Source organism: Rousettus aegyptiacus, unplaced genomic scaffold, assembly GCF_014176215.1.
Source record: "Rousettus aegyptiacus isolate mRouAeg1 unplaced genomic scaffold, mRouAeg1.p scaffold_m13_p_2, whole genome shotgun sequence".
Classification (NCBI taxonomy): Eukaryota; Metazoa; Chordata; class Mammalia; order Chiroptera; family Pteropodidae; genus Rousettus; species Rousettus aegyptiacus.
In genome coordinates this window covers 44,605,416-44,736,238 of record NW_023416295.1, presented here as the reverse complement: position 1 = coordinate 44,736,238, position 130,823 = coordinate 44,605,416, and the positions used below count along the sequence as shown (strand labels likewise).

The following is a 130,823-nucleotide window of genomic DNA, read 5'->3' as shown; positions in this document are numbered from 1 at the left end:
ACCAGTCAAAATTTGGAAACTATGTTTTTAAGAGCATATTCTGCTGCTTCGATCATCAATCATTCCTCTCCAGTAAATAAAGATTAAGAGCAAATATCAATGTATTTGACATGTGGTTTTAAAATCTCTATACTTTTTAGTTCATAACTGTTTTCCCACCAAACATGTCATTTGTCTAATATGTGGACATTTGGTTCAGCTCCTGATATCAATGAATAGGGGATGGAGGAATCACAGAGTGAAAAACAGGGCCAGGCCAGGTAAGCACACCCAGGTAAGCCAGAACATGCACAAATGGAGGGGAATTGGACAGGTGGAGGTCAAGGCCAGTGAGTGTCCCCACTCACAGCTAGTGAAAACCAGAGACTGCTGTTGGGATAAGGGTCAGGAGCTGAGCAAAGGAAATAAGAGCAAGAAATCGAGAGAGACCAAGCAGTCGCTCAGGGCTGGTCTCTATCATTTGGCTGCAGAATAACAGGAGACAAGAGTGAGCAGTGACGTGAAGACCAGATGCTGGCCAACCAGAAGGACGGTGCTCCTTCAGACATATAAGGAACCCATGATTCCACATTGTTATTAAGGAAAAATGGAAGTGCGCCTACATACCCACATCGTCCCTGCACACTATCACTCCTTTTCCTTGCCATGTATTATTCTAAGGCAGAAGGCCAAACTGTTCCATTTAAACTAGGCAACCAGCCTAGCTGCATGTGTGCATTACTTGAAGCATGAAGTTATCTTATTCACGGTGGACAAATTCTAAGGTTAGCAAATTACTCCTGAAACTCGATGTACAATGGACTGAAACCTCCTCAGTTTAGCCTACTACAGAAAAACACACTGGAAGTCCAGGAAGAAAAGCCCAGAACAGTGGCTTCAAATGAAATCCAGACCAATTCAAAATAGGACCATTGTCTGAAATGATACTCAAGCTGAATCCTCAGATCACACTCCATCTTGAAAATATCATTTTAAAAAGAAAGATGAATATTCATCTATAATAGAGATGTAATTGAGGATATCAGTCAGCATATTATCCAAAATCATCTTCATGAGACGTCTTTCAGGCCTTAGCACAGGAAAGTTGTGTGGGGAAATTGGTTTTGCTTTTATTTACGGACATCATGAATTACTTAGCTTATCAGATTTTCCCTCTTCTCACTAGCTGCAGAAAAGCTCAGAGTCAAATTGGAAATACTAAACATTGCCTCTAGCAAGTATTTAGACAGTTGTAATAAGCACTTTGGAATTAGCCTCATTTCTAGCTCCATTTTATTTCTCTACTCTTTCTCTTTCACACTGACTTTTTAAGAGGTACTTCTAATGTATATTACCTGAATATATATTTATGTAACCAAATAAGCTTCCTTAAATCCTCTATGGAATAAGGTAGCAGGGGAAAGAGAGAGAGAGAGACAGAGAGACAGAGACAGAGACAGAGATGATTTGGGGGTTCGGAGGGCAGGCCAACAAAACTGTAAAGCATACAGTTAGAGGAAGTTGTACTCCTTCCTTGAGGGCTCCAGAAGCAAGAAAATCTTCATGACTGCAGTGGCTTCAGCCAGACCAACCAGAGCCAGGCTAATGGCCCAATTCTCTTAAAGTCATGTACCAGCATCTCTGCTCTGCTCCTACTGGCTTAGCAGTTTCTAGTTATGATTTTCCAAATGACAGTATCAGTTGTATTCTCATACATAAAACTATCAGTTGAAACAAGCAAAGCCACATGGTCAAATGTAACAAAAAGGTAAGGGAAAGAAGGCAGGTAATAATAAGAATTCTAGATGAAAATTGGAGATCTAAAAATTTTTTTTAAATTGTCATCATCAAAATAAACTATTTAGAGATACATAATTGCCAATAATAGCCCCAAGAATGCTGAAATTATGTATTGGGTGATTATAATTTTTTTAAAAGTTAACTTCTTATTTGGATTTCTTGATGTGTGATATAATCATAGGCCAGGCTACATTTAACCAAAACCATTAATTAGTTTAGTCAATTTATTCACCCATAAATCAATACACATTTATGGAGCATTTACATGTGCCAGACTGTGTTAGGAACTAAGGCTATGAGATGAATAGATAAAAATTAAATATGATCCTCACCCTCAGGGCTCCTGTAATTTATCAGGAGACAGACACATTAATAATTATAGTGTGTCTAACAGTATGAACCAATGCAACGGAAGCACAATAGAGGGGTGGAGTGGTTCTATCCTGGGCTTGGAGGAAGGGAGGATTGGAGAAAGTTTCACAGAAGAGTTGACATTTGAATTAGACCTTAAAAATAAGGAGTCTTCAAGCATTCAGTCAAGAAGGAGGAGATCAGAGAAAGAGGTCAGCTGGAGCAGAGGCCTGGAGGCAGACAAGAGAGCGGGTTCAAGGAAAGTCTGGTACTTGGCATGACTGAAGCCAGGGTGGGGATCGGGAGGCAGTTTCCATGGCTGCACCATTTAGGGGGTCGGCCTTTATCCCACACAAGGTAGGAGCCATTGGGGAATTTCATGCAAGGAAATGATATAAATAGAATTATACATTTTAAATTATATATTTTCTATGTAACCGATAGCAATACAGAACCAGTTGGAAGTACAAAGTTATGGGATCAGATGACATTTATGGCTATCTCGTTCTGAAAATACCAAATTTGAAGTTATCAGCAAATTAACTCTATTGTTAAAACCATGGGAATGAGTGAGTTCACCAATAAAAAAAAAAAAAAAGTATAATGAGGCAAGAAGAGAATCCAAAGCAATGTTAACCACTAATAACAGTGCAGTGGGTAGAGGAAGTAGAGCCACTGAAGGAGATTGATAGAAAAGGCCAGAAGTAGCAATGATCTCAAACAAGGAAAATGGAGTTACGGATGAACCAGATTTGGAGAGGGAGTTCTCAACAGTGCCTCACAGAGAAGGGCAGTAGAGAAAAGCCATTGATCTAATCATTCATTAGCTGGACATTGGTGACCTTTGCGATGGTAGTTGCAATAAACATTGGAGGCAGAAGCTAGACTCTGGAATTAAAGTGAAGCCGGAAGGAGTAGACTTTTCTTGCTCAGATACTTGGCTGGCAAGTGGAGGGAACAAGGTAAGAAGCAGGATGCAGAAAAGATTCTTTGGGGATTCCAAAAGTATGAGACTCTGTGTTAATAGGAAAGGACCAGTGAGGAAGAAATAATGGAGGGGAAAGGAAAGCAGGGAGGGAACTAGGAAGAGAAAAAACAGATGACACAAGATCTTGGGATGGAAGCTGGGAGATGGAATCAGATGAAAGGCTCCATCGCATTACTGGGGTGAAAAACAACAGTCTAGCAAGTTATTTGACCCAGCACGCCTGCATTTTCAAAATGTTTCAGCCTGTTCTGTTGGACTTTTGAAGACAGAGCCATGGTGACCTATTTAGAAGCCAGCCAATAGAAATTGTAGTTTAAAAAAAAAAAAATTTTTTTTTCAATAAATCACCCTGGAAAATTTCAGCTGTGCTTAGGAAAGCTCTCTATAACCACACCCCTTTTAAAAAAAAAAATTAAGTTTTGATGTAACTCTAGAAGTATTAAAAGGACATTGTATTTTAATACTAATGAATATTTAGATAAAATATCTCATGAATAAATACTTGCTACTTGTGAAACGTGAAAATAAAGGCTTGCCAACAATGAAACAGAAAGGACACTGTGGCCCGCAGACACGCACACCCAGATTTCGTGCCTCTGGATCCTCACCAACGAAGGTCTTATGTCCTCTGTCTTTAAAGGCAAGAGACTCGAGCTGGAACTAAAACCGATTCCAAGTTGTTCCCATGTCTATCTAATATGGTGCCTCCTAATGGAAAAACATGGCCACCTGAACCATAAAAAGTGCAGAGAAACCAAAACTTCTATACAACTTGAGACTGAGAATACTTCCGGCCACAATTACAGTCCCCCAGGACATTGGCTAGCCTCAGTTATAATTCACATTTTCAACATTGGCAGCTGGGCTCAGCCTATAGCTGATCTCTTATACTTACTAGGAAAGAGCATAAGTTTCACTTATTTCTTCCTTTTTGCAAATTTTCTTTTGGCTTCTTAAGATTATTTGGCTTTACTATGCTTAACAGTTTAAATTAGATTAAAATCTAATAGAATCAGGAATCGGAATTCTCAATTTATCTTATAAGAGAATAAATCCTTTAATAGGCTCAATCTTTTTACCAAGAATCTGATTAAGTATAAGAATTTAGGAAATAAAAGGGCCCTTTGCTGGCTATAAGGCATGTAACTGTTTAAAAATGTATTAGGCCAATATCTTTAAAGCCAAGGTTAGTTATATATACTCTACCTATAAGCAGAGATACATTTATTTGACTACACGGTTTCTTTATGCAACTATAAGAACAAAACCTCTATGTCTCATTTGTGTTTGGCTAAGTCAATATGTACAATACAGGGCAGTGCCATGTGACTGGGAAGGAAGATGTGCTAAGAGATTGCAGAGACCTAGCTGGCTGGTCAGGGAATGCCTGACCAAACACAGAGCATTTGAACAGGGCTTTAAAGTATTGTTAGGAATTCAGTAAGGACCGAAGGAAGAAATGCCAGCTAGAATGGCAGAGGCAACACCAGCAAGAGAAAATCAAATGTGTATATTCTCAGTCATCCCACCAAAAACTGATCTCTCATCTGCTAAACTCTAAAACTATGGAAACAAATCAGACACAATTTATACTTTCAAAGTTCTCACAGACCACGGAGAAGCACAGCAACCGCCCCATAGCAGTGTGTCACTGTACTCTGTCCGTAGGATGCTTTGAGCAGCCAGAGGAGTGAAACTGGATCTATGACTTCGCATGTTGAGAGAGTAGGAAAAGGGCCAACCCAGTAGAAGGAGCAGAAATGCAGACACAAAGGCATTGTCCTGTAGAGTTTTTTTAAAATATTTAACTACGAGAAGAATAATAATAGCTGAGATTTATTAGGCTCTTAACTATTTGCCAGGTACAGGTAATAAAATCTCATTGAATCCTCAGATAGCCCTCTAAAATACATACTATCTCCACTTAACAGATGAAGAAATTGAGATACAGAGGTTAAGCAAATTGTCCAAGGTCACACAGCCATTGATTTCAACTCAGGGAGCCCATATCCTTAAGTGCAGTTTCATCACAGAAGATCTATGTGGAAATGTGGGAGATTTGCTCTTCACAAGTCAATAGTTTGGAGAACAGTTATATTTGTCAAGCCCTAAAAGTTATCCAGAAGGGTGTCAGTCTCAAACATGCATTGAGCATCCACAACATTCTCCTTGAGACACTATCATCTCTATTCCTGGGGCACTCGTATTTCTGGTGGGAAATTGTGGCAGACTGCTATCATGTTTTCTAACCAAAACCTCCCTTCTCCTGAGAACTTCTCTAACTATCCCCTTCCTCTTCAACCATGTGATCCCAGTGGGGACTGCCATTGTTCTTGGACCTTCTTAGCTACAGTTGATGGATCTATAGGTGTGCCTGTCTGGCACGATTGAACTAGAACTGGGAAAAGACAATTAGCAAATCCAGTAGCAGGAGCTCTGACATACTAGGCTTGGCATCACTGGCTATTCGTTCTCTACCACACAGAGGACATAGCTCTATAGTGGTTGAGGGCAAAACCAGCAGGTAGAGAGAAACACAGTTGAGAATTGAAGAGAGCACGGGTTCTGAGTCTACATCCCGTTGTCCCTAAGGTCTAAACACATGCCTTCCTTGCCTAAATTTAGGTCACATAAGATAAATCCGTAGCTTTCCAAAGCTAGTTGGAGTCCTGCCACAGTCAAAAAGGTCCTGACTACACTGACATAAAGAATTAATGCACATAAAAATATTAGAAAAAACTTTATAAAAAACCTGCAAGCAAGGATTGCTGTATCACAATTTAAAATCACAAACGAATACACATAGTCAGAGAGAGTTTGATCAAGGAACGCTTTTCTGAAAGTTGTGCTCAGCAAACCAGCAGCTCACATAATGTTGCCAAGTGGTTCAGCTTCATCTACAGCTCTTGAGACCATCCTTTTTCTCTGATTCCAGAAAATTTAGGGCTAGGCGATCCTATGTGCTTTAAACCATGGCAGCTCCCAACAACGTCCTGAGTTCTTAAAGAATCTGAAAGAGATACGTTTCTAAGTCAAAATGAGACACAAGACATGAGTCCATGGTAAAGCAAATAATTTTTAAATAAATATGCCAGAGTCTGAAGCCAAAATGTACACTTTTTCCTCAAAGCCATCAGCCTAGGACTGTGTAATTACTCTATGAGGCTGCCATTTCTCAAAGCAGTGCTGGAAAGAGCATTCGCAGCCTACCTCTGAATATTCTTAATGATACCAACCTTTATCATTGGAGACAAGCCTAGACTTTGAGCCAAAATATTTGGAGCCAAAGTTGCTGATCGAAATGAGTAATCAAGCTTAGAAAACTACTTGGTGTCAGAAATAGCATTCGAATATAAATATGGAGATAGATTTTTCTTTCATTATTTACAAACTGCCTCTGACAGGTGATTTATGTACTGTTATAATTTTGTAATATAGTTTACCTGCAAAGTAAAATTTTAAAATCTTACTTATATGATTTATCTAATCAGATTCATAAATGAGAAGGAAAACCTCTTTTCCCTAAGTCCAAGATCTTATGATAAGAGCAAGAGATGTACCACCAAAAGTATTTGAACGTGTTATGTCAACTTGTTAAAAAAAAAAAAAATACCTTGAATTTTATAGAATCTTCCTTTCCAACCTTAACAATACTGAGTTACCTGGACTCTCATCTAGCCCAACGGGGACATTTATTACACTGAGGGATGAGAAGTGATAATATCCAGAAAATCTTCATTCTAAATGTGATTATTTTCTCTTTGAAAAATGTAGCAGCTAAAATATAAACAATCTTTTTCATTTTTTGCTTTCTAGAAAGTTTTCTTCCTTTATAAGGTATTCTTTCACCTACACCGTGAAGTCAGTGAATCTAGTGGAGACTCTCCAAGGGGCCAGGAGACAGGGATGTTGGAGCATTCTCTTCACTTTTTCAGAAATGTCGCCACAGCAGACCACTTCCAAAATCTTTTTTACATATTCTCTGTCAAATTTCAGAACACAAGCATTACAAAGCAATTCCTCACATTTCCCAGAAAATAAATACATCTGATTTGGAAACTCTTACATCAGTGAGATTGTGCAAATGTTATTTGTACCAGTTATTTCTTAAATAAATAAATAAAACCCCAGAAAATCTTTTTAAAACATTTCAAACGGTACAAATAGAAATGTGACATGCGTGGCATGGCTGTCTTTTTTACTTGTACTGTTTTTACTGTTTCATATTCTGAGCAAACAGAGAGGCTATTTTCCCCCAAGGGTTCAGGAGGGCATACAATTTCATTTCTTCAGAAAATTGTTTCTCAAGATTTCAATCTTCTTAGCTGAAGATGACAAAACATAATATCAGAAACACTTATGCTTTTTATCTACTATATTTTCAAAGCATAAATAAAAGCTCAGTAGGCATTTAAGACAGGTAGATTCGAACTTAAGGATAAATCACATACATATTACAAAACAGTTTTATAATGTAAGAACATTTTAATTTTAAAATGCTTAAGAGAAGATCAATATAAAAACTAAGCTCTTGAAAATAGTTTGCATTGTTACTGTTATCTTATTCAGGTAGCATTCAATTTTCTAAATCCTGGGGTTAATGAGACAAATAATAAAAAATTAAATTAGATTTTTAGAAAAAGAAATTCAAATGGGCAACATTCAGCTAAAGCTTCTTTTTTCTATTTCTCTGAACAGTGGTGAGCACTATTTTGGTTTTCAACTTCATTACACACCTATTCATAAAGCATGGTATAAAAACTTTAAACCTCAAATGTTTTAAGAATAAAACAAATCATGCATCTATGAAAAGATGAGCATAATGGCTTTTTTGTAGTATGCCTAGTGCACTTCTCAACTAGCCTTGTACAGCATTAACTGAGCAATTCCCATTAGCATTAATATGCTCTTAAGTTTCTACTATCCTATCATTTAAGCAATAATTTGAGGATCAATTCAATTTCATGGGAATTTCACTATTCCAGGCTAGCTTTGTGGCTTTGTGACATAGAGAAATTTAGTTGTTGAAACACTTAAGTTTTCATCGTCTTTTATGGAGTGAACACATACACACACACATACACACCCGCCATACACACATCATTAATGTCATAGATGAAACCAAATACAAAATAAGGTAGCTTCTGAGGTAGCTGATGGGTACCCATCAGCCTCCCACCTTCCTTCTCTGAGCTTCCAGCTTGTTTGCAGCCATCCTAGTGAATAGGTCATCCAGTTAAATATCAGAGTTGGTCCCTTAAGAGATTTAGAGATTTAAGAGGCACTTAAAGAACACTTGAGCTTCTATTCCATTCGGGTTGCTGCCTTGGGTTAAGGCATTGCCTCTAGAAGGTCTCTGGTAAAATACCGATTTCTGATTCAGGGGAGTTAACAGGAACTCATTAGCAGGGTTCCTTACATGTCGTAGGTATTCAATATATTCTTATTGAATTGAAATAGCACCCATGAGATCACATCCATGTGATTTTCCCGATTAGTAATAAGCAGAAACATCAGAGAACAGAACAAGAGTCTTGAGTGCTAGGGGGAGGAGGAGGTAGAGGACAGGGCAAAAAATAAAAATCCCACTTGAAAATTCAGAATTCTTATGTAACTAAAAATGGTTTAGAAAGAGGCTTCATAGTGTGCTGAGCAAACTATATTCTTGACACCAAAAATTATTTCTAATGGTAGCAAGAAGGCTCAGAGAGGTCACTATTAGAAGCTTAGGCAGCATCTTATATATTCTCATTCACCGGAACTAGGAGAGACCTGAGGAATAAGAACATTACACTATGACTAACAGGTTGTAAGGCTTCTGAACCACGACACGAATAAACCTACAAAAATTTCAGCAAGTCTCCCGGCTGATCTTGGAACTTCTTGGCGTTTTGCTCTGTACAGATAATTCTGCTCCAACCTTAGTTTAGCTTCTTAGGACAAGCCCAAAAGATGATCAGTTACAATAACCACATAACATGCATTAGAAAATGAAACAGAGGCTCTCTTGCTATAAGCAATATATGTGTTTCAAAAAGTATTTGCATTCTGCAAAATCACAAGACTTATAGGAAAAATAGAGTTAGAAGCAAAACACTCAAAACTTAAGCAACTTTATAACAAAAATACAAACAAAAAGAATAATAAACCTAATAAAAATATTCTCACACATGCAAAAATCAATATCCTGGTTTTAAAAAGACTACTGTAAACACAGGAAATTTTACTTTAAAAAAAAAAGTATATTTTGCCACAGTAAAAAAGCAAAGGGAGACATAGATAAATAGAGACAGAGACAGAGAGATAGAGACAGGAGAGCTGTGTAAGCACTTCCAAGACTAAGCACGTGGTTTGAGTCTATGTTCTGTATTCTATGGTCTTCCACAACTTGCTCTATTCAGCTGCTGGTGTTTGGTGATGCAAGGCATTAATAATGAGAAAAAATCATATCTCACCAACATGACTTCTGAGTCATACTGGTCTCATTCGCCTACTTACCATTTGCATAAGAGCAAATTCATGTTATAGCAACGTACTACAAACTACTGGAAAAGCCATTGCCCAAATGTTGACATGGTACTTTTTGAGAAAATAGAAGACATCAAAGTGTCCTATATTCATTACTCATTTCATAATCTAGATGCAGAAGCCTGAACAAAAAACTTCCAAAACCCACCTAGCTCTTCTATTTTAGGAATATTCAGTTCTGGAGGCTTAAGATCAATCAATTTTTTTTAATGATCAGTAAATGACAATAACTTTACATGATATAGGTAGAGATGGCAATCATTGTTGGTACAAACAGGTGGTAGACCATTGCTCAGTACCTCAAATAGAAGAGGAAGTTTTCATAAAGAGGTAATGATTTTGAAATTCCAGCATAACAAGGGAGCTGATCAAGTTATCCATCAGAGGATCCCCCATGCCTTTGAGAAACAGATGCTCAAGGTCTATCAGAGTTTTTAGATCCAGGAAGAATCTCTTCATTTACAGTCCTCGGAACACACACTCACAGTAGTCAATATTCTCCAGCCTTTGGGATTGTTCAATTAATGAATAGCCAACAGGCTGTGTTGTATTCTCTTGCTTTTCACCAAAAGAATTTATCCAGGCCTCTTTCTTAAAAGAAAGGCCTTTCTTGATGCTAAGCAGCTTGCCCTTTTAATCTGCTTTATTCAGCACAAAATATGAAACACAAAATAAAGTCAATGGTTCACTTCCACAACTGCCTTTTGTTTTTCCTTGTTGTTCCCTTCCTGCCCTATTTGAATAGTACTGTATCTCCTTCACATTCCATTCTTAATGAGGTTATCTACCTTGCATACCCAATGAGACTATACCTTATATAATAAATTCCCTTTTCTGAGATATGTCTGAGAGGGCAGCCTATTCGACTATTAAAAGAATTAACCTTTTAACTGAGAGTGGTCTTAAGGCTGGACACAATTTTCATGCTGAGCTTTCAATTACTTAAAGATGTCGCCATAGCATAAAGAGATGTTTACATTTACATACACTAGTAGATCAGCTTTGAAAATAGTCACTCACTAACTCTGCAAAACATCTAGTAAAGAAAGCTCATTTGTTACTACATGTATATTACTCTTGCTTATGTGTGTTAATGAAGTACAGGTGTGCTAATAATGCAACCTGGAAAGTAAATAATACCATTTTTAATGCATTAGTATTGCTATCATTTATGTATGCTAATGAAATACATGGAGGTGTAAGCCATATAGACCCTTCAAATTTCCTTTTAGCCAATAATTGTTCTTTCCTTCCCACACAACTTTTTACCAAAAGCGAGAACACTGACTACCTTAATTGCATCTTCTTATATTGTCATTCCAAGTGGGAAACAGTAACAGAAATAGCCAAAAGTCTAGAAACAGCAAATGGATGAGGAAAAAGCAAAGGGTTTGAATAATCCACCATTTAGACAATAAATTTGACTCATTAATTTTGCCTGGTGGTGGTCGTGAAGGGAGAGGTGGTTGGTGGTTGGAGGTAAGGGAAAATAGAAAAAAAATTTTCAGTTACTTATTTGGGCTTATATAGATCAAATGCTTATTGCATTCAAAGGTAATATGAAAAAGAATTTTCACACATCTTTTTTCCTCCAAAATCCAATTGACTTTTGCATTATGGCACATCTCACCCTCAGATTCTCATGCACATTATTACCTAGTCTGCTTGATTAAATGTTGTACTGACCTGAGAAGAATCTGTTTATAGTGATATCCAAGGCACTGGAGAGCAGCTCTCTTCAGTCAAAACAATTTGGTCTCTGTGCTAAGGAAAGGAGCGACTGAAAGGAGAATCTCCTCTCGGACATAAACCATTTCGCCCATCTCCCTTGCAAAAGTCCCAGGAATAATTAGTCTATTTACTAATAGGCTAATTATTTCTGGGGCTTATGGATTATTTATAGAGAATTCAAGTATTTATTGATAACCTACCAACTGATAGGTAATGGGAATAGCGCAAGGAGCAAAACATTCCGAAATTCCTAGCAACGTGGGTTACTTTCCACTGGGAGCAGGGGCTGCAATCAACAAAGATGCAAAATGCACGATATTTTAGGTGATAATAACATTGTTATTGAATGTTAGTGATAATAAGTTTTGGACATTTTTAATGGAGGAAAAAGGCAGGAAAGGTAAGTGGAGGGATATTTTAAGGAGGGCGTTGCTAAGTCAGGGAAAGCAAGTTGATGTTTGACTAAAGAACTGTTGAAATGACTGGAAGCAACAGGCTAGCCCACTTCCTCATCACTCTCCTGGGAAGGCCTGATCTCATAGCTCTAAACTATTTCCTTACCTGCCTTACCAAACATCTGGCAATAATGTTCGACAGCAAAAATGTGTTAGTAGAAGTTTATAGAAAGCATACTCTTTGTGAATAAAATCATCAATGCATGAATTACAGCTAATAAACAGGAGGCATGAAAACTACAGGGAAAAGCCAAAAGGACTAGGGGAAAGGTTGGTATCTATGCCACATTCAATAGGAAAACGTGAGGAGTACTGGTGATGCAAATGCCAGGTGAGCATAGGATGGGCACAGAGGAAAGACACGAGAGGAAGGAAGAAGGGGCAGACAAGGTAGCGGACTTGTATCGGGTCCTTTGTGGTTCCGGTGCCTCTAGCCAAAGGTTAAGTGGAGAAAGGTGCTGGTCATCAATGCCTTAACCTCCAGGTAAAGCCCAAGGAGATGGGAGTGGTAGACAACAGCAATCCATATCTGCCCTTTCCTGACTTCGATAGAAGATCTAGAGGCACAAGGAAACCCAAAACGAAGGTTTCTTCCTTCCATTCAATAATCTCACATTTCAAAGAAGTGTCTATATCAGGGGCACGGTGTCCTGCTAAGAAACAATTCAACTCAACAAACATGCATGAAGAACATACTGTTTGCCAAGCACTGTTCTAAGGGGAGAGTTGAAGGTACCTAGGACACAGTTAGCCCCTCAGTAAATGCACGGTCCAGGAAGAAGTCTGCATCATTTGTACAAACCAAACCAGCATTTGACATGCACTCAGAAAAATATTTTGATAGACAAGAAATATTAGTTATTTTTCAGTGCTTTCACTGAAAATCTCATTGGCAAGATGATTTTATAAATGGCACAGAATCAGAGAATTTAGATGTTGGTTTTAGAAATTCACTTCCATCAAGAATAGAAGCATAATTTATGTGCAGAGCAACTTCTAATCATCTTTTCTGCTGTCATCACAAATTAATTCAACTCTGCATGGTGTCCCAGAAGAGACATAGCCAGCAGTGAAAGTGGAAAGAATGCACCTTGTTCTCTACCCAGGGGAGAAGCAAGCAAGGTTCTTTTTTAGTTTCCAAAATAATAATTAACATCTCTAATAGTATTTCACAAAATTAGGGTAACCTAAAGAGTGATCATCTTTTTAAAGGAATTCTTCAAGATAGTCTTCAGAATATTGAATGAAAATATTACTATGGAACATTTTTATGGATATTTTAATAATTTAATGTATATATATATATATATATATATATATATATATATATATATATATATATATATAGTGAGGAGAGTGTTGCTAGTAAGGGGCCAACTTTAACTAATGGATAAGATTAGGGGTGAGGTGATATGGTAAAACACTTACGAATCAACCTAGGTTCAAATCCTGCCTTTTCCACTTACTAGTTGTGTGACCTTAGACGAGTTACTTAATTTATAGGAACTTCAGATTCTTCATCTATGGGATGAGGAGGAAGATCATCTATTTCAAAGAATCCTTCTAAGGATCAAATGACACTGTGTATAGGAGATGTCTTACAGCAGGTTGGATTTGTATTAAGCATTCAGTCAATTATGATCTGCCCAGTAGGAGACCAGTATATTTGAGTGGCCTGTGGGTATTGCTGCACATAATTAGACATTTAAAATAATTACCCATAAAAATCAATATTTCTATAAAAGCTTACATATACTATAAATTTACCTATCTAATCTTCTAAATCATAAAATTCATTTTTCTCCCTATCGCAAATCACCACAAATTCTCACTTTGGGAAACTGGAATCAGATATTGCTGTAATTGCTATCACCAGACAGTTGTGGACCAACTGCACTAAGATGCTTTACTGCATACTGTATTGCGATTAGTTCTAAATGTTTATCAGAACCCAGATTTAGGAAATTCTTTGAATATCCATAAGTAGTAGTCTCAATATGAACTCGGCTGTAAGGTTTCCAAAGGAAAACACTAAGGGAAGATCAAAGATTGTGGTGCCATATTGTATACAACAAAGCAACAACATATCAGAAGACAAAACCTTGGATGCACTTTTCTTAATTAAAGAAATTAATGAGCTGTGCATATCCAAGTATGGCTTATATAGGAGGCAGAAAAAGCGGTGAGAAGAAAAAATATTAAGCTTCTCAAATTCTTTCCTAATTTTTAAGTTCATGACATCCCTAAAGCATTCATTTTTCTTCTTTATTCCAAGGTAAGAGTGGTCTCTATATTTTTACTGCTCCAATGCTCACTTTTTTCTTTTCATTCTGAAATTGAACTTAAGTCAACTCTTTCCCAAGATTCTGTACATATGAAAATGTTCTGAATTTGGAAATAATTGAACTATTAACTTGAATTTAGAAATATTTACGTAACAGTGATCTGCTATAGGTTGTTATTCTAGATTTTTAATTTTGCCCTTAAAAATTGGTACTACTAAAAGTGATATGTATTTTTGATATTCAGTTTAGGAAATACAAGGGGAAAAGGTAAAGAAAAAAAGTAACCCATATTCTACAACCCAAATACAATTAGTTAAAATTTACAGTATTTGTTCTAAAGATCTAATTGGTTTTATTAAGCAATTCACGAATCAGGCGACATCCCATTTAGCAACTAGCAGGGCCTCCAAGGGGCTGTACAAAATAAGTTTCTATAGAAAGAAAGGTGGGCAGAAAGGGAGCTATTCTAAAAGGAAATATTATTTTTAGACTAGGATATCTTCTTCGGGGTGCGGGGGCAGGGTTTTTACAATGCAGAGTGCCTTTACTCTGGGTGGGAGTGGTAATGGAGAGGGTCCACGTGGCAGATCACCTTACTGGTGCTTTACCAGAAAAGTCCAGACTGGTTGATTAAGACTTCATTTCTGGGAGAGGTTAAACAGCAATTAGGTCAGATATTAAATCTAGGTTTGCTATCATAGGCTTTAGCACAAATGACACCATTTAGAGTCTGTGCTTTCTTCTTTAACACTACTATTCTCTGTTTGCAACCCAGCCCCACAGGACATCTTTCGACTGTGAAAAATTCCAGTGGCCACAGGCCCTATGCACAGGCAGTCCTCAATATCTGGAACATCTAGCCCCTCCTCATTTGCTTATTTGGCTCATTCATTCATTCATTCATTCATGATGTGATGATTCAACAAATACTTATCGAGCGCCTACTATGTGCAGGCACTATTTAAGTGCTAGGGATCGGCACTGAATAAAATTAAATTTCTGTTCTCATGGAGCTTGCATTTTAGTGGGGAAAACAGAAAAAAATAATTGAGTAAGTAAATAACTAAAGATAATTAAGTAAATAACTGAAAACATAATAATATCCCGAGTTGAGATTGTCATGAAAACAAATAGAGTAGAAGCATTGCGGGAGAAGAGGACACTGTTAGAAGAGCACCTAAAACAGCTCCCTCTGGAGAGGTGACACCCAGGCAGAGCACAGACATGAGCAAATGAGCCATGTAGGTAAAGAGTGAAGAACACTCCAGGCAGACACAGCAGCAAGTGCAAACATGCTGAGGAGGGAATGTACAAGGGCTGTTTGAGGCCCATACAGGAAGCCAGTGCAGCTGGAATGGAGTGAGCAAAGGAATGCATGAAGGAGAGTGAGGGCAGAGGTGCAGCCAGGGGCAGATCATTTAGGGCCTCGTAGACTATCTATGGTAAGGAATCTGAATTTAATCTACAGATGATGCAGAAGCATAGGAGGGTTCCGAGCAACAAAGGGAACGGATCCACTGTGAAGGGATCGCTCTGGCTGCTATTGGAGAGGAGTGTAGGAGTGAGAATGAAAATAGGAAGCCATTTAGGAGGCTGCTGCACTGGCCCAGGAAAGAGACAGTGGTAACCTGGACTTCAGCAGTCGTGGTGAAAGTGAAGGGACTTAGGCTATGTGGTCAGAAGGTAGTCGGCAGGATTTGCTGATGAATTGGAAGTGTGAGAGAGGAGACTAAACAACAGGTAGGTTGACCTGATTGACCTGAGTTCTCAGCTCCGAGATTCTTCCTTAGAGAAGGACTTCTCTGGCATCCATACTAGGTGAGGTATCCTGTCCTACATTATTTCCTGTCTTTGTTAGTGCTGTGTTTTGTGAGCCACACAAGTATTGGTTTGGGTATGGTAATAAAATCCAGGATCCAGAGACTCGACTCTGCTCGTCTATTTTTTTTTTCATATAAAAGAATGCTCATGCAAGACATGTGACCCGAACTCACACCAGAAAGGTGCTATTATTAGCTCCATTTGACCCATGAGGAAACTGAGGCTCAAAAAAGGTTAAGCTGTCCAAAGTCATAGAGCTAGAAATGAAGGAGCTAGGATTCAAACCTAGATCCCGCTTCAGCTAAGAGACAGAGCACTCAGAGAAGAGGAGTCAGTTAAAGGATTAACAGGAGGACAGGATAGGACAAGTTCCTAAGCACACTCTAGCCATTCATCTATTAAAAATTTGGCCATAAATTTTTATATTTTTGTTGGTGGTGGTTTACAGTAGAGGAATTTCTGTAAGTAGCAAGTGCAAAATTCAGGTTATTTCGAAACGAAAACAAGCAAAGCAATCCCAAAAAAACACCATTTTTTAGCTAACACAGTAGTAAAATTAAAAACAGAAACCCCCATACCACCAGTGCTGCTGAAATTGTTGAAAAATTAGTTTCGTGTCTTGGCTAGCAGCCAATATTTTTAATTTACACTATCTGTCAGTTTGTAATTATCCACTTGTGATGCTGCACTGATTCATGCCACCTTCCTGTACTAGACTGGAAGCTACACGAGAGCAAGGTCTATGTCTATTTTGTTTATATTATGTCCCTATTGCCCAGCTTAATGCTTAGCACCAGTAAAAAATCAATTTGTAGTTGTTGCATAAATGGGTGTCGCTGTTGTCATGATTAACTTTTTGGAAAGCAATGAGGAAATATATAATAAGACCTATAAGATATAATATTATTTGACTAGTAATATCCTGTGGGAAAATATTCAACAACAGAAAAAAAAAATGAGGGCATGAAGATAGTCATTTCCCCATTGTCTGTGAAGGTAAACAAAACAACTAGTCATATGCATTCTATCGCATATGGATGGTAATAGTCAAAACGAAACATAAAAGCATGTTCTCAAATTTGGTCATACGAGTGGACAGAAAGGAAACTGACATTTTTTGTTGGTAGAACTGAACTAAACCATAGAACTGGTACTGATTAGCAGATCCTGGACTCTGGGCCCTCCCTTGGCTATACCAGAAGCTGGAGCTCGGGAGCATCTTGTCTGTGGTCAGCCCAGAAGTGCTCAGCAAACACCTACTGAAAAGGATGTCACTATGTTCTTCCAGTCTTCAGTGACTGGTCTCCAATACTTCCCACTTTCATCTACTATCCAATCAGTTAGGAAGTCCTAGCAATAGAAAATGTTTCATTCATCTTATAAACATTTGGTCAGAGCCTACTGTGTGCCAGGTACTCTTCTAAGTGTTGGGTAAGAGAAATGAACTAAACAGACATAGTCCTTCTCTCGTAGAAGTTACATCTTAGTAGAAGAGATAAGACTGCTAATGAATAAATATATGACGTCAGGCCACTCCACCTCTATTCTGTTACCATATAGCAACAGCCTTCAGATTTTTACCTCATCAAACCCAGCCTGGCTGCCAGTTGTATTTTAAAGTGCAAATCAGATCACATTATGCCCTGAACAGTACACCATTTAGGCTACTCAGGCCACTGTTTAAACATCTTACTACAGCCCACAAAGCCATTCAGAATATTCCCGCTTACTTCTCCGGCTTGGTCTCCAGGCACCACTTGCCCTCCACATGCAGACCTTTTCATGACTGCCACCTTTCTTCCACTCAAATGCTCTCCATACACCAAACACCTGATGAAAAAGGCGATGGGATTAAGAAGTACAAATTGGCAATTACAAGTCAGAGGATGTAAAGTACAGCATAGGGAAATATTGCTCCATAATATTGTCAGGTGGGTGCAAGACTTATGGGGGAATCACTTTATAAGTTATATAAATGTCTAATCAATATGCTATACACCTGAAATTAATATAATATTGAATGCCAACTAAATAAATAGAAAATAATAAAACTGAAAAAATTAATGAACAACAAAAAACAAAAACAAACAAAACACCTGAGTGCTTACATGGTAGACAACTGCTGGGCTCAGGCCTGTTACTTATGGGGTGGACATAAGAGCTATATATAACAGGCATTCTATAAAGGATGCTAGGAAGCTTGGAGACCTCTGCACTTCTAGGCGGCAGCTCTGTTAACACCAAAGAAAGGAAAAGAGGTGCCTCCTTGGGGGCCACTCTAGGATGAGGGCTCTGTGGCCTGGAGGACCGGGAGGAATGTGAGGGCACACTTATTATATTTCTTTCTAGTCTCTCTCTTCCTCTCTCTATACACATACACACACATATATATACACATGTATACACACGTGTGGATCCTTGCATGTGAGACAAGATCTACATATACTGTGTAACCTTATATCTACTTTTTTTCTTAATATGAATTTATGAGAATTTTCTCACATTATTAAAATTACTATAAAAATATTAAATGCATTATTTAAACACTCCCTTATCCCTGAACATTTTGGTCATCAGTTTTTTCATCATAATTATATGATGAACCTTATTTTACAACACAAAAGTTTAGACCTACAAAACAAATGTACAAACTCAAACTCAAGATATGGTCTGAAGGAGAAATGGAAGAGGAGATATTAGGGAAAGGAGTGAGACCAGGCATCCAAGCCCTAAATATGCATTTATTTGCTCACGTGTGAGGGGAAAAAACTCATTACCACTTGACAGCTGCTCCATGGTCTGTAAACAGTTAAGGGTTCAAACCTCTTCCTAGTGACCAGATGTTCATGGCTTCAGGTGCTACGGGGTAGTTAGTAATTGACTCACTAGTTTGACAGCAATTCATGTAAGAGAAGCTACAGGAGGCAAGTGGGACCCCACACAGAGCACCTGGCTCAGACACAGTTGGTTTAAGAATACAACTGCGTAAGCTTGAATTTATAAAGTATATAAGCTAAAAGGAATGAAGGCTAGAAGAAAACTTAAAAGAAAAGTAATGCACCACGATGATAGAATGCAGTGAAACAGCTTTTTGAATTTTTCTCTTGTTGTAGTGCTTTAGATTTCTTGTATTAAAAACCAAGAGAGAAAAATAGGCAAGTGGTAATGAAAAAATAATAATAGTTTTATGACATCACTGCATGAGCAGGAGGTTAATGGGGGTGGGGAGGTGGCAGGGACAGCAAATAACAAGCTCGGGGGCGGGGGTGGAACGACAGTATTTATAATATCAAAATTTAGTAAGATACCTTGTGACTCCTTACAATACCATCATCTTATTTTTAAAATTCGACTTCACTAACCTGACAAGTTTTAAGCACTTCTCATGGGTAAAGTGATCATTGATAAAGCTATCAGCATCTAAAAGCACACATGACCTACACATTGAACTTACAGTTTCTTTTTGTACTAATTTTGCCACTGGCGTGGCATTGCTGCTTTGTGCCTGGTATATAGCTTCTGATTATGGGGATAAATGGAAGGATTCTTTAATGTCCAAAAAGAGTTATTTGAGATTCAATTGATTTTTTACATCATTAATCCAAATATTACAGTAATGTTAAGTAATATCTTTGATAGCTATTCTCTTAGAAGAGAGCTACAACATTCCTGCTCTATTGACTCATGGTCCCCTTTGAAAATTAGATGAGAACTATGTATTCTCTTTCTGGAAAAATGTGCAGGCACACATACAAAATTCTGCAGAAAATTTCCAGAGAACTTAGAACTCCCTGAATCCCTGTGAATAACCTCTATACCAGATAAAAATTTATAGAGAAATAGTTAACTAGCTGACTGAGAGGGGTAGAGGGAGATTAAGGAAGGATGAAAAGTAGAAAAGGAAGTTTCCCATTCTGAGCCAGACTTGGCCTAGACTTTCCCTAGTCTCTACTTGTCACAGAAGCTCTATGCAATACAGATTATTTTTCTATACTCAAGAAACGAAGGTTCAGAGAGATTACATAAAATCTCTACCCGGTCATACTGCTGGGAAGTAGCAGACTCAAAATGCAAGCCTGGTCTCCTGCAAGCAACCTACTAAGTCAGCTTACTGCTTTTTCATCTTGGGATTTCTCAAGATTAATTGAACTGTTAGACTAAATGCATCTACTAGACTGTGAACTCCCTGAGAGTAAGGTCCATGTCTCATTCATTTTATATCTCTGCTGCCTGGCACATAGAAGGCACTCATTCGAGGAGAAATGAGTGTGTGAAGTAACACGCTGGTGCAGCAATACCACAGGCAGAGGCAGAAACTATATGCAGCTGTGCGTTGCCACATGTAATGGTCCCCGTCATCTCTAAATACTCCTTGAGATGACCACTGGGCATAGACGTCAATATATTTTAAAACACACATGGTAAAAAAATTTTACAGAAACAACATTTAATCCTTTTGCAAAATAACCTATTCCTAAAACACAAAGTAGTTTTACAATAATCTGCCTAATACTGCAACGATTAACATCTTTTGGTAGTTTAACTATTGCATCCTACGAAAACCAAACTCATGTTGAAAATAAGTATATAAAATAGAACTTCCTCTAAAGATGCTTAATTTTACAAATTTCTTAAGAACATAAATGGGTTTTTTTGTTTTTGCAATAATTGTTCTGAAGATGAAAACTGAAGCACCATTTCAAGGTAGTAAAGGTAATTGCTGCATTTACTGCTCATGTCATGTTGATGTATGACTGTGTATCAAAGGTCATCCTTCTGCACTCATACATTATCAAATTTGAAAGCACAATATTTGATTCTGACCAACCTTTAAACTGCCCACAATGTGTGTGAAAAATAAATGGTGTTCTACCTTGGGTTTAAAAAAAAAAAAGAATGAACCCATGTTTCGGAAGCAGAAGGGTCAAGAAGCCAGTGGCAAGGTTAGGTGTCAGCACTATGAATCTCATACTGTCGTAGCTTATCAATGAGGTCTAGTACAATGATCACAAGCTAAAATTGCTGTACTAATGAAGACAAAGGTCTAAAAAATTAGATAGCACAGGCCCTCTGACAGAGGGCAGTACCTTACGGACAATAATGTAGAAATAAGGACATAAATCACTCTTTAGAGATAATAAAACCTATAATGCACAAATTGAATTGTTTACATGTCTATTGGAGGCACTGCTAAAAGCAGGAGTGTCGGCTGCCATACCTCTTATTACTCATTTGGAACACAGCAGCCCAAATTCAACCACTTTATTAGAAGACGAGTCATCTGCTTCCCACCTCTCATCTTCCAACTCCAAGTACACGGTGCTCCTGTCCCTACAGACAATTTAGTAGTCTCGTGCCATCCTGACCTAAAAGGAGTGCGGGCATTCAGGCTGGATTCAAACTATTGCTTACAATTGTTTGCTGGGTGGATAAATTGGTCTTATCAGAGTCTACTAAAACCTGAACAGCAGCTGCTTTCGAAGGGGGGTGGGGGTGGGTGTCAGGATAGGCAGAGGGAAGGACAACAAGAAAGAGAAAATCTCTACTCTTCAGTAATGATTATGGTTGTCCTTAAAAAATTAAATACCACTTCATTTCATTAAGCCCAACTACAGGAGATTGCCTTAATGAAGAAAAGTAAGATGATACAAATGTGCAAAAAGAATCCAGGGCTTCAAAAACCAAAAGGAAAAAAGGTACTGAAAACAATCCACAACATCCACCCAAAACATGTTTCAGGTACATCAATTTTATTTCAAACTATACTTAGTTGAGATTATTTTCTAAAATTTACAGTGTCCTACTCTGAAAATTCATGTATTCTTTGGCTGTGCAAACACTCGTAATTGACAATACAAGTTCATTCCAAAATTTGATTCCTTTTGGTTCCTAGGAAAAAGATTTGTTACAAGGCAAACCACTATAATTTAATAAAATGTGTCAATTCTTGGCAGGTAGGCAAAACCTTTAAAATTCTTGCTATAGACTAATTCACAAGTAGCCTGTTTCATTTTTAGAAAAAATAATGAATAACTTAGGTGATTATCATTCATAAAATATACCACACTAAATTATACTTGTATAGTATATACACTGAATATAGTATACGTCCCATATAAATTGCCTTTTAATGACTTTTTGAAGTACTCAACTTTAAGGTCTGAATTCCTATGGTCTATATACTGAAAGAGTAAATATTCTGAAATTACATTGTGTGTGTGTGTGTGTGTGTGTGTGTGTGTGTGTCCAGGCTCCATCAGATAGTGTTTAAAAAGCAACAACTTAGTTCGGAAAATTTCTAACTTAATGTCAGTTATAACAGGGGTCCCCAACCCCTGGGCCATGGACTGGTACCAGTCCTTGGCCTGTGAGGAACCAAGCCACACAGCAGGAGGTGAGCAGCAGGAAAGTGAGCAAACTTCATCTGTATTTGCAGCCTCTCCCCAATGCTGGCATCATCACCTCAGCTCCACTTCAGATCATCAGGCAGTAGATTCTCATATGAGCACTGGCCCCTGGTGCCAAAAAGGTTGGGGACCCCTAAGTTATAACATTAAATGGGTCAGAAATGCGGAGAGTGTCTACTCTGTAATCCCACCCTAGTATATTGGCTCTTAGGTGATCTCCAGTTCAGTTCCTTCAGTATATTGAGGATATATGTCAGGCACTAAGAATACAAAAACAAATGACTCCTTCCTGTCCCCACCGTGCTCAAAGCGCACCAATCACTAGTGAGTGCTGACCAAGTCAGGCCCAACCCTTATTTATGTGAATTCACTCTCTAAACATACATGTAGTAGACACCATTTCCCACTTTAGGTTTGTTTTGTTTGAGAAAAGCAAAAGTGATAAAATAAAAATAGAGAAATATGGCCTCTCTTTGGTGTTTGAAATCAAATGAGGAGGTTGACAATAACGAGAAATCAGGAGACTACAAGTTACATACAGTATATAAAGTACAAGAGGAACAAAAAGCAAGTAACTGTTTAGGAAAGCTGAGAAAGATGTCACAAGATTAGAGATAAAGTTGGGTCTTAAAGAAATGAGAGTTGAACAAGGATAGCATCACATAAGGTCAAGTGCAGGGCATCTCTTAGAAGTTTGAAATACTCGTCTGTGCTTAGCCCATAAGGGAGAGCAGTGGGGAAAAGAGTCTGGAAAAGTAATTTAAATTCTGAAGGGTATCCTTATAAGCCACCTAAGGAGTCAGCCATACATAAATGAGCCTTTGAATATTTTTTAAATTGTGTTTTAGAAAGCTACAACAGCAATAATAGAGCAAAAAATAAAAAACAAAAAAGGACAAAGGAGTCAACTGGAATTTGCCTAAATAATGAAATACAAGTTCTCTAACCCTTTCTCTACTCAATAATTTAAATAATTTGAGATTTGCAAAATTCCCCACACTACAGTATCTGCACTAAGACTACAGCAGTTATTTCCCATTCTGTGCGTGTGCACCCTTCAAGACAATTTATTGTGTCTTCTATATGCCAGACACTAGGAATGTAATGATGAACAAAAACAGACATGGCCCTGCCTTCAAGGAGTTCATAATCTGGTGTGGGAGATAATATTATGAAAGAATTTCAAGGGGAGGGTGTGTAAGTGGAGAGTTTGACAACTGTTAGGCTAAGAAAAGCCTGCCCTGATGAAGTAACACTTGAGTTATCACAAAAATATGAGAAACCCAAAAGAGCATTAGTCTATTTCTTTCAGCTACCAAAGGAGAGGCATAGGTAGCAAAAAAGGCAAGGCCTTAAATATCCTAGGTTCCAATTCCATTTACGACACCCGTTAATTAAGTGGTCTTTGGAAATTAATTTAATCCCCACTTGATAGGATTCCATCTCCTGACCAAGAGTAGATATTTTTTAAATGTTCATTTAATTCCCCATTTTCTTTCCAGTTCAAAATCAGACTATGATAGGAACATTTATTTTCACAAAAAAATAAATTATTTTTCCCAGTTTTCCTAAATCAAATGCCAGAGATCTGGTAAAAGTCTTTGGCAGTTGAAAATTTGGCCTAGTCTCATATAATCCTGGAATAAGAACTTAAAAAACTAATTTATGAGGGAGATTTTCGAGAACAGTTTTTAATTTTCTCAGACTGCTCCCAACTTCTATCAATTTTGCTGCCAAAGAAAAATGAAGGTATAAATACTAAAAAAAAAAAAAAAAAAAAAAAATGCACAAAGCAGAACATTTAGGTTTTTAAAAACATCAAATAATATACAACTGTATAAGTGGATAGTGTTTGCTTCTCCTAAAGCCCATAAGTAGTATAAATTAAACCACATAAAACAGGACCTCTGAAGGAGAAAGAATGGAAAATTAAATGGCGTTTAAGACAAACAAATAAAAGGCAACTGGGGGCACATCCACCATCCAGTAAACGCAACAATTACTAAAATGGTATTTTAAAATAATATTAAAGTATAAAATGTAGGTTGGTTTCTGGGGAGGAAAGAAATTAGGCTGAGACAATAGTTTATAGATTGATACAATTTAATAAGATTTTAACTCTGTACTCATTTTTATCTTATGTTTATATTCTAATAAATGTGCATTAAGAGTTGAGATCTGAGTTCTGGCTTAACTGAGATGCTAGTTATCCCTATGACTTTGTATAAGTTATTTAGCCTTTCTGACACTCAGCATACATTATTTAATGAAAATCATTAGAAAATCAAAATATTTCTCTCACACACACACCCAAACCTATAGCTCTCCTGACTCAATTACGTTATCCATAACAATAATGATTGTGTCTAATGCACAAAATGAGAAAGACCAATGTCAAGAATAAAAGGCATGACTGAACACCTATTGAAATTTCTGAACTTGGGTTCTATTTTAAATAGAACTATTTCAAGTCACAACTACTTATTGAGTGTCTCCATGTCTATGTGAGCGGGAGGATATTGCAGGCAGAGGAAGAGCATGAGGAGGTTAGATTAGAAAAGATTTTGCATACGCAACCACAGAAAACATTACTATAGCTACCTTAAAATGTGTTTGGGGAGAGGGAAGGAAATGCAGGGAACAGTGGCAGTAGTTGTGGTGAGAAATGCCAGAGGTAATTAGCAGCAAAATTACACAGGCTTGCAGGCCGTATCAATGTATTTAGACCTCAAGAACAATGAGGAATCATTAAAGTGTTTAAGTGATGATGTGGCATGATTCAGTTTCCAACTCTGAAAACTTATTCAGGCTACAGTGCACAAAATAGATAGCAAGGGGTGAGGCTGGAGACAGGAAAACCTCGAAGAGACAGTTTTGAGATGATAAAGGCCTGAATTAGAAGGCAGTCCAATAGCAATTAAGACCAAGACTTCTGAAGTCATTTGCCTACATTTAAATCCCAGAATTTCCAGTTACCAAGTTGCTTATTCTCTCTGTAGCTCAGTTTTTTCTTCTATCATCCAGAAATAAAAATCCTCACAAGGTTGTTGCCGAAGAACAAATAAAACACATGTTGCCTGGCACAGAATAAGAATGAAATGTTTATTATCAGTATTAATGTAATTTTAATGGGAAAAAGAAATGAGAATATAATTGGAAGATGATCAGGAGACAAATTGACAGTTAAAATATAGGGAAAAAAAGAGAAAGAGTTGAGTAGACAGACTAGTTTCTGGCTTGAATAATGGCACTATCTGATAAGATGAGAAACAGGTGGTTTGAAAGTTTTGATGGTATGAAGGAAAAATAGTGTTCAATTTTTAATATATTGATTGGGAGAGACATTCCAGCAGGCAGGTGAATATATTGCTCTGAAGTGAAGGAAACAAATCAAGGCTGGAGATTTGAGAATCAGAGAGACAGGTGGTAATTAAATCCATGGAGATTGATAAGAGCCTCTAGAGAAAGGATATGTAGAGTGAAGAAATGCTGACAGTAGGTAGAGCTATACAACAGCAATATTTAAAGGATGGGCAGAGGAAGAGAAGCCTGTGAAGGACACTGAGAAAAAGGGGGGCCAGAGAAGTAAGGGAATGCTCAAAAATGTCAATACTGTTAAGTAGTGAAATAAGGACTGAGAGTTTTCACTGGATTTAGCAACAAATTATTCATTCACAAAATAAATGTGTCAAGCATTATGGTAGGCCCTGGAGGGAGCTACAGTGGTAAATAAGACAAATAAGAGCCTTGCACACGCAGACTTCATGTTGTGAAGATAGACAGTAAACTAGTAAACAAATATTTATTTTAGTTGAAATGGCAGAGATAAAGTGAAATGATAGCCCAATTTAGATAACGATTTTGGGAGAGCATCTCTCTGAGGAGGGAAGATTTAAATTGAGACCTAAAACAGGAAAGGACTTAGCATGGTCAGAGAACTAAAAGAGGCCCTTGAGGCTCCAGTAGACTGGTAAAGGAGTGATGCAGAAAGAGAAGCCAGAGCATGTTTGTGGATTATGCTGAGTGCACAGTAAGAAAAGTTTAGATGATGACCTGTTGAGCCATGTAAGTACGACAGTTAAGATCACTCTAGTTAATACCACTTAGTATTTGCTTTTCCTCATTTACACTAGCCTTAAACATCAGCAATAGGACATTGTACCAATCTTTCAACCATCAACTGTTTATCATAACAATTACTAGAATAAACTTTTCTATTTTAAAGGGTACTATATGATTATAGCATGTTACCCATTACATTTTCACTAATCTCCTTTTTAACCTTCTTCTATAATTCTTTCAAAGATATTTCTCATAATCTCTGCTTGACTGTTATTAAATATTATTTCTCTGAGGTATTTTCAAGCAATGTACATCAGAATTTGAACATTTTATAACAAGAAGATTCAGCAAGGTATGACTAAAACCTGATGGAATTCATCAAAAAAAAAAAAAACAGTCCATAGTACTTTTATTCCATAGTTTTATGTTCCTATTTCCTTAATCTATATATTTATATACTTGCAAATGATAAAAGTTGATGCAGAAAACACTGGCTTGATTCTGAACAGCTGAATTATATGTCCGTATTATTTTTTCATTTCCTTGTCTTCAAGAGGAAGAATTTATAGCCTTTTCATATTTCATAAGGATATCAAGAACATCCTTATGAAATATGGATCTATAACCAGGTACTGTGCTAGGAACATTACATAAATTATTTTTAATCTTTCCATACCCCAAAAGGTAAGTATTATTCTTTCCATTTTACAAATAAAAAAGCAGTCTTGGAGAGATTTAGTGACTTGCACAAAACTGCAGAGCCAGAATTTAAGCCCAGTTCTACAATCACAAAAACTCTGGCCACTATACCATGATGCTTCAGACTATTAACAGATTGGGTTCCTTAAAAATACCTATCAGATACAAAACATTAAATCATAAAGATGAATTTTAAATAACAAAAAATGGTACTTTATTAAATTTTTAATAAACTGTATACAACTCAAAAATATTTGCCATACACACCATTCCTATATATTCATTACTCCTTTTGGCATAACAACTTGATTTTAATTTTTTTTTACTAATGGAGAAGAGAAATAAAAAATAGAAAACATAACCAGACTGTATTTAAGGTCCAAGAATTACCATTCTAGTCCAATTTTTTTCCAGTTAATCTTTAATACAAATATTAAATCCAATTAACTACCAGTAACTAACTCCTGTTCTCACAAAATTTATGTCTCTCAAAATTAAATCACAAATGGTTTATGGTTTTCCAGAATCAGAAAAACCTAATCTCTGATTAGAACCTCTAAATGTCATTACCTCTGAATTCGAAAGAAAACAAGTCTCAATAAAAGTATCATAATTTGCTCTCAGCAGTACCTATAGTTTTATTGTATTGTAAGCTCTTCTTCCTAAGATTTGTCAGGTAGCCAAGTCATAAGATTCTGTCTGAAAAAGTCTACATATTTAACAAAAAGAAACTGCTGCCAGATCATCTTTATTTTCCTTAACAAAATACACACGAGAGCACAAAAATTCACTTATAATATCATCATTATTTTACAAGTATAAATAATGCTCAGAATTCAAGTACAGTCAAGTGCAGAAATATTTCCTATATGTTACTATGTAAACATAAGCTTATTATATACATCATGTGCTTTTGGCCCAGCTGCAAAATAAGAGACATCAAAAACAAACACTGCACTTGACTGTTCAATTGCATTCTTAAACTAAGAATTCATACCAATGCCTATGTAGTTACAGTTAAAAACTTTCATACTGCTTAATATAAATGCCTAAATAGACATTTTACCCCTGGCAAATATCTTAAGAGTAAAAATTCTATCCATTTTTAATGATGATGTATTAAAATCTTAATTGAGTTTCATTGCTTAAAACAAACACTATTAGAACTTATCCTTAACCAAAGTTCTTCCTATGTCAAAATGGGTATTATTTATAGGTCATACATATATAAGAAAACAAGAATGCTATGTTTGTTTACTTTTAGAATAGAAAATAAATTCCTATAAGCTGTCTAAACAGTGTGAATCTTTGTACATCCAAAAGGATCTTACTTTACTAATATCACTTGCTTTTAGTTTTAATACCCAGTATATATAACTTTGACATACTGAAATAGCTAGGCAATCTGAATTCAAGTGATATCAAGCATGTCCTTAGCGGGAAAAAAAAGCACCACCTAAAAAGAAACAAATGACATAAACAAGACTACGAATATCCAGTTGAAGGTGTGTGGAAGCATTTACTACATTGCCATCAAAGATTCTCCGCTTAGTTCAGGATTAGGAGTAGAATCAGCTTTAGGAACTGTTGATTTGGCTTCATTCTTTAAGGTTTCCTCTTCATTATCGGTTTCTTCTTGCTTCTCTAGTTCTTCCATACCAGATGCTTTTTCAATCACTTGGTTTGTCTGCTCTGTTTCTGATATGTTGTCTTCTGTCTGCTCTGTACTGTTATCAAGACTATCTTGTTCTTCTAAAGACTCTGAAAAAATAAAGAGTCAAGACTTTAGGAATACCCAAATGTCCAGGCACACATGTACCTGGACTAAAAAAAAAAAAACAGTAGAACAACCTTATCCTATCCTTTAAATCTTTTAAAATGCATACTTAAATCCCTATAGCATACCTATATAATTGATATGAATAAAGGAAAAAACAACCATTTGGAGAAAACAATTTGGAGAAAACAATTCACAAACATACTTTTATCTAAAGCCTCATATTTTCATAAAATTTAGGAACTTTCATAATATTTAGGAATTTTCCTAAAGATGTAATTGAATGCTGAATGTCCAAATAAAATCAAGCAAAGCCCCAATAGAATTATGTGCTGTAAGACAACAGCTCGAAAAACAAAATAAATGTAATAACACTCAGAATATGTTTCCTGAGAAAATGCCTCCTTTGTGCACAGGCAATCCTGTGAGCCAGGTGTAAATGTGCACCTTTGCCTGTGTGCACACATACACATGTGCGTAAGTGCTGCTATTTCCCATACTGTTTTACATCTCCACTATCGAAACACTGAGAGGCCTGGATCTACCTTTCCCAAAGGCATAACTGGTCTCCCCTCATCCTTCTGCAAGATGAATCTCCTCAGGATTTAAACCTCTGGGTCAGAATATGCTACATACCACAAATGCTAGGGAGAGAAAGGGAAGGGCCTTTTGTCCCTGTCTCTGTTATGGAAACTAAGTAAAGGTCTTGGTCCCTAACAAAATATGTGCTCCCTTTAAACTCTCTTTTGAGTTTCATTAAATTCAAATCCCTTAATAATAATTTAATAATAATTAACAATTTTATTAAAGTCCCTATAATTCTTTAAAGTTTAAAAAATGGGATGAGGGGGAATGATAGGAGCAAAAAGCTTTGGATCCCTCAATTTCCAGGTCAAAGATAAAAATATAGCTTTGAGATATTCCTGTTTGTTTCGTTATTATTATAAATAGCAACTAATATCCTTACTAAAAGAAATATGGTTAAACCGCTAATAAGCTTAACAAATAAACAGATTTTCCTACCCTCATAGAAGACCCCTTATTGACATATTACAAATGTTATCAATTCCAAAAGTCTGGATGTCCATGAATGGATAAAGAAGAGATGGTACATATATACAATGGAACATTACACAACTATTAAAAGAAATGACATCTTGCCATCTGCAATGATATGGATGGACCTAGAGGGTATTGTGCTGTGTGGAGTAAGTCAGACAGGGAAAGACAAATGCCATATTATTTCATTACATGTGGAATCTAAAGAATGAAATAAACAAACAAACAAAACAGAAACAAACTCAGACATAGAGAACATTTTGTTGGTTGCCAGATGGGAAGGGGCTTGGGGTGATAGGTGAAAAGGGGGGAAGGGTTTAAGAAGTGCAAATTGGTAGTTACAAAATAGTCATGGGGATGTAAAGTATAGCACAGAAAATACAGTCAATATTGTAATAACTATGTATGGTGTCAGATAGGTACTAGATTTATCAAAGTGGTCATTTCATAAGTTATATAAATGTCTATTCACTATGTTGTACACCTGCAACTAAAATAATATTGTATGTCAACTATAATTGAAAAATAAAAAAATTATTTTTAAAAATATTTGGAGGAAGAGACAATCTACATTAGCAAAAAGTTCTAGTTTAGTTCCATGCATAGTACAGGCCAGAGTTTTGCTGAATAAATTTAATTAATAGTTTTGTAAATAAATTATGTGCTATGTGTGTATACATACTAAGGCAGAGGTCTTACCAATTTGTGGTTTTACCAATCAGTTTTAATAAATGCAAATTATCTATATCCCACTTTTAAAATATTTTAAAAGAATTATTTCTTTAAATAAATATCTTGGACTCTAGTTTACAAAATTAATTACAACCTCCTTCCCTCTTTTTATATATTGAATAAAAAGGCCAAAATTCCGCAGTCAGGGACATCCAAGTTAATAAGGTTTCACTGTATAAAAATTTCACACGATCACAAAAAAATAGTGAGGAATGGTTCTCAAATCATATTTGTGCCAAATGTCACAAAAATGCTATTTTTATCTTAAAAGGAATGGCATTACTGCACCACTGCAAATCTTACAAAAATCTAAGGTAAAAAGCAAGGTTGTTTGAATTTTGTTATTTGGACCTGTACAGACCATTTCTGCTACATGGGCAATCAAGTTCTTCAGTAGAAAACTTCAGGAGTCACCCACCATTTGTAATTCTACCCTCACAGAATTTATCCAGGGTACAATTTTAAGTCATGGTTTTCCACAAGTCTCTGGCCAAAGAGCAATACTTACTTGCCAAGAACTTTAAAACTTGTTACAATTTAGTAAGCCTTCTGGTAAAGCCACACAAAATGAAAAAACAAAAAGCTCAGAATCTAAGATACAACTCACCAATAAATGAGTTTAAGTGAACATAGGCCCACACAGTTTATCTTATTCTGTCTGACAGACTGCCTCAGTACTCAACAGGAAAGGTATCAAAGTTCATATTTAATGCTTAGAAGCTTTGTGATGCAACTATTTTCAGAAACATCACTAGTCAGATCCAATTTAGTTTTTAAATTCTGGGATCTTAAAAAAGTGGTTAATACAAAGAGGAGAGCCACAATACTTAAAAATTTTTAAATGCCTATAAAGGTAAATGCTAAGAAATACCATGTGCTGTCATAATTAAAAAACAACATTATACACAAAGTTTGATCATCAATACTACATTGTATTTTGGAGAATATATGAAAGACTAAAATTGGTGAAATGATGGGTAGTGTTTGAAAACAATCAAAAAACCTATTAATGAATACTTTTCTTACCCCAGGTTAATCTGGAGAAAAGTAATTTTAATAGCAGTAACACTACAAAAAACTGGCATGTATCATGATGTCTATAATGGAGACATCAGCTAGTCTAAATGTTTGGATGCCAATGCTCTTTTGCAAGAAATTATCCAAACAAGATTTAAGTGGTGTGCAAGACTAACAGAGAATTACTTATCAGTTTAATAACCAAACCACAGGGCTTTATAATAAGGATCATTGAATGTATCCTATTAAGTACTTAACTTTATTTCTATGGGATAATATCATTTGCTTATTCTAATAAAAAGTAATTTTTTTCTTTGAAGAAGTTCCAGTTTAAAATAACTTGGTAGTATAAAATAATTACAGAAAATGTCAATATTTGAGCATAAAATACTAAAAGAGAAACTAGCCTTTTTGGTCACACTAATTTAGACTAAAATTGAAACAAAGTTATCTGAATGACCTAAAATTCCATCTATAAGAAAAATTTTTAAATCAACTCTGGCATCTGTAATGCCAATAAAACAATATATCACACAATGTGATAAAACAAAAATGACCCATGGAATTTCTTCCTTTCACCATTCCTGCCCCCTGTCCCACTCCCACCCCAGTATTCTTGAGAAGCTTTTTCTACCAAATATTAACAATTGGCATCTAGTTGTTTGAGAAAAGCCTCAACTCACCTAGACAACTCAAACTCATAAAACTGAGTTTAATTGTATAGCAAATACCACTGCCCCACCTATAAACCACACACATGGAAAAAACATGTAAGCATATCAACTTACCTTTAGGTTTTTAGTCTAGCTCTTGAAAGAATAATTTACTAAGAAAATTAAAGAACGGCCTAACAAAACAAATTCATATACAGAAAAATACATGATTCTATTTAGATTATACCTCGTATTTTGGTGAATTCATTTAGATTCTTACTTTTTATTCCTTTTTAAATAACAAAAAAAAAAAATTTTTTTTCCTTGCAAACACATCAGTACCCCCATACATGTAAACTATAAAACCTACCCAAAGGAAATTTGTTAAATTAAAATGTAAAATTTGTCTTTGAACTCACAGGTTATAAACAAAGCAGTTTTTACAAGATTTTTCTGCCTTAAGGAAAATGGCTAACATTTTAAAGAACAAAGACATGAATTTCATCCCAAAACTCAACCCAATGAAATGACTCGATGAATAAAATTCAATTAAATAATAACCACCAATGAAGAAATAGCTTATATTCAATAGACAGGATACTGTTTATTTACTCTTGGTGAAGAAATCTATTAGATGAGCAAGAATGTCATTACTAAGCAATGATATAAAACTATTAGGTGAAGGTGTTGTAGAAAAAGGAACTGGAAGGCCAAAAGATCTCTAAGTCTAAAACAAACATGCAAAAACATACTATAGTTAAGTTTACATCTTGAGTAAAATGTACATAATTAAATATAAATAATGGTATAAAGTTTTTATATTTGCTAAAATCACAGAATTCAACAAAATTATATCATCAAATAGTTCAACATCCTACAGCATCATAACAATACTAACAGTAGAATTTTCTCTAGTTCGACATAACCTTATAGCAATAGTATATTGCTTAAAAGAAAAACAGAAATTAGATAACCAAGATAAATTTCACCTTATATAAATTTTACTTGCTATTGTGGATAGTATTAATTAGATGTCATGAGTTTTATTATTAGCAAATTATTTCCAGTTGAACAAAAGCTATTTTCTACTAAAAAAATACATAAGATCTTAATACAAGTGAGCAATGAAAACAATATTTTTCAAACATGCTAGCCTAAAATCACTGTACTAGCAATACTAACAATATAGAAACCTCACACTCGTACCATATGTAATTTAAAAACTGCTGAAATATTTTAAAATATCAAAACTGATAAACCACTTTAATGTGGCTTAACAGAGATAGAAGTATTACTCTACTACTCTCACTTAACCATAAAAGAAACCAAGAAAATTAAAAGTAGTACTTTGGCATACCATCTCTAGTATACTCTTAGATAAAAAAAGACCTAATTTCTTGTATTTTTCTAATACTCTATTACCAAAGCATCTGGATACAGTTCTAGAAAAAATTCTAGGAATTCAAATGAGCAATTACTGGGAGAAATTTCTTCTAGGTCTCTTTCTTTAACAAAAATTTTTCCCAATTTCATGTTTTTCTAAAAAGTGGTCTAAAATTTTCAAAAGCCTTGTGCTTCATCCTACATGCAAAATCTTCCAGGAGTAAAATCAAAACAAAACTTATTTTCAGTCTCACATCACGGATTAAAAGAAAAAAAGTTTTTTCCATAAAAGTTTTTTCCATTCCATCTGTAAATTTGATAACCTAATTATTGAAGTTTTTGCTGCTATCAAGGAGCTATTTCAATATTTTAAAAAATATAAAAATTTACAGCAGGTTTTTTTTCAATTACATTGGCCATCAGCATCAAGAGTAGATGATTGAGATGATATGATCTTACTTAATAGTTCAATCTAATCATAAAGATATGTCACTGGTATTCAAAACAAACACAGCTTCATCTGTTCATCAGAAACACTTCCAGTCATTTATTAAAGGACTCCAACTTGGAATTGACAACTGTATATCATAATGCTGAGATAGGAATCTTGGAGAAAAGTTTCAGTCTTCTAGAAAGCCAAGGAAGTAAAAAGTACTCAGAGCCATTTTGATGAATCCAAAGAGAAGTATGATAAAGTTACTACTCTAAAGACTATCTTAACTAAATGGAATGTTACTTCAGTTTCTAACACTATGAAGTTATCAGACTATGTCTCCAGTTTTGTCTTCACCTATTAACATTACCTTATTAGGGTTGAGTTTGAGAGCCAGTTAATACTTCATTCCAGGAATTCAGACAGAAAATGAGACATCTGGGGTATTGCTCCTCCTAGATTATATGAGAAGGAAAGTATAGCTGGATGTTGTTTGCTAACTATCCATCTTGACCTTAGCAGAAGATATAAAACATTGGACTCATTATTGAGATTTTAATTTTGTTGGCTGTTTTTTTCTTTCTTTCTTTCTTTCTTTCTTTTCTTTCTTTCTTTTCTTTCTTTCTTTCTTTCTTTCTTTTTCTTTCTTTCCTTCCTTCCTTCCTTCCTTCCTTCCTTCCTTCCTTCCTTCCTTCCTTCCTTTCTTTTTCTTTCTTTCATTCTTTCTTTCCTTCTTTCTTTTGTGTGTGTGTGTGTGTGTGTGTGTGTGTGTGTGTGTGTGTGTCCCAACTATTGGCTTTCAAATAGTCACTTTAACTTTCATAAGCAAGGTTACTCATGGAAAGGACTTCAATTTTTCTTCTAGGCATCTTCAGTATGAAATTCTTTCATTTTCAGTTCCAAGAAGCTGCAATAGCAAGGCAGGTGATTTGCATGTAACAACATGCAGCTCAGAGCATGACTTAAGCAAAAGAAAAATATTGACATGTTTGGAGTCGATGTTGTAGACTTGAAGAAGACAAAGGCATTGATTTAGTGTTGGAAGTACACAGGCCTCTTGATATAGCTATCTGTATTCAAATTCATTTTGGTATTTGTTAGTAAGCCAAAAGCCAAGCCCAAGTCAATACACATATTTTAGGTTCAGTCTTCAAAGTTAAAAAAAAAAAAAAAAAAAAAAGGACACCCTACTCAAATATGCATACTTTTCAAACTTTTGATATCTGAAAATTCACTGCTTCATATTATTCTCGGTTAAAGCCATTTTTCCCTACTAAATACTTTTATAAAGAAAAAAATCAAATATATGTAAATGATAATTCTTAGAAATTAAAAGAATGAATACTGACTGCATTAATAAATGATGTGAACTAACCTTCCAATTAAATTTTTTCTATATCAGATATAGCACCAAAATATCATGACCTGTGTCATAATTTTGGTAATCTTCACAATTCAGAGCTGCTTAACAAACAGCTCTTCACCTAGTATCAAGCAAGAAATAGTTGGCAATTAATAAATAGATCTTCCAACTCATCCCTTCCATTTTTTCACGAAAATTCCTCAAGACTTCCTAATACAGAATTGAAAGATGAGGTCTAAAATCCAATGAATTCTGATAAATTTTATTTCTCTAAAATAAGGTTGTTTATATCAAGGCATGCATCAGCAATGGACCAAGATAAAATGGTCCAAAGGAACACCAGTCCTATCAATATGGTTATCTAAAGAATGCAAGGATGACTTTGCAATACCAAAGTTTCCTGCTTTCTAGTAACGTCTACCAACCCAAGTGGTAAGCACAAACCTATTTTACCAATATCTTATAAGAATTTTACCCTTAAAAGTAATTTCATAACACTCATAATCTGCTTCATTTAAATATACTTAAAAAATGGTTCCATGAAAACATTACTAGTCAAATTTCCCAGTGGTTATTATAAAAGGTCATGCCATAAAAAATGTTTACCTAGCTCTCATTAGATGCTGCTTAACACAATATAACCTGCATTTTAAAACTGAAATACATCATACCAATTACACAAGAGGCTATAGTATAAGAGCACTAGTTGATATGAGCATACTGCAAAATCTGATAAATTACCCACCCATTCTTATCTAAAAGCATTACACTTTTATTGTTAAGTAGCATACATTATTAAGAAAACTTTTTAATTGACATATTCATACCTTCACTGATCTGGTTCTCTGATGAAATCACACTTCCCGAGGGCAAGGGACCAATTGAACTTAAGCCTTCCACAGCCTGCCTCTTCTCAAAACTAAACTCTGAAAGTCTTGGAGCCTGGGGTCTGGTTTTTCTTGCAGGATTCAAGAAAAAACAGTAGGCACATCGAAAAGCTACAGAAAATTTTTAAAAAATAAAACCATTAACCAAAGAAAACTCAAGGACTAATCAGATAATTCTCAAGATTTACTTCTGCAAATAGTCACAGAACCCTTCAAAAGTTATTTATCCCTTATGAAATTATATATAGTTTTAGTAATATTATGGCAAGTGTTCTAATCAGGCTAAATTTTAAAGCATACTTTCTAATTATTATTAGAATATTAATTTTAAAACAGAAAAGATAAGCTGCATAGCACATTAACAAATGGCAAAACAATATTAATAATGACCTAAATTTATTACATAAATTACATAAATGTATTACATAAAATGTATTACATAAATGATTTTGGTCACCAAAATCATTAGATATTTTTAAATCCAGAACCTCCCTCATTTTGCCCAAGAAAATGTAGTATGCCCTATTTGAGAAGCACAATTAATTTAGTATAATATATTTTAACAGTGGCTACATATGAGAATCATCTGAGGAGCTTCAAAACAATGCTGCTGCCTGAACCTTCACCCCAGATCAATTAAAGCAGACTCTCTGTCGATGAGCCCTGGACATCACAATTTTCAAAAGTTCTTCTGGTTATTCTGATGCACAGTGAAGTCTAAGAACAATTGGCCTAGAGACTATACAATGCCTGAGGGAAAAAACTGAGTTGTCTTTCCTGCTTTGCTCTGTGTTCTAAAACATAGATAATATTCCTGAATAATACATACAGAGACAGTACCTAAAATAAAATGACATTACATGGGAATCAGCATAGAATGAAATATTTGAGAATAAAATATTTACATCTAGCTGCCTGATAATTCTTACCAATGTATTCAAATTCTTCTTTCAAAGCCATCCCATTATGAGAAAAACACTGCTGACATATAAGAGCATACCTACACCAAAAGGAAAAATAAACAGACTAGTTACAAATACAACCAAAACCCATGGGAGAGGCTACTTTAGCTACCACATCTAATTTATAATTTAACATAGCTAAATACATCATAACAGATTAGATGTTACTTAGTAAACAATAAAAAGTATTCATTAAACAGCCAAAATTTCAACCATTTTAAAATATATTTATACATCAAATTAAAAATAAACCAAGAAACAGCCAATAAACTTTTTCTTCATTTTCATTTATCTACCACTATAGAAAACATTACCTGTTTTGTGGACCATCACCAACTAAATATTCAACAATTCTATCCAGAGCACCTCGTTCTCGGGGGAGAATGGGTCTTGCTAACGGTGGACCCGGAGGATGAAGACCTAGTAAATAAACACATATAAAATGTGTAAGTATAAAATCTATTTAAATTTTAATTCAGTACCAAGAACTACCTACACTTGTCAGAACTTTCAGAAGATTTTAACAAATATAATATTCTTATAAATCTCTGTATGTAAAGTATTCAAATAAATTTTCCTTAAAAATACTGCACTACAAAAAATGTTTAAATATGTGTTATTTCATTTCTTAATAGATTACACCAACATAATCTATCAAGAATTGAATTGTGTTGGGTTCTGTACAAACTAATTTTTAAAATGCTCAGAATCTTAAAAGCTTATATAATAACAAATTAGGAACTTCTACTTCAAACCATAGTAGAGTAACAGGGGTCATATTTACCTTCCCACCTAAAATGACTAAAATGTGCAAAACATATGATGCAACAATTTTAAAGAAACGGGATTATCAGGCAATTTAGGATAAAGATCCCTAACAGACAAAAAAGCAAATAAGATGAGACCTACAATTGCCCCAGTTTGTTGCCTGGAGAGTGTTTCCAGGAAGCAATTTAGGGAGGATAAACCCAGATAAAGTGAATCAGTCTCTCTGAGATGAGGAAATAAAGCTGCAACTCTAGGGGAGCCAAAGCAGCTTGAGTTCACAGGAAAGAGCATGAGAGAATGAACAGAGTAAGGATATCAAAAATCTGCACAGGGTCCCCAAGTCTATTTAGCAGAGTACTGACTGATGCATGCCTGTGAGGAGACTACATGAGGACAGAGAAAGAACTACCTCAAAATATTAAAGGTAAAGTGCACACACATTGGGCTAGAAATGTTGCATGTTTGCATCAGCCAGAGTAGAAAACTTCATAAATCACAAGTAATTGGGTAAGTATTCATAGGAGTTTTGTATAGGAATATAACTATATCCAGCATCCAACAAGGTAAAACTTAAGTCTGGCATCATATCAAAAATTATTAAACATCCAAATAAGCAGGAAAATATAACCCATAACAAGAAAAATCAAACCTAGGTGATCCAGAAATGACAGAGATAATAGAATTAGTAGACAAATATATAAAAACACTATGACTATTATTCCATATACTTGAGAATCTAGAGGAAAGAGTCAATGTTAAGCAGAGACATGGAAAAAATTTAAAAGATCCAACTGAACAAATGAAAACTACAATGACTACAATAAAAAATTCATAGATGGGATGAATAGCAAGCAGTTTGGACATTACAGAAAAAAAAAATAGTAAACTTAAATATAATAATAGAAACCATATAAAATGAGACACAGAGAAAAGACTAAAAATATTTTTAAATAAAAAAAATTATCATCAAGCTGTGGAACCTCAAGCAGTCAAATATGCTTTGAGTTGGAGTCCAGAAGAAGAGAAAGAACAAAAAATATTTGATGAAATAATGCACAAAAAATTTTCCAAATCTGATGAAAGCTATAAACCCACAGATCCAAAAATATCAACAAACCTTAAGCACAAGACACATAATTTTGTAACAAGACATTACATGTTCAAATTGCTTAAAAAGAGTGATAGAGAAAAATCTTAAGAGCAATCAGAAAGATATGTTATGTACAGAGAAAGAGATAAGAATGACAGTAGATTTCTCATCAGAAAATAAGCAAGCCAAAAGTCAATGAACAATATGTTTCAAGTTCTTCTGAAAGAAAACTAGAATTAGAATTCCATATTAGTGAAAACACATTTTAAAAATAAAGGCAAAATTGAAGATGTTTCCAGATACAGACTAAATGAAAGAATTTATCACTAGCAGAATTGCACTACAAGAAATGTTGAAAGAAGTCCTTCAAGCAGATTTCATTAAAATATCTTAAACTCCTTACACACTTAATAACTTTTAAAATAATACATCTTCATATTTACACTGTTAAGAATAACAGTGATTAATATAAATATCAAGAGCAATCATTATAGGAACACTGGTCATTTTTACACAGCTTGGCGAATTATCAAGTACCTGCTGGTTATTAATTTTCAAACATATGGGAGCCCTGTGGTAATACATATTAAACTGATTCTCTTTCACAAATATGGCATAATGAAAAAATGAATTATTAATCTTCTCTATAAGAAATCACTTAACTCATTCATAATTTTGGCAATATGTAACTTAAATACAAACAGGCTTTTACACAGAAACCAATTAAAAACTTTAGTAAAATATGTTATATTTACATGATTACAAAATTTAGACCCTCATTCCTTCTATAACCTTATTCTTACATGTGCAATATTTTTTATTACTTTATATAAGTTGCTAAACTTTTATTTCTTTAAAACTAGTTAGATATACAAATGTATATAATACATACATTCCCACAAAAAAAATTATTTCATTACTTTACAGATAATCACGGGTATCTCAAATCAGTCGGCTAACAACTGAAAGACAAATAATTTTTAATCAATTTAATTTTTCTCAATTTCACAAAATATAAGGCTACCTTAAAGGACATCATTATAGATCAAATTTAAAAGTATTTTTCCCATAACTACTTTTAAAATTATGACTGGTATACATTTCATTTGTAGCCAACTTTTAAAATTTGTTATGAATTAATACTTTTCTAGTTTTCAAAAATCTTGTGCTTTTTTTTAAAAGAGTGAGGAAAAAAAAACTATTGTGATAGTAACATTTAGATTGCTTATTGATTTTACTACATAAGTGCCCTGAATAACTGATAATTACTGATTAGCCTCAAAAGCATTATAAATTATGCTAGCAATTAGTCATAAAATACCAAAGTAATCTAAATTAGAATTAAATATCCTAAAATAAGATAATTATTGTATTAAAGAATCTGACACAGAAATCTACATAAAATAACATGATCTTTAAAACAATGAACTTCCATGTCTTAATCACACCCCAAAAGAAAAACTGCAGGGTAATGCAATCAATTGCACTACAAAAATGGGATCTTCCCCTAGTGATCTACCACACTAAAAAAAGAATCCAAACAAATGAAATAGTAGTAAAGGCAGTATGTTAATTCAATAGAACTTTATGTTAATGTATCTGTCAATAAATACTAAGGTTCTTTGGGTTAAAACAAACAAACAAACAAAAACCATTTCCCAGCACCTATGAACAACAGTAGTATTGTACACCACAATGAAGGAATATTCTTCCTGAAATATGTTAAGTAATTGTCATGTTTAAAAATATATGTAAAGGGTTTAGCAAAAAGCATGACTATATTCCAAAAGTGCTCTCACCTATCTCCATTTTATATAAATTTGGAGCCATTCTAAAGCTGAATATAAAAAGATATGCTACACTGTTGACTACAGAATACTACAAAGTTTTATTGCCATTTAAACAAAAAAGCTATAACAGTTAAATGAGCTCAAGAAATAGGTTTCAGTATCACAAGGTGCCAGCTGTAAAGAGTTATAGCTAATTGAATATGGAACTCCTGCTTAATCAGATAACTGCTCTGCTATTTCCAAATGAAATGCCATTTCCATACTGTCTGAAAATGGCCCGTTTTATTGGTAACCAGAGAAAACAATATAAACTGTAAATAACATTAAGTGCTCTGTTTACCCATTCCAGGCACTGAAGTACCAGGAGATCCAAGACGTCTTGGTAACATATTTGATGATAGGGCTGGAGTAACAGCTCTTTCTGGGGGTCCACCAGGGGCCGAAGTGTCTTTTGGTGGTCCCGGAGATACTGGAACTTGTGGAGGAGGGCCCTGGCTAGAGCTTGCTGGTGTTGGAGAAAGGTTTCTTTGAGCTGCAGTTCGCTGACGAATCTCTGAGAATAACAATAAAAAATATACATTAAATTTAATATCCAATATGCCATATTAGTGAATACCACAAGTATTACTTACATTTTAATAAAGCTTTATGCCATGAGAAGGTATCTGTAAAACCAAAACTCCTTGTAATATGAAATCTATAAAATATAATATTGAAATCTGACTATAACAGAGTAGTTTATTTCTGAACCTACAAATCAACTGCATATATTTACACAAGCTGTAGTCTCAGTCTATCTACTGATACAACTTTTCAAAATCAATACAAATAATCATCCAATAATGTGTCATGTTTTTTTACAGTAATCCTTCCTAATTTATAATAAAGGAAAGAAATTTTATCAGAATTAGTGAAAATGCTAGTGAAAATTACAGTTTTTCAAGATAAAAACAATGATAACTAAGAAATAAGTGAATAAGTATATTCTGGAATTATCAAATATTTAAGACATAATTAATCTAAGAAGTCATAGAAATGCTGAAAAAGTATTAAAAGTATGAAAAGGAAAAGTGTTCATTCTCCTTTAAACTATTGCTATCTTTTTAATAATTTTTTTTTTTGCCAGTATATTCAATCAAGGCAAATTTCCACTTGGCATAAATAATGTATCATCATAAATAAATCTTACCTCTCATCGCAGAAATTACAAGATTTTTTGTTTGCCAAATCCAGGCTACTGCCTCATTTTGCAGTTTTATTGAAACACAATAATACTCTTTTGTTTATATATTGTCTATGGCTGCTTTAAAAGAGTTAAGTAGATGCCACAGAGACCATATGGCTCTCAAAGCTATTTACTGTATTTGCTATCTGGCCCTTTGCAGAAAGTTTCATGATCCTCTAACTCAATAACATAAAATTCAATTCTATCGTTCCGCATTCCCATAAACACCTTACTTGAATATTGATGGTAAGATCTATAGAAGCACTTACAGCTTTTTAATTATACATCCCATTAAATTATCACAAATCTTGAAATAGAGTGCTGAAACTAAAGAAGTTAAATTTTAATTGGCATGATTGGTAAAAATGCATACTTCCAAAAGCAAAATACTTTAGATTCGGACTCTATTTGACAGTTAAAGATTTTCATGAAAAGTTCACTGCAATCAAAAGTACAGCTCTAGCATCAGATTTCAGTTTCTACAACTCAGTCTTCTAGTTAAGAACCTGGACCCTGTGGTCAGAAAGGTTTGATTAGAATCCTGGCTGTTGCTACATTACCTAAGATGTGTTAACGTCACTAAGCCTCTATTTCTTTGGCTGTAAAATTAGGACGATAATGTTCTTAACTCCAAGTTGTTATGAGGATTAAATAATATCTATAAATTGATAGCTCACATTTATTGAATACATAATTTTTCAGATGACAATATTTTCACACAACTAAGTGTTGTTAAATAACCAGTTAGCTGTAATTACTGGGCACAATAAATTTTTTATTGATCCTTAATGTAGTCTCTAACTTAGGCATTGCAATGATAAATTACAACCATGTCATCATTATATAAATGGAACTGTCTTTATGTTTGTCTATTTTCTATGACGTTTATATAGAAAATTTCCAATTTTATCTGGACTAATTGTATTCTTATATCTCCTGCAAATTAGCGGATCCCTTAATGATCACAAAGAACTCACAAGAAATGCCTTAAAGGTAGTTACACATTAGGAAAGTCATTAAATGCTACAAAAGGTACCAAGATCAATGAAATTATGTTGATTGGATCATTTAAATTAATTGAAAATAACAAGGCATCGAATATTGTAAATAATTTTTTTAGCCAATTTTCAGGTAAAACATTACTCAAAAAATGACATTTCCCAGACTCACAAATATAAAGAACAATCTGGTGACAGCCAGAGGGATTATGGGGGGAGAGCTGGGACAAAGTGGTGAAGGGGTAAAGAAGTACGAATTAGTAGTTGATAGATGGTCACTGGAATGGGAAGTATGGCATAAGGAATGCAGTCAGCAGTAATGTAATGGCTATGTGTAACCAGAGGGAAGATACAGTAATCAGGGGGATCTCATAAACTATATAAATGTCTAACCAATGTACTGTATACTTGAAGCTAATAATAAAGTAAAATAAAAAATTGCAAACAAGAAAATAAATAAATAACATTTTCTTCCAGATAAGTTTTTTCCTACATAAAACAGTAACATAGTTGTTTATCATAGATAAATAAAAGTTTAACATTTATTAGACTATATTAAAAGTAGCTATTATCCCTTTCACTTCTTGAATAAAGGCTTGAGACTGCTTCCTCTGAATGTGCATTTACCCTGTGAAAATTAACCAAAGCACTCTTTTAACATCCCTCCTGATGTGCTACTGAAAGGAGAAGCCTATAACTAGTAAGCAAAGAACACCATGTCTAGCATTCCATAAAAGAGACTTGGCTTAATAATTTCTCATTTTATATTTAGGCAGACAAAGGGGGAAAAAATGATACAGAAGAGTTAGGAAAGAGAGAAAAGAGTTTCACCATTTCCAAAGAAAAAGCAGGTAACAGAGTTATAATATCGATAGTTAAAAATAGTGATACAATCCAAATCTATATTTGGTAAAGTGTTATGAAATATTCTGCTAATCTTAATTTAAAATAACTAAAATTTCTCAACCGTTAGCTAACAATTGCCATTCACAAATGCCTTATAATTACTCTAAAAAGTTTCTAGTACTCAATGAAGCAGTCATACTGGTTATATGGAACTTTTCCTTTATTTTAATGTAAAACACTCCCACAAAGATTTACCAGGCATGCCATATCAATCTGATGAAGAACCATAAGGAGTGTTCCATAAAGTCAGTTCTTGATTGGAAGATATAACCGCTACCTTTTTCCTGAGCTCCATATGAAATGATCAAATGCCTATAAGCCGCATCACCTAGATTAATTCCCACTCAACAGATCCCAAAGCAAATTCATTATCTTCTACACAAACGTCCTACTCCAATTCTTAGGGTCCTTATCTTGCTTAAAACACTAACATCTAACCAGTTATCCAAGCCAAAAACCTAGGCCATATCTTGACTCCTCCCACTCACCACTCTCCAAATCTGCCATAGAGTGTTGTCACTCTACTCTTAAATCTAAATTCTCTTACATTTTTTCCTTTTTCAACTCCTTTGCCATAACTTTATCTAGTACAGGACTTTATCTCTTACCTATGTTAGATGTGATACTAACTGATCAGGTCTTCAGCCTTGCTCTTTCCAATCCATTTTCCACATTAAAAAAAAAAAGTGTTCCTTCTAAAATGCAAAATTGATCTAAAATGTAAAGCCTCTAGCCAGTGGCTTTCCATGTTGCCTATAAAATAAAGTCCCAAATTCCATAATCTTTCATACACAATCCTTCATAATTATCCCTCCCTCACCTAAACCTTACCACCCTTTTTCGGGCATACAGCACTTTTGCAGTCCCTCAAGGTACCAAATTATTTTTCTCTTCTTGTCTTTGCATATGAAATAGACCTGGAGAGTCCTTTCTTCAGGTGTGTTCTAAAAGCAAATCATTATTAAAATTTATAATGCATTGTGATTCATGCTTACCTTCACTGCGGTCTTTAGTATGCTAAAATTATTTACATGTACACACCCATTTTTAACCAAGAGCTAATAGGCAGGAATTACATCTTTGTAGCCCCAAAATGTAGCAAGGTAACCGTCACAAAATATAAGCTTAATAGAAGTCTAAGAAACAAATTCATTTTCTTCCTCCATTTCAATATCAAATTTCCAATTGCCTATTACCCAACTTACATGGTATAAAAGGCACTTCCTCATCCCAAGAACCTATAAATATGTTATGTTTCATGAAAGAAGAATTAAGGTTGCAGGTGAAATTAAAATTGTTAATCAGTTGAATCTGTGTTGCCTGCTGCACTGAGAATTTCAGCCTAACTTCCAGAGACCAAAAAAAAAAAAGCTATCTTCAAGCAGAAAATTTACTAATTATATATACCGCTTGCCAGCCTTAGTTTACTTTTTTTGTTGTTCTGCTTTTTAAATTAAGAATACATTTTGCTTTATAGTCTTTTGTCTTAACATTTGCTTTTTTCATGACCTTGATAATTTATTTCTATTCTAATTTGTCTCTTACCTCTCTCAGCTTTAAACAACGTGCACCTTGCAATTCACCAAGGTCCCATTTGGTAAATTACATTTTACAACATTTGAACAAAATTCATGAATTCGAAAAAAAGTTTCCTTTTATTTCCTTTAACTCAACACATTTATTAAGCAACCATTATGAGTAAGGCATTACCGAATGGGATTCAGTAATGCATATAGAGGTAGCAAGCAAATGTAATACAAAATTACAAAATACACTCATGTAAGTATTATAAAAAAGGAACCAACAAAGTACCAAGGAAGGTCCAAGAAGGAGGAGATTAAACTCAGTGATGTGTTCATGGCAATGGTGGCATTTAAGATGAACACTGCAAGTAGATGGGGATAGAAAGGTCTTTATTACCTGTATTAAGGTTCATGTGGCAGTTTTAAAATAAGAGTCCAAAATTCTTTTATTTGTCTCCCATCAAATGGGGGAAAGATGATGTATATGTCCCCTCCCTTGAATCTGTGTTCTGTTACTGTTTGACCACGAGAATATAGGTGTGCCAGTTTGTAAGACTACTTTCTGTCTCTTGGAATGCTTGCTCATAGAACCCAGCCACCATGGTAGGAGCATGCCCAAGTGATCCCATTAGAAAGGTCCATGTGGAAACAAACCAATAGCCTGCACCAACTTGTCAGCCATGTGAGTTAGCCATCTTGGTAGCAGATCCTCCAGCCCCAATCACATAGCTCAGCTCCAAATGACATGAAGCCGGGATGAGCTGTCTCTACCAAATCTTGTCAAAATTGCAAATCCATGAGCAAAACAAAGAATGTTGTGATAAGCCAATTAGTTTTGGGCTGGTTTGTTACACAAGAGATAACTGTAACAGTATAAACACAACACTTAAGTAAAGAACACCCAAAAAAGTAAATTTACTATTTTATGTTTTCTAGATTTTCTTAATCAAACGTACATCCCCCCTCAAAAAAAAAAAAATATGAAGTACCATTCCATTTGCTATCAAGATCAAAAACAATTAAAGATTTCTACTTTAATCTTCCATAAATCCCAAGGAACTCAAGTGAGTAAACTTTTAAAATCTTCTTAAATAAAAAGTCATCCATTTGCTAGAGCCATGAAATTTTCTGCAATACTTATAGATTTCAAATTTAGCTGTCGCAGGATACAATTGACATTTGTTAATTTTATTAGTTATGTATTAAGTAAAAGGTAAAAGAAAATATATAGGTGGCTTCTTTATAAAATAAATATAGAAAGGTCTGTTAAGAATTTATTTTAACTATCAGATGGCATCCTCCAATAATTTTATCAGCTTCTCTACTTCAGTCATTCACTTCTAGTATCATAATCTAGTTTTCTATCCTTGCCATTAAGGATAACTGCACCATTCTCAAGTTCAAGCACCCTACTCTCAAACCACACTTATCTTCCAGCTTATTACCTCTATTATCCTTTCAGCTCCAAGGGAATCTGCAATCCATTACATATTAAAAGAATCAGCAAACTTTTTTTGTAAAGGATCAGATAGTAAATATTTTAAGCTTTGTCAACCACATGATTTCTGTTGCATATTCTTATTCTTTGTTATTTTTTATAACACTTTAAAAGTGTAAAACCAATTCTAAGCTCAAGAGCCATATAAAAGAGACCTTGGCCCAGATTGGTAGGCTACAGTTTACAGACACCTTTATTAATACTACCAACACCTTTTAACTGTCCATCATCCCCCTGTCATGTCCTTATTGCCCTCATGATCATCTTAAATTCCATAATGCATTGTTACAATCACCCCCTTGTACACAACTCCACCTCCCTACCTCTTTATCACTTTACCAAATCCATCAAACAAAACCCCAGCCCCTGGTTAAAACCAACTCTCTGCCTACACCATACCCATACAGCTAAACAAAACGGGAAAACACAAACACCCATGCTTTTATGATCAGTAACTCTAAGTGGATGTTAGTGTCCCCTGACATTCCTATATTTTCCTAATCCATTTACCCTCTCACTCTCCTAGAGAATTATTTTATGCCTTCTCTTTAGGACCCCAACATCTTCCCTATCCTCACTCTCATTAAGAAAAAAGACAGTACCAGAAGAAAATCCCCACTACCTACTGATATCTCTGTCTTCCCTCCTTACTATAGATAAACTGTACACATTCCTATAAAAAGCCAGCTCCTCCACGTGTACCCTAAATCTCATTCCTTCATGCCTCCTTATGAATAGTTCTCCATCAACTGTCCCCATTTTCTCCATCATCAATTACTCCACCTTCTAGACCATTCCCAGTAGCACACAAACATGCTATCGTTTCTTTCATATAGCATGTTCACCCACGTACGAAAATCTACCCATTTTTCCACTCTCTTTTCTCAAAAGCATTGCCCCTTGTCATGTCTCCAACTTCCCTATTCCCATACTTTCTTAAACTCACTCTAATTAGGCTTGTTCCAATTCTTCCACCAAAACTGTTCTTTTCAAGGTTACCAAGGACCTCAACATTGCTAAAATCAAAGGTAAATTCTCAACCCTCAACTTACCTGGCAGCAGTTTTTGTCAGAGATGATTACTACCTTGAAACACTCTCTTCAGTTAGTGTCCAGGACTCCATACTCTCCTGGGTTTCGTACCTCACTGACCCTTCTTCCTCATTTTCTTTTCCTGGTTCCTCTTCATTACTCTCAACATCTCCATATTAAAGAACCCTAGAGTAGCCCTGGCCCTTTTCTTTTTCCACATTTAAATCCTTGGTAATCTCATCCAGTTTCATGGTTTTAATACCATCCACATATTGATGACACCCAAATTTATATCTCCAGCCCAGATAATTCTTTTTTCCCAGACTCAACTGCTTCCTTAAAATCTCTACTTGGATATCTGTCTAATAAGCATCTCAAATATACATGTTCAAAATCAAACCTGGTTCTTCACCACCTCATCTGAACCCCCCTCCAAAAAGTGTTCCTCTTACAATTTCTACCATCCCAATAAATGACAACTCTATCTTCCCAGTTACTCAGGCCAAAATCTTGAGTTCAGCTCTGACTTCTGCTTCTCTGACATCATAGTCGATCAATCAAGAAATCTTCCACCTTCAAAATATGCAAACTTTGATTTCTTAAACCTCCTCCAATGTTACTAAACCAAAGTCCACGCCATCAGTGCTTTCCTAGATTAAAGCAATAGCTTTCTAAATAGTCTCCCTGCTTCCACCTTTGCTTCCTTTGCAGACTAAACACAGTAACCTTCCTTTTAAAACACAATGTTGATCATGTCTACCCCATGTTCGAAAAAAAAAAAAATTAAATCATTAAAAACTGAAGTTCTTATAATGATCTACATTCTATAAGATCCCATATGATATGATCCTTTACTACCATATTGGCCTCCTTGCTATTTCTAGAGCAATCTGGGCATGCTCTCCACTCAAAAGTCTTTGAATTCACTGATTCCTCTGTTTGGAATGTTCTTTCAGATATCTGCCTGGTTCATTACCTCACTTCTTTCATGTCTTTGATCAAATGCCACCTTATCAATGTGGCCTTCCCTAACAACCCTATTTGAAACTTCGACCCATGCTCACTTAAGGTATTCCCTACTCACCAGCCTGTCTTTATTTTCCTCCATCTAAATAGATATACACACATATATACATATATATAAATTATATATAAATATATATACACACACATATACTTTGTACAAGGGTATAAGGGAACTCTTTGTACCTACTTTGCAATTTTTCTATAAATCTAAAAATGTTCTAAAAGATTAAGACTATTAAAAAGGAGGAGGCAGTCAGGTTAGTATCATGTCCAGCAAATATAATACTCTTTTTAGTACTAAACCTAAGCAAATCAAACAATAATATTCTCAAATTCTATAATCAATCTCAATATAATGTAGATCACTAACAACTAAGTAACAAAAAATAAAAGAACAATATCTACTACACATGAATGAAAATTCTGGTTTGACAACCATGCAAGAGACCTAATAAAATAAGGACAACATAATTAGATTCAATTTGGAGAGCACATCTATTCAAGTGCCAAATATGTACATAAATACTTCTTTAGGACTTTATTCCCCCTTGCTATTATTGAAGTTCATAAATGCATGAAAGAAAGGGAAGGAGAAAGGAAGAAAATGGGGAAGAGAAGGAGGGGGGAAGAAAAGGAAGCAGGGAGTAAGGAAGGTTGGTTCAAGCAAAGAAAAAAGACTTCATTTAAATGCACAGAAACATAAAACCATACTTTCAGGGATCATTTCTATAGTTTGTCATAAATGCACAGAAACAGAACTTAAGCATAAATAAAATATACGATAAAGCCACCTATAAAAATAAGAAGAACTTAAAAGAGATTTGACAGGATTAATTTAAACAACAAAACTAAATTATAATTTTCAAAAGTAGAATAAAGTTGAAATACAGTTTATAATTTTTTTAAAAAAGGAAAAAAATCCAAACAGCAATTAGTTACAATAGTACACTCCAGAAGAAATATTTTTAAAAAGAAGTTATAAGCTTCTTAGGGTCAAAAGCCATATTATAATCATCTGTTTATTCGCCACGGTGTCTGCACAAAAGAGATATTTAATACATTCTTTTAAATGAGCAATTCACTAATATGGTTAAATGTTAATTCTCCAGAAAAGAACATCTAAAAGCTGTGCCACAAGAATCCAAAGCGGAGAGACCAGCAATGGTTTTTCTATAATTATGATATGACATCAGAAGGAAAAAATTTATTTGGATTTCAAAAGTTTCTAAGGAAAGATAAGTTTAGCCTTTTCAAGTAACTTACGTTGCCTAGATATTAATAAATACTTAAGAATGTTAGTAAAGAGGATCATACATCTGTTCTTTTTTAATGAGAAAAAAAGACTTTTTAAAAAGTAATAACAGCTTTCTGCAAAATGTCACATTAAAAAATAAATTCCCTAAAGCTATCTAAAAAGTATTTTTCAAAAGTTAGTACCAGTTATACCAAATACTATAAAAGTTATAGAAATCTAGACAATAGGCCAAAAAACATTTTTATAATTACTAGAAAGTATAAATTGTAGAAAATTTAAGCTGATATTTAAAGCAAGAGTTTCATTGTAATCAAATGTAAACTCTACATTTATCAAAAGAGCAGGCTAATATTTCTAAAAACCAAAATTCTTATATATTTTAGATATTAGCCCCTTATCGGAGCCATTGTATGTAAATATTTTCTCCCATTCAGCTGGTTGGCTCTTTGTTTTGTTGGGGGTTTCTTTTGCTGTGCAGAAGCTTTTTAGTTTGACATAGTCCCATTCATTTATTTTTGCTGTTTACTTCCTTGCCTTTGAGGTCAAACTCATAAAATCTCTAAAATCAAGGTCCATAAGTTTAGAACCTTTATATTCATCTATGCAATTTACTGTTTCAGGTCTTATATTTTGATGTTTGATACTCAACTTCACTAGCTATTAGGGAAATGAAAATCAAAACCGCAATGATATACAACCTCACACCTGTAAGAATGGCTATTATCAACAAAACAAGTAATAATAAATGTTAAAGACGTTGTGGGAAACAAATAATAACAAATGTTGGAGAGGTTGTGGGAAAAAAGGAACCTTCATACACTGCTGGTGGGAATGCAAATTGGTACAGCCACTATGGAAAACAGTATAGAGGTTCCACAAAAATTAAGAACAGAATTGCCATATGACTCAGCGATCCCTCTTCTGGGTATCTACCTTAAAAATTTGAAAACATTTATTTGTAAAGATATATGCACCCCACTGTTCACTTTTACATTATTCACGGTGACTAAAACATAGAAACAAATGAGTTGTCCTTTGATAGATGACTAGATAAACATGTGGTGCATATATACAATGGACTATTACTTGGCTATAAGAACAGATGAAATACTGCCATCTATGACAACATGAATGGATCTTGAGATTATCATGCTAAGCAAAAAAATTCAAACAGAAAAGTTGAAAGCCATGATTTCACTTATATGTGGCATATAAAACTGAAAGCAACCAATGAACAAGACAAACAAACAAAAACTCATAGACACGGACAACAGTTTTGTGGTTACCAGAGAGAAAGGGGGGAGGGAGGGAGGCAGATAAAGGTAAAAGGGGGTGAAACATATAGTTCCAGATTTGACTTTGCATGGTTAACATACAATGCAATATACATATGACATATTATTGACCTGTACACTTGAAACACATAATTTTGTTAACCAACATCACTTCAATAAATTTTAAAAAATAATAAATAAAAACCAAAATCCTATTTATGGAATATGGAAGAAGATGGGATTCTTCCCACATAGCTCTGCCAATTAGAAAACCTAAAATTACTACAGCTTATTTAGTACCTATAGTCTTTGTGGATATTCATAAAAGAATTGACTTCTCAAAATTCTAAATGTCATCCTATCTTTATTAACCAAGCTATAATTCTGAAGATTTATAAGAATAGATGTTAAATTTATTAAAATAGTATATTCTATAACAAAAGTCTTACAAATTATATTATTATATTCTAGAAAAAAGAACAAAGAGGGAATCCCATGCAAACTCAGAAATATCTTTTCACATGCCAGTCTTGGGAAAAGTTTATGTACCATTTGAAATAATGACTTTTTAAATTTTACATAATATTTACTGATATAATGATAATGATTTCATTAATAATCTGGCAATATAACCTCAAAAAGAAAGCATTAATGTTATTTATATAGCCATAATTCCATTCATTTCTAAATTATTTTATTCTCTTCCTGAATAAGTGTTTAGAAGAAACTTCATATTTGACAAAAATCGTCATTAAATTTACCTCAAAAATAAATGATAAAAACATAAGAATTCTTGTAACAATAAATATTCCAAGAGATCCTTATTTAAAGGGTGGGGGAAAAAACCTTACAAAATATTGGTGAAATTCCTTAGATTTCAAAGATGAAAACCAATTATATTTTTGGTCTTAACAGAAACCTTTATCAACATAATCATGCAAACTCAAAATGAAATAAATTTATGCCATCACTCCAAGTCATATCCCAAATTACCAAATAAAAATTAACATAAAAGCATTCTACATAAGTTTTTACACACCTCTATCACACTTTTGAACTCACTTGGGTAAATATGGATCTTTCCAACAGCAGCAGCAGTTTCTACAAAGTTATTTACCTTGTCCAGGTCTTGCAGTTACAGCTGCTCCAGCAGATGGTGGCTCAAACTCCTGTCAATTATAATAATGTTACTACAGTGATCTATTACAATGTGCGGTTTATAATAAAACAATAGTGATATCACAGACTTACCTTTGCTTTCTTTGATTCTGGATCAAACCTTTCAAGAATTAATTTAGCCGTTTTATAAGTTTCTTTTTCCATAACTTCTTCAAGCTGCGAACAAAAATTTCCATAAATTGTCACATTTTAACACACATACATTACTGATTTTATAAGTCCTATTCAAAAAGTGTTCAAGTAAAAGACTTAAAATAAACAGTCCATAATATATCTAGATAGCATAAAAGACTTCTGACAGTCAAATAATTAAAATCCAGATTTTAAAATGACTTCTAACCTCTAATATGTTACTTATATTTAATAGCTTTACTGCAAGGAAATACCAAATATTGCTAATTGTTTACATATAATGAGGAGAATAATTACATGCACCAACTTCAATAATGGAATGTGCAAAAATCTATCAGCCATCATTATTGGAAGTTATTAGACATGACAAGCAAATGACAGGCAATTCCTCAGATTTATTTCCTCATAGCACTTAATGCTATTAATTTAAAGAAGGTCGTTAGCCAAGAGCTTTACAAAATAAAATCTCTGTGCCAATTAACTGCTGTCAGCATCGATTTTAGATTATTTATTAGCAGAAGCAATTAGCTTGCTGCAAATACAGTGAAAACTCACTAACTGGGAGAACAGCCATGGAATTTGCTCAAATGACTTTAAAAGCTGAAGCGCCCCCTTTTTTACTTAGATTCAAACTTCGGAGGGAAAAATCTGAACATAGTAAGAATTTAAGTAAAATTTTTACCGAGTTCTATGTTCACACTAGGGACCATAATTAAAACAGTTCATTATTATAGCATTTTATTTACAATACACTCAAGTCACTTTATGGCCTAATACATGGGTTTAATTTTAAAAGTAATCATTAGTAAAGTATCATTTAGCAGTTACAGTCCAATATAAGAAAAAGTTTAACTTCAGTGTGAGATAGTCATAGTCATGACAAATAGCAAATGTGCAGAATAAAATGCTTTTGCAAAAATTAGATCAGAACCTTTTCCTTCCCAGTGACCACTGAGAGCCACTTAGATTGCAATTCCTGGTAACTCATTCAGCAAGTATTCACATTTAAGTCTATGTACATGTAAATATCTTAAATAAAATCATTTACTTCATTTAGATCAGTGGAAATAACATAAACTTGAAACTGTGACGTCAGAAAAAGTCTGGGTTCAAAGCTAGAAAGACTTTAAGTAAGTCTGTTGGCCTCAGTTTCTCCTTTTGTAAAGCAGATACGTTAAGATTTTCTTCATAGCACTGTTGCGTAATTTAAAATATAATGATGTAAGAGAAAGAGTCTACAACAGTACCTAACGCATAACCTTCAATGATATCACAATTATTCAGAATGGGTCTGAAGCCAGCAGTGTTTCCAAATACCCTAATCCCAGGATTCAAGAGTAAAATATGAGATTCTCAGAATTCCCTAAATTCCTTTGTATTTTCATAAAATTTTATATATTTTGAATAATAATGTACGATATAACAAAGAGTAAATTGTTTTTCTGTGACATGGATATACTAAAAGTTCCAGAGTTTATTTAAAAAAGAATAGTAAATAGATGATCAGTTATTTATTAGGAATCAACATTATTTTGACAAGATTATATATTTTAAGAAAATGTAACAATTATTTCTGCTTGGTATAACATTCCATCATAGAGAACACTAAAAAAGAACACCAATAAAATAAATGTCAATTTTTTTAATTTCAAAAGATAACCACAAATATTTAGTATTTCAATAATTATTCTTAAAATAAATTTTTAAAATATACAAATATTAATGGCCCTACCCAATATTCATGATTTTTGTTTCATGACAAATATTCCAGATGTAGAAAATTTTCTTTTGTTTTGCACTGACTTTGGTCAAATTATTAAGAGTATACCCAAAAGCATCTTAAATTCAGAACATTAGGTACATGTTGCATCATTTAAATTCATCTTTTTATAATGATGAAAATATTGTCTGCTTACCCTGATTTTGATTTTGCTGCTGAAATCAATATTGTTTTTACCAATTCAGATTTTATGTCATTTTCTGATTTCATACAGGAGTATTTCATAATAATAGTCACATCTTTTCTCTCTGCATTTCTTAAAGTATTTACAAAGATCTGTAGCCTACGGTGAATACTCAAACTCTGGGAAATGCCAGCAAACATTATTGGGTAATATAAAAATGTAACATTTGAAATGTCTAGTGAGGTTAACAGCTCTACACGGAATCACATGCTGAAATTGCCAATTTAAGGATATTCTTTGCTTCCAAAATTTATGTCATGGAAAATCATTACAGGATTTTGTAAGAAGTATACTATGTGTATAATTTATTTGTAAGAACAACTCACCATTAATGACAGGCCCATAAAACATACTTATAACATGGCCACAAAATCAAGACTGATTGTAATTAGACTATGCCATTTCTCTTCTACGTGCTTCTGTCCTGTTGCCAGAAATGTCCACGTTAACCTACAGTTCAGCATGTCAGCATTTCTTATTCTTGCTTTCAACTGACATTAGTGGATTCCTTTGAACCAGTAACATTTGTAGTTAACTGTTAAGCTTTAATTCTCAGAGAATTATAACACTTTTTCTCATGTTCCCACTTTCTCAACTGATCTTTCTCAGGATTTGAAAAAACTTAAATTTCCTGAAAAATGCCAGAATTACCACATAGAAATACTATTTTGGAAAAGGCACAGAATTTTCATGAAACCACTTACAGAGGCCATTTTGACGCATATGTTTTGAATCTTGTCCTTGAACTGCTTTGATGGATGCTCATGGATTACCTATTGAGGGATTACCTATTGAATCGTGATTTTTTTTTTAAACTTAAAAGTTTTTTTTTTAAGACCACGAAATATGTGAGTGGCAAAATATGCACATCCAGACTTGGGAGTTTTTTAGATAACTAAAAATTAATTCCAGCTTTATTTTAATAAGAAAATACATTAAGTTCTTAGATTTAAAACATTAAGATGTTACTCGTTTTCCTTTCTAAGTAATTTAACTTTTTAATCAATTGATAATTCAAGTTCATTGTTACAAATTACACTTTTACGAATTACAAATTACATTACAAATCTATTCAGATTAAAGAGAAGTGTCCCTAAGGAAACTACCTTTAATAAAATGTCAAGTAGTAAACAAAACGTATTAATTTTGTTAATAAAAGAGAAGGTTTAGGAGTTGAATAATTGTAGACTTATTTTGCCTGTAGGCATTTCAACAAAGTATTTTTAAAGCTATAAATGTAGAATTTAAATTTGAACATTAACGAATAAAGTTTTTTTAAAGATCAGTTTTGATTACATTTAGCTTTTTCTTAAAGTATTGTCCCTTCTTTTCTTCTCATTACCAGCACAATCATTAGCTAGTACTGTGCTACTTACTAATTCACCCTTAACACCTATTGTTCTAAACAAAATGTAAAGCTACTCAAACAAAGCAGCTTTGTTAAGAGTTTGAGCAATAAAGGCCAGAGATAAGCTCCCAGTAGCAACAGTATTATAACCAGCCACAGTCAAGTCAATGTAAATTGTGTTCCCTAATTAATAAAATGAGTTAGGGCAGCCAACTTATTTTTCTTTAATCATACTGCAAAAGAAATGCCATACTGAAATAGTCTGTAATTCTAATGCTTCATGAACCATTTAAATATAGACAACTATTGAACCCTGAACTGAATTTCCCAACTGTCAGGCCTAGATGAAGCATCTTTTATGTTGTGATTCCTTCAAGGGCTATTAAAGAAGTAAATAGCAGGGCTGGCCCTTTCACAGAATTTTCCAAGTTTGCTATGTTACTCTACAGAGAGTTTTTACCCAATCATATGATCTCTAAGATTCTGTTATCTGGTGATGTGATGCTACTGACATTGTGACAACTTATTATAACTTAGAACTTTTTATTTTCTTCTGTTTTTTTTTTCTTTTTTTTTTCTTTTTTTTTTTTTTTTTAATTTCCTCTTTGTCTTTTCTACTTTAACCGATATTATTCCATTTTGGTACAAGTAGGGCTTGGCTCTGACCGCTACTACCAGCTTTTCTTTTTATCATATCAGTAAACCAAACTAATCATATCACAATTTCTATATTACTGATAACTATCACTATTTCTCACTTGAATTCTGGCTGCTCCATAATGTACAGAATGTCAGAAATATAATACAAAATAATGGAAGTATATCTATATTCCAATTTAGGACAATCAAAAATGTTAATGCAATTTTGATAAATAACCTCACAGAACACTGAAGAAGCATCAAACAAACAAAACAGATAAAAAATCCTTTCAGAATTAAAGTTCCTTTATTTTTCAGGTACTTAAAATCCTTAGCCAGTGTCTTTTATTATCAATTCACAAAACAATTTTTAACATTAATCTTAACCTTCAAAATTTTTATTAGTTTCATGCATAATTGTTACATATTACATGTTAGACTAAAATACATTGATCATTTACATCTAATTAAATTTCACTAAGTTTTCATATAAATGATAATGCTATCAATTATCATTTTCATACTTCAAAAATAATTACATAATAAAGTATATGTGAATTCAAGTCAAAAACCAAGTTCAATTCACTTATTAAAGACTATTATATGTCAACCTCTAAATATCTAGGGCTCTTCTCTTATTCTTGGCCCTCTTTCCAACACATACAAAGGATGCATTTAACTGGCCCTAGCTACCCATGTAATGAGAGTTTCTGATAGAGAATGGAGAAACTAAAGAAAAAAATTCTCTTTCTCCCTTTTTCTTCAGCCTTTTCATGTTAAACTTGTCTTTTACCACCAATCTTCTTGATTCTCTCTCTCCTAGCCTAATCATCTTAAGAAAGCCTGAGGACAAACACATGTAAATGTTTGGTCCTTTTTTGGCCTTTATCAATAAACGATCTGGACATCCATTTCTCGCCGCCCCCCCCCGCCTCATTTAGTTCTCCAAAATGATTCATTTATTTACTTCTCAGCTTCCAACTAACAGATTTTTAAAATTTCTAGCAAAAATATTCATAATTTAGCTTCATCATTAAAATGTTATCTTAGAGAGTCAAGAGTCATTACTTACAACATATAAACATTAATGATTCACTTTTTAATTTGTGTTATATAAATTAACTTTAAATAAAAGTTAACTTACTATTTTTTTCTTCTGGGATTTTAAATCATCCAATGCTTCATCTAGAAAAAATGATTCAAATCAAAGCTAAGTCAAAATTATGCCAAATGATATACATTAAGCAGCCAACCATAAGAAAATGTTCTCATTTTTAAGATTTCTCACCAATGTGTACAGATAAAAATATCTCAATCTTTACCCATATATAGCTCATATTTTTGCCTATATTATACATCACAAGCTAAGTAGAGAAAAATGGTTTTGACATAGAATATAACACCTTTCCAAATTTAAAAACATATATTTTTTAAAGTATTTTCAGAAACATTACTATTATTTTTCCTTCCTTTCAAAATCCCATCCAAATTTACAAAACTAATACCAAATTTCTTTGTATACATTGGTAATAAAAATGTTCTCATTGTTTATAAGGAAATAAATACATAATATATTTTATTAAGTTATTCAACCTTCAAGATATTGAGCACTAATAAAGAAAACCTTTTGAAAATCAAAAGTATATATCTAAAGGGGGACTTGGAAGGAAAGGGGATACCAATAACTTTTCAAAATTGAACTTTTATAAGATTTGCCTGCTTATTTAGGTTACCATAGTGTAATATGAAGAATCATTTCAAAAATTATCACTTATGAATATCAATGTATGATTTACAAATGTACTTTAAGTTTTTATTTTTTCTCTAGAAATATTGTCAATGTTTGCTTTACAAATTTATTTTGTTTCTAGTTTTTATCTGAAAATATTTAACTAGTTCTATTTTCACTATTTTTATGAAGAAATTTTGCTATAAAGAGATATTCCATATTTAATATTCCTCTTTTACTAACCATTGCTTTTCTGTGAGTTAGAAATATCATGATGAGTATTTAGTGTGGTAATATCAATGTTTATTTTATTCTTTTAGCACAACTATAATGTCATTGCATAATGAACACAATGATTTACTTTTTTGGGTTTTTTTTTTAATTAAAAATTAATGCTTTGTGTTTTGATAACAAAAGTCTACGTTCCATTGTACTATAAAAGTACAACATTTAAAGTTCAATTTTCTTTTCCAGTTCTTAAATAATAAGTATGTACTAGGGAAAAAAATAAAATAAAATTGTCACAATACAGCAATACAGGTGGCACCTGAAATGCTGTCAAGTTGAAACTATGTCACTGATTTGTTGTGCATCCTGCAAAAGTCTGAAGTGTTGAGAGCACCACATTCAGTCAGTCTGTCACAACTCAACTCTGTCATTATAGAATTGATGCCGCTAGATAACACATCAAATGAATGGGCATGGCTGTGTTCCAATAAAAACAATAATTTGAATTCCATACAAATTTAATATATCACAAAATATTGTTGTTTTGAATTTTTTCAATTATTTAAAAATGTGAAAGCCATTCTTACATCATGAGCTGTACAAGGTAGTCAGCAGGACTTGGCTCATAGGCTTTTGTTTACAAATCCTTAATTCAATCTATAGTAGGTTTGACTTGTAAAACAAAGAAAATAAAACTAATAAAGAACAAAAAGCAAGGATACAACCAATAGCTTCAGACATATATGTGTACATACATGTGTGTGTATATATATGTATACATATATATAGTACCTGATAGGCTTTAAAAGAAAAATGTGTAAGACAAGACGATCTTTTATGTCTATTTCAAATGTACATGTACTAATCAAATTAATTAGTAAAAATATTTTGAAAGAATCCCTAAAAGTAAATTTTTAAGCAAAAATTCTCTTATATATTAACCAAGTCCTGATATGCCTATTTGTAAGTTAAAATATTCATACATTTGATTTCCTTAGAGAAGTGTTTCCGAGGACTTTTAGAATAAGGTTTCTTATCTATTTTTAACTATTTTATTAGTTCCATGAAGTCAGAGAGTATATTTGTTTTAAACTTCTTCCTATCCTCCCAGAAGCTACTATATTACTAAATATCACTGGAAACAATACCATAAGCTTAATTTCCTTAATCTAATAGAAAGTATTAATATCTTTTAAGACCATATCAAACAACACAACACACTTAATGGTTAATCAGGAACTAGACAAAAATACCTGCTATCTCCACTTCAATTCAATATTATTCTGGGTCCTAACCCATGAAGGCAAGAAAAAATTTAAAGGCAAGAAAATTTTTAAAACTGATTATAAAAGAAAAATTAGTACTATCAGCCCAAATGTGTATAACACTTTCAGCACTTACATGCTTTCACTTACAGTTTTGTTTAATACCTGTAATAGTCCTGCCAAAATAAATACTCGTTTCCATTTTATAAATTTAAGAAACTGAGGTTCAGTGAATGCAAACTTATTTTATTGGTAGGAAAAAAATATGATCAGTGTGGCTGAAGCAAAAGTGAAAAAAGGAGAATGGAAGGAGGTGAAGTCAGAAAAATGACAAAGGCCAGAGAATTGGGGTAAGAATTCAGATTTTACTCTGGTTGCAATGGGATACTATTGGAGAATTTTAAACAGAAGAGCCCCAAGATCTGATTTTATACCTTAAAAATAGACTAGTTATAAAGTCATTGCAGTAGTGCAAGCATCAAATGATACTGACCTGAATTAGAACGGAAGTAGTAGTAAAGAAGGTTAGAAGTGGTCAGATTCAAAATATGTTTGGAGGTAAAGATGGTAGGACTTTGAAGGGGAGAAATATATGTTAGATTAAAGGGAATATGAAGTCAAGGCATGGTTTTTCCCCCCAGATGACTGTATCCAAGCAGGATTATATTCCAATATGGACAATACAAGATAAACATCATACAAAAGAGAGGATAATTCCAGGAAAGGGTAACTGCAAGAGCAGAATTCTTGAGAAGGCCAGAGTATCCAGAATCTAGAGCATAAATGGAGGGCTTAGCCATAGATGGGATCCAAGTCAGTCTTCCAGAATACCATGAAAATAACATACTGAATTACAGATGGGGCTAACTTGATATATTTGGTGGCAAAGTAGCTCCTGTTTGCTTACATCTATTTTCTCCATAAAGTGAGACTATCAGGTAAGAGTTGCCAGGTGGACTGTGAGATTTTGTTTGTTTGTGGCTTCTGAATTTTTATTTGATTGGCTGGTTTTATTTTGGTTTGGTTTTTGTTTTTTTGGTAGGGAGGTATTACTAATTTGAGGAGAAATACCATCTCACAGATTTCTGGTCAAGATGGCGGACTACTCTATATATGCCTATATATAGATTAACTGCTATATATACCTCCTCTCACCACCATATCAAAATTACAACTGAACTATGAAACAGCCATTATTGAGAATCACCTGAAGTCTAGCTGAACAGAGGTCCTACAACTAAGGACAACAGAAGATGCCATCTCGAAAACAGTAGGAAGGGCAGAGACACAGAACAGGCTAGTCTCGTACCTGCATTTGGCAGTTAAAAAATCGGGAGGGTTTCTTGGCCGCAGAGGTTCTCCTGGAGGAGCAAGGGGTCCCAGCCCCACACCAAGCTCCCAAGCCCAGGTTCCAGTGCTGGGAAGAGAAGTCCCCACAATGTCTGGCTATGAAAACCAGTGAAGATTGTAGCAGAGTGAAAGAGAGGGCTGCTAGAGTCCCAAAGGTTCCTCTTAAAAGGCCTGCATGCAGACTGACTCACTGACGGACTCACTCAAAGCTCCAGAGATAGGGCAGCATCTCCAAAGGCTCCAGGGACATACAGGGAGGACCTGAATTGTCTGGCTTCGGGGTGAGGGCTGAGGGGCAGCTTCCTCCCAGACAGAAGTGCTGGCAGAATCCATTGTTTCTTTATTGAGCCCTCCTCCCTCCCAGCATGCAGAGGTAGGAGGTCACCATATCAGAGTCTACATCAACTTGGCTAAGACAGTTGTCCTGTCCTGGTGATTTCCTAAAACTCTGCCCTATCTAACTTGTAGACCCACCCAAACCAAATCCAGTGGCATTTCCATACAAATGGCCTATCTTAGCTCATGGTACAGGCTTTCCTAAAATCTCTCAAAAGTTCACAAAACCCAAACAAGTACCATCTGGCCTACATATGCCCCTATCACTAGCTGAGCAGCCCTAAGTCCAACACTAGTGGCAGTCAGCCTTGGTTTATAGCTTGGCCTCTCGAGGCACTTCCAAGCCCAGCTTGGCAGCCATCATAGATGCTAACAGCTCAAGCCAGGTGGTCCTGAGCAGGGCACAGGCTTGAAGCTGAACTTAGCCTGTGGCAGGGCCCCTCCCAAGAGGCCCTGGAGCCGCATGCCTGTGTCTGGCTTCACACCAAGCCTGTGCACCACCCGGGGCAGTATCTGAGGATGATACACCCAAAGGGCAGACTGGGCAGGGACCAGTGCCCTTCTAAAGTGAATCTTACTCTACAGGGTCAGCCCTACACAATAGCTCCTCTACTGTAGTCACTGACCAGCCCTCACAACCAATCACCCCGTGGGGTCAATTCCTCCCATTGATGTACAAATAGCAACCAAGGCTCAACTACAACAAGAGGGCAGACACAACCCAGAAAAGGGGTATACCTGGAGACCTGGCTCAGACAAACAGGGAGACAATGCCACTGGGCATTACAGGACACCAACTACATAAGGCCACTCTACTAAGACTAGGAGACATAGTAGTCCTACCTAATACATAGAAATAAACACAGTAGATTAGATGAAGCAGAGAATTGAAATCAGCAATTTGGAAGATAAGGTGGCAAAAAACATCCAATCTGAACAACACGACAAAAACAAAAAAAAATCCCAAAATAGGATAGTTTATGGGACAACATCAAGTGTACCAAAATTTGCATAAGAGAAGTACCAGAAGGAGAAGGGAGAGACCAAGCAACTGAAAACCTATTTGAAGAACTAACAATGGAAAACTTCCCTAATCTAGAGAAGGAAATAGACGTACAAGCCCAGGAAGCACAAAGAGTCCCAAACAAGATGAACCCAAAGAGGCCCACACCAATACACATCATAACTAATATGTCAGAGGTTAAAGAGAAAGAGAATCTTAAAAGCAGCAAGAGAAAAACAATTAATTACCTACGAGGAAGCTCTCATAAGACTGTCAACTGATTTCTTAACAAAAGCTTTGCAAACCACAAGAGATTGGCATGAAATATTTAAAGTGATGAAAACCAAAGGCCTATAATCAGCAAAGCTAACATTTAGAATTGAAGGAGAGATAAAGAGCTTCCCAGACAAGAAAAAGCTAAAAGAGTTCATCAACACCAAACCAGTATTACAAGAAATGTTAGAGAGACAACTAAAAGGAGGAGGAGGAGGAGAGGAAAGAAAGGGAAGGGGAAAAGGGAAGGAGGAGGAGAAGGAGGATCAAAAATATCAATTAAAAAAATAGCAATAATTGAATATCTAGCAATAATTACTTTAAATATAATTGAATTAAATGTTCCATTCAAAAGATAGGGTGGCTAACTGGATAAGAAAATGAGACCCTTACATATACTGCCTACAAGAGACTCACTTCATATCAAACGACACACATGGACTGAAAGTAAAGGGATTGAAAAAGATGTTTCATGAAAATGGAAACAAACAAAAAAGCTGGGGTAAGAATACTTATACCAGACAAAATAGACTTTGAAACAAAGACTTTAACAAGAAACAAAGGACCCAGTAATCCCACTGGATATTTATACGTAGAAACCCAAAACACTACCTCAAAGAGACATGTGGATCCATATGTTCATTGAAGCATTATTTACAATAGCCAAGATATGGAGGCAACCTGGGTGTCCATCAATGGATGAGTGGATAAAGAAGAGGTAGTACATATATACAAAGGAATATTACTCAACCAAAAAAAAAAAAGAATGAAATCTTGCTATCTGCAACAACATGAATGGACCTAGATAGTATTGTACTGAATGGAGTAAGTCAGACAGAAAAAGACAAATGCCATATGATTTCACTTATATGTGGAATCTAAAGAACAAAATAAATGAATAAACAAAACAAAAACAAACTCATAGATACAGAGAACAAGTTGCCAGGATGAGAGGAGGGTTGGGGTGGGGCATGAAAAAGGGTAAGGAATTAAGAAGTACAAATTAGTAGTTACAAAATAGTCATGGGGATTTAAGTATAGCATAAAGAATACAGTCAATAATATTGTAATAATTATGTATGGTGTCAGATGGGTACCAGATTTATCGAGGTGATTATTTCATAAGTTACATAAATGTCAAAACACTATGTTGTACACCTGAAACTAATATAATATTATATGCAAACTGTTATTGAAAAATTAAAAAATTATTGAAATAAAAAGAAATACAATCTCAAACAATGCTCTCAAAGAGAATAAAGTGAATTTACTAGGGAACTATAAAATAGGGCTGTGTAGCAGTTTCAGGTGGACATTTGGTATTTGCAATCATAGATATTTTTAAATAATTCTGGTCATATTTAATTTTAAATTAGTTAAATGAAATAAACATTTCAAAAGCAAATTCTCAGTTTCACTTGCCATATTTAAAGTGCTCAAGAGCTATATGTGGTTAGTGGCTACCATACCAGACAGCACAGATCTAGAACCTTTCCGTCATGGCAGAGAGTTGACTGAATGGAGCTGCCCTAGATTAACTCTGAATTTGAGCTGGATCCACCTGGCTATTGGCAAGTTCTTCCTGTGAGATGATTCTCTACTTTGTGTTTGACAAGTCTGGAAGTAAGTGAAGTCTGTTTAGTTTACCTGTAGCATAGGGAGTTCACTCTAGCAATCAGTCTCTTTATTTCCACTCCCATGGCCATTGCTCCAGCCTTTCCCAGGTCGTTTACTTGCCCCCTCATTTTTCCTCCCTCATCTCTAAAGAATCTATGTGTCTTCCTGAAATCCCTCTTTATCCCACCCTTTGAAGAAGAATAAAAATAAAATTAAATAACTGGTCATCACATTGTATGATGTTCCTCTAACAAATTTAGCTTTTCTAATACAGGCATAGATTAAGCATATAAATATTTTTAACCAGGATAGAGTTTTGCCAGTCGATAATACAACATATAATTGTATTTGAACAAGGTATAGTTTGCAAGACAAGTAGGCTGGGAAACAAGGCAAAGGAGTCAAGGGAGTCTGCAAAGGATCATCATTGGACTAGACCACAGAGCCTAAACTCAGTAGAAGTCATGAGAAAGGAGGACAGTTTGAAAGTAATCTATCTGTGACCATTATTTGGATCCTGAGCCAAACAATCAAGATATTTTTAAAGTAAATGATATTTACGGGACAATTGTAAATTTAATATTTTTATATGTAATATTTTATGGCATTAAGAATTCTTTTTAAAGAAACAAATAAACTAACAAAACAAACTCATACAGACAACGAATTGGTGGTTACCAAAGGTAAGTGGGTAGAGAGAGGGCAAAAATGGGTAAAGGGGATCAAATATAAGATGATGAACGGAAACCAGACTAGTGGTAGGAGGCACTCTATATGTATACAGATTATCTAAGTATAATGTTGTATACCTGAAAATTATAAAATGTTATTAACTGAGTAACTTTGGGAATTAAAAAAAAAATGTTTAGGTATTATAATGTACTGTGTTAATTTTTTAAAAGTCCGTTATGGATACATTTGAGATATATTTCAAAATAATACAGGAGATGGCGAAGTAAGTAGGGGTAAGAATGAAACAAGACTGACCATGAGCTGATGATTGTTTAGGTTGTGTGATAGGTATATGAGGGTTCATTATACTATTCAGTCTACTTTTATACAGGTTTGAAATTTTCTATAATGAAAAGTTAAAACAAGAAAAGAAAAAAATATGTCACATATAAAGTTCATTTCAAATGAAATTTGCCTATCTTTGGTTAATTATAGCTCACAGTTTTAAGATCTAAAAATCTTTAAAAGCTTACAGACACAGAATACAGAAGATTTTATCATAATTTACATATTTCAGTAAAAACAAAGCTAGGGGCTATGAGGTTAAAGAAAATGGTACAATTAAAATAAATAATATGCAACTATCACTTTATAACAACGTAAGTTTTCTATTAAGATGAATCTAACAAATATAATTTCTCTTGCTGTAAAGAAATGAATTGTTTTGTGTAAATAATTCTTTAAAAACAAGGCAGAAATAACACAAGTAAAAAAATAGAACCATCTTGATCATTCATAACCTTTCATATGCTTTACAGTAAACTCTTCGATATTTACAAAATTACATTGTCATTTCAGTATACCATTTCACAACCTACCATTCAATTACAAGCCAATGCACTATAAAATGGTTTTTTTTAAATGCATTTATAAAAACTCAGATATTAAACTTACTATTTCTTTCTGTTCTCTTGGAAAAGAAGAAAATAAGCACTGTTCTTATGCTCCAGATACTAGAGGAAGCAAAATTTAGAAACAGAAACCATCATTATGATAAGTAAATTACGAGCCATATAAAATGAAAACAAATACACATTTCCAATTAGAGTCAGGTACGCTATTTCCTTTTATATGTTGAAAATCAAAAAGTACTCTTTTCAGAGACCATCGGTCTACCTGTGCTTTCGAAGGAGGAGTTCTCAATCTAAAATCCACGAACCTTCTGAGGGTCTCCTAAATTGCAAAATTGCCCTTGTGTGCATAAATGAATTTTTTTAGAGAGACTACTGCTTTCATTATTCTCAAAGGTATCAATGAAGTCTACAAAAGATTAAGAACAAATCGTAGAATCCCTTCTTACTAAGTAAGCATCAACTCCAAAGATTTGTCTATTCCCATGCATTACGGAAAAAGCATGTTTTACAAATCTAAAGCATTATACAAATGTAAGTTTCTACTCCTTCCCTATTAATATTTGAGAGATCTTCTCCACTAAATAGAATAAGCTATCTGGAGGAGAAAAAAAATCTTACCTGCAAATAAATACTTGATAAGTAAATTTAGCTAAACACCTCCTTCCAAAGATTTTTTGAGGATAATTGTTTAAGCCTTGCATTAATAAGACATCAATTGACATTAAAAGAATTAAAAAGAAAATCAAAGAATAGTCCTAACTACAAACTTGTCAGGGTTCTTTAAAAGTCAATGCAAATATAGCAAAATACCTCTTTCTCCATAGAACATGGAGAATAAGTATACAAACATTATTCATCATTTTATAATAGGACTATCTGAATTTAAATTCAGGTAATGAATATAAAAATTAGTTCAATACTCTAAAATATTGCTATTCTTGGGAGTTGGCCTACAAGGTAGTCACCAGTAAACTCTATCTTCTGGTATTCACACCTTTGCCAAGTCCTCTCTTACCAGTGTTGGTCTGTGTGACCAATAGCATATGCCATAAGTGATAATATGTCACTTCAAGATTAGGTGTTAAAACACTATAGCTTCTATAATGGGCCTCTTCTTCCACTCACTATCTCTCTCTCTTGGATTATTCATTCTGAGAGAAGCCAGCTGCTATAACATGAGAACATTCAGGGAACTCTATAGAAAGGCACATGTGGCAAGGAACACAAGGTCTCTGGCAAACAGCCAATGAGAAGTTGAGGCCTGCTAACAACTACGTGCGAGCTTAAATGTAAATTCTCCAGCCTTAGTTAAACCTTGAGATGATTGTGGCCCCAGCCAAGAGCTTAATTGCAATTTATATATGAATAAAAGATCCTGAGCCAGAATCGCCCAACTAAGCTGTTCCCACATTCCTGCCCCTGAAGAACTGTGAGAGAAAATAAACATTTGTTGGTTTAAGCTACTAAATTCTGGGCAATTTATTACACAGCAATAGATAACTAACACATGCCTTATATATTGTTATAATTTATTTTTATATGAAAACACCAAATAACCAGATTCCTACATGGTACTTGGACAACTACCTAAGCACTAAAAAAGACACTGAGCATTGTCCTTATCGAGGGAAGGAAGATGAGAAAAGAGGTTAACAATCTGCTCGTGACCCTCAAGAATCCTACAACAGTAGAAAAGTCTCACTATTTCTCCAATGCAAAGCCACTGAAACAATGGCAAGTTAAGAGACATGATTTAGAGAAAAAAAAAAAAAAGTACAGGGAAAGAAAACAGAAAACACAAGAAAAGGAAGTGCAGAGATAGTGACTGGAATTCTGTAGGAAATCAGTAAATTTTCTTAAATGAGTAGATACTTTTAAAAGTATATATAATCTTCAAAGTGTAAAAACTATGAGAACTGAAATACACTCCATTACTTCAAAATAATATTCATTAATCCGCCTTTATGGGCAATAAATTCTTTTGGTTTTTATCAGAACTACTGCAGAAGAAAATGAGCTATCAAACAACACTAGTTCTATTTGTCAAGTCTTCAAGACTTGAAAAGGTAGAACATGAGTTATTCTTTAAGAATAAATTAAATAATTTTGTATTTTTAAAAATAAAATTTAGAAAAAGAATTAAACTACTTCAAGAATCTGTGTTTTAGTTATCTCGACAAAGGTTTTGCCCTCCCAATAATTAAATATATGTATGAAACTATGGCAACATATTTTGTAAAGATATTAAAGATATTATTACTGACAGCTACTTTGAGAATAGTGGTATAATCTTTCCCACCTCCTCTCTTAGAAATCACGCAAACCATAAGAAGAACAAAAAGAAAACCACAAATTCCTTTTCTGGTAAAATTAAGATATAGCTAAAACTCAACCCTCAAAATATGTGAAAGGGCTCCCAAAAGCAATGAAGATCATTCAGGGGCTCCAAAGACTAGAAGCAGAAAAGGAAAACTTTATCTCATAAAGAAGAAGCAAGATAAACGTCTCAAAGTATAAAGCCTAAAACCCATGTTTAGAACAATGAAAATAGTATACATGCTACAGGCAGAAACTTCTCAGGCAGAGCTTAAAGAAAAATCATTCATCCTTTTTCTCAAACTTAAGTACTCTCTTTCCAACAACCATATAAGCCTTATTTATTAAAATGTTTTCAGATGAAATTTAAATATTATATAAAGCTAAAAAAAGATATACAGGTCTCAATATTTATAACTATGTTGACTATTTCATCCATTCATTTAACCATCAACAGCTTATCAAGAATAACCTTCACATTCAGACAAACTAATAACAATTGTTTATTTTGGTAAAATAAAGCAGGAATCAAGTTTCTTTTTTTATCTATTTATCTGTCTAGCTATTTGTTGATTTATTTTTGAATATAACACCATTTTCCCCCCAATTATTTGAAATGTCATCTCTATCATATATAAAAACTCCTTTGGGGATTTATTTCTCGATTCTCATGTCTCTTTCTTTGATCTATGTTTCTATTTACATACTGTACTAAACTTTTAATTAATTTTTGTAATGCATTTGATGCCTGGTAGAACTGTTTCTCATTCTTCTCCTTTTTTAGAATTTTCAAGACTATTCATATGTGCTTATTTTTCCATTAAAAATTATAGAATAAGTACGCCAAGATTTTAAACATATTGTCGGTATTTTTATTGTGATGTTTTTAGAATAATTTGAGGAGAACTGAATTCATTACAATATTGAGTCTTTCCATCCAAGAATAGAATGTGTCTCTTAATTACGTCTCAGTACATAATTCATTAAGTACAAAATTCTATCAAGTGAATATCTATCAATATTGCAAAAGGAATACTTGCAAAATGATTTTTTTCTTATCTACCAAGTAAATACAGTTGATCCATGAACAACACAGATTTGAACTGCTCAGTTCCACTTATATGTGGATTTTTTTCAATTAATGTATTTCCTCTTCCTTATGATTTTAATAACGTTTTATTTTCTCTAGCTTACTTTATTATAAGAATACAATATATAATACATATAACATAGAAAATATGTGTTGGTCAACACTTTATTATCAGTAAGGCTTCCAGTTAACAGTAGGCTATTCATAGTTAAGATTTTGGGGAGTCAGAAGTTATCTGAGGATTTTTGACTATTCAGGGGGTCATTGCCCCTAACCTCCTCTCCCCCATTGAAGAATCAACTGTATTCTCCTTAAATAAATGTCAGGAAACAGATACCTTCTTCTTTAGAGCTACAGCCAGCTACAGTTGATGAGTGATACTTTGTATTCTTATTAGAGTGCCATGAAAGGAATGTTTAACTATCTTCAAAAGGCTACAAATTATGTTTGTCAACCTTCCAGCTGGATTGAGGAAATATCTATTAACAGCTGATGGGAGGAGGAGTGTGAAAGAGGCATAAAAATTGTTAAAACCAAAGCCCTACCCTCAAACAGCTTTCAATTTAGTAGAAAATGAGAAAATATAAGAAACCCGGCCAAGACCTCCTTCCTCAGTGCTCTTGCTTAAAATTTTCCCCCATAACCAATTTTAAGAGGTGCAAAAATAAATAAATAAAAATAAAATAACGAGGAAAAATATGGCCAAATCTTCTGAGGTCAACATTTTATGCTAATTGAGCTCTGAAATGACCTTACAGTGCATGGAATTTCTAGAAAGTTATGATCTGTAAGAATAAGGTATCCAGGAATAAAAGTCTATAAGATTGCTTATAGAGTCCTTTACGGCAGAGACAAAGCTTAATTATTTTTCACTCGGATAATGAACTAACTCTCAAGGTAATGCATATCTGTCTGCATAATGCAGAAATACAAAATTTTGACTGTAATCCAAACCTTCCCTCACTAGGAAGCATAGCCTTAATGACTCCTAAGAAATAAGTTCAGTGTTTATATTGTATTTTCAGTTTCAGTAAGAGTTGAAAAGATCAAAGAGATATAAATATATTATTCAATCTGAAAGGCAGAAAAATAGGCTAAAATCACACCAAGTTCCTCCATACTATATCCTGAAAAGAAGATATAATAAAATCTCAAAACATACAGAGTACTGATAGTCTACCATAAGATAATTTTGGAATAGTTGTGATTATGCAATATATGCTTAGCCCTGAATCCATGACCTCACTGTCCAGTAAAAGCATTTGGGAAATTTGGACTGCAGAGATAGCAGACACTTTCTGCAGTTATCAGGTAGATTTCTAAACTTTGTAATCAATGTAGACAGTAATGAGTGAAGTAATACATTTTATTGCTCCTTCTGTCTCTATTTCTTTAAGTAAACTGTGGTCCTGACCTCAAAACTTTTGTTTCCAAAGGAAAATAGTCCAGGGACAATAGCACACATAACACATGAAAGAATATGTCCTGTGCTAAGTCTTCCCTCTATCTACCACAACATCCACTTTTACTTGATTGTATTTTATTTCATGCTTTTTTGATTGTCATCAATCAGAAGGACAATTCTATTCTTTGTTAGATACCTAGTTTATGCTTCCAAAAGTGAAAAGCTCACTGAAACAGAAGCTGCAGCAGTTGAGAACCAGGTCACAGATGTGAATGAGACAAAAGTGAGAAATGGCTCTGAAGCTTTACAAGCCAAGACATACTAGACACAGGTGATGCAGAACAGGCAGAAGAACACAGTAAGGATAATACAGCTTCGTATTCAAAATATAACGATCAAACTGAAGAAATAACAAACATTTTGAAAGCATTTTAAATGAAGTTTTTCTCCAAAAGAAAAAACTCTGAATCATAACATAAGATCCAGTAGCTCACGATTTGTGGATAGCCATTAAAATAAGCACAGTAGTCATTCTTTCGTACTAGACACAAATCATTTATAATCAGAAAATCAATTTTTCATGGAAATGGATATCAAGTGAATTTTTATAGTTTTTAAAGATGCTTACATCAACTGAACATCTCACACTTACTCCGTTTCTAAATTTCTTTTCTCCTCTCTTTTTATGAAAAAAATAAAAGCAAAACAAGGGAAAGGGACTCGGCATTATAAAACCCACTACTATACCTGAAATAAGAAGCATTCCACAAGATTTCAAAAGAGAAGGAAAATAAAGAAAGGGCAGAGACAGTTATTTTGTAATATACATGGACACAATTTTTGGCTCTTTTATCTATATACAAAGTTAAATTTTTATAAGCTCCAGGAGTTCCAACTTGAAAATATACCCGGTACTAAAGGCTATACAAAAAAAATTTTTTACTGTAGTTGTCCCAAAGTTAAAAATACTACCCTCATGTTGTCAAACCAAAAAACCTAAGCATCACTTGATTCCTCACCTCCCATTTCCTCCCATCAAGTTGTCTCAATTTTACTTCCAAAATATTTACAAGTCATCTGTTTATCTCCACTGCCACTGGACACTCCAATCCATCGTCATCTTTAAACTTCTTTAACAGCCTCCTAGCTGATCTCCCCATTTCTACTTGTGTCCTCCTCTAACTCAAGTCTCTATAAGACAGCACACATGATCCTCTTAACTTAAACCCCATCATGACACTAAAGCCTTTACAAGCTTCCCATTTCACCCATAATAAAATTCAAACTTCTCTCCATGATTCTCCATGATCTAGATCCTAATTCTGCAAACTCCCTCATACCACTCTTCCTCTCTATCACACATTCTAGATATACCTATCTTTTTGACCTTCAAATAAGTCATGTTCTTCCCTACTTCACAGCCTTTGCATTTTTCCCTCTTCTTGGAAAGATCTTTCAACTCCCGAATTTTGGTTTTGTTTTTAGGATATGAAGAACAGGCTGATGTAAGAAATTCAAATAATACCAAAAAGCATTTGAAAAAAAATAACTACTTAAAATTCCACCACCTAGAATTACCATTAATAATTTGAAAATAATCATTTCCTATATCTCTCTATGGATATATGGGCTATTATATACTGTGTGTGTGTGTGTGTGTATGCATACATACATACATATATCCCATAAATTCCAATTGTTTACATTCTGGTTCTTTTTCATACTTTAGTTTTGAATTCAAATACCACCTCCTCAAAAGAGACCTTCCAGGACCAACCTAAAGTAGCTTAGTCTTCTCAATCACATTACCCTGTTTATTTTCTTCATTATACTTATCTCTCTCTAAATTAACTGTTTGTTTATTTACTTGTCTCTCCTTTTTTTTGTCTGTCCAACATCAATGGAATGTAAGCACCGTGAGGGCACCAATCTTGTCATTACTTTCTCAATCACTAGAGTCTAGGCCAATATCTAATACATTGCAGGTGCCCAATACTTACTGAACAGAAAATGGCTTTGAAAACATTTATAAGCTGCCAAATCCTAAATTTATATCTCCTACTCGAATTTCTCTCCTAAGCTTCATGCTAATATTTAACCATCCCATTTGGCAGTTTTATCTGAATAAAAAAAAAACGCAGGTATTTTATTCTCAGTGGGTCACCAAACCTGCTCCTACTCTTGTTCTCTATTGAGATGACACTACCATCAAACAAATTTCCCAAGACATAAACTTGAATTTTATCCTTGATATAATTCTTCCTCCTCACCCCCATATCCAACTAAACACCAAGAACCTCTCCATATCACCTTAATTCTACTTCTTAAATCTCTTCATCCATCGTTCTCTTCCCTGCTACCATCATTCAAGTACAAAGCACTAACAATCATTTCTCCCTTCGACAACTATAATAACTTTCTGAATTGCTACTCCAAATCCACTCTTATTCCACTCTAATTTATTCTCCATACCACAGCCTCAATGGTATTTTTAAAGTAACAATATGATCATGTCATATTCCTTCTTAAAAAACTGCGATGGCTTTCTACTACTCTTAGATTAAAACCTAAAAGGCCCACAAGAAATATCCCTTGACTAACTATCCAGACTTTTCTCTATAATCCAATCTTCAGCCTTCTTTCAATTCTTTAAACCTATCAGGCTCTATCCTCCCTCAGGGCTTTCAAATATGCTGTTTCTTCTGCCTCAAATACTACCCATTATGTCACACCACTCTTGATATATATATATATATATACACACACACATATACACTTATCCTTTAGGTCTCAAACTCAAACATCACTTCCTTGGGGAGGCTGTGGTAGACAGAATACTAAAGATATCCCCCTCCTTCCCCAAGATTTTCATCCTCTGGTTATACAATCAAACAGTCATCTAAGTACTGCTGTGAAAGAACTATGCAAATATAATTAGGTATTACTCCATTAATTTTTAAATAGGGAGATTATCCTGGATTATCCTGGTGAGTCTAACATAATCTGTTAAACCCTTAAATGCAGAGCTTTCTCACTGAGGGCAGAATAGGAAGTCAGAGAAATGCAACGGAAGTTGGTCAATAACCTGATTGAGCCTGTAAGAAGATTCTCCCCCAAGAGACTCCGGTAAGACCCCAGACCAGCTGATAACCTTGATTTAGACCTGTATGACCCTAAGCAAAGAACCCAGTCAAACCACCTGTTCTGACCTACACAACAGCAAGTGATAAAATAAATGTTAGTGTTGCCTTAAGGTGCTAAATTTGTGGCAGCAATAGAAAATAAATACAAAGGCCCTTCCCTGACCCCACCTCCACCTCAAACTATGTGAGGGTCCCTATTAAATGCTCCATAGCACTTGGCACTTTCCTTTCGTAATATTCATCATACTTATTACTTAATTTAATGTATACAGTCTAAGATCTACAGTCAGAATTTTTGTATTTTTGTGTACCAAACACCATTATAATCCAATGTCTACACAATTACTACTCATAAATGTTTGTTGACTGAATGAACAAATTTTTTATTCAATTGTCTCTCAAAATTCTCAGTTACAACACACCTTCTGTAATGTGCTATATTATAAAATATTTCTATACTAAGGACCAATTGCTTTATAGCAGTAACTAAAAAGAGGGGAAGAGAGGTGGGATGAATGGAACATATTCAGAATCACTGGGGGCAGTTCTTTTTGTTTCACAAAACTTCCCTCACTTGCCAATACCCACAATCTGAAATGCCTACTCCATGCCCAATACTCCTAGGAAAGCATGATCAAAATCTATTAGAGAATCACCAGACTGTCTTATAGAGCCATTATAACTAATGTTACTGGATCATATTCCACAGGTATATTAGATTGTAAATTAAGACTTAAAGTAATATTTTCTAACTACAAAAAAAAAAAAAAAAGCAAATTTATTCAATCTAAGATATTGTTATTTCCTAATAAAAAGTGACTACTATATTAAAACTATCTGGTCGGAAAGAAGAAAGTTCAACAAAAAGAATAATTTACTTACATCAATGGGAAAGCAAAAAATGGGAGTGTCATGGCAAGTCTTGCTATAAATTCATCAGGAAGATACCACAAGTATACAATTAAACATGTAAACAGATAGAGAATTGAGGAGTAAAGAATTAATCTTCCAACCCATAATTTTTGTAGTCTCTGATTTTTTTCCCTAAATTCTTCCAATGCTTGAATTTCCTGTTAAGAAAAAAATTATTATTAAATCTCAAATTTCATAAGATATTAAAATGTTAACAAAAAATTTTAACATGATAAAGAGGTTGTATAAAAAGAATTCTTAAAATTCAAAAAAAATAATGCTTTAATATTTTTAAACAGAACATAATGAAAAAAAACTAAAAATGAAGTTAAAATAAATTAAAATGCCTATTTGGACAAATCGCTTTTTTACATGCAAAATTAAGATATTATGTTTAACCTATCAAATTAGCAAAGATCAGATGTATGAAACTGGCAACAACAAATAGTATTTGTTAAACCAAAGGAGTAATAATTCTCCCTATATAAGGCCTATAAAAAAGTCTGGCTATAAAAAGAAAGAATAAAAGTTCAAAAAACGACCCATATTATATTCTTTCAATCTATTCATCATTCTCAGTATTCCCAAGGAATAGCCATTGTTGTAATGATAGAAAGCATAAAAAGCTGTGAAGTTTGTAGACTAATAAAAATTGTTGCAGACTATCTTATAATCAACTTTATCCTATCTGTAACATTGATTTACACCAGGTTATAGATCTAATTTCTTTCTAACAGGCTCCATTACCTAACACAGTCTTCTTAAGCCACTGATAGACTTTGAATTTCTTTGAGATCATGTAACATTAAAGTTCTCATGCTTACTCTATATCATCTCTAAATTCCCATACCAAATCCAGTCTCCAAAACAACAGGTACTAAAATAATATTTACATACCACCTAAAACAAATTAAAACACCACAGAGACAAAGAATATACCTTATCTATATTTTCCAGAACTTCTACAGTTGAAGGTTTTGTCTATAGAAATAGAAATAAGAGAGAGCGTTAAAACTTGTTACTGCAAACTTAGAAACACCTTGATTTATATACTCATAAAATAACATTTTAACCCAAAATTGTTTTTCAAATGTTGTCAAGCAATATATATTCCTAAGATTTAGGTTTAAATAACTTCTTTTTAGTCCTAGAAGTACTTTCAACACCGATGGATCAATTTTTACCATTCTTAATCCCAACAGCACATACTTTTATAGAAAGAAAAAATTTTCTCTAAAAAAAATGGTTCTTAGATATGATTATTTCAAAAATTTTATATATTAAAAACTTCAAGACTAAAGATGGTCTGGTTCGCTATTGCTATTGCTAAAAGTTCACTTACGATTCTGGAGGTCAAAATCAATAGGCTACCTGCATTCTAAATTCTTTTCTGAAGATCAGATTTAAAATGACATCTAAGAATACTTCATTAAAGCAGAGTTTATTTGTTAAAGATGGTTTTTATACCACCTAGAATAAAAACCAGAAAAAATGACTCATACGACATTTGAGAAAATATTTACCAATTACATATTCAACGATCTAAGAGGCAATGAATATCAATTCATTGTAGTTCCCACAAGACTTGTTAACATTAAGTTGAACCATATGAAATTGCTATTTACATAAGTCAAAGTTGTCGAATATTGGCAATTTCATATGGTTAGACCTAACAAGAAAAACAAAGGAAGAATAGATAAATTTCATCTTCTGGTAGAACTGTTAAAAGGTTTTTAAAGGAAAGGCTCGATACAATGCCAATTCAAAACAAAGCAGTTCCAGCAATAGTTCAAAACTAAACTGCATACCAACCATTGCTAGATTCCATTATTATGGTAAAAAGGAGTCCAAAAATAAGCAACATAATTTGTCCTAGACTAAATTATCTCCTCTTATATCAGAGAAGAGCACTTATCAATATATTTTTTTATTTTCTAGCTCTAAATTTGAGAAATTTCCTCTAAAAGCTTAACCTATAGAGGTTTTGTTATCCTATAATTTCTAAAAGCATATTTAGTGTGACTTTAGTAAATCTTTAGTAAATATTTGTGACAAGCTTTAAGCAAAAAGATATAGCCTGTAAAAACATAAGTATTGTATAAAATACTTAATTTTGACTATCTTACAAATAATACTGAAATTACAGTACTATGAGAAGAAAAAAAGATAATCATTTGTACATGAATTCATAGAGAAATAAAAACAATCCATAAGTCAGAGCAAAATAATTCTGTTACACAGAAACATCAGACACCAATATAGCAAAAGTAGAACTATTAAAGTCAAAAAAAAAAAAAAGGAAGAAAAAAACCACTAACTCATAAGAAAAAAAGTTAGAGTTAGAGACAATATCAAACTACTACTCAAGTCTACACCATAAAGGAGACTTTTACAATTAGCTTTATTTTAGACTCTTTCATATTAGACTAAGAACTGACTATAAAGAAAACTTACCCTCCATCGAGAAAATACTCCACCCATCTTTTACTTGTAGAAACTTGGCACGATGATTAAAATCATCAATTGTCCAAAGGAATTCACAACTAAAAATAAAGCAAGCATTTACATTTTTTAAGTTATAATACACAGTACATCCACTATAAAATTTAGATGTTGTAATACTGCCTAAAAATACTACAAAAGAATATTTAGACTCCACTTATGTGGAATTTTAATTTAGACAGTTTGAGGATAGAGCCTACCTTTTAAAAAATCCTTTCTTCCAAGCCAAGACATATTTAAAAGTAAAAATAAAGCTGGAAAGGCTTTTTAATGGCAAAGCGTTTCAGAAGAGTATATTCACACTACTTTGAGATTTTGTTCTTTAAACTAAAAAGTCCTTTAAACTTTAAAGTTCTTTAAACTTTTGTCCCTTGTGTTGTTTCTGTAAGAAAAATTTTACTATATTACTTTTATTCTACATGCTTAAATACGACTACTACTTTCATTAAGCTGTCTCCCAACTAACAAGTTACTTGGTATTAAGGGTGTTTTACAATGTTTAGAATAACAACACCTTACAAAGCCAACTGGATTTTGAAGAAGAAAATAAGGGTTATAAGGCTATCTGTGACATTGAGCAAATCACTTGCTTCTGAGCCTTAATTTTCTTTTCTGTAAGTTACAGTTAACAATACTATCACTTTTCACAGGGCAGCCTTCATTATTACCATTTTACTGATAAGAAAATTAAGTGAAAGGAGGTTTATGGATTTGTTCAACAGTCCAGAAGAAACATTGCCCAAAGCCACCCTATCTTAAGACTTCTTGTCTGTTCACTACTTTTCAACACCCAAATAAACATTTCTCTCTTAAACTAAGTCCCCTTCAAGTTAGCTGACCTTCATGTCAGCTAGCTGTATATCCCCTTCTTTTAATTTTTTCTATTACTCTGAAATGTATTATAATATTACCATATGTATTTATACATATTACCATATGTATAAAATGTATCAGCAATATTTTATTCTAAATCAACTTATTAGTCAATAATTATATTGACTAGTGTGTATATGTTTGTGTGTGTGTGTGTGTGTGTGTGTGTGTTTATTTTACCAGGTTATATATATTTCTACCAGGTTACAGTTATATACTACCAAATGTATAAAACTACTTCATTCCTGTCAAAAAAAAAGTTAGGCCATGATTCTAACATTTGCTTTAAACCATAAATGTAATCACAAAATAATGCCAGTACCAAGTACAATCACTCTGCAACGTGACAGGTTGAAATTAGCATAAGTCATAACTATCTTGGACTTTCTTCATTAGAAAAATAACAAAAAGATTAATTATGAAACACTTTCACTTACAAAGTAATTTTTAGAGACAGAAGTACCAATAACTTGTCCTGAAAATTTTTGAAGTTTATAACTATAATGAATTTTATAAGTCACATCTAAGTTGCAATCTAAATATTAATCCTTCAATATTAACAGTATTCAAATTTCTAAAATGCAGTTGTAGGAAATCCAGGAACTTTAATGAATAAAAGTATAAATTTCTAAGTTAAGACATTAAATATATCTTAAAACCTTTTGAAGATGCTAGTAATAATCACCAAGAAAGGTGACTGGGGAGGAGAGAATTAGATGAACTACTTTAACTTGGTATTTTCAAAGTATACATCATCCCACTATCTTGGAACTAAGGTATGGTGTCTAGCAGTGTTTTGTATGCAATTGACATAGGCGTTTTGGTTTGTAACTGAGTTACATGCCTCCAAGTTAAGTTTGTAGCCATCACAAAACAGAATTTTTAATATTTGAAAATAATAACAATGATGATACCAGTTAAATACTTGGCAAGCACTTACTCTCAAGCAGGCCCTAAAACAAATGCTTTACATGAATCTTATCACTTAAATACTACTATTGCTCCATTTTACAAGTGAAGAAACTGAGGTTAGGGAAGTAAATTTGCTAAGGCCCCAATGATATTAAATATTAGAGCCAGACACAGCATCTTAGTTTGTATTGTTTTTTAAAGCAACCAGTTATTCCCAATAACACAAAATCAGAACTAAATTCTGCTTTATATAGATTACATTGAAATATTTATATACAAAATATATAAAAGTACCTCTGACACTGTCAAACAGTTATTGAAGTGGAAAGTAAGTTAACCAACACAAGAGATAGTGTTAGTACAGTGTATCATGTAGCCTAATTCCTTCATCTGATTAAAAAGCATAAATCTGCATGGAAGAGAATCCATAATGCAGTTCCAGCTGGGGGCAGAACTGGCACTAGAAATCCACAGGTACCACCTTTACTTGTTTATTGCATATCACTTTTAAAATAAGTATTATAAGAAATATATGCATAAACTTGCAATTAATACCAACTTTGACATCAATTATTTGCTTGGGGAATTGTTTTGGTATTAACGAAACAAACTATGGCTTAAGCTTCAAGATCCCTGAAGCAGAGGATTGTGCTTTTCAATTTGTCCTCTATAACAACATTAGGACAATAATCACCAAATGCCATATCCAGGCTTTCAGGTTCATAATCAAAGAACCAGTCAACCCTCATGTTCTGGCAATCTCCCTATCAAATTCTGGTATTTGTTAAAAAAAAAAAAAAGGTGATTTACTATAATGCACATGTAATGGTAGTACTTTCCAAAAGATAACAAAATTAAATCAACTATTTTTCTATAGCTTTAATTCCATACCTCTTCTATTTTCAAACACTTTTTCCCTCCTTGCCATCCAAACGTCTCCAATTCCTGTGGCCCATTACTTACTATGAAACCTTGGGCAAATAAGTTACTTACCCTCTCAGTTACTCTATATCTTTATCAGCAGAGGGAGAGTTAAGGACCCTCTTAAATGTTGAAAGGCTTAAATGACATCATACATTCTAAAGTACTTAGAGCAGTGCCTGACTCATACTAATTTCTCAATACAAATTGTTGCTTTAACTGCTATGGTCATTGCTGTTTTCTAGTCTGTTTCTGCTTCCTTTCAACATATGGAAAATACATGGGAACCAAATAACTAGCATTTCTTTCTGAAACATAAAGCAATTTGCTTGCCCTTGGACAGACGGATCACTCTCAAGTGGCTTGTCCCCAAGAACTCTTCCATGATCATGTACAGAGAGTTTGTTTCCACTTTGATATCATAATGGGACCTCACATGACCTTAAATACCAGGTGGATCTAACATGTTTTTCAATGAATAATAATGCCCACCATATCACGTGGATGTTTTCTATTAACTGCAACTCACACTCAGGTTTGAATGTCAGAATTTAAATTCTTAAATGTTCAGCTTACTTCAAGTGTTATTACAATAATGGAGTAAGAAAGGTCTGAGTTCAAAATATGGCTCAACCATACACTAGCTATGTGATCTTGGATAAATTAAATTCTCTAAGCCTCAGTTTCTGCATTTGTAAAGTGGTAAAAATATACTTCATGTAATTGTTGTATGAATTAAATGAAATTATATATCGCTTGGCAGTGTGCAACAAATTTAAGTGCATAATAAATTATAGTCATTGTTATTACTATTACCAGAAAACACATGTAGTACAGACAATACTTCTAATATGGAACATATTTCTTTCTAACTTCCTGTAAAGGACTTGTTTCATAATTTTAAAATTGGAAAATAAAATTGCAGCTTATATTTTAACTGAAACTGTTAAAATTTTATCTAGTATAAAAAATAAAGCAAAATACTCTGCATACTCTTCCATTAAAATAGCCGGTAAGGACTAAATTATATATTTTTTTATTTCAATCACTCCTAATAACAAATTTGAAGAAATAAAAGATATCTGAAATATTAAAAATTAGATAAGCTGTAGACCTTTAACAGCAAATGGTTTAGTTTTATGTTTAACAAGTTTCATAGCAAAAATTATTCAATCACTACCTCCAGTACCTCTATATCATACTATTCAAGATTAAAAGTGATTTGCTCTAGAACTCTAACTTTCAAATATCCTAATTTAAAAAGCAATTCTGAAATATCCCAAACAGCCACATTTGTTGCTCAAAAATAAAATTATTGAAAAGAAGTAGACCTCTAAAGGACTTTTACTACATGATGATTAAGTTCTGGTCTTCATGGTAAGTCAATGTTCATTCTGAGCTAAATACTACCAAAAATGATTATTTGATTAGAAAGATTTGTATATGAAATCATATCTGTTTGATAGTCAATAACCTCATCCTTTCCTTATATTCTTTTTAAATTTAACCACATACAAACACTACATAAGTTTATTAACAGCAATGAGTTGATCTCAAATGACGGAGAAACTTAAAATTCTAATTTTAAATGCATCACTCTTGTTTTAAAAAATATGTTCGAAATCAACTTTGTCCCCCTAAAACCGAACTATGGGGCCTGCTGAGGACAAGAGATTAATTAGCATTCCCTGCCAGTTTGAACATATTCCTGAAACCAAACTTACAACCACACAAACCGCTGTTGAATAGGGTAGGTTTTGTCAATGGTGACACCTAGGCCACAGAAAAAGGAGAGAACAGTCGACACTAGGCACCACAAACCAGAAGCCAACTAGGAAAAGCGGAACATGGAAAATTCAGTGAGTCACAGGTTTTACTTAGTACTGTGAGGGAACCATCAGCAAAACTGAGTTCAATCCCAACTCTCTCTCAGTCCCCATAAGCAACATTATAGAATTAAAACTATTGATGTAGTTTAGACTTGCTCTTTCTGCCATGCTTGTGACACCGAAGCGAAGCAACAGCGTCCTTCCCTCCACCTCTTACACCGCCCATCCCTCAAATAAGTACAATCGTAGAGGCTTCTCTAAGCAGCACACAATCCACGCCCACACGCCTGGGCCGAGCAGCATGACACTGACAGTTTTCAGTCCTTCCCTATCTTTCTAACTCCTGGCTCCTCCGCACAACTCAGAAAGAGCTGGGTGGAAAACTCAAAGCGACAGCTTAGGATAGGACATTCTGAACCCTCGCCTAGACATGGGTGGGCCAAAGGGCCGATGCTCAGCTCAACCCAGTCACCTCCCTGGAATCTCCGAGAACACGGCTGGGGAACCGCCTCCCGCAGGGAGGCAGAAAGGGGTCTCTAGCACTCCAGAGCTACCCCCGCCATTGTGCGGGGAAATCAAAGGGACCAGGCGACGAGACTAGGTCAGCGCGCAGTCGTGAGAGAGTTTGACTAGCAGACGCCGCAGAGCTCTTAGGCCACTCCGCGTGGGGCGGCGGCGCCTGGCAGAGGCAAGCGGGGGATTCCGGAGCGTATTTCCCAGAGAGAAGGTCAGCGCGCCTCCCCTCTGTGGATCCCTCCCAACTGCTCTCAGTATGAGCGCTCTACCTTCAAGAAGTGGGCAAAGCCCGGCGCTGGCTTCCCTCTGCCAGTTTCGGCCGCCACCGCGCAGGCTGCCTCCAGAGAAGGCAGCAGCCGCCACTGACAGAGCGACGGGCCCTGCCAACTCCTTCCCATCAAACCCCGCGCTCCCGCCGCCGGCCAATCGGCGCCGCGGCCGGCGCGCGCCGCTCCCCCGTCACGTGACTGTGACCGCGCCGGGCGGTCGCCGAGGGTGGGGAGGGTTAGTTGGGCGTTTGTCCCGAGGACGCCTGCTTGTGTGACCTCGCAGCTAAATTGGGTGCTCGTTGTTTCGTCTCAGAGGTGTAATGCCATTTAGTATGACTCTTAACAATACAATTACTTCTTACTCTCCCTCTCCCTTCTCCTTTTAAAGCCTGTTCCGCCGAATCTCAATGGAGAAAGAAAACCCCGAAATTGGTCCTAGACCAGCGCGAGAGAGGAAAGGGGTTGAGGGTATAGGTCTGGAAGGGAGACCTCCCTGAAAAGTCTCAGATCAGCTATCATCTAGCGGGCAGCAGAGCAAGTTAGTAGTGCACATATTAGATTAGACCAGTTCCCAAGGAAGCCGGTGGAGAAAATTCACCCTAGACTCCAGGACTGCTTGCGGCTTTTATCTCTAGAGGACGTCAAAAAGGGTCGTTTGATGACTAGAGGCTTACCTCATCGGTGTGTGGTAAGCTGCAAATTCCAAATGATTTTGATCTCAAACCGTGGATGACAATATGAGCTGAGCTTTCTTAAAACTCTTAACCTCAAGAACACTCCCTTCGCGGTTCCTGATACGTGGGCCCACAAATAAACTACCCAGATTTGAAACATTGACGCTGAAGAGTGTTAAATTTCCTAATCAACTGGGAATGACAAGTCTAAATAACAAATGATACTTGAACCACACAGGATAACTTGTGTAGAAAGAAGGGTAGGGAAAGAAGGGTAGAGAAACTCCAGCAAAAGCTTTTGCCATGTTTTACCCCTGTGACGCTTTAACCGTATGTGCAAGCATTTTCCATGGTATTTTTCTATTTTAATTAGTGACACACACATTTTGAAGTAATAAAACGTTCCATGACTTTTAAAAAGTATAATTGTTGTTATATGCTGCTTAAACTTTGACAACACAAACAGGTAAAGTAAGAAAAGAAACTTAATGTAGTGTCTAGATGGTAAGAATAACTATCCTAAAAGCTACCAAACAGATAATTCGCTGTAGAGTTGCTTGTCCTAGATGCTAAAATATTTAGTTACAGCTTTGTAAACTTCAAAGGATGAAGGGAAAGGTATCAGAGTGTACTTCTTGTGTACTCTGTACCGGGCACTTTACAAATCTAAAAATTTACCAAAAAAAAAAATTCACTTATTTTGATATGTAAATGAAACCATTTTGTTTTTCAACCTTTGCTATTTCAAAGTATTAAAAAAAAAAAAAAAGGAGGAAGTGGGCTGTGCAGTTATGCAAATACTACATCTCACCTCAGGAAGATCTCCTTTCCTAAGAGAATAAGGAAGAACTTTTCCACTTGCTAAAGATTTATCTCTAATTTTAGTAGAGCTATCAAGATTTATTGTAATGGAGAAAAATAGGAGAGGGGAGACCTAGAAGAGCTAACTGGGTGCAAAAAATTCAAAAAGCCTAATCTGCAACAAAATCCTCTAAGTAATTGCTCTGGAAGAGGAGAGATTTAGCCTGGCAAGGGGAGGGAGAGAAGTACTGAATCATTAACTCTTAATTTTCTCAACAAGCTTTTAAGTATCATTTTTCAAATACGGAAACTGAAAAGTAGAAAGATTGTATAACACTGTACTCCTGCATTCTTTACATCAAATAGTAAGAGTTAGGTGCACTGAAAGAAGATATTACAAGCTGAGAAATCACCATATGCACTATCTGGCTGGACTATGGGCTACAGGAGTCCTTCCAAATATTTATTGAGGACAAGACCCTGTGTTAAGTGCTGAGGATATGGAGAGAAATAAAACAGCTGCCCTAAAGCAACTGACAATAGTGAGAGAAAGCTTTAAGAAAACAAAAAGTATAAAATATAGTGAATAAATATTTTGATCAAAAGAAAATGTGCAAAATTGGAAAATAGCAAGCAACATCAGCCAGAGGGATATGGGAAAGCCAGTGAAGGTGGTGCGTTAGCTGAGTCCAAAAATTAACGGTTATTCCCTACTAATCTTAAAATTGTACTGGGCTGTATTCCAAGGAAATGAGTTGGAAGAACACCAGAGAAGATAAGAAAAGAAACACTAGCCCAAGGAATTCTAAAAGGTCTAATTAAATAAATAAGACACACTTATATAGAGAAATAAATGGAAGTTAGAAATAGGTGCTATGAGAGCTTACATTGGGGTCATTCACTGGTCTGGTCAGAAAGGTTAGAGAGGGCTTCCTTGAGAAAGTCACACTGGAATGGAGATCTAAAGGATGAAAAACTCATCTTGTGCAAAGGCCTTATGTCAGGCAGGAATATTACAAGCCTGAGGGACAGAAAATGGCCAGGGCATAGATTTCAGGAAGACTGTGCTACAGTATAAAGCCGGAGACCAGACTAAGGAGGGCCTCATTGTCCATATTGAGAACGTTTATTTTTTTCTTGAGATTGGAGAGCAAAGTTTGGAGGGGATTTGACATGATCAGATCTGTATTTTGAAAAGATCATTCCAGCTGCAGTGTGAGAATATGAACAGGGCCAGAATTGGACCAATTAGGATTTATGAGTGGTGGTTAATGTTGGTAGTAGTTCAAGTGGATTGGGGTGGGAACAAGATGAAGAAGACAAGTGGGGGAAATGGAATAATTTAGGAAGTAATATGAGCCAGGGAGGATGTTGGTGATGGATTTAGATTTGATGAGGCAGAATGGGAAGGAGAGAAAGAAGCCAGAGATGACAGAATTTCTGTCCAGCCCAGTGAGTGGCTAGTAATGAAATGTGGGGAAATAGAATCAGGTTTGCGGAGAAATGTTGATTTCAGTTTGAACATTCTCAGTGTAAAATGTGACTTCGAGGAGAGATGTCGTATAAGCAGATCTATGCATCCACAACATTGAGTACTCTGGGCTGGAGAAAAATATTTCATAGTTTGTAATCTGTCCTTTTCCACAAGGTATTTATTTTTTCAAGCAAAAAGTGGAAGTCTCCAGAGCAGTTTCCCAGACTTTCCTGTGAATCATCTGGGGCCTTTGTTTCAAAAAAACAAACAACAAAAAAAAAACAATCCTCAAGCCCTTCTCTGGAGATTCTGATTTTATGTGTCTGGTATGGGGCCCGGAAATTTAGATTTTTAACAAGTGCAACTCGTGACTCTTCTTACCAGAGAATTTCCCTAGGCAGTGGTACTCCAGAAGCCACCTACATGAGAATTACCCAAGGTCTTATTAAAATATAGATTCTTGGGCCCTGCAGACCAAAATGTCTAGGGGTATAAAGGATGGAAGGAATGGAGAAAGGACAGTAGGTACTGTACCAGGTGGTCCAAGACTTCACCCTTCATCTCTAACAAAAGTGTCCTAGGATACCTACTGGACAGTTCAGAGAAATGCTGGTGTCCTTTGCCAGATAATACATATGTAGGCAGCAGGCAGCCTTCATAGGCTACTCTGATAACAACGTTCCTGGCTTCTAGCCCAGGTTTCCTGCCCTGTCCACTGAAATGGTGTTCAGCCTACTCTGATGCTTTTTTTCCACCTCTCCCATCAAACCTCATCCTTCCCTCACTGGTTCCCTAATCTTCTTCAGTGTTATACTCCATAAACTCCTCCCAGTTTAAGAGTCTTTTAGCTAATCTGGCAAGGGCTGAGAGGGAAATAGGGTCAAATGCTATGATTCACTCTCAGCAAAGCTTTTTTTTATTCTCAAGATCCTGCTTTGGAAATGTTTTTAAAGACTGAATTGTTTGTTTTCTTTGTGGTCTTGCTATAACAACTCTTAAGGCTCTGTAAGACACTGTAGATGCTACTAACTAGATGAAGAATCAGGAAGAATGAGGAAAAAGAGAAGATTAGAATTAATTTTTTGTGATAAGAAGTATAGCAAATACACAGAAAAGTTTATAAAATGGAAGTGTCCTACTTAAAGATTATAATTCAAACACTCATGTAACTCCACTGTGTCAAAAAGTAGAACATTACTAACACCCCAAAAGGTCCCAATGTGCCCCATCCCTTATAACCAAGTGCCTAGAGATAGCCACTATCATAATTGTAAACATATTCACTTTCTTGCTTTTCTCTATAGTTTTACTGCCTGGTTACTCATTCTTAAACAATATAGCTTATGCCTATTTTTGAACTCTATGTAACTGAAATCACAGAGTTTTTTTCACATCTTAAATTTTTCTAATCAGTACTATCTATGTCTTTAAGATTCACCCATGCATCTTCATTGCTTAGGTTACTATTTTGCATGGATATACCACAATTTATCTACTCTACTATTGATGGACATATAGGCTATTTCAAGCTTTGGGCTATTATAAACAATGCTGGTGTGTGTGTGTGTGTGAGAGAGAGAGAGAGATGGAGCACAGAAACAAAGATTTCTACTGAATTTTTACCTTGTAATGGAATTCCTGGTTCACAGGGCATGTTTGTCTTCAGCTCCACAAGACCAAGGCAGAATTCTTCAAAATGATTGTACCAATTTATATAACCAACAATAACATATATAAGTTCCTGATGCTCCATGTCCTCACCAACATTTGAATTGTTCAACATTTTAATTTTTGCCAATCTAAAGGGTATGTAATGCCAACTTACTGTGACACTACTTTGCATTTCTCTGACTATTAATGAAGAATAGAATCTTTTCATATGAGCATCAGTCCATTGTGCAGGTGTTTTCCCATTTCTATATTAGATTGTTTGTCTTTTCCTTATCAGTATTTATTGATTGATTATATATTTGGTTGATTATATGTGCTACAGATACTTTTTCCACTCTGCGACTTGCCTTTTTGCTCTCTCCATGTCTTTTGATGAAAAGAAATTCTTAATATAGTTTAATGTATCGCTCTTTTCCTTTGTGATTAGTGGTGTCTATCCTGTTTAAGAGATCTTTTCCTACCTACCCTACAGTCATTAATTCTTCTGTATTGTCTAAGCAAACCTGATTTTGAACCAGCACCATTTATTAACAAGTGTTCCTCTCTACTCTACCCTGCAGTGCTATCTTGGTCATAAAACAAGTAGTCACATATTTGTGGATTTGTTTCTGACCTTACTATTCTGTTCCATTGGTCTGTATTCTTTTTTATATATTGCTACATTCAATATGCTAATATTTTGTTTAAGATCCAGGAACGGGTCTGTCACGAATTAGATCAACCTGTAATTTTTCTTTCTGTTAATGTCTTTCTTTGGCTTTGGCATCAAAGTTAGTTATACTAGCAAGCCTCATAAAATGAGTTGGGGAATATACTTTCTTTTTCCTATTCTAATGTAGGGAATTTTATTTTTACCCATTTATTCTTCTTGTCTTTGGAATAAAATTGTCAAGAACCCCAAAAACATTTAGATTTTATTAACATTTCTTTAATTGTATACATTAATTTCAGGGAGAATGACATTCTTCCACATGAGCCTTCCCTTTCTAGAATACAGTATGACTCTACGTGTGTTGAAGTGTCTACATATGTTCTCCAAAAAAAAATTATCATTTTTGTCATGTAGGTCTCATTCCTTATAGTAGGAAGAATTCTAAAGATGTCCCTCCAAGATTCCCATCCCCTGATTAGTAAGTAAAACACTAGTCTAGGTACTACTGTGAAGGATAGTTACAGATGTAATTAAAGTTATGGATTATCCTGAGCAATCTAAGTGGATCCAATCTAACCACTTGAGCCCTTGCAAAGAGGAATTTTCTAACTAGAGTCAAAAAAATGTGGCAGAAGAGGGAAGCTGAGGAGAGATGAAGGAGAAGAGGAGAGATTCAAAGCATAAGAAGGACTCAAGCCAGACTTTGAAAACAGAAGAAAAGGACCATGAGTGAAAGAATGTAGGTAGCCTCTAGAAGCTGAGAATACCTTCCATCTGACAGCTAGTAAGCAAATGAAGAACTTAGTCTTACAACTGCATGGAACTAAATTCTGTCAACAATCTGAATGAACCTAAAAACAAATTCTCCCTTGATGTCTCCAGAAAAATACACGACCTGCTAATACCTTGATTTCAGCCTTGTGAAACCCAGAGCAGAGAACCAACTAAGCGACAATGTGCCTGAATTTCTGACCTACAGAACTGTGAAATAATAAATGTTGTTTTCAGATGCTAAAGTAAGAGTAATGTGTTATGGCAGGAAAAGAAAACTAATACTCACCTTTGTTATTAAAAATCTATTTGGTTGCTCATCAGTAAGGCTTTAATCTAAATAGAATGATGCGAAGATCATACCTCAAATCCTATGGCTAAGATTGTTTCACCTTTTAAAATCCAGACTAAAAATGTACATATATCTAAGGGAGATGGCGCTCGAAGCTAATCTCAGGCACCTCCTGAAGATGGGTTTGGTAGACAAAATAGATAGTACTTGGGAGAAAAGGGACAAGTTGGAGAAAGGACAGCACCAAAGCCAAGAACTCAGAGTGCAATAGAATGAGTAACATGGCTCCTCAGCCTCAGTTTGCACACTTCAGATTTAAATTCATCCATCACAGTCTCCTGAAGCAAAAGTGCTAAATTTGTTCCAATAAAAAAGCAGGAAATGAAGTCTAGACTGCTGCGAAATAACTTTGAAAATATTAATGTATTTTGATATTGACATTTGTCAAGTCTAAAATTAAAGATTCCTATTATCATAAATAATGCATAATTCCAGAGACCATTTGTGTCTGAAATTAGAACATGAGGTATTCTGGCATGTAGACAATTCCATGTGAGTTCAATCTAGTTATAGAAAAAGAGAAGAACATTTCCTTCTTACACTGAAAAACAAACAAACAACTTTGTTCTGGAAATATATTTAATTTAAGCAGATTAAAATAAATTCTTGGCTTGTTACCCAGTAAATTTAAAAAGTGGCATTCTAATGCTACCTAAAACCTAATGATACACATGACAAATTAGGTAGCTGGTAAGATTTGAATCCTCTCTTGTATGCATGTAAAATTTACACATAAAACAAGGAAGATGTAGCTTTAGCTAAGTCATACTGAGATTTATTAATAGAAGTCATAAGAGTACACAGTATTTTACAAAGCATAAAATATGGAAGACAAATTTTCTGCCCTGAGGAGCTTAGTAAAACATGTGTAGACAATAGCTAACAGGAAAAATAGTAAATCGTGATTTATAAAGTCATCACCAATGGAAAACTGGATATTAAAAAAGATGTCTTATAAAAAGAGAGAATTGGAAAATGCCAGGGCTTTGAAAAAAAGCAATTGTGAAAACTTGGAGGAAGAATGAAAAAGAGATGAGAGAAATTAAAGAAAGTTATAAGAAATGAGGAAAAAAGATGAAGACAGAGAAAAAAATTTGGTGCTATGAGATAAGAACCAATACATAAGAAAGAATGTAAGACTGATTTGCTTCACAAACCTCTGAAATCAGAAAACTGGAAATCCTAACTATACAACTCATTTCTTGTAAAATTTAAGAGCCAGTTTTCCCAAACAGTAGAATTAAACCAAACTTCTTGTTCAAGCCGTATTATTCCATTGTAACGTATGTATATAAAAAAAATCCATACAGATCTGTATGCAGCTGAATTGTGAACAACTTAAAAAACTTAAGGACATTTTTGAGCTATAGTGTAATAAGAACTTCACTTTAGAAGATATATTCAAAAGCACTAGGTTTTTTTATATATACATATGTTCTAGAAAAGTCCCAACACTAAAACAATACTGAAACAAGACCAAGTATTTCCCTGCAAGATAATGACCAATTATCTGTGCAGTGTAGGCAGGGCTCAAACCATCCCCAAGCACTACCTTTGTGGACATTGCACAAATAGGTCATACTCAGAGAATTATTGGTTTAAAAAGTTTTGTCAAATGCGTTTTTTGCATCTACTGAGATGATTACATGGTTTTTCTTCTCTACCGAGTTGATACAATGGATGATATTGATTTTCAAATCTTGAATCCTGTAATAAATTGTGACCATGAGTGTAATAGCTCCCATTGATTTCTGTGAGTCTTTCTAATGAATTATCAAACCTGAAGGTCGTTTTGAAAACCCCTCTGAATTTGCAGTTGATGTCAGAAGTCTTAGGTGAACTTGGCAATCTGGAGAACTGTACCTTCAAACCTCACAGTTTGTCTAACTGTAGATAGCATGCAAAAATCAATTTGGGCTCAGAACACAAGTTTCATCTCTCCTGCTCTAGGTGATGGTTCTCATGTTAGTTCAGGGGTTGTTTTGTTTTGATTGGCTGATTGATTGATTGATTGATTGATTTGCTAGGCTGGTTGTATTTGTCTATGTTCCTTAAAGGTTAGTCTGAGTTTTGAGATTTGTAGTTCCATTCTCAAAGCTTTGGCTATAACACATCAGGTTTCCCACTGTGATGAAATAAAAAATATGTATTTGGTCTTTGTCCCCCGTTCCTGGCACAGAACTTCTAAAACCCTTGGAATCTGCTATATAAGAGTGCCTTTGGCATACTGAAATGACTCTTGCCTGAGGGACTCCTAGATAGTTTCAGGCTAGGCATTAGTCACTAGAAAGACCAAACCTGATAGAAGCTTACACCTTTCAATCTCATGCCCCAACCTCCAGGGAGAGGAGAAAGGCTGGTGATTACCAAGAGCTAATGATCTAATCAACCATGCCTACATAATGTAACTTCCATAAAAACCTCTAAATTACAGTGCTCAGGGAGCTTCTGGATTGGTGAGAGCTCTGTGCCACTCCCTCTACTACATACCTTGCTCTGAGCATCTCTCCCATTTGGCTGTTCCTGAGTTGTATCTTTTATAGTAAACTAGAAATAGTAAGGAAACTGTTTTCCTAACTTCTATGAGCTGTTTAAGCCCATTATTAAACCTGAGGAGGGTTGTGGAAACTCCTGATCTATACCTAAGTCAGATAGAAGTACAGATAACCTGAGGACTCAATACTTATGACTGACATATGAAGTGAGGGCAGTCTTGTGGGACTGAGCCCTTAAATCCGGGAAGTCTGACGCTAACCGCAGGTAGTTGGTGTCAGAAATGAATTGAATTGTAAGATACCCAGTTGATGTCAGAGAGAAAATCAGTTGATATAAGGAAAATCCTAATACATTTGGTGTAAGAGGTATTGTGAATCAAAACAGCTCGACCACACATGTGCAACTCAGTGGTAAGGCTGACATTATACTGGCTTATCACAGAATTTGAGGATCATCTTTTCCAGTCTCTCCTTTCCAGGATTTCTCCCCACTCTCCCACCCACAGAGGTCCTTTTCTCTAATCATTTGGCCAGAAAGATGGGATTCTTCTTGGATTCCTAAATGCCCATGCTCTGCACCATTCTTACAATTGGGGCCACTCATGGGACAAGGCAGAGAGAGGGAAAAGATTTAAAAAAACAGAAATTCTCTCTACTTTCTCTGGCCTTCAGGTCTTTTTTCTCAACCCCTCTGGACAAAAACAAACAAAAAACAAAAACAAAAAAAAAAAAAAACAGAAAACCCTTTGTTTCAGATCTACTATAGGCCAGCCCTTGGTAAGCTATAAACAAGAAATAAAGGGGTATAAAAGTAAAAAGCCATTATCTTCACACTCCCTGGCCCACAGTATCCCCTCTCCTGGTCTTCTGGACAGAAAGATAGAGTTTCTCTGAGTTTTAGCTGTCTGAAGTATGGATACCCCAGCTCTGCCAGGGGCCCACCCTTGGCTTGAGACCATGAGCAAAAAGAGGGGAAAAAACTGGGAAACTCTCATCTGTACAACTCACTCTCCGAATTTAAATTCCTTTCAATTTGCCTGCTTTTCTTTACTCTTCAAAGTCCTCACATAATTGCTTTTTGTATTTCATCTAGAGTTTTTAGTTGTAATCAGCAGAAAGATAGGCTTTAGCAGGCTTATTCCATTTCGGCCACATTAAAAGTTCAACCTGCATACTTTTCCATTGCCTCTTCACATGACAATGATTTTGTAATATCATTTTCTATAAAGAGGATAAATATAATTCAGTCTTTTGGTTGATTAAAAAATTTTTTTGCATTATTTGCATAGGAAAATATTTCAGCTTTGTGTTAATATATAAATTTTTAAAATGATGATTAGATGTGGGAAAGTATTATCAGGTTGCTAATTTTTTTCATATGTGCTGTAAGATGTCAGGGCTTTGCAAATTTCCTTGTGCAATAATTAATATGAAATATTCTTTGAATCAACAAGGGCTATTACACCCATTGGTGATGTCCTTTTGTAATGGCATATTATGAGTTTTATATTACCTTTTTCAAAGTAATCATTTTATGTCAAATCAACAAGTACTTTGAATCCTTTTCTAATGTGTTCACATGATTTCCTCTCCTCATTAACTGGATTAGCAAACAATCCAAGAGTCTATTCATTACTTCTATTTGAAATGTACCTCTTCCTTCTAATGAATTCCTGCTTTTGGTGTTAATTTAAAAATTTTTTGTTACAAACATTTCCTGATATTAGAAAAATTACTATTTCCTTAATTGCTTACCTCTTCTACTTTTGTTTCATATTCCATTAATATTTTATCTAATTGTTTTCAATTCTTTTACAAACAGATTTAAAGATGTCAGAAGATGATCCCCTTCATACAATTCAAATATGGTGATTGCAATTTCTTAAATGTCTTATAGAAACATTTCAGTTCTTCCCGAATTGTAGGTAAAATTTAGTATTCAATTTTTATCACCTTTTTGAATAAGCTTTTTGCTTTTTTGTATGTTGAGGGTTTTCTTCCAAATCTTTGAAAAATATATGTCCATAAAATATCCTTGATCCATATTGCAAGACTTGAACAGCTTAAAATGGACAATGCATTATGTTACACTTAGACTTCTTTTCAATCCAAGTTAATATGTGTATGTAAAATACTCCATTTATTAGAAGAACCTGAAAGGAAAATAACTGTCGTAAAATGCCAACGTGGTTAACAACTGTGGAGGCAGCTTTTTCTCTTACCAGATTAAAGAAATGAGCTGCACATGGTGTACATCCTGCACACTTATTAATATCTTTAAAGAGTGCTAGGAGCCCTTTTCCTCACCTTTCATAGCAGCCATGTTGTTGGACAACACTCCATGAATGTTTTCAACCACAAGTTACTATTGTCCAAAAGTTATTTCACATTGTTGAATAAACCCACAGGCTGGTTTTCAGTCAGTGAAAAAGTTTAAAACTATACATAGAGTTTTCAGTCACAGCAGTAGAGCACAATAATGGTCAACTAATCAGTGTCGGACACATCCGGCATAGGATCTACAATAATGGAATAGTATTTGGTGTCTGGTTTATTTATTTGTCAACCCTTTCATTATGCATATATTTTCCCATTATTTCTATTCATTCTGCATAAACTGTTACTTTTGTTTGTTTGTTTGGGGTATTTTTCCAAGTTCTTATGCAAAATGATTTAAATGTAACAATTGTAGGATTCCCACTAAATTTGTTTTTTGACTCATGATCATTATTTTTATCATGACCGCCAAAGATTAAAATTCAATAACCTCAACTATGCCTTTTAGCACTTCAAAGTAAAATGGAATGTTCTTTCTTAGCCCATGTTTGATTTATGTGTAATCTAAGAAAAAATAGTTGTCTTGTGCTCCATTGAATAGTCACAGCCTTTTCAATATTTTCATTAAGTCTGAAAATGCATCCAGTGTAAGTAGTGTCTTGCTGAAAATAATTTACAAACAAAACAATATTTCTGACCCTTTTTTTTTTGTCTTGGAATAAACTAGCTAGAATCTAAGAGTATGACTGTTTAAAATATTTTTTCAAAATATCTTCTTGGGAAACATCTCTTTTGCCCATCTTATATTCTGTTTGATTCCATAAATATTATTGGAATCATAAGTTTGAAGAAAAAAATGTTTTAATTAAAGTATTGACTGATATTTTTACTTTTTGTAACAGGCCACAATGAAAGACTACTGTCTTTATTAAACTCAGTGAAGTCATCGCTACAAAGCTGCTGTCAACCTCTGTTGACTATACAAATTGTATTTCGCTTTACTATTTTCTCTCTCTTCTGCTTTTTTGTTTCTTCTTTGGGAGTCTCCTGATTCTTACAATTTTTTTTTTCTGTTGTCATTTTAATAATCTATATTTTCTTGCCTCTCATGATGCTTTTTCTTATGATTTTGACACTTTCGATGTATAATTTAATGTAACAAGACGGTCTTTTATATTTTGAAGCTTTTGTAAATCTTCAGTTTAAATTTTTGACTTCCAAAAGGATACCTTCTTCCGGATATGTTTATGAATGTTAGAATGATCAATAATCCTGAAGTTTGTTTTTTTTTTAAAGATCTGAAATTAAAGCATGCAAGGAGCAATTCAAATGCATTTTTAAATTTGCTGCTATATAGTGATGAACTGGAAAATCGTATAACCAAATTACTCATACTATACATTGGTTTATTGGTAAATACATTCAGGAGCCTTGTCACTGGAAATACTTGTCTGCACTGTGTTAGTGGCAACTTTGCATGCCTAGTCCCCTGAACCATCAGACTTTGTCAGGATAAGATGAATCAGTTAGGCTAAGACACCTTACAATACATTCAGATACAGAAAAATACACAGAATATTCATTGCTTTAGTGTTGCTACAGGTATGTGCCCTACAAACACAGAAATTCTGATAAATTCTATTTTGCACAATTCTCATCAAAAAAATGGGAGACATATATAATTTCATATGCTATATTATCAAGTACATTCCTGATAGGAAAAAACTTTAAATTTCACTAAAGGTTAATGAGAACTCAATCTTCCACTTAAATTTTACACATCTGATGATTGAAAGAATTTTCCACAGACTAGTTTCTGGCTCCATATATTGAAAATCTTGTTTCTGCTCCACTAATAACCTGTTCCCGCTACCCTTCATACCATAATGCCAAGTGAGTTGGCAGAATGGGCAATTGGAGTATACCTATAAGTTATTCTTACCCTGAGAAGGCTAACAATAACCACAGGAGTGACTGTAAACCATGTAAATATATCCCGCTAAACCCAAAATAGCCCGTCTCCAAAGCAACAACCCTTAATATAGATCTCAAAAATGCCTGAGCAATTGCAAAGCCACCTAACACAAGTAGAAGTGTAATGGAGGGAAAGCCAAAAGGAAAGACCTAGCAATCTTCACTAATCGGAGTTAAAATATCTTACTTGGGCAAATTTTGCAAATATATGGGATTCCGTGAACACCTCATTAGCGATCCGGTCAAGAAGCTTTGCAACAGTTTCTTCTGAGGAGTCGTGGCATATCAACCTCCTTAGCTTCGTGGTAAATCTCTCTGGACATTACTTCCAGGCTTTATCCACAATTCTCCCCACTGCCTGGAATGTCTTATCCCTTTCCCTGCTCCTGGCAAATCCCTACTCTTTTTTCAGGGCTTAATTCAAATGTCAATAATTCCCTGAGAAAGAACCTAGTATATTGGAAAGAATTTGGGCTTTAATAAAAGACAGATCTAGGTTTCAATCTTGGCTGGGTCATATGCCGTTTATGTGTCACAAGCAAATTACTAACTTCTTTGAGTCTCAATTTCTTCATCCATAAAATATGTATAAAAAATATACACCTTGCTGACTTGTAAGAATTTTTTAAATTTTAGCATTTCATCAATTCTATTTTTTTTCTCATTTTAATATCTCTCCATAGAATATTGAGAACATTAAGAAAATGGTGCCTACGAGAGGCTTTAAATTATTTCTCTTCGTCTAACATCATTTTACTATTTGGATGACCAACAGAACTGGAACTAGGATGAAGTAAGTAATGGATTTGCCTAAAGTCAAAAATATAGAAGGGGTGTCAAAAAACTCAGTAGTCAATATACATAGTATTTTAATTAAATATTTTTAAAAATCTATGGTGAACAAAATATCAAAATTTTAAATAAAGACAAGATCAGTATTACTGATTTTTATTTTCCTTGGACTCTAATATGGCTTACATTAGTACTAGGGATCAAAACTTGATGAAAGATTTTGGAATATTATTTCTCTTTATAATTATTCATAGTAAATTTGAATTATTCTCTTTTTATTCAGTTGTTTTTACAGATGCCATTTTTCAAGGCCTCCAACAGTAATTTTTCTAGCATTAAAGTTTGACCCTCCACAACAGATGAATACGAACAAATTATTTTTCTTTTGTCTTAGAAATATTGCATGTGCTGTGGAAAAGTGCTTATTATTTTGGAAATCTTTTAATAATTTCTGTTTGTGATAATTTTACTCTATAATGATCTACTCCATTTTTTCCCCACTCCAAAGCTTTTTAAATTTCACTCTCAACCTTTTCCAAAATGGCTCATTTCAGAGTATTTCAGAGACCTTATGCTTCCTATAGGAAGTCTACTTATGTATCAGTAAGTTGTTCTTCTTTTCCATCTTAATTATTTAGCCAAAATTATTTATGACTATTTCTCTGAAATGGAGTAAAATACTTTAAATATTCTACTTGAGATGTGCTCTGTAATACGTACTCTCATACACTGTTGGTGGAAGTATAAATTGGTATTTAAGATCAATTTTAAAAAAAAATGCCAAATTTGAAATATACATGACACATGTTACTTTTACAATTAAAATAATATTTTTTAAAGTAGTTTTTCCCATTCTATCCTTCTAGGTGAAAGAGTACAGAGTCTCTGGCTTAAAGGACCTCATACTTTAAGGATGAAGGAGAAAGGAATGGTACCTTGTAATCTTTACATAGTATGATATTTTTAAATTGCTTTGAGGTATGTTTTCATATTTTAAATATTAATTATAACCCACACAGAATGTGTAGGGATCTAAAATTATTTGGAATTACCTAAATTCTATACTTTGAAATTAAAGATAATTTCATATTAAATATAAATATGATAATATAATAATCATCAAACTAAGAATAAATGAGCTGTTATACTATTTAAAAATTGCTCTTTTTTAATTAATTCGTTTATTTTTTTAATGGGTAATACACACATCTGATACAAAATTCAAAAGTTGCAAAAGGACATATAGTAAAAATTAAGTCTCTCTCCTACCCAGTCCTCAGGACTCATAGTTCCCCTCCCTGGAGACAACCATGGTTGCCAATTCTTAAGTAGCCTTTCAGGTATATTTTGTGAATATGTAGATCTCTCTCACTCTCTTTCTTTACATTTTTTAAAATTTTTATATACTTGCACAAAGAGTGGTTCATTCTATACATTATCCTGCATATATCTTAAGAATTAATTCTTAGTCTTTTAGTGGCTGCATTATATTCAATTGAAAGAACATAGCTTTCTTCATCTAGTCTTCTAATGATGAACATTTAGATTGTTTCTGATCTTTTACAGTTACAAACAACGCAGCAATGTATAACCTTATACATGTGCCATTTATTTCTTTCAAAACACATCTATAAGAAAGAATTTCCAGAAGTGGAATTGCAGAGTTAAAAGATATGTGCAGCTATAATTTCAATAGATATTGCCAAATTACCCTCCATAGAGGCTATACTAAATTACAATCCCATCACAAATGTACCTCTTTCTTCATCTTGGAAAACACAGTAAGTAATTACTTTTAAAAAAAATTTTTGACAATGTAATAGGTTTTTTAAAATAGTATCTCAGCATAGTTTTGGACTTTTCTAATTATGGGAGACATCGAACATCACTTCATATGTTTAAGAAAAACTTTTACTTTCAAGATTCATTACATAAAGAGTGATCAATATTTTCCTTCTAAATTTGTCTGGATTTTTTTCCCTCAATGAAAGAAAATTCCTGTTCTGAGTTGTAACATTAATCTGGCATTAAAATAAATAGATTGATAGATGATAGATAGATGATTATGATAGATAGATAGATAGATAGATAGATAGATAGATAGATAGATAGATAGATAGATAAAGCACTACAACATCTTAGACTGTAAAAGCAGGGTTTTTCCACCTTTTCTGAAAGACTTCAAAAGTTCATCTGTGGAGTTGAAACAAACAAGTAAAATTTCACTAAAATTATATGTTAAAATTGAAAATCTCCACAATATATAAATTCTCAATTTTAATTGTTATTCATAATTCTATGCTAAAATGCAAAAATATATATATACCAATAAAAAGCTTTTCTTCAAAACTATAACTGTGATATTATTCAGTAATGAAAAAAGCAAACTTCTAAGACCTGGAAAATCTCTCTTATAAATTTCATTTCTAAAAAATGAAAGCTTGTCTTTAGAGACTTTTAACATGATTATTGATGAGTAATATAAATATAGCAAGAATTTTAATGTAGTATCCATAATAGCATTTTTACATTGTTGCTAGTGTTGCAACACCAATGTAAATACATATTATAAATGAATATCAATGGTAATGTTTATCTCTGTTCTGTGTCATTTCGCTGTTGACATTAAATCCTTATATTTTCATCATTGCTATAGAAGTTAATCTTACTAAATAAAACCTAACACTTGAAATGTATCCACAATCTCAGAACTTTTCTAGTTAGTTTGTACTGATCATATGGAAATTACTTAGTATCTTAGAGTACAAAATAAACTTTTTAATTTGGGAAATTAGTCTTTCTATTCCTACTTCCCACCCTACCCCATCAGCCTCACCCAGAGAAATAACTCTCTCTTACAGATAAGAGATGTCAATTAATCAGTCCGGCTGGAGTGAAAGATGTCGCCGCCAGATCCCCTATTACCTTGTGTATACTGGCACAGACTCCTGGAATTGAAAGAGAGCCAGCTCAAGGAGTCATTTAATCCAGACCTCTCTCTTCCTGCGAGGCTCTGCCTGAAACGTCCAAGACAGATGGTTTGTCTTTAAAATTCACTAGGGACAGAGATTCTACAATATTACTCTAGAGTCTTTTCTAATGTTTAATCACTATTACTGTCAGGTCAGTTTAAGCTCTTTCCTGCTAGTTTTTCCTCTGCAGACATGGAAACCAGTTGGTCAGCAACCTCTTTATAATCACCTTTCCAAGACACTAAGACAGTTACCAAGGTGTCCTTCAACCTTGTTTTTTTAAGACGATATAATTTATCTTCTATCCACTTTTAATATATTATTCTTTTATCTTATTAATCATTTGGATTACTTTTCATTAAAATCTTTCCACTTGTTCTATATCACTCCAAACTTAGTATTACTATTAGTTCTTTCATTGTAATGTGGTTTTTAAATTTTTAATTATTATAGGACAAGGTAACTACACTTTTATTTATTCACTAAATAAAAGCTCATTGGATATTTTGTGACAGCAAGAAAAAGATAGGCAAATCTGCTCTCATACAATATACATTCTAATAGAAGAAATTGAGACTAAATCATTAAAAATGGATCTATAATATATAATGTTATGATAAAAATAAAACATTTTGTATTAATTAGAAAAAAACTAGGCTGCTGTGATAGAGACCTAACAATAATTCAGTGGCTTGAAGATGAGGTTTGGACCTAACAGTCCAATGTGACTGTTCTGTATCATCAAAAACTTCTGCTTTTTGAACTCATTCAGAAACCCCAGTCCTTCCATCATGTTTCATCGTCATACTTAGATTATTGTCATTACCATTGTAGTATAAGCTGAGTCACCCCAAGTTCTAGCCAGCATGGAGGGAAAAGGCAATATGGATGAAGCTACCTTAAGCCCAGAAATGACACTCATCACTTACACTCCATTCCACTGAAGAGTAGACAGTTACAGGGCCACACTTAGCAAGCGAGACTATAAACATAGTCTAACCACGTGCCCAGGATGAAGAGGAAAATGGATTTTGGGGACCAAATGGTGTGTTGTAAACATTATCATAGTTTCTCCCCAATATCCTTAGATCCCTTTTTACTTCTTTCTTTGTTTCTATATCCAAAAGCAAATACTAGGCTGTTTTTTAGAAGATGCTCTGGGGACACTGGATCTTACTTCACCAACACTGGAAAGTACTAGCTAGCTCCCTTACCCCTGGTCAGGACAATTCTAAGACATAACTTACATTCCAGAGTTTCACTGCAACAGGCAAAGGCCGAAGCTACTCACTGTAGGAACTGACCTGAGGTCCATCCTTGATCGACTGTATTCTCTTTCTGGTCCTGCTTTTCACATTCCCTTCCTGGTTTCCCCCAGGAATACTTTCTTAATAAATCACTTGCACTGGAATCCTCATCTGATTGTGTGCTTCTTGGAAACCTAATCTAAGACACAAGTAAAGCATTAAAGATGCTGAATCATTTTTAGTGGTTTTACACATAAGATCATATTTGTCTATACATTTGGATAAGTCTGAATGACTTAGCTTGCAACTACCACCACTACTATGGAAAAAAAACTAAAATGTATATTTTTATTATTTTGCTAGGAGATATATATATATATATATATATATATATATATATATATTTAGCTTTTGTGATGTAGATATCCACAACCTGTTCAAAAAGTAAACGTATCTGTATCTTATTCTACATTATCAGATTAAGCTTCAAAAAGTAACCTAATCGCATCTTTGAAGATAAAGGGAATACGGGTAAATGATGGGAATGGGCAACTGAGCACTGGGTAACCCATCAGCGACTTAGAGCATTTCAGAATACAGGATGTCACTGATTCTAAAGTAATTAAAACACTGGAGAGTAACATTTTTCAGTGAGCCAAATATACCACACGCATTTGTTTTGAAAATGAGCACAGGCTTGCTGAACTATAAAGGAAAACAGTGTGGGGCGGGGAAGTGGGAGGAAGGATTCCAGAAAGAGCATTTGGCAAAAGATTAGCTGATTTAATTTTGACTTTACTAATCGTACTCATCTATAATTTTATTCTGTGATCCCAATTAATAAATTAACATAGAAGTTCATATTATGCAGCTTTTTTACAATAACATTGAAGTGTGTAAGTATTAGACTTACTTGTGTGTTGCAGAATTATTAGGTTTTGTATGAGAAATTGACTCAGTAAGATAGAATTTTTTTGAAATATGTTTGTAATTTACAGTATAAACTTTGATAAATACAAAAATCTGGAAATATTGATGCTACTTAAAGGAAAATTAACTTATAGTGGGATTCTCATTTTATAGATTTTACCCTCTCAGAGCCCTGCAGACTTCTCTCAAAGACCTATGTGGCTCTGATCAGAGTTACAATTGTACACTTGTTTTTGTGTTTATTTGATAAATGTCTGTCTCTCGCACTAAACTGTAGATCTATGAGGGCTATTTTTGATTATCATTGTATCTCTAGCATCAAGTACAGTGCCTGGCACATAATAGGTACTCTGCAGACAATAATAATAATAATAATAATAATAATAATATATATAAATACAGGATAATTTAAATTATATTTCAAATAATAGAATCTTTACCATCTAAAGTACATGATGCAATTATTATTATTGTATTACTCTGTAAATTACAGAAAATGGATAATAAAGATGATTCTTATTTATAGAAATGCAAATAAATTATATACGGTAGAATGTAACTGATTATCGCTCTATGCATAGATCAGTTTTGTATCTATTTATAAACGTATTTTAGCTTTCTGTATTTCCCACATGTATGTGGTTCTTTGGATTCCCCTTTGATGAGCTTATAACATTCTATGTGTTCATTTTATATTCGTATGAGCCATGATTTTACCTTCTTCCAGAAAATATCCTTTAAGCTTAATACTACCTTAAAAACATCTTAAGTAATGTTAATAGTTTATCTATGTTCACAAAATATATTGAGAATGAAATAATGCATAAAGATCACTGCTATACCTGAGCATAATGAACAAGTGCAGGAACTGAATATCTTCATAACACTTCTTTAAGGAATTTTACTAGTCAAGCTGCAGAGATTAGTAAAAGAATTATTCATACGTATTCTGCTTTTTATCATTATTATTAGTTCATGTAACCACCAAGTTCTAGCACTGCACTGTATCGCTGGAACCCTGCTCCAGCTTCCCGGGATTTGCATACTAGGGAAATATTTTTACACAGGCCAGCCATGTGAATATTTCAAAATGTTCCAGTTTGCAGTTAAATTCATTCTTTCCTTTTCTATTTTCTTTGGTTATTGTTATTTCATTCCATTTTACGTACTTTATAACTGAAGAACTACTCAAAATTGGAAAAAGAGATAGCTTAAGCATTGGAATTTCAACGCCATACACATTTCAAAGAGTGCAAAAGGTTGTATTTCAGGAGGGTACTAAAATTACATACAATTTTTTCAAACAAATGCCAAGAACTCTATCTGCTAATAAGTTTTGCCCAGCTTGGAAACAAAACTCAGCCACGTAGTATGAGAATGCCAGATATACGACAATAAATTTTTTGGCATAGTTTCAAAGCTACATAATGCCAGACATAGACATGTAAAAGTAATGGCAAGAACTACAAAGATTATAAAAGAAATAAAGTCACAGTTCGTAATTCATATGATTATGTTCAATAGCAGGCTTAGACAGCTTTTCACATAATAAGATCCACATGTAAAAGCATCAGCTTATTTTACTCAGAAAAAGATAACAAATATTAAAATGGCTTTTAAAAGTAAAATTTTGTTGAGAGCTTGTAAATGTATTTTTGCAAGCTGAGGAGAGTAACCTAAATTGTTTTTTGTTTCTATTTAGATACCCAATGTTTGTCACGCAGAAAAATTAAGTAAAAAAAGAAAATGCAATTTCAAAGACTGGGTCATCTTTTAAATATTGTCACTATAATCTGCATATTAAAACTTGGAGTTTAGGAAAAACACCGTTCCCCTAAAGTTAAGTAGATTGTACATTGCATTTAAAGAAGAGATAAAGAAAATGTAGTTGTCAGATGTTCAAACCTAGATTTGACTACTGGGTACAGATTTCAAGGCTCAAAGCCAAAGTGAATAACATAGCCAAAACAATTCCACTGCATCTTCCATTGCAAGGTGAATGTATCTAAGTCTGGTTTTTAAGCACAGGTATTCTATCAATATTTTGTGCCACTTGGAATATTTTATTTTAGAACCAGAGAAATCAAGCTAAACTGAGTTAGTGATGGGTTTGACTTCCAGAGATAAAAGAAGCACACTTTTGTGTTTTCCTTCTGTTTAATTTATGGATTAGAAATGGTCAGCCATCAGGGTGGGCTAATGAAAAGCAAGACTAAGGGAAATGCTAGTGAAAAAAGGATGGAAGAAACTGTAGAATCTGAGATAAACTGTCAGTCCCTTAGGCAAGATAAGCCAGAACACCACAGTGCCAAGAACAACTAGCTCAGGTTTCAGTTCTCAGTCACAGGCAATACTGTGAATCTAGGTTTACTTTTTAAAAAGGAATTTTGCCAGTATAGAAAATAATCATTTAGACTGGTTGTGAATTGAAAAAGGTCATGTTTTAACATTTTATATTAAATGTAACAAAATATGTTTGTTATTACTATAATTCTATATTGTATTGAATTTTTTATTTTGTCGTGTAAAATACAAAAAATGCTTTTGTTTCTTTCAAACCAGTGAAATTTATAATATAGAATAAGCAATGTGGAACTTCTTATCTAACAACTATTATAAAAGCAAAATATAGTGTTTTGCAAACACTTATTTTCCTTAGTTCCAAGTTTTGCATGAAATTTTTAAATACCCCTCTAGCAACACACTGTTTGTGTTGAATATATGTGTAATGCATTGGAGGTGATACACTTACTTAGAAGTGGGTGAAAACGTTTGTTACAAAAAGACACTTTCAGATTGAGTTCTATGCCCATTTACACATGGATCCCTTTAATGGATGTTGAGAGTCTTGATTTAGAGCTTTTAATAGGCTCGTTTACATTTTGCAAATCTCTACCTTTGAAATAAAAATGCAGTGATCCACCCATCTGCAGACAATTAAGACCAGCAGCCAAGTATAAAAGGGTGGAGAACTTTTAATGGGTGTTTATAGATTGGAAGCACCGACCCCCTTTTAAATGAAAGAAGCCTAAGAAGAAATAGTAAGTGTTAAGGATAACCATGAAATTCATTTAACCCCCCAAGCAGAAGATCTGTTATCAAAGAATTGGCAGGACTCTATTCTTTACAACTCAAGGTTCTTAGCTTAAGTACTTAGCAAAAGTACTTAGAAAAGAAATATCTTATTTAGAAGTGTTTTGATTATAATTTCTTAGCTGCTTTAAGGTCAAAACACAAGCCCACAGGAAGACTAACAGTAAGGTATGTGATATAAAAACAAATATTTCCATAAAATCTTTGCCCTAGCAAAAAGAGAAATTCTTAGTAGGTTTAAGGTGGGAATTTAGGGAATAGTATTTTTTTACAGGAAATACTGGTTAGGCGTTTTATATAGGGGGTTCTGCATTTGTGAAGGGATAATTTGCTCTAAAATATGTGGGCAACCAGCCTAAATTCTCTAATTGAGTAGTTTGCTCATAACCCCAGGCCATTAGGTGAATGTAAACTGTTACAGGCTTAGTAAGAAAATAGTCCCATTAGGATTTTTGTATTTGTATGTGGTTGTGAGTTAGAGTAACTGTTTCCAAAATCATGGATTAATGAAAAGCTCTTTTTTCTGAGTTTGCAAATACCAGCTTTGAAATGCTCAGTCAAATTAAGCCAAGGATTCTTTTTTTTTTTTTCGCTGTTGTTTTTGCTTTTTTTTTTACAGTTAAAAAAAGTTTTACAAGATCGAGCCTCAACTGTAAGTTCCATTGTAAGTTATCGAAGAAAAATTAGAGATATTTAATTAACTAGTTGTTAATAATAAAGAAAAACAGCCATATCTTCTTTGATGCTGCCATTCAGATACTTTGCTCATGTCTTAGAACTCTTTTCATTGGCAACTGCCAAGGAATTTGATGCACAGAAAATGGATATAACTTAGAAAATAAAGAGACATGTAGAAATTCAAGAAATGTACAGGTATTTTCTTTGGTACATGTGCTTCATACAAGCTGGTATTTCTGTGCAGGAGAAGAAAACTTTATCTGTTGCTTCTTGCATCCATTCTTGGGCTTCTTTCTCATAATGGAGCTCTTCACTTAAACAGTCTATTTTCTTTTCTGTTCCCTGATTCCTGTTAACTCGTCACATTGTGTTTCTTGCCAAGCATAGTATACTTACACCTCCCAGAACAGGGCAAGGAAAGATTCCAAAATAGACTGCATAATATTCCTTCAAATCAATAGCTATAAGTGTAGAAGGAATTCAGTCCACGGGGGAAAATATCTGACCGAACATGTCAGGAAAAATTGAATAGACATTCAAAATTGAGATAATTCATGTATCTTTTTCATGTCCCTATTTCCCCTTTGAACTTGGCTCTAGTACTAACAAAATCATGGCTACTATTACATAAAATCTTCTTTTGAAAATTGAATTACACGAGAACTTTTCATAGTCATTAAATAAATAAGAAAACAAAATCACAATTAGAGCCCAACACCAACACTTGCTCCACCTGGGGCAGCACTAGGTGTTTTCATAGGCTGTTTAACTTTTTATTCTGCCAGAATTTTTGTTTTTTGTTTTAAAATTTCTTATTTCAAAACACAACAGTAAAATAATACCATAAATATCTATTGGCCTAAACAATTTAGTTAAATAAATTAGAATAATGTGACATAGGAGGAAATAATTTTTAAAAAATAAAATAAAAAACTACATATTAAAGCAGAATTATTCTGAAATGATTTGAGAGAAGTGGACAATTAAACTCACATACACAGGAGTATGTGAGGAAAGAAGGGGATTTAAGAGAACTTTGCTCTACTATGAAGTTATATCTAAACTCTATACCTTGAAAGAATGTACTCAAGATTTCCAAAACAGTTTGATAGTTTTCTGAAAGATGTAACAGAGAAAATGTATTTATTTTCTTCTATGGATTGAGGTTGAAGCTAGAATACTTGAATAATAAATTTTGGACAAGTTGAGAGACGAGATTTGCTAAAAGGATTGATGATAAAGGAAATACAAATTGACTCTGGTAATAACCGAATAGAGAAAAAGAATTTCTTTAAAATTCTTCCCTTAATTTCTTATTTTCAAAAATAACAACATAATACTATAGAAAAGAAAGGCAGTGGTTCATTAGATTTTTTAACATACCAGATTACTAATATTTTTAGTAACAGCTTAACTATTGTCATGATGTTCATTCATAACGATTGTTATGAATTGTTAAGAACAAAATGAAAATGGATGTTTCCATGGAGAACAAGCCCAGTTGGAATGACCAAAAGACATAAGAAAATGTTGATGATAGTTGAGACCTATCAGAGAAAAAAAAAAATCCATAAATATAAACATAAAATTAGAAACTATCTACATGTGAAGCTACTTCAAGAGGATCCTAGATAATCTCCCAGAAGAGATACAAATAGCATTTTAAAAGAATAAATGTCCCATCCCTCTTACGTTCCATCTTGCACATACAATACCCTTAATATGTTTTTGATAAATGAGAAAGAAAAAAGAAAAGCAAGTCTGTTATGACACAATATCTATTTTATGAGAAAGAATATATTCTAAGTCTAAATATTTGCTTTTTCAAATTTACTCAATATGGTTTAAAATAGGTTCGTGGTAGAGAATTGTTGACATCAGGTGAGGAGATTTCATTACGGCATTCTCTCTTTTGTATATGTTTAAAAATTTTTCCAAAATAAACACTTTTAAAAAGAAAAAGTGGATTCTTTAAAGTTTGGAGAATAGACAAATTGGCATTTGCCAAGTCCATATTTCATAATCAAAACTTGGAGACTTTTGTGGAATTTCTTATCTAGGAAAGATTTGTTGGGCGAAGAACAATGTGATGTCTGCTTTGTCTAGTGACAATGAAACAAGAATGTGGAATAAAGGGAAGTCAGAAGGGAGGGACAGGCAGCTAGCTGTTTTAAGCTTGGTGGCTATTTTAATATTACAAGACTTTGTTCTTCTGATGCTTCGCCACCTCATTAACCTATGTGTCATTTTGAAGTATTTTGCCATGCTCTGATGATTAGAGACTTGCTCACTAACAACACAACATTTTAAATGCAAGTTCTAACCTGGAGTCATGGTGAATTAATTTTCAATTAGTTCTCATTAACGAACTTCATTTTTGTAGGTCTAATTGCTGTCCCAGCTTCAAGAAATTCAGCAAGTACTTTGATGGGGTGGGAGGAGGCCAGCTATAGGAGTCAAAAATATCCTGGGCCCTTTTCAGAAGATCTTATTTCAACTACTATGCAAAACAAACAAACAAAATTATTTCTAAATTATAAATCAAGCATGTACCAATAGAAAAGAATCCATGCATCTTTTCTGGGGTCTTCAGAAGTAAGTTTTATTGCTAGCTACACGTGGTGTTTATCTTATATCCCCAAAAACAGTCTTAAGAAGTGCAAAAATCAGATTTAAGTAGAAAAATCCTCCAGGCAAGTCATTCATTCTTTCTTTGCCTTAATTTCCTCTCATGGAAAATGTTCTAGTCCAGATAGTCTAGATTCAGATATTATGAGTCTACAATACTTGGCAAATAACCACAAATAACCTAATACAGAAAGACAAACTACATAGTAAAACCAGTGTTTGGGGGTATTAATGAAGGCCTAGAAATCTGAGTAACATGTCAACAAACCAAAACTCTAACAGGACCTCTGGAAGAGTGTGATGATCTTGTGTCAAAACAAAAAGGTTTCTATGCTCTTCCCATTTCCATTTTTAAAAACCTGCAACAGACCAGTGAGATACTCACCACCCACAGCCTAAGGTTTTGCCTTTATAAAATGTAATACACGTTTTTCTTCCTCGTGCTTTTTCCATGAAAAACTGAGTTTGTTGATAGCGTAATCCTTTGGTGCTTGCTCTTGAGGAGGTACACATTTTCTAATACACTGTGATTTTAAAATTAGAAAAAGATATTTAATAAGTGAAACTGATTTCTTAGTTTATGGTGTGAATTCTTCCCTTCATACAGAAATGATTATTTCAGTATTTTTTCAGTAGGAATTTATTTATAATACTGCTGCTTTATTTATAATACTGAAATCTTCGGGATCATATCTTAGAAAATTCAAAAAAACTAGAAGATGGAGGTACTGTTCTGGTGAAATTATCAAATAGTTGAGATGACCGAAGAGGAAAGCAGGAAACTGTAGAACAGTGACAAAGCAACAGATGAGTAAGTACAAAACAATGCGGTAGAAATTGTAAGGGGAAGTGCTCAAGGCAAATAAAATAGAGGCAATTGTGGTGGCCATAACTCTTTGACGGTGTTTCATTGTCTTTATTTACTTTCTTCATCAGAAGCAGTTTCTCTGAATTGCTGATCATTTTATTTTGAAAGCAAATTCAAATTTTAATTCCTTTTAAATGAGTGGTTATCTTATAGACAGAAGCATTTCCTGGCATTCAGTTCTTTGCCACAGAAAGGTATAAAAATAAAATTGAGGATCTTCTATGATGATATAGAGACAATGACTTCCATATAAATCAGCAAGAAACTGAAAATGTAAAATACTTTATTATGTCCGCCACATGTAAAGATCTGGAACATCACTGCAGATTAGAATCCAATCTATAAGAATATTTTTTAAATGATAGATAATAAAACTCAATTAATAATGTACAAGAAAAAACTTAAGAAGAAATCAGTGACCCATTAGTTAATGCAGTGAATTAAGGATAATTTATCAAAGCATTTAGAGATGCTTAATCATTAATAAATGTATATGTTTTTAACAACATATTGTCTAATTGGTTATGAACTTAGGTCTAGGGTCTGATGATGGCATAATAGAAAAAGTTCAGGTTTAAGAGTCAGATTTGAATTCATCCCACTTGTCATATTTAGAAACACTCTTGGACAAGTTTCTGAACTTCTCTGAGTCTCAGTTTCATTATTGGTAAAGCACGAATAATAATAATGCCTACATTACAAAAATGTTTGTGAAGTTAAATGGGATAACTCATGTACAATGTTTTGCACATGGTAAGCACTCAGTGAGAATTAACTACTGCTGTGATATACTCAGCTAGACTTTTGGAAGCAAGACTCTCTAGAAGTATAAGGAAAGTTATCTTACAAAGTCATCTCTTTAGGGAAGTCAATAAAATATTTTTATTAAAATCCGCTAATAAATTTGAAGACATAACCAAATAGAAATCATGTGACTGGCCAATTCAAAAATTGACGAGATATCATCAGTTTCCAAATCTCAATTTCTGACACAAAAATCAAATATTTCCTATTATTTTGCATCCATAATTCCACTGAAAACCCAAATTATCAGGTCCTACCTTTTAACCTAAACTATCCTAAGTTAAAATCAACAATATCCATGTCCTGAATCTTCCCATATATAAAACAAGTGTATGCATGTGATTTTATTAGGTCAGCTGGGAAAATAAACTCCTCTGCAGCCAGGCACCTGTTTTTCACATATTCCAATGTGGGAAATGTCAGCTCCCTTAAAAGAACCACTGTGAAAATGACCTCTGAGTGCATTATCCTCAACTTGACATAATAATGCTTTTTCTTACATGATACGTGTTTTTCCAAAATATTAAAAACCCTCTCAGGATCTCTAACCTTAGTCATAACATGCTTATAAGATGGATGATTTCTACTGCTTTACTCATTTTTAGACATAGTCGTATTATAGCAATTAAAATTGAAATAGCGTTACCAGAAGAAAAGCAACGAGACAATATTGAGTAAAATTATATTTTTGATTCTGCAAGATATTTTTACAATAGGCCTTTTTACCTGTGGTAAAATTAATCGAATACTATTGCCCCCATTCTAGCCTAATAAAATGTCAATTACTTTGTTTTCTTTTTTTTGAGGCAATAATATAGTTTCAAAAATTGAAAAGTTCAATAGGATATGCTCCCTTTACTGATCTCCCAATTAAACATGGTTCTGAAATTGGAGGTACTATTATAATTATAATTGTAACTTTACTCTGATTTACCTGATACTAAGATACATAGATTAGATAAATAGATGATAGATACATAGATACATAGATACATAGATAGATGACAGATAGATGATAGAGTTATGATCCTGACTTAATATAAGTAATATATAATTAAATTGAATATATTAGTTAATAATGAAGTACATTATTAAATAGGAAATAAATGAACAAATAGGACATGTTACTGTAGGTCTTTTGTGATTTTTAATTGTAAAGAAAATATCTAGCACAAGAAGAGTCTATTATATTATAAAAAGATCTTTAAGAAAAGTTCTGAAAACCATTTCACTTACAGTATTATTTATATAAAGTCAAAAGAAGAATTGAAGCAAATAACATAAGCTCCTATCTAGCCAAAGCCAAATAACCAGAATTCTTTAGACAACAATAATTTATGTTCCTGTAGATGGCCCTTCGGCTTTGCAAGATGTAAGTGCCTTCTGAAGCACAAAGCAATGCAATTGTGTTTGACTTAGTCTTAATGTTAAAGTTATTTTATTATATTCTATTTTCTTAAAATGTATGATCCAGAACTAAAAGTTTCATATGTGTGGCAATTTTTTGTGTTACCCAAAATATTAAATTAATTATAATATTTTATTATCCTTAAATTCTTTAAAAAGAGGAGTTCCCTTTAAGTTCAGTATGGAAATAAAAAGACCTGTGGAGAGAAGGAAAAATGATATTTGCCTATATGGCATTATGAGTAAGAACTCTGTTTGTACTCATTTTTGAATGCATTAATATTAATATTGCCTTAAAGTATACTAAGCAATTTTATCCTTTTTTCTTTTCTTTTTTCCTAATACATGTAATTAAACATTCAGATATTTTCTTAATAGATTTCGATTCTGTAAACACAATATCATAACTGCACATAAATGTATTTCAAATGACTGAAGTGCAGCTATTTAGATATTTTATACAAAGAAAAATACTTTTAGTAAATACAAGTAATTATACTCAGATATCATATATGTACATTGAATATTTATGGTACTCAGCTTATAAGTTAACAATTTAATACTATTTATTGTTGTTTTACATAATTTAAGTAATTTCTTTAGATGTAGTTACCTCTATTTTTACATTCATTTTAATGATTATTTATTGTAGATGGCTTGAATACTGCCCTAAAACCTCTCTCAATAAATATAATTTGGAAGGTAAATAATTAATACATAAAACTGTTTTTAAACATTTCTATTGAAAAATTTTAAAATTTCTATGTATGCTCTGCTTTGTATTTTAAAAATGTTTCAAACATACTAAATTGTTCTATTATGAACTATAATTTAGTTATATTTATATGCATCAACATTAGAATATTTCTGTTTCCACAGGCAGAAACCAAAGGAAGCAGGGAAATACACAATTAACCCTGAAAGATAATGTGTCATCTAATATTCAAACACCACAGGGTATGCTAAGAGAGCTATTAAAACAGTTTTCTGTTGTATCATGATGATATATGGTAGGCGTCCAAAATTAACAGAGTATCTTGCTGTCTACTGGCTTGAATCACAGTCTTAATCGTTTTTTTGTTCTTTTTGGTTTTTGTTTTTTAATGAAGGGAGGGACTTAAAATATCTTCTTGTTTTGGTAAGTACTTTTGAGAGTTTAATAAGCACTCATCTCTCTTAGATATGTGATTCTGGTTAAGAAGACACTCCGAAATCACATTTCTTCGTTTTCCTCACAGTTCTCTCCTTCACTCTATGCCCATCTTCTCCTTATTCATGGGATAGCTTCTCTGTTATCTTCCTCTCAGCCAAATTGCATTTTTTTAAAAGATATTTTAAAAATAGATTAGGGAAGACATACACTTTTTCAGTTGTGATATCTGTTTCTCATGCCTGACCCAACAAGTTGTGCATGGCCACTGATCTTTCACACTTGTAGTAGCTTTCCCAATTTTGTTCAAGACTCAGAGTTAACTCTGCCTAAGCACACCCTTGACACCCACAATGGTACTAGAGTCACTCTCACTTCACTTCAACTTTATAAAATATTCCATTTACGCCCTAGAATGTGTTCACTACATAAATCAGACTCCAATATGATTCCAAAATATGAAATGTATTTCTAAACAATGAGGAAGAACATAGAATCTCATCTCAAATTCTACATAGCCAGGTCACTATGTGACAGTTTTCAAGATGAAATGAAGATTTTCAGAGTCTTATCAATTCAACCTCAATGTCCATGTGTACACTTGCTAAATATTAACTAGGCTACTTTGTGTCTCCAGTAAACCATAGTGGGGACACCTCCTTCAAACCCCTAGCCCCTGCCACCTGAGTCTGAAGCATTCCATGAGTCATTTGTTCTGATAGGTGTCAAATTTCTTTTTGAGGGTATTATATTTAGATTTCTGAAAGAGATGGTAGTAATGCTTAATTCTATGCTCCTCACTACCCCTAAAAAGGTCAAAGGGCAATACATCATATTTCGAGGTCAATTACTCTTTATCTACCCCCTTCTGGTTTAGAAGGACCATAGTTGACATAATCTTCAAGGCACAAAAGGAGTTTTACTGCACCTAAAATTACTGACACCACATGGTAAGAGATACCAGCCATGCCAAATTCTTTCTTTACATAATGTAATAGACAAAGGATACCCCGAGTGTTGTTAGTTGCCTTCATCTGACTTTCTTCTTTTAAAGCCAAAGGAAGACTCAAACCTAGTGTGTTTAAAAACACAGGCACTACGTTTAGCCAGCCTGGGTTCAAATTTCACACATCGTAACAATGTGACTTTCAGCAAGTTAATTAAGCCTAACTTTCTCTTCTAAAAAATGGTTAATTACTACACGTACTTCATAGAGCGTCAATGTGATAATATATGTAACGTGCCTTGCACATAGTAAGCAAACACTCGGTAAGTGCTGGTTATTATTATTTCATTCATCTATTCAAGAAACACTGAACACCTCCTTGAAAGAATTTATGGGTGAAAAAAACTGAGGCACAGAAATGTTGTACAGTTATTTAAAATTACCGTTGATATAGAACTTGGCACACATATCCTGATGTCGATTTTCATCTCACCAAGCTAAGATGATTTTCCTAATGCAATATTAAAAACCCAAGTTGAATTTAGGAAATAACCAGGAACTTCTCAAAAAAATGATATATTTTAAAGAAAAGCTAATTTCTTGTTTTGGTTGTGTAAATGGTGTAACGATTTCAAACTTGTCTAAATGTTTTCTTGAGCAGAACAAAATAAGACCGAGATGTCTAAGTGACCCACAAAAAAAAAAAAAAAGAAAGAAAAAATCTTTCTCACTACTTTATCTGTGCCATGCACAATCTAAAAAATCATCTTGTAGTCAAGTAAGGGCCCAGGATTCTTATTTCTTTAATTGTACATATTATCTTTATTTCTTCATGTAATGAGATTTGTATAAATTTTTAATCACTGCTATGTATAATAAAGGAAATGATCAATAAGGACAAATAATGAGTGAGGGGCAAAAGGAGACGCGATCTCTTTCAAGTGATAACTTATTTTCTCAAATGAGTGCTTATTCCCAGAGATTACCAAAGTTATTATACTAAATAGATTAGCCTATATTCGACCCTACCAAATCCTGATTTTAGATTCCCTATGGAACAAATATAATTTAGACATTTAATTTTCATATTACTACTGAATTGAAATTTTAAAGCTCTGTAAGACCAAAATAACTTAAGACTATAAAGTGAAATCAAATTAAATATACATTTCTTCATATATTCTAATAGGAATCTAAACATATGATACTTGGGTTGTTTTTGCACAACAATGCAAAAATAAGTTTATATTAAAAATGACAAAATCAATAACTGGTTAGTGTGGACACTAAAATACTTCACTATTCATCTAGGACCAATCATCCAACAATGAGACTTTTTCTCCTAAAAGCATAGAAAGTAGTTACATTAAGGCTGTCCAAAGAGCTTGACCAAATTTAATCAATGTGCTATAGGTGTATTGTCCAAACGTCTTTAACCAGAATGCTGAAGCTCGATGGGGTAGATTAGACCCACATTTCACGACATGAATATTTCAAAGCATTGAAACTCGATTTTTCCTAAATCCCTCCAGCTGAAGGCTATACCAAAATTAATATGAAAATAAATTTCGAAGCAGCCAGAAGGGAAAATGTATATTTTGAATGACAATAGTTCTATTGGGTTATAATCATTTCTTTAGCCCATATAAAAATCTCTATGATTCTGTGATTGTGCATTTCTGATAAAGATAATTTATTATAAAAAAAAAAAAAGCAAGATAGTCTTGGTCTGTGTAAGTGCATTTAAAATTTACTGTGAAATATAACCTTGATAAGAAAAGAAAATGGAAATGAATATTATTACAAATGACAAGATTTTTTACACAAAACTGCCATTCGATAGTGTCATTTACAATAACACTGAGTCTTTTAATCCATGTAATTTCTGGAGTGCCTTATCTGTGTACATGGTGCTTATAAGTTTTGGGTCACACTGTAACATAGTTCTGAGCTTAATATTCACTTTTATGTTCTCCCTCCACTGATACAATAGCAATTTTGAAGCTGATCAAAAGATTTATCCTTATTGAATAGGAGTTGAGATTAATCCATTCATTCATTTCACACGTTTTTCTAGAGTGCCTATTATGTGTCAGCCAGAGGCCTGTGCTGAGAAAAATCCATAGTCTTTGCTCTCATAGCTAAGAGTATAGTTGGGGAACAAGACCTATAACAAATGATCTCACGAATAAGTATATAATTTAAAGGTGATTAAGTGTTATGAAGAAAAAATATAGAGTACCAAGAGCTAGAACAGGGAGACTCAAATTTGGGAAATCAGGGAAAGCTTTTGCAAACCTGACATTTGAGGTAAGAACTAAAGAAAGAATATGAGTTGGCTGGCAATCTAGTGGAGAAATAGAGTAGACTTTGTGATTACCTCCCTCCATACTTCTTCATCCCACATACCTCTTACACACATGGAATATTAACCATAGGTTTGGCTAGTATAGAGCCCGCCCTCATTTCAAGGATTGGGCACCTGATTGGTCCAATCGAATCTCCTTTCCATAATGATTGGTTCAGAGATGAACGGCCTAAGCCAATCAGTAGACGACAGACTTCATGTCAAAGTAATTGATTCTTAATGGGCATGTGACCCAAGCTGGATTAATCAGAATGATAGTCAGGACTTCTGTTTGAAGGTGGAAGGGAAAGAGCTGTTTTCTCTTCCTGGGTGTGAACAAGAACAGTGTAGCCTGGGAGCTAGCAGCAGCCATCTTTCTATCAGGAGAAAACCCAGCTTGAAAATAAAGCCAACATACAGGTGAGGGAAGAACCAGGATAATTACAATGAAACAGAGACCTGATGATATTATGAACTGAAAGCTAAACCAACCACTGGTCTATCCAATGTATGTTTTTTGTTAATGGCTACCAAAAGCATTATGTTAGAGGCAAAGAGGATTCTTGGCAGAGGAAATAGCCTATGTAAAAACCTTGAAGCAGGAAAGAGTGTAATACAATGTTAGATACTTCTTGTTTCCAAAATAGATGCAATATTTCGCTCCCTAAGAACGCTAGGCTTCTGGTCAACTCTAAACCCATGCTCATACCGTTCTCTTTGCCTTTGGTATCTCTTCCACCTGCAATATGTCTATCAAATCCCACCCATTCATCAAAGTCCTGTTTAAGTACGTCCCCCTTCTTTACGAAGTTGTCTATAATCATTCTTACCCATAATGATACCCTTTCTCTGTATTGATCCTAGTCAAATTTTTTTCAATTTTAGTTTCAACAGCTATTTTACCACTCAAGCTCCCTATCAGACCTGTTCTCCAATGTACTTTTGCACCTGCATGCTTTTGCCCAGCATATTTCATATTTCCTCAACCCAAAATAAACTTCCTCTTAAAACATCTATTAAAATCCTACATGCTCTTCAAATATCTATAATACCACCTCTCTTAGTGAGCCTTCTCTAATTCCCTAGTAGAACATGAGCATGTCTCTTTCTCCCATTAGATTGTTCTTTCTTGAGGACAGGAACCATCTTTTATTTAATTTTGAGTTTCCACTGATTACTACAGCAGAGAGACTAGTGACAGATGTTTATCAAATTAATAAGTAAATGATTAGATGGATGAACAAATAGATGGACAAATTTCTCTAAATATATATTTATACGTATGTAAGTTCTTAGAAAAAAATGTATCTAATTTTTAAAAAAATTCTCTTCAAGTATAGCAGAATATACATGCACATTATAGGAACTAAATGTAAATATTAAATTTTAAAAATTTGCATATGAGATGCTAGATTTTCAAGTAATCAGAAGTATGACAGGTTAAGTAAATTTGTGATTGATGTTTTTCTTTCTTTTTAAACTAGAAGCTATAGAACGTCATTTAACAATTTTTCCTTTAATGCCAAGAGTTAAGCACATTCTTTGCTTATGACATAAATCATCAGAGCCATTACTAACATCTCTGACATACAAGGATAGGGAGCTAATAGAGATCAGAAGTGTTGTAGTGTTGTTCATGTGATTAAGCACTAAATTTTGGTGAATTGCATCTAGATAGCAAATAGATTCAGCTATAAATACTGTACTAAAAGAACTAAAGACCAATGTTTTACATCCATCTGTGACATGCTCTTTTGAACTGGCAAATAGACTTTTACACTAAGAATGACTTTTAATGGATCAGACTGGAAACTTAATTGTTTTATCATTTTCTTTAGAGTAAGTGGCCTCAGATTTTTGTTAGGTTAAGATTTCTGGTGTCAGTCATGCAACGTTTTGAAGAAATATAAATGGTACAAATTTTTTGAATGACAATTTGACATTATTATAAATAAAATAAAATAAAAAGTGTTGGTGTGTCAAAATTGGAATGCTCATGCATTAATGGTAAGAATGCAGAATGGTGCAGCCACTATGGAAAACAGTTTGGTGGCTCCTTATAAAGCCAAATATAGAATTATCATATGATCCAGCAATTCTACTCCTAGGACTATACCCAAAGAAATTGAAAGCAAAAACTGAAACAGATATTTGTACATTCATGTTCATAGCAGCAATATTTACGATAGCCAAAAAGTTGAAACAACCCAAGCATCCATGAACAGATATACACATGAGCAAAATGTGGTATGTATACAATGGAATATTATCCAGCAGTAAAAAGGAATGAAGGTCTGATACACACTACAACACGGGTGAACCTTGAAGACATTAGGCTAAGTAAACTAAACCAGACACAGAAGGATGAATACTGTATGATTTCACTTATATAAGGTATCTAGAAGAGGCAAATTCATAGAGACAGAAACTAGATTAGAAGTTACCAGGGTTGGAGAGGGGAGTGAGTTATTGTTTCATGAATAGAGTTTCATTCTGGAATAATGGAAAAGTTCTGGAAATGAATAGTTGTTGTACAACTTTGTAAATGTACTTAATGACACTAAATTTTATACTTAAAAATGGTCAATATTATAACTTTTATGTTATGTATTTACCACAAAAAAAAAAGAAAAAGAAAAAAATGGCAAATTATATTACACATTTTTTTCAAGAAGGAGAAAAAAAAAAAAAGAGGAGGAGGAGAAGAAGTCCTAGACCTAACACCTTGAGACCGTTGCTGTAGAGGCCACATTCAGGTGCTCTGGTTGATAGACCCAGCTGATCACAACCTTCGAATGACCCCTGCAGGAGCCAAACATGTGAGCGAAGTCATCTTAGGCCTTCCCGAAAAGCCTAATATCCAGCTGATGCTTTAAGTAACCTCAAGCAATGTCACTTGGAACTGAGGAATTACCCATATGAGCCCTGCTCGGCTCCTCAAAATCATATCCATAATAAAGTATGGCTGTTTTAAGATGTCACGATTAAGGATAATCTGTCATACAGCAATAGATAACCAGAACATATACCCTCTACTTTCTGTAAGTGGATTAAACTAAGGTGGAACTTGAAGAGTGATATCAATTAAAATACCTCTCAGTCAAGTTTTAGGAGATTTGGAGAAATAGTTGGATGGTGTACAATACTAGTCCCCCTCATGCCAGGCAGAGGCAACAACGATCTGCCTTAGATACCGTATCCTGTTGCTGGTAAACATCTTGTACACACAAAGGCCAATTCGGTCATAAACTGCATTTTGTTTTCATTCAAAATTTGGTACTTTTATTAAGTCCCATGGCAAGAGTGGAATGTAATAAAAAGTAAGATTATTCCCCTTACTAAAATGATAATAATAAGGAAAGTGATACTATTTTTCCACACAAAAAATATTACTATTTCTTGCTACTTGAAAAGCAGAATTATGAAAGCTACTTTCCAATCTTTTGTCCTAAAATTGGAAGATGAACAGACTTCACTGTGCCTGTGAACAGGTGGCTGCTCCTCAATGCCCCAGGGGAAAAGGATGTCTCATTAGAGGCAAAAATGAATAGTACTACTCATATACTGTGAATAGTGTATTAGAACAGATGTCAGGAGACCTGAGTTCTTTGTTCATTTTCGCCCACCATGTAACATGGGTAGGACACACAACCTCTCTAGAAGTCAGTTTCCACACCCACAAAAAGGGATGTGCCCTAGAATCAAGAACCTAAGATATGACACTTAACATATTGATGCCCAGGCTGTACCCTAGATGAGCAGTCCCCAATCTTTTTAGCACCAGGGACCAATGCTTTTATGAGAATCTAATGCCTGATCATCTGAGGTGGAGCTGAGGTGGGGATGCCAATGCTAGAGTGGCTATAAATACAGATGAAGTTTTGCTCGCTCACCTGCTACTCTCCTCCTACTGCTTGGCCCGGTGTATAACAGGTCATGGACTGGTTACCTGTCCACCACCAGGATGTTGAGGACCCCTGCCCTAGAATCTTTGTGGGTAGACTCAGTCAGTCCTAAGGGCTTTCCTCAACTCCCAGTGCTTTCCAATACAAAGTCGAGGTTGAGAGCCACTGAAATGAAAGAATGAGGCATGGAGAAACCTTTGAAGTTTCCATCCAGCTCCAAAAATTGCATAACCTAGCTCTTTTCTCCTCACACCAGAAAAATGCAGTCCTCTTTTTGTGTCTAGCACAGCCATGGTTCTTGGTCCCAAAAAAGTGTCTGAAATGTGTAGCATCTCCAGAGCATTGGCTAGTGGATAAACTGACCATTGTGTTTGCTCCTGTTCACCTACTGGTTTCCCCAAGCTGAGAGAATGTCTTCCCCTCATCACTTTCCTAAGGAACAGACTTCGGTAAGCCTTAACGGGAGATGAAATAAAGAAAATCTACATGCAGTAGTTCATCGAGATTGATGGTAAGGTTCGAACTGATATAATCTACCCTGCTGGTTCTGTAGACATCACCAGCATTGACAAGACTATAGAGAATTTCCATCTGATCTATGACACCAGGGATGGCTCTGCCATTCATCATATTACATCTAAGGAGGCAAGTACACATCTTTGTGGGCGCAAAAGGAATCCCTCATCTAGTGACCCTTGATGCTCACACCATCCGCTACTCTGATTCCCTCAGCAAGGTGAGTGACACCATTCAGATTGATTTGAAGACTGACAATATTTTACAGCTTCATCGAATCTGACACTGGTATATGGTGACTGGAAACACCAACCTGAAAAGAATTGGTATGATCACTAACAGAGAGAGACACTCTGATTCTTTCGATGTGGTTCATGTGAAAGATGGCAACAGCTTTGCCACTTGGCTCTCCAACATTTTTGTTATTGGCAAAGGCAAAAGGACATTGATTTCTCTTCCCTAAGGAAAAAAAAATCCACCTTACCATTGCTAAAGAAAAGGCAAGAGACTGGTGGCCAAATAGAGCAGTGGGTGAACTGATCTCTAGGTGACATAACTGGAAGAGCCTTTGTACTTATAAAAGATAACATAGCATAAATACATACATACATACATACAGAAATACAGAAATACAGATATACAGAAAGAAATAAATATTGTTTAACCTAGTACCAAAAAAATTATCATTCTTTTAATAAATATTTATCACGTGCTATGTTCCAGACATTCTACTGGACACTGGATGCCAAAAGGTGTTCATCATTCTAAATAATGGAGAATGGGTGAAGGGATATCAAAAAGAAATACAGTATTCAAAGGAAGAAACGGAATGGTGAGTTTACCTTGAAGGAGGAGAAAGAGATTCAAAGAAGAAAGAACTTGAGCCATGTCTTTAAGGATGGTTTGGTACTTAATAAAAGTAAGGTGCAGGTAGTGAAGAGTAAAGGAAAGGCATCTTCAATTGTCCAGCACCCTGATGTCTAACATGTACACTTAAAGTCATTGGTATAATTAAGTGGGAACCTCCAGTCAATTCCATGACATCAGTGAGAATTCCTTTCATAAGAGGGCTTGGCTTTTGAAGAAAGAAATGTGATCATAAATAACAACAGCTACCATTTATGAGGTGCTGCCATGGATCAGCACTGTGCTAGACACATGATATTCATGAGTTCAGTGACCTCTTCACATAAGCAAGCTGCCTTGGAATAATCAAGGACTATAATGTGGCAGATCATTTGGATTTGTTCTATGCGGTCTGGGTTAGAACTAGGATCAATGAGTGGAAGCCATAGAAAAGACAAATTTCAACTCAGCCAAGGGAATAGCTACCAAAGAGACTATACTAAGATGGACCAAACAAACTCTGGACAAAGTAAGTTTTTCACTTTTTAAAACTTCAATAATTTTATTTGTAATAGACAGTTTTTTACCCCCAAACAACTCAGAAACTAATAAAAAGTAAAGGCAGAATTTAAAGAATTCTTATTTTTTAAGAGTTTGTTACTCTTCTCATCCACAGATACACCTCTATTTCCTATAAGACCAAAAAGCAAAAAAAGAAAGTAGGAAAATAGAAGCTCTTGACTCACAGGTGAAAATACAGCCCTGAGCAGCTCAAACACATTGAGTCCATTGGGACATGCACAACAACAACATATAAGGAGTTCCTCACAAAACGTAGAGACAAAGTGGTACTCAAAGCTTCTGCCATGAGGTATGGTTTACTCAAGGTTTATAGACTTCTCTCCTGGTCATAGTAGAGTTAGACTGGCGATCAGGTTGCCATTTCTGACTGACAGCCTCTAGCTTGGGCGGTTCTTGTCCCTTGCCACCTTTCTGTGGATCTTCCTATCCATTTGCTTTTTACTCTGAGCTTCTTGCTTTGACAGATGGTTTTAACTTCAAATTACAAATCATTTTCTCTCTGGGTACTATCTTAGTCCCTAACTTATGGTTAACATTTTAGGCAATAACCTGCCATTCATCATCTTAAGCAATGTACGAATTTAAACCTACACTGCGTGAGTGTATGTAAACACATATGCGTTCTAATACAAATAACTTCCTGCTTCATTATTTTCGCACACAACATCCTGAACCAGAGGAAGGTAGAAAAGAAGAAGCCTCCAGTGAGCTGAGGATTCCCTACACTCCTATTACCATTATATTATACTTGAAGGGGTCCGTAACACTACAACTTAACAGAATTGTTGAAGAAGGACCTCCAAGTGTCAGGTGGGTAGTTGAATTAGATTACCCGGAATTGTTCCTCCAAGTTTGAGAAATCTATGACTCTCTGATAATTAACTAGTTGAGTTTGGCCTTGAAATGCGACTATTTCTCATATCTGTCTTTCAATTGTAAGCTACAAATCATCATGGTTGGCTTAGTGATAGAGATCAGTGAGGGGGAGGAAATAAGAGGATCAAAACACAAATTAAGTTATCAATTGACTATTTGGTTGCAGCCAAATTACAAAAATGAATAAGACGTGGTCCTATGCTCAGAAAGTTCATAGTCTGGTGGGAGAAACAGAACCATTCTAGACCGGTTTGGAACAATGTGGCAAATAAAGTGATTTTAAAAAGATGTGTACAAAGTGTCATAGGATCACAGAGGAGGGGCGCCCAGACTATCTGGGGTAGGGTGCAGAATATGAAAATCATCTGGAGGAAGCAATTACTAAAATGGTTTTTAAAATAAAAGTAGATTTACACTGGCATAAAAAGGAAGATATCAACATTCTGGTGTTATGTTGTGTATGGAGGAGGAAATTCTACTTTGGGAGAAAGATGTCAAGGCTGATATGGGTGAGACATGAAAAGTCACCAGGCGCCAGACCACAGGAAGCTTAAATACCTCACTGGGGCATCTGGGCTTGTTAGAAGGAGGGAGCCACTGTTGGGTCTTAAGCAAGAGAATGACATGGTCATATATGTCTTGAAGATAACTCTCTTTGGTATGGCTTTATAGAAAACTGATTTGGGGAGACAAGACAGGAAACAGGGAGTAGTTAGGAGACTGTTTTAGTAATCCAGAGAGGAGAGGCTAAGGGTCTGAAACTCAGTGTCAGTAATTCGGGGAGAAAATAAAATTGAGAAGTATTACGTGGTGAAGTCGGAGGGCTCACCAGATAGTTGGTCATGGAGGTGTCAAAGAGCAGAGATCATGGACAACTTCCAGTATCTACCTAGAGTGTTATTTCCCCAGTGAGGCCTTTCCTGGCCACACTATTAAAATTAGAACATCATTCTTACCAGGGTTCTCTATCCCTTTCCCCACTACATTTTTCTCTATGGCTCTTACAATATTTTATATCATTTCATCACCATTTGTCTCTCTCTACTAGACTAGTAGAGGTTCTTCAGGGCAAGGATTTTGTCTCTAGTTCACTGCTGATCACCAACACCAGAAGCAGTTCCTGGAACCTCATATGTGCTCGATAAGTATTTGCTGAATGAATAAATGCATGATGGTGGTACTGAGAAACTGAGAAGAATAAAGGAAGAGCAACAGGCCTAGAGAAAAAGATGTCGAATTCAGTGTAGGACTTTCTGGACCATTCCAGGGAAGGCTCTGTAGGAAAGATAAGGCTGTACAGAGTCTCAGAATGTTAAATCTGACAGACACCTCCAAGACTCTGTTCTATACAGTTCTCTCATTTGAGAAAGAAAAAGAACAGGTCCAAAAAAGTGAAGTATGTTGCCCATGACAAGACAAACACTAACTAGATACTAGCACAACTGAACCGAACTCCCAGGCCTCCTGTTTCCAGCTCCATGCTTTAGTGTTTACACCTCACGTTGCAAAAAAATCACTTGCATTTGAAACTTCAGCTAAAACTTAACCAAACTGTTAAACGACCGTCTTTTCAAGGCCCACTTGACTAATTAGTCCAGGATAGAAAACTTTTGAGCCTGAACCAAATATAGAAAATCTAATCTTAGAAGACCCTTCTCCCCAGAGATCTTGCCAAGCTGAGGTTGCCTTAGCGGCAACGCTAGAACAATAGACACATCTGACCATGTACCTCACACCAGGTTAGAGGTTGCCTAAACCACTCACGATGTCTTTTTCATTTGATATTTTTAAATAGTTATAATTTATACAGATGTTAAGTGCACAGGTCAATGAATTGTAACAAACAGGTACACAGATTGTAACCACCACACCAAAAGATCTCTCCTGCCCTTCTCAGCCCAAGGGCCCTGCCAGTGGCGCTGCAGTTCTGATTTCTATCAACATGGATTAGCTTTACCAGTTCGAAAACTTCGTAAAAGAGAAAAACCGGTATAGATTCTTCTGTGAATGGCTCTTTTTATTCATATCTTTTAACTTCCTGTCTATGACATTCAGCCACGTTGTTGCTTTACCAGCAGTTTTTCTCTTTCATATTGCTGAGTAGTTAGTATTCCATTGTACGAATATACCACAATTTGTTTATCCTCTCTTCTAATAATGGGTATTTGAGTTATTTCTAATTTCTGGCTATTGTGAATAAAGTTGCTATAAACATTATTCTTTAAACCTACTTATAGTCATATATGTTCATTTTCTTGGGTGAATACCTAGAAATGAGATGATAGGGTCATATGGCAGTTACATGTTTAACTTTATGAAGAACTGCCAAATAGTTTTTCCAAAGTGGTTTTATGATTTTACACTTCCACCAGCAATGTATAAGATTTCATTTCCTCTTGCTTCAGATCTTCACCAATGAGGATGTAGTCAAAACTTTTCATTTTAGCCACAATCCATTTTTTGTATCTTCTAATACTTTGGAATATTCTATTATTATGGAGAATTTCACACATTTACTGAAGCATTAGATATACCCGTCACCCAGCTTCAGTAATGATCAATTCATGACCAGTCTAGTTTTATCTTTACATCTCTCTATCTCCTCCTCCCATATTATTTTGAAGGAAATCCCAGATGCCATGTCACTTCATTCAGAAGTATTTCAATATATGTCTCTAAAACATAAGAATTTTTTTTAAACCTAACTAAAATGCATTGCATCTGTTTCAAAAACAGTAATGCCTAATACCAGTAAATATTCGCTCAATGTTCAAATTTCCAATTGTCTTAACAATATAAAAAATAATAATATTTTTCGTGCAGTTTGTCTGCTCAAATCAGTATCCAAATAAGTATACATGTTACAATCAGTTGATATGTCTTATAAGTATCTTTTTATTTAAAGATTCTTCTGATTTTCTTTTATTCTTTGCAATATTTTTGTTAAATAACGTGGATTGTTTGTCATCTAAAGCTTCCAACAAATTGGATTTTGCTGATGCATTATTTAACATATTCCTTTGTCTTCCGTATTTTTTGTAAATTGCTATTTGGATCTAGGAACTTAACAATATTCAGGTTCAAATATTTTAGCAAAATTACCTCATACTTGATATTGTGTTCTAACATCAGGAGACACATAATGTTGGCTATCTCTCTTTAAGTCAGCACTGTTGATGTTCAATGTCTACTTCATTAATTCATTTTGGATTGCAAATGGTGATATTCTGATTCTATTGTCTCCATTTATGTGTTGATATACTTCCATATAAAGAAACTTTCTTTATCTACTAATTGGTTACCCTATGGTACAGTTCGTGTAAGAAAGGCAGAATAAATTCTTAATTCTTTTTCTTTATTTACTAATTTTTTAAATAATGAGTTATTTAATATTTTCCAATAATGACTAATTAGTTTGGTGTTTTTTGGGGGGGTATCATTAGGCTAAACTCACATTGTAGTTATTATAATTTTTTAGGATGATTTTTTCTATGAATCAAAAGTACTTAGTCTACTGATAAATAGCTTTGGAAAGTTTTACTATGCTTCAAATGGCTTTTATTTTCAATTTCATATGTAACTATCTTTTGAAGTAATTACATAGTATAGGACTCTGAGATGAAGCAAGGTCGTTACAATAGCATCACTATTTCCTGCAACATCAGAGAGTACCCACTCTGTCCTGGCCTCTAGGGTAAGCTTGTCAGGAAGGAGAGCTCCTCTGCAATAGATCCAGTTTGTACTATTCTATAATACAATAGGGCCACCCAGAAGGCTAATTGGGCAGCATAGTAGCCTGGTTTTTTACTAGAGCCCAGAATCTGACTACTTAGGTTCAAATTCTGGCCCTACCTGAGAAGCTTGGTGAAGTTATTTTAGCCTCTTTCTGCCTCATTTTCCCCACCTGTAAGACAGAGAATAGTAACAGTACCTCAAAGAGATGTTATGATGATAAACGAGCTAATAGGTGCAAAGCACCATTTGCCTGGCATATGGTGAGCACTCAATAAATGTGTGCATTTATTACTGCTCTCATCATTTGAGCTGAACCTGGATTTCCTTTAGGACTCCCAACCTACCCATGAATGGAGGTTTGAGACCTCATATGCCCTGCTGGAACCCTCAATCTCCAGTCTTTACTAATAAGAAAAACACATTAATTAGGTACATGAGTAAGAAGTAGTTGAACCATGACATACATTAAACTTCATAAGATACAAGACAGAAAAGAAAGCTGTGGTTCTCACTGGACATTCCTTATTTAACTCATTTTTCCTGGGGGGCGGGGGTCTCTTATGTGCCATCTGAGAATATCTACTTTGATAAAGACTTTTAACTTTGGAAAACATTTTTACCCACTTTATCTCACTCGATCCACTTATCTAACTGTCCTGGATGGAGGCAGGTTTTATTATCCCTTTTTGACAAAACAAGGCAGCTGACAGGGACCTTACTCAAGGTCACAAAGTCAATTAGAGACACCACAGGAAACAAAAGCCGGGTCTCCTGACTCTTTTACAGCAGTTTTCTGCTTTCACCATTGTGACTTCATCTTCTCATTCAATGATTTATTAGTTCAATAACTATTTATTGTGTGCCTATTTATTTGTCAGGCACTGTTCTAGGACTAGCAAGTTGTTGATATAGCATTGGATATAGCAGGGGTAGTGGGGAACCACACATAGAAATCCTTGCCTTTGTGGAGTTTACATTCTAGTGAGAAGAGACCAAAAACTAACAAATAAAAACATATATTAGATACCAATCAGTGCTATGGAAAAACGTAAAGTAAGGCATGGTAATAGGGAGTGTAATGGGATAACAGGGAGCAGTTACAGCTTTAATTGACTGGTCATGGAAGGCTTTACTGAGAAGGCAAAATTTGAGTCCAGTGAAAGAGATAAGAGAGGGACCATGCAAATATTTGGTGGAGGAGCTACTAGGCAAGGGAAGGGGCAAGGGCAAAGGCCCTAAGTGGGAGAGAGGCCTAGTATCTTTTAAGAATAGCCTGGAGATTTTTATGGCTACAGTGGAAGCAGCAAGAAAGAGAGTGGTATCAGGACCAAATTGTTTTGGGCTTTGTAAATAATTGTAAGCCCATTAATTTTTATGCTGAGTTAAATGGGATGCCATTGGAAGATCATTATATAATCCTTATGAGGAAGTGAAATCAATAATAATACATGATAACCCTAAGATAACCAAGCAATTCCAATCTTAGGTATCACATCCACCTGAAAAGGACATATATGTGTACCTAAATACATATACAAGAATGTTCATAGCAGCATTATTTAAAAAATGAATATAACTTAAATGTCAAATAGAAGAACAAATAAATAAATTTTCTTTTTCAATGTCATATTTCAATAATGTTATTAATGTAATAATATGGAAAAATAAAAGATCTATGATATCTACCCACGCACAAATTATTATTGAACACCTCCCTTTGCAAGGCAGTGGTAGCCACTCTCAAAATTACTTATTGGATTACTTAGTATTATTGTACTACTTACAACAGAACTTTGGGGAAGGGGATTTAGTTCTCCTTATCAAGTTGCAGTAAGTTAATCATTCTGAGAGCAAAGTCCTAATGCTAAACTCATCCACCCATGTATGGTCCAATAACCAGGCAATAATGATGGAAGGACCTCAAGATAAACACATCTCCTTAAGTGCTAGGATCCACAAAACATATTCAAGCTTTTAATAAGTATTTTCAATGTAGCATACCTAAATGGGATTTTTTTTTTCAGAAAACATGATCAATAATAGTTGATAATGACTAAGAAAATGTATAACCTTAATATAAATTTGTTTAAATTCTAGCTTACAAAAAAATTTTACATTTCCTCAACTGACTTAAAGTCAAACTTTTTTGCCTATCAATAGGTCAGCTATCCATCTGGCATTTAAATCCCATCTTCCAAAAGACAAGATGACATAGTGAGATTCTTGTATTTTAAACTAAGTGATATACAGAGCAGTTCATTAAAACTATATCCTCAATTAAAGTCAGACTGCATTAAGGCCAAATTACTTTAAATATGGCATGTTTTAGTATTAAATTCTGCATCTTTTTATGTATTATATGTGAATATTTGTAGAGGCTCATGAAATGTGTATTATAATGTCAGGAGTACCCACTCCCTAAACCAAAAGTATGGTCACAATAGAACCAAAACTGAGGTAGGTGGAGGTGAAAACATAAATGACTCTGGAAAATACTCTGGGAAATAAGAAACCCAGAGCTTAAAACAAACCATAACCTCAGCTTTCTAATTCTGAGATGATAGTGGGGAACATCTGTTTACCAGTTAAATGCACTGCCATTTACATGAGGGAGTACATTTAATGGACAAAGCATTAAGATCACTGAAGGATGACATGTTTTGTTTGCAGTAATGTGTGAGCACAGCCTTTCCAGCCAGCACTCATGTCCAACATATCTGAGTAGCCCTGTGAGCCATTACATCAAATTCTCATTGTTGAAAGCCTGTGTCTGGCAAAGAAAACAAAGCTGCTCTAGATAATCCATGTTGTGAGTTCCAGGACAACAGAGCAAGTGGAAGATTCTCCTTGGACATATTTTATGCTTAGGATCCACAGAATCTAAAACCATGAAAACAAACAGTCTAATGGCTTTGAGTTTATATGGTTATTTCAACCATCATTTAAAAGAGATAGAACCAGAGAGAACTTTCCTAAACACCTTGACTAATAAATTGTCAGTGTTTAAACAACAATTATATTATGAAATGGAAATTAGCTGTTATGATCAAGCCATATGGCTAAAATAATTGGTTCATATTTTTAAGAAGAGAAAAAGCACAACCCAAAGAATAACTGAATAGATTTTACAAAATTGACTAGAGGTGATATGTTCTATTTTGTTGGACTGGTTCAGTTTTTGTGTGTGTAAAGAGAAAAGTATATATATATATTCTTTGTTATCTCTGATTTTGAATGGAAACTATAAATTAAAAAGTTCAATGATTTTACTAACTTACAAAAATCTCTCATACTAAATGGAAAACCAAATGGAAATTCGCACATATATACACAAAATAGATGTACATATATGTGGGACAAAGAAACATTAAAATAAGGAGCTATATAAATATTCACTTCTATTGTTGATAGCATGAGGGGAAAAAAAATGGTCCTGGCTTTTCTCCCTATTTTAAAAGTACACTTCGGCATATCTGCAGTTATATCATGCTTTGACCATATTTTATCTGCAGCCCTCCATGCAGGAAATCTCCTCCATTGATAATGAAGAAACTGAGATATGTTTTTAAGAAAACATTCCCAGGCTTGATGGAGAAACATTTTAAATTTTAAAGTGGCAAACTAGGGAGGGTTGTCCCTTCTCATAAGTGAATTCCTGAACTCCTTCCCTGAAATTCATGATAGGTTGCTTGTCTAGCTTAAACCTTTCCTTCTATGGACTTCTCACCCTGAATGAAAATAAGCCCTAATCTTTCTGCACTGGAAATATCTGCTCTTTTGGTCTTCTCCTCTTTGTTTAGGTTTCTTTGGGAGGTTATTGTTGTTAATGTTTTTATTAAATTGTTGACTCTGTCCTCCTAGGTTGTCAGTTCAAAGTGCTTCAATATTTCTTTAATTTTCCTTTAATTTTCACAATGATCCTTTAAAGAAAGCATTATTATCATCATCCCCATTTTACAGATGAAAAAATTATAAATCGGAGAGTTTAGTGGGTTGACCTTTTAACATAGCAGAGACCAGAAGACAGATCACTTCTAAGCCCACATTGTTTTCACTGAGCCATATGCAAAAGGAAATTTGTTCATTGCTTTCCTTTGACCTTTGAAATGGGTTTCTGGAAGGTAAGAGTGATTAATATTGCTACCTGGGTGGTTAAGTTGAGGGTGGTTAATTTAAAAAAAAAAAACTGTTTCATATGCAACAGGGGGCAGAAATGTATGTATCTGGAACCTTGGGTTATGGAAATACAAAAGTATTTTTCTCAAAT

The 130,823-nt window shown here is 34.3% G+C and overlaps 1 protein-coding gene and 1 pseudogene across 3 annotated transcripts; one reads left to right on the top strand and one right to left on the bottom strand.

Annotated features, from left to right (window-relative positions):
- Positions 1-27,292: 27,292 nt before the first annotated feature.
- On the bottom strand, positions 27,293-83,232 carry LNPK (lunapark, ER junction formation factor). Of its 3 annotated transcripts, XM_036236618.1 has the most exons (14): positions 83,094-83,232; positions 77,726-77,814; positions 76,211-76,252; positions 75,242-75,429; positions 66,446-66,504; positions 58,163-58,203; positions 53,008-53,091; positions 52,874-52,925; positions 41,361-41,573; positions 37,687-37,792; positions 37,340-37,410; positions 36,351-36,521; positions 34,531-34,615; positions 28,738-28,867 (listed from the first exon to the last, which is right to left on the bottom strand). In XM_036236618.1, exons 2-13 carry the CDS (start codon positions 77,750-77,752, stop codon positions 34,566-34,568), a joined length of 1,104 nt encoding a protein of 367 aa, XP_036092511.1. In that variant the 5' UTR covers positions 77,753-77,814; positions 83,094-83,232; the 3' UTR covers positions 28,738-28,867; positions 34,531-34,565. The 3 variants fall into 3 exon arrangements, with proteins under 3 accessions (XP_015990151.1, XP_015990162.1, XP_036092511.1); XM_016134665.2 differs by lacking the exon at positions 34,531-34,615 and having other exon boundaries at positions 27,293-28,867; XM_016134676.2 differs by lacking the exons at positions 34,531-34,615; positions 66,446-66,504; positions 76,211-76,252; positions 77,726-77,814; positions 83,094-83,232 and having other exon boundaries at positions 27,293-28,867; positions 75,242-75,365.
- A 36,947-nt stretch (positions 83,233-120,179) lies between these two features.
- LOC107505226 lies at positions 120,180-120,980 on the top strand (annotated as a pseudogene).
- Positions 120,981-130,823: the final 9,843 nt, after the last annotated feature.

What these genes read in the sequence shown, in the direction of transcription:
- LNPK (XM_016134665.2), bottom strand. Translation starts at nt 77,752, where the DNA reads ATGGGTGGAGTATTTTCTCGATGGAGG. An exon ending in CAAGAGAACAGAAAGAAATA is followed by an intron (nt 58,204 to 66,445) that starts GTAAGTTTAATA and finishes CATTTTTTCTAG; the next exon opens with ATGAAGCATTGGATGATTTA. An exon ending in CAGAATCAAAGAAAGCAAAG is followed by an intron (nt 52,926 to 53,007) that starts GTAAGTCTGTGA and finishes TATAATTGACAG; the next exon opens with GAGTTTGAGCCACCATCTGC.